Source organism: Phyllostomus hastatus, unplaced genomic scaffold (assembly GCF_019186645.2).
Source record: "Phyllostomus hastatus isolate PE091 unplaced genomic scaffold, TTU_PhHast_1.1 phas_contig_210, whole genome shotgun sequence".
NCBI lineage: Eukaryota > Metazoa > Chordata > Mammalia > Chiroptera > Phyllostomidae > Phyllostomus > Phyllostomus hastatus.
Window position 1 is genome coordinate 20,294,265 of NW_025333737.1, and position 104,388 is coordinate 20,398,652.

General features: G+C 43.0%; 2 protein-coding genes, 1 long non-coding RNA gene, 1 other non-coding gene and 1 pseudogene across 5 annotated transcripts; 3 read left to right on the forward strand and 2 right to left on the reverse strand.

The window, feature by feature from the left end:
* The first annotated feature begins 1,200 nt into the window (after window positions 1–1,200).
* On the forward strand, window positions 1,201–1,975 carry LOC123816886 (annotated as a pseudogene).
* Window positions 1,976–29,614: 27,639 nt separating this feature from the next.
* DYNLL2 (dynein light chain LC8-type 2) lies at window positions 29,615–36,793 on the reverse strand. Its single transcript, XM_045836429.1, has 3 exons — window positions 36,500–36,793; window positions 33,544–33,682; window positions 29,615–31,577 (listed from the first exon to the last, which is right to left on the reverse strand). The coding sequence occupies exons 2-3, from the start codon at window positions 33,673–33,675 to the stop codon at window positions 31,440–31,442; spliced, it is 270 nt and encodes an 89-aa protein (XP_045692385.1). The 5' UTR covers window positions 33,676–33,682; window positions 36,500–36,793; the 3' UTR covers window positions 29,615–31,439.
* A 312-nt stretch (window positions 36,794–37,105) lies between these two features.
* On the forward strand, window positions 37,106–92,039 carry LOC123816865. The gene is made up of 3 exons (XR_006785351.1): window positions 37,106–37,175; window positions 45,300–45,452; window positions 91,478–92,039. It is a non-coding gene; the product is annotated as an uncharacterized LOC123816865 (long non-coding RNA).
* Window positions 45,298–45,460, reverse strand: LOC123817798. The gene has a single exon (XR_006785512.1). It is a non-coding gene; the product is annotated as a U1 spliceosomal RNA (small nuclear RNA).
* Window positions 92,040–93,226: 1,187 nt separating the features above from the next.
* On the forward strand, window positions 93,227–96,939 carry SRSF1 (serine and arginine rich splicing factor 1). 2 transcript variants are annotated; one of them, XR_006785350.1, is made up of 5 exons: window positions 93,227–93,540; window positions 93,946–94,130; window positions 94,473–94,645; window positions 94,845–95,526; window positions 96,431–96,939. XR_006785350.1 is itself a non-coding variant. In XM_045836086.1 (4 exons), the coding sequence occupies exons 1-4, from the start codon at window positions 93,347–93,349 to the stop codon at window positions 95,037–95,039; spliced, it is 747 nt and encodes a 248-aa protein (XP_045692042.1). In that variant the 5' UTR covers window positions 93,227–93,346; the 3' UTR covers window positions 95,040–96,939. The 2 variants fall into 2 exon arrangements, 1 of the variants encoding a protein (XP_045692042.1); XM_045836086.1 differs by having other exon boundaries at window positions 94,845–96,939.
* Window positions 96,940–104,388: the final 7,449 nt, after the last annotated feature.

The following is a 104,388-nucleotide window of genomic DNA, read 5'->3' on the forward strand; positions in this document are numbered from 1 at the left end:
GAGAGGAGGTTGAGTATATACATGCGCTTTTGGGAAAGGGCCCAGTTAGGTACCTAGAGTCTCAAATGCCACAGAGAGAAGTCAGTGCTTTGGGGTATGAGTGTGCTAGCAAAGGAGAGTGTGGTGGGAGAAGTGGGGGGTGGTGCTGCACCTTCAGAGTGGTGAGGTTAGATGGATGAGGACATGGAGCAAAGAAATACTAGCTTTCACTTAGAACCAGGTGGTAAAACTTGAGTTTTAAAGTTATGTGCATATAGTACTTTTAAAAGAAATAATCACAAAATCAAAAGAACTTAAGAATGGAGAAACCAGTGTAAAAAGACTGGACAGTCAGCTTTGGACACATTTACTTATATAATCTGGAAATTATGATTGGGACAGAATGAAAAAATACATAGATAATAAACCCCAATGAAAGGAAATCCACAGGAGTAACAAAAGTGGGTGATTTATAAAGGGAGGGGAAGGGGAACTGTGCTAGCAACCTCATCTTCTGTAGTGGGGAATCAACAATACTACCTAAAATTGAACCATGAGATTTGAAAAATTAATGACTCTAATGTCTTTATGGCTTAATGGGTTTTACAATCATCTTTCTTTAACCTTGAGAGAATCTTTTAGTAATATATTAAGTATATTTTTTTAAAGATTTTATTTATTTATTTTTAGAGAGGGAAGGGAGGGAGGGAGGGAGATAGAGAGAGAGAGAGAGAAAGAGAGAGAGAGAGAGAGAGACATCAATGTGCGATTGCTGGGGGTTATGGCCTGCAACCCAGGAATGTACCCTGGCTGGGAATCGAACCTGGGACACTTTGGTTCCCAGCCCATGCTCAATCCACTGAGCTATGCCAGCCAGGGCTATATTAAGTATATTTAGTAATTTAGTAATATATTTTGTGATGGGAAAAATGTTTAAAGCACAGCATTTCCTTCAGACCTACCTAAATTTCTTTTTCTGCTGTTGAGTGTGATGAAAATTAATCTTATATTTTGATAAAATGTAGAGTAGGGATCAACTTTACAAAATCATGTCTGTCTAACTTTATCTAGAACTTTCACTTATTCACTCATTATTCTTTTGCATGTAAGCATAGAGAGATATTGGAAGTAATGTGTACCAGAGTTTCTGTCTTCATCTACTCTAGAATGCAGATTTATTTTCCACATTTAAACAACTTGGAAATCTAGGGAACTCATGCAATGGCTGTTGGCTCGAAGTCAGTAGTGAAAGAGTTCTCAGTGCTGACACCTCCTGGTAAGATGAAGTGCAGCATCAGAATTTTCAGGTGGGCACCAGTAATTTGGAAGAGTTCAGAGCACTCTTTTAACAGATGCTGCATCTCCGGATACCCTTGAACACAAAGAATTATGTTGTAGTCACACACACGACCTGGGGTCAAAACCTGTTTCGGCTTTCTGATTGAAGGAGGCAAAGGTGCAACTTTCTCTGGTCATCCTGAATCCGGGTTCATCTGACACCAGCCGCTTCCACAGAGCCACTGCAGTTCGACCCCAACGAGATCAAAGTCGTACACCTGAGGTCCACCGGCGGAAAGTCGGTGCCACGTCTGCCCTGGCCCCCAAGACCGGCCCCCTGGGCCTGTCTCGAAAAAAGGTTGGTGATGACATCGCTAAAGCAACACGTGTTGTAAGGGACTGTGAAACTGGCCATTCAGGACAGACAGGCCCAGATTGAGGCAGTGCCTTCTGCCCCAGCCCTGATCATCAAAGCCCTCAGAGAACTGTGAGACAGAAAGAAGCAAAAAACATTAAGCACGGTGGAAATATCACTTTTGATGAGATTGTCAACATTGCCCGACAGATGCAACACCAGTCTTTAGCTAGAGAACTCTCTGGAAGCATGAAAGAGATCCTAGGGGTGGCCCAGGCTGTGGGCTGCAATGTTGATGGACGCCACACTCATGACATCACAGATGATGTCAACAGTGGTGCAGTGGAATGCCCCACTGATTAAGAACTACAAAGGGAACTCTGGCTGGGGTGCCTTAGTGGATTGAGTGCTGGCCTGCCAACCAAAGGGACACAGGTTTGATTCACAGTCCCAGCATGTGCGTGGGTTGCGGGTCAGGTCCCCAGTGGGGAGCGCATGATAGGCAACCACACATTGATATTTCTCTTCCCCTCTTTCTCCCTCTCTTCCCCTTTCTAAATATAAAATCTTTAAAAAAGAGAAGACTACAACGGGAAATATTTCAATTAAAGATTATTTGACAAACAAAAACAAGTGATTCAGAGAAGTTGAACTCTAAATGTAAAACGATTTAAGACTATAATGCACCATTTATTTCATTTGTTATTTTATTTGTTATTTGTTTCATTTGTATTTTCCTTTATATGTTTGCATGAGAATAACATATTATAAAATATATATTTAAGTAAGTCTAAGAGCTCTTTCAGTAAAAATTCCAAGTGATAAAAAGTACTGTGTCATGGTTTAATTGGCAGAATTTTTTTTAGTGATACAAGAAATTATTTGTCTTAGAATCAAAACCTAGATTTTATGAAATATGATATTTCTTTTTTTTAAATGTGGTATTTCTAAGTGAGAGAACAGGACTGCTCATTGCTTTCTTCTTTAAAGTTTCTCATATGGCTTAATTTTATAGTGAATATATAATAATAAATATTACAGATATTACATGTAATATCATATATTATAATTATGCATTATGCATAATATAGCATTACATATTATAATACTATATTATGTATAATATATTTTACAGTATATTATACATTTATATAATGCATATAAAACATTTATAATATGTGTAATATTATAAATATACATGTTACATAACTAATGTAACTTTCATATGGTATAATTTTACAATAGATATGTAAAAAATAAATATTATGGGCTCCTTAATATAACTGATATCATATTTCACTTGAATGATCTTGATATTGATTTCCCAATCTTATCAACACTCACACACATTTGCTTAGCTTAGTGCTCAAATTTCTCCATATCCTTCAGTTTTTCAGTTTTTGGGCCATAGTCTGTGTCTAGGGTTGTTTCTTTCATGGTGAAAACAAATGTTTTAAAATCAAAAGACCCTTTCTAACAGCATCTCCTCTCCCCCCAACCCCCCGTATTTTCTGCTTCCTCATCGCCTTCTATTTTCCTTCACCTTTTGATTTCTTACATAGTTCAGGAGCTCTAAGAGATGTGACGCAGAAGTCACCGCTGTCCCTTGATTAGAAGAAACAGTCATAAGGCAAAGATCAACAATGACCGTTCAGCACCACGGACAGTAACACATGGCTCTGAACGTCACACAAGCTCCCAGCCCTTACCTACCGATTCCTCCAGGATCTGAGCAGCAAAACACAGCCTTCAAATCCCCAAATAGTACCTTGTCCTATTGACTGTCTCTACCTACTGAGGTTCCCACCATTACAGACCATCCTGTGCTTAAGTCTCCTAAGATTCCAGTAAATACTATTGTATTATCCAGGAAAGCTAAGACACCACACATTCTTCCTGTCCTAACCAAGAATCTCTTGATTTCCATTAACAGGAACTCATATATGTTATCTTGGTCAGAGAGGAGACATTTACTGTGAGGACACAGGTGTATCTCTCAGAACTCAATCTCAGGGCCTCCTGGGGAGGAGAGTAAGGTGGTGCCTCTCCACTTGTCCATCTTTGGAGCACCTCACTGAACACCAGTCAGGGACCAAGCACCACAGCAGGCTCTGTGATTGGCCAAACACAAATGAGACAGGGTCTGCTCCCTCAGGAAGTTACAACCTGAATGGAATGATTAGACATAACACACAAACTGTAGAAAGAGAGGGAGTAGCTACAAGGGAGCAGGAGCTAGAAAAGGACAATCCGAGGGCAGGGCCCAGAGGGGCAAAGCCATGGTGCCCTTGGCTAAATTATGGAGGCAGTGGAGATGGGCAGAGAGAAACAGGGTGGCAATGTGGGTTAGGGGGAGATCAGGAAGGTGTGGATGCCAGGAAAATACATTTAGCTTGCATCTAGTGCCCACCCCCAAATTCAGAAGCCCCAGAAGGCCTAAGGCAGTAGAGTGGTGTCATCCCACCTGGGCCTCTCAAGAGCCCATCTGTCTTCAACTTGAGGGAGAAGTGGGGACAAGAAAGACCTTGGAGGCAGAGAGGCTTTCAGAACAGCAACAAGAAGAAGGGGCTGATGATCAACCAAATGAGAAACAGCCTGGTGCAGACCAAGGCCATTAGCGCCTGTGAGCTCCCCTACACATGGACCCCAACACACAGATGTCTCTGGCTAAGCATTCCTTGGCCCCACAGGGCCTCTGTTTGGGAAATGGATGGTAGCAGAGTATCAGGAAGGATCCAGAGAATGGGCAGTTCTGGGGGCAGCATGGACCAGGGTGGGGATGAACAGTTGATGGTGCTGAACACAGATGCACCTAATCAGAATCACTCATACCCCATGTGTGTATACCAGACCAAGTACACAATGCAGAGGCTACAGCAAGGGATCCTAGTTAGGCAGACCCTGGGTCAAGTACTGGCCCTGCCTTTCACTAGTGTGAGATCTTATGTAACCCTTTCACCCTCCTGAGCCTCAGTTGTTGTTTTTTTTCATCTGGAAAAGGTTGATGATAAGATCTACCACCTGGTTTATTGTGGGGATTGAAGTGAAACAATGATAGTTATGGTAGACTAGGCCTTAAATATGACTACACATTCTTGCCCTCCTATATTCTGTGTGGCCTTGTAGTTCCTCTCATCAAGAGGTGGAGTCTATTTATCAACCCCTTGAATCTGAGTTCATGACTTGCTTTGGCCAAAGGGACAATAGCAAAGTGATGGTGGAATAGACTTGAATATTGTTCATCATGGGACTCGTTCTCTTGTGCTCTTAGAACACAGCCACCATGTGAACAAGGCCAGGCTAGCCTGCTGGATGATGAGAGACACATGGCCCAGTTGCCTCCCTCCCTCCAGCCAACAGCCAGCATGTGCCTTGGAAGCAGAGCCCCCTAGCTGGCTCACAGCTGACTGCAGGTGCAGGAGTTAGCCTAGCCAAGACTAGCAGCACTGCCCAGCCCACACTGCCAACCTGCCCAAACACAAACAAATAAATAGTTGTTTTAAGTTACTACACTTAGGGTCAGTGTTATGCAGCAAAATCTAAGAGATAGACATGTGTTCCTTATATGTCCTGAGACATATCCCCCCAAAGATAAAGTAGCAGGGATCGGATTTATCTTCCTGCCTGACACAACCAAAATAGCCAAGCAAGACTCTGGACATTGAATGGGTAATGAAGGGCGGTGATCCCCAAGAGACAGGGAAAGAAGTGATGTGAACCCTGAGATCACCCTGCTTACTGCCTAGGAAGTTTCCAGGCTGCAGTGCATAAGGGGAGACCCAGAGAAGTCCTGGGGAACTCCTGAGCTGAGGAGACCTAACTGAGGGTCTGGGGAGACCTACATGTGTAGAATTCTTAGGACAGAGAGCTGGAGAGGGGAGAGAGAACTGCAGAGACATGCAGAGGGTCCCCCTCAAGGATTTAGCAGAGTACTAAGCAGTTCGTGTGTGTGAGAAAACTCCAAAGCCAGGAAAGAACCATCTGAACAGATGAGAGAACAGTGCCTGACACTTGCGCAGAGCCAGCGATGGTGCCTGCTGCCATCAGCCAAACGGTAAAAATTCATAATTCATGGGCATTGAGTAGAATAGTCAGGAAGGTCATGCGTCAGGAGTGGAGGGATACTTAGTCCTGGACAGAACACGCCTCCAGACCTGCCTCATAAAAGCAAGCTCTGAAATGCTCAGACTCTTTCTAAGTAACCTCACTGCATCCCAGAAAATCTGATACAAAACCAAAACTTATGGATTGCTTACTAACTATACTCTGGCAACTTTACATATATGTCAGCATTTGCATATATTACTATGGTTATATTACTTTATAATAACTCTTTGAAATAGCTGCAATTATTATCTCCATTGTACCAATGATAAAGTCTAAGATGATACATATGAAGTGCCCAGCACATAACTTGTTCAGTAAATAGTGTATTTCCCTCAACTCCCCACCCTGATTCCCTGCATGCAACCATCAACAACCAAATGACTTTTCCCAAGTTGCACATCTACTTCAAAGAAATGATGGCTTTCAAAAGCCACGGGCTTCAGCCTGCAGGAGGAAAGTGTCCTCTGGCTGGGATCCTGGGAAACATCCCGAATGAAGAGTCAGGAGCGCTACTTCCAGTCCTGGCACTGCCACTGCCTTGCCCAGTTACCTCGACCCCAGGCTTCCCCTCTCTGAGCCTGACCCACCCATCTGCAGCATAGGGGGAAAGAGGTGGTTCAGTCAGACTTCCTCAAAGCAACCCTCACCTTCAAGAGGCCACGATGCCTCAACCATCCTCAGGCTAGTATTCTGGTTGTGGGGGATGGCAGAGTTGGAAAAGCAAAGTGGTATCTACTACAGTTTGTGTGGGTGCATGCGTGCACACACACACACACACACACACACACACACACACACACACACACACACACAGGGAGCCTCTTTGTTGAGGTCTGACAGGTTTCTTGCGCTTAGATTTCCTCTCTCCCACCCCAGTGAAGCATTCCCCACTTTGGCCAGAAGATGGTGCTGCTTCTTCGTGTGCTTTCAACTGTGTTTCTTCTGTGTGCACAAAACGTTGTCACAGGTACAGAATGAATTCAAAGAGTTTTACAGTATAGCCCTTTGTTTGCAGGACCTTACAGTTGAGTCACAAGCAACCAAAGATAATATAAAATTAGAGGGGAATTGGGACTTTTCTGGAAAGAAACTAAATATCAGAAAGTGCTAGGCACTATGCCAGCTGCTTTACAACCCTTCTTTTAAAAACTGAATGCTCTAGTGCTGAGAGATGATAAAAGTATGAAATAGGTGCTTGGTAAATGATGGTTTGACTTCTACTTCTTTGTAGCCTCACAGCACAGGGCACTTGGTTATTGATCAATAAGTCTGTATTGATTGATTGATTGATTGATTGATTGATTGATTTACAATTGCAGATAGAGACCCCAAGTCTAAGCCAGAGTGTTGGGACTAAAGAAAGCATTCAGTTCAAACATTACAATTCCTAGATGAAAAACAAGGTTCAGAGAGAGATGAGAATAAACACTATGTGCCTACACAAAGCAGGTGTTCCTCAAACATCTACTAAAGTGATAAAATGCTTTTGCCTACATGGTCACTTACTCCACGAGGTGACAGTTTCTACCCCCACATTGCAGACGCTGCCCCTGAGGGCGCCACAAGGGAACCAGCCAAGTCACAAGGTGATTTTGAAGCACATTGCACTGTGCCCCTAAGAATAATAGTGTACAGTTTGTATCCTTCTTGGCAGGCTGTCAAGCACTTTCGTACCCACTTTTTCATTTATTTTAATCAATGTAAGAACCCTGAGGGGTAGTAGTATTATCCCTATTTTTCAGATAGGAAAGTGGAAGCTAGCAAGATTGTCTGCCCATGCACACTTAATTGTTAAGGGGTGGATCAAAAGATGAGGGCCACAGCCTCTGAATGCGCTCTTCTTCCCCAACATCCGTTTAACTTTAACTGAGTGTCCTTGGGAGTACAAGACATCTCTGGAATAATTTTTCACCTTGTGTTTTCATTTGCTAACTTTCCCCAGTTTTACTGAGATACAATTGACATATGATTATCATCTAAGTTTATTTGATACATGTATATATTTTGAAATATTTGCCAACAAAAAAGGGTTAACACATCCTTCACCCGGCATAGTTACTATTTTGTTGTTGCTGCTGCAGTGAGAATATTAAGAAAGCTTGACCATCTCAGCAGCTCTCAAGTTCACAATACAGTATTGCTAACTACTGAATGTTACATTGCATCCTTGAAACTCACCCATCTTCAGCTGGATGTTTGACATTCGACAGGCATCTCCTCATTGCCCCCCACCTCTCAGCCCCTGGCAACCACCATTCCACTCTGTTTTGTGAGTTCAATGTTTTTAGATTCCATACATAAGTGAGATCATACAGTATTTGTCTCTCTCTGACTTACTTCATCTAGCATAACGTCCTCAAGGCCATCAATGTTGTCGCAATGGTAGCCTTTTTTTTTTAATGAACTCTGGATGGCCACTTTAAAATTGGATGGCCTCCCAGTTTCAGTGTCCCTGTTTGTGCTTTTGGTTGCTTTGGCCACTTTAATTATTCACAGACAATAAAAGGACAAGAACCAAAACAGGGATAGACCTGGTATCTAAATGATACACTCATACTGTGTGAAAGTCAAACCTTCCCGAGATGGTTAAAGAGGAGACTTGTAGGGGTTCAAATTGAATCATGTGGGGACACAGGAGCAATCCACCTGGCACACCCCAGTATAGCACACCCAGGCAGAAGAACCTAGGTGGTAGCTGGCAGGCACTTGTTCCTGGTGGGAGGTGTGACTTCGATACAGAAAGAAAAAAAATGAATTAGTATTGTTCATTTGAGTTTTACAGGTTTTGTAATTTTGCTCATATTTAATTTGTGAATTTGCCTTTGGTTTCATAGCCACATAAGAGCTATAAAGCTACATTTATACCAATTTTATGTTTATACATACATAAGTAATATTACAGTGAAATTAATTTGTTAACACAGGGAGTCCCTGGGAATTTCTTTTCCCTTTAAAAGGACTGTGCACAAGTCAGGTGAAAGAAACACAGACTTTTTTTCCCTCTGGATGGGAAGGAGGCCTCTCCATACAGAATAAGGAAGAGTTCATCCCCAGGACAGACTCGGGGCAGGAGAAGGGCAGTTCTTTCCCATTCTCAATCCTTCCCCATGGGCCTGGGGGTGGACAGCTAACTGCTTTGAAGCTAAGAGGTGGTTCCCTGCAGAAGATGGGCGACTCTCACCAGGTTAAATGAGGAAGTCAAGAGAGTGGGGGAGCTCAAAACTGAGGGTGAAATGGGCCCACCTTTCCCTCACCTGACTCGCTAACAGAACACCCAGGATCTATGTCTGGGCAACTGGGGGTGGTGACAATTAGGCCCAAGGTTTCCATCAGTTTCCTTTAGAATTTTACTAAACTCTTCAAACATTACAAAGGTAACATGTTTATTGCATCCAATTAAACAACTGGATATGAAAAAAAAAGTACTCTCTTCCTGCCCCCATCAGTATCAGCAGCTTGGATGCAGCTCTCACCCAGTCTCCGTACTCACACAGCCATGTCCATACAACATTTCCTCTTTAGACGGTGTTTGGTCACTGTGTTTTCGACAGTACAGGATCATACCACGTGCGTCTCTAACGTCATCTCACCTTTCAGGTCAGTGGAGAGACCCTCACATCATTCTTTCTGAAGAGCTACAGAACACTTAGCCTAGAGGAAGAGGACATGGATACACACACACTCCCTCACCCCTTAATCTACATCTACCTTTCTGGGGTACCATTACTTTGTTGGTTGAATAGAGTTATCCAATAAGTACTAATTATCCAATATGTAATAGTATATAATTGATCATTATTTATGTAACTAATATATAAATAACTCCTTAGTATTTACACACCTGGAAGGCAAAGCCTCATCTCATCTTGCTTACTTCTGTACCTCCAACACAGCGCCCTGCCCACAGCAGATGCTCAATGTGCATCTGTGAAAAGAGCACTTGAATGATAGGAAGTAGCTGTTGAGGTCAGAAAGAATGTCCCACATATACTTACCTATCTTACTTCTAGGAATCCATCCAAAAGGGGCTGGAGGGGAGAGAGTCGCATGTCCAAGGATGGTTACTGCAGCATTAAATGTAATGGTCAAGAAGGACTGTCCATCCTTAGGGGAGGGCATGAGTGTCCAGCTGAGGCAAATATTGAGGTTCTGCCTCTGGACCCACGCTTCTCATCCCAGGTCACTCACAAGAGACAACCTTCTGGAACTGGAGGACATTTTTCCCACTCGTGCTGACCACCGTTTATTACAGTGGTCTTCTGTGTATCAGATATGTATTTCTTTATTCATGCTAATCCTTGCAAACCCACTGCATTCATTTATCTATTACCATGTGACAACTTACCCCAAGGCTTAGTGCCCTCAAACAATAAGTATTTATTATCTCACAGGTTTTATATGGCCTACTGTGTTGGCTTCTTTCACTGAGCATCAGGTTCTCACACTTCATCCATGACATGAGCATGAATCAGTGCTCCATTCCTTTGCCTTAAACTCCAGCTCCCCACAGTCAGTTTCCTCTCCAGAGGATTAAAGTTTATCTAAACCTCTCTTTGTGCATGTATTTAAGTGTATATGTACCTGTATTAGTTATCTGTTGTTGCGTAACAAATCACTCTAAATCTTAGTAGCCTGAAACAACATTTACTATTTCATACAGGCTCTGAGAATCAGAAGTTCTGAAGTGGTCAGAACCCTCAAAACGCTGGGTTTTGACTCAGGTTCTCTCCTGAGGTCGCAGTCATCAGAAGGCTTGAGTGGCACCTCCCAAGTGTCTCGTTCACATGGATGTAGAGTCAGTGCTGGCAGTTGGAAGGAGGCATCAGTTCCTCTCCACCTAGGGTTGCTGTGTTTAGCAAATAAAAACATAGAATGCAACTAGTAGATAAATAATTTCTGGAGATTTAGTGCACAGCATAGTGATTATAGTCAAGAATACTGTGTTATAAACTTCAAGGTTGCTAAGAGACGAGCTAGATCTTAGATGTTCTCACCACAAAAAAAGGAATGATAATGATATGAGGAGATAGTAGTGTTAACTAATGCTACAGTGGTAATCATAATTCAATATACAAATGTATATATAAACCAACATAGTATACACCTCAAACTTACACAAGGTTATGTCAATTATACCTTAATTTAAAAAAAGAAAAGCAAGACCCAATTATATGCTGCTTACAAGAAAGCCACTTAGGAACTTCCAGCCAAGATGGAGGCATGGGTAGACACACTGTGCCTCCTTGCACAACCCAAAAAACAATCAGAAGTGACAGAAAATCAAACTGTATGGAATTCCAACAACCAAAGAGTTAAAGAAGACACACTCATCCAGACCAGTAGGAGGGGCGGAGACGGACAGTGGGGTGGAGAGGGCTCACAGCAAAGGCGTGGCTGGTGGACCCAATGAGGCAGCGGATTGTGGAGGGGTACAGTGCACAAGGCGGCTGGAGGACCAAGCGGTCCCACATTCACACATAGATAAACCAGGCAAAACTGCAGAGCGAGACAGACTGTGCAAACCAGGGCCCCAGCGCAGGGAAATAAAGCCTCAAACCACTGATTGAAAACACCTGTGAGGGTTGGGGAGCTGGGAAAAACTCCCAGCCTCACAGGAGAGTTTGTTGGAGAGACCCACAGGGTCCTAGAATGAACACAAGCCCACCCACACAGGAATCAGCACCAGAAGAGCCTAGTTTGTTTGTGGGAAGTGGGTGAAGTGACTGAAATTTGACAGAGAGCAGAGCAAGGGCCATTGTTCCCTCTCGGATCCCTCCCCCACACACAACATCACAAACCAGTGACATGGGTTGCCCCACCCTGGTGAACACCTAAGGGTTCACCCCTCACTACGTAATGGGCACGTCAAGACAAAAAAAAATGGCCCAAATGCTCCAGAAAAAATACAACTAAGCGACTAAGAGATAGCCAACCTATCAGATGCACACATAGTTCAAAACACTGATAATCAGGATGCTCACAGAATTGGTTGAATTTGGTCGCAAATTAGATGAAAAAATGAAGGCTACTGAAAGGTTTTCTTAGACTCTGCCAAGGAATAAATGATAATTAGCCACAAAATTAGGCAGTATAGAACTTTATTGGGGTTTGTGCACCCAGGTGATGTAACAGCGGGGGGCCGAGAAACACCGCACAGAACAGGGAAAATTGATGGGGTTTTATTTTAGGTTGGCTCTTGGCTCTCCATGGGAGCTGGAGATTGGTCCCTTGTGAACAAAGCGGCAACATATCATTGGTGGTTTCCCTCGTGCCCTGGTGTGACGTCAGCCATCTCTTCCGGGTTGTAGTTCAGCCGCCATTTTGATTGTAGTCCAGCTGCCATTTTGTCCTACCCCACCCATCCTGACATTCCGACCTTTTTGACAGGATAAGGGGCGCTGTGTTTGATCTGGTTATTTCCTGCTGTTGGGGGGCATAGAGGGGAGGGGCTAGAGGTCGGCTGTTTCTCGTTAGTCAGGGAGGGGCAAGTAGGTTTGGGCCTCAATCCAACCGGAAAATGTGTCAACAAAAGTTAAAAGGTAGTGGAATTTTTTGTGGGGAGGTATGTGGGTGAAGTCAATTTGTGAGTCCTGGCCAAGGAGATGTCCTTTTATGTGGTGAGTTGGAAACTAAGGTTTAAGGTTTCCCTGGGTTGATGTTTTAGAGCAGATCGAGCATTCAGCATGCACCTGCTTGATGGACTAGAGATTTGGGAAGGAAAAAAAGGGATCTAGGAACTTGAATAGAGCCTTGAGGCCAATGTGCAGTGACTGGTGGATTTCTGAGAGGAGGGGAACAGCCTGCTGCTGGAAAATGGCAATTTTTCTACTGAGGAAGATCCAACCTCCAATGCCAATGCGGCCACCCCAGGCATACAGGAAAGAGTATTCCTGAAGAGTATAGGAAGGAGGTACAGGGGTGGACAGGAAGAGTATGGGGGTGGGAGAAGCTCCAGTGGTCAGTTTTTGTGCTGCGGCATCAGCCCGGGCATTGACCTGGGAGACAGGTCTTGTGAGGTTTGATGCCCCTTGCAGTGAACAACAGTTACTTCTGCAGGTAATTGTAAAGCTTGGAGAAGTTCAGAGATTAGAGATGTATTAATGATGGGAGAGCCTTTAGATGTGAGAAACCCACGTTCCTTTCAGAGAGTAGAGTGGCTGTGAACAATGAGAAAGGCGTATTTGGAGTCTGTGTAGATGGTTATTTGTTTTTTGCCAGAGAGAGAGCTCGGGTGAGAGCGATGAGTTTATTTTTTTGTGAGGTGGTACTCTCAGGCAGCGGTTGTGCTTCTAGGGTGGAAGCAAGGGCAACCACCGCATAGGCCACCCCCCGCCTTCCGTCGGCCCCTACCACAGAACTGCCTTCAACAAACAGAGTGAGGTCAGCATTGGGGAGTGGAATGTCAGACACCCTGTCTAGGGGCTGCCCGAGAAAGTCAAGAACTTCAGGACAAGAGTGAGTGGGTTCAGAATTGATGGTAGGCACTGGTAAGAGGGTGACTGCGTTGAGCTGAGGGGAGAGGTGAAGGGATAAAGTGGTACTCTCTATAAACAGAAGGTGCAGCTCTTGGAGGCATGAAGGGCTCAGTAGTGAGAGGGCCCGGTGTGAGAGCAGATCAGTAAGGCGGTGGGGCGAGAAAACGACCACCGGCTGGCAGAGAGTCAACTTGAGGGCCTCCTTGCCTAACTCTGCAGCACTACCCAGGGCACGGAGACATGGCTGCCTCCCCCATAAGGTTGGATCCAGCTGCTTAGAGAAGTAAGTAACTGGATGGTAGGAGGGGCCAACAGGTTTGGAGGTGTCCCATACCTGAGAGTTGACTAGGGTAGGTGAGATTGGAAGTTGGGTTAACGGGGTAGGGTTTTTGAGCAGAGGAAGGAGAAGGTGAGAGGAGGGGTTTAGGCTCACTGTGATCTGTAAGGAGGCCCCCAGGAGCTGCAAGATGTCTCTTCCTAGGAGTGGAATGAGGCAGGAGGGTATGACCAAGAAGGAGTATATGAAGGGGATATTATCAAGGCTGCAGTTTAAAGGAAAGGTACAAAGGGGGCATGATGAAGTTCCATCAACCCCCATGACCAAGATCTGGGAAGGGAGAAGGGGACCAGAATGTGATGGCAAAACTGAATAGGTAGCTCCCATGTCCACTAGGAATCAGATGGGCTTACCCACTATCTGTAGTGCTACCCTGGGCTTGATGAGGGTCATGAGGGTCTTCGAGTCTGGACCACGTCAGTTGCCCATGAAGCTGAGGAGCTCTAAGGCCGGAGAGGAGTCCTCACCTTGGCTGGCTGGTCTCCCGCTCGGAGGTGCCGGGAACGAGCCTTTAAGGGGACAGGCATCTCTCCAATGGCTGAACTGCCAGCAGTCGGAGCATGGTTTGGTGGGCGGTCGAGGGTTTGGACATTGGCGGGACCAGTGTCCTTCCCTACCACATTTGAAGCAGGCTCCCAGCAGCGTTCTTTTTGGTGGCCCGGACTTTGACTTGGCCCCTGAGCTGTGACATCTTGGGTCTTCAGCCAGCCTCAGGGCTGCTACTGTAGCCTGGGTCTGCAGGGCTACCTTCTGCTGCAGGCGCGCTTGGTGAGCAGCCTCAGCATTTTTGTCCCAGTTGTTAAAAACCTTACATGCCATGTTTACCAGATTTCGGATGGTGGTTTGAGGACCATCCTCTGCCTTTTTTAGTTTTCTCGAATGTCTGGGGCTGACTGAGAGGTAAAGTGGGTGGGCAGCACAGTGGCTCCTGCACTGGATGTAGGATTTAAGTGAGTATGGAGAGCTATATCCTTAGTGAGACGGTTAAGGAACAGGGCTGGGTTTTTTTTCCGGGCCTTGGGTAATTTTTCTGAGTTTGTCATAGTTAACTGCTTTCTGAGCTGACCATTACATTACTGCTAACAGGCAGTTAACTATTTGGTTACAGAGCCATCTGCCTGCCTGTCCCGTCTGATAATCCCAACCCGGGTCGGCTTGTGGCACAGCCTCGGCTTTTACTGGCATAGTAGGTTTTGTATCATGGGTTTGGTCTGCATGAGTCCTATCTGCAGTCCAGATGCGGTTATGCTTGTCTGGGGTTAGGGTGGAAGTTAATATGATATGTAAGTTATGCCATGTGGGATCATAGGCTTGAACGAGGTATTGGAATTCTTTGATAAAATTAGTAGGGTTAGTGGAAAAGGAGCCTAGGCATTTTTTAAACGACGAGAGGTCAGTTAGTGAGAGTTGGCAGGAGCAGGTATGTGAGCTAACGAGGGAGGAGAGGTCCCTAGGGAGGGGAAGAGGAAGGGTCTGAGTCTGGTGGGGGTTGGTATGGTGAGGTGGAGAAGCAAGATTTTCAGGAGAGTCAGAAAAAGAGGAAGGAGGCTCCGGAGCAGTTGGTTTTGGAGACTGTGCAGGCTCAGAATTTCCCCGGGCCAAGAGGACCTGAGCCATGGAACACTGGGCGCACAAGTCTGGGTGGGAGTGCAAAGCCCAGAAGCCCTGAATGTAGGGGACCTCAGACCATTTGCCAGTGAGTCTGCAAAAATTATTTAGGTCAGTAAGGGTAACGAAATCGAAAGTGCCTTCAGGAGGCCAGGTTTCATGTTTATCAAGCTGATATAACGGCCAGGCCGTAGTGGACAGAAAAATCAGCCATTTTTTGCTTGAGGCCAGGCACCCTAGAGATGACTCAGGGTCTGGTTTGGACCCCTGACCCCCCATTCCTGGTCCCAAGGATGGAAGATCGGTGACCGAGAATTGGCGTCCCACAACTCAAGTCACCGACCAAGTCGGACAGAAATGGAGTTCAAGGCCAGGGGACGTCTCCATCCGTTCTCAAATCCCAGAGGGAGAACAGTTTCTCCTGGAAGGGCTACCCCTGACGTAGCACTACGATTTTCAGTAGGAGAGCAGCCTCTCTGGCAGACGGGGACCCGGAGTCGGAGTCCAACAACCAGGAAGTTGAGGGATGGCGGCACTTACCCTGGTTCAGTGCTCGGACTAGTGGGGTGGCCACGAGGCCTCCTCAGGGAGTCGGGAGAGGAGCAGTCTTCAGTAGACAATGACTCCTCCCAGGTTTCAACACCAAATGAAAGGTTTTCTTAGACTCCACTGAGAAATAAATGCTAATTAGCCACACAATTAGGCAGTATAGAGCTTTATTGGGGTTTGCGCACCCAGGCGACATTTCCAGCCCCCACCCCACCGTCCACACAGCGGGGGGGGGGGGGGGGCCGAGAAACACCACGCCGAGCAGGGAAAATGGCAGGGTTTTATTTTGGGTTGGCTCTCCATGGGAGCTGGGGATTGGTCCCTTGTAAACAAAGCGGCAACATATCATTGGCGGTTTCCCTCGCACTCTGGTTTGACGTCAGCCATCTCTTCTGGGTTGTAGTTCAGCTGTCATTTTTATTGTAGTCCAGCTGCCATTTTGTCTTACCTCGCCCATCCTGACAGCTACGCTAAGTGAAATAAAGGAAAATGTACAGGGAACCAATAGTGATGGGAAAGAAACTGGGACTCAAATCAATGGTGTGGACCAGAAGGAAGAAAGAAACATCCAGTCAGAGAAGAATGAAGAAACAGGAATTCAAAAAAATGAGGAGAGGATTAGGAACCTCCAGGACATCTTTAAACATTCCAACATCCAAATTATAGGGGTACCAGAAGGAGAAAAGGAAGAGCAACAAGTGGAAAAGTTATTTGAACAAATAATAAAGGAGAACTTCCCCAATCTGGCAAAGGAACTAGACTTCCGGAAAGTCCAGGAAGCTCTGAGAGTCCCAAAGAAGTTGGACCCAAGGAGGAACACACCAAGGTTCATCATCACCAAGCCCTTATTATATGAAATGTTAAAGGGATTTATCTAAGAAAAATAAATTAAAAAACAGTAAAATGACAGCAAACTCACAATTCTTAACAACCATACATAAAACAAAAACAAAAACAGACTAAGCAAACAACTAGAACAGGAACAGAACCACAGAAAAGAAGATCACATGGCAGGTTATCAACAGGGGAGTGGGAGGGGAAGAGAGAGAGAAAAGGTACAGAGAGTAACATAGATGGTAGGTAGAAAATAGACAGGGGGAGGATAAGAATAGTGTTAGAAATGTAGAAGCCAAAGAACTTATATGTATGACCCATGGACATGAACTAAAGTGGGGGGGGATGTGGGTGGGAGGGGGTGTGCAGGGTGGAGGGGAGTGAAGGGGGGGAATGGAACAACTGTAATAGCATAGTCAATAAAATATATTTTTAAAAAGACACTTAACTATAAAAACAGAACTAGGTTAAATGTAAAAAGGTGGGGGAAAGATATGTCATGCTAATATTAAACAAAAGAAAGCTGATTTCAGAGCTTTCAAAGAACATTACCAAGGATAAAGAGGGTCATTTCAAAGTGATAAATAAATCAGTTCATCAAAGGTATATAACAAACTTAAATCTTTATGAGGAGCTTCAGAATACATGAAAAAAAATGCTAGAAATTCAAGGAAAAATGGGTAAGTCCAAAATTATAGTCGGGTATTTCAACACTCTTCTTTCAATAATTTAGAGAATAGACAGAGACCAGTAAGGATATAGAAGATTATCAACCATTGGCCCAAATAACTTTTATAAAACACCCCACCAGTAGCGGTAGTATATGCATTATTTTTAAGTGTGTATTGAAAATGTACCATGATTAACCATATTCTAGACCATAAAACAAATCTAAATAAATTTAACAGGATTCAAATCATACAAAATATGTTCTGTAACTACGGTGAAATTAGATTTAAAAAATCAGTAACAGATAACTGGAAATCCCCAAATATTTGGAAACTCAGTAATTTACTTTTAAATAATCCGTGGTTCAAGGAGAAAAAAATAAAAATTAGAAAGTAATTTGAACTAAATGAAAATAAAAATAGAACATATCAAAATTTGTGGGGTGCAGCTAAAGCTTAGAGGAAAATTTAAGCACTAAACACCTTTATTAGAAAAGGAGAAAGATCTCAAGTCAATGACTTCAGTTTCCAGCAGAAAAGGAAGAGTACTTTAAACCTAAAGTAAGCAGGAGAAAGGAAATAAGAAAGAGTGGGGTGGACATTAATAAAAATAGAAAACATAAAAATTAAGAAAATAAATGAAACCAAAATCTAGTTCTTTGAGAAGATCAATACTGTGGGTAAACTTCCAGCAGGACTGATCAAGGAAAAAGAGGGAAGACACAAATTAGCAATATTAGAGTTGGAATGATGACATTGCCATAGATTCTTCAATACTGAAAAGACAATAAGGAAATATGCTGACAACTTTATGCCAGCATATTGTACAGTCTAGATGATATGTAGAAATAACTTTAAAGACACAAACACCAAAGCTTACTCAAGAAGACATGGGTAACCCAAAGGGCCCTAAATCAAAGAAACTGAATTTTCAGCTAAAAATCTTTGCACAAGAAAACTCAAGACACAAATGGATTCACTGGTGAATTCAATCAAACATTTAAGAAAGAAATAATAAGTGTCGCAGGTTCGATTCCCAGTCAGGGCACATGCCTGGGTTGCAGGCCACGACCCCCAGCAACCGCACATCGATGTTTCTCTCTCTCTCTTTCTCTATTTCCCTCCCTTCCCTCTCTAAAAATAAATAAATAAAATCTTTAAAACAAATAAAAAAAAGAAATCTGAAACACTATTTAAAAAAAAAAGAAATAATAAATATTCTCCACAAACACATGTAGAAAATTAAAGAGGAGAGAATCATTCCCAACTCATTCTATGCGACTAACATCACTGACGACACAACCAAAGACATCACAAGGAAATAAAACTGCTAACCAATATTCCTCCTGAAAATAGGTGCAAACCTTCTTAACAAAATTTTGGCAAATAAAATTCACCAGTATTAAAAGTATAATCCTCATGACCAAGTGGGATTTATTCTAGTAATGCAAATTCAGTTAAACATTCAAAAATCAATCAGTGTAATTTCCTATATTAATAGAGTAAAAAAGACAACTATATGGTCAACTCAATAGGCACAGAAAAAGCACTTGACAAACTTCAACATCTATTCAAGTTAAAACTCTCAAAAACTAGGAATAAAAGTGAACTTCCTTAACGTGATAAAGGTCATCTATTAAAAAATAATAATAATCTACCTTGGCTGGCATAGCTCAGTGGATTGAGCATGGGCTGCGAACCAAAGTGTCGCAGGTTCAATTCCCAGTCAGAGCATATGCCTGGGTTGCAGACCACGGCCCCCAGCAAATGCACATTGATGTTTCTCTCTCTCTCTCTTTCTCCCTCCCTTCTCTCTCTAAAAAATAAATAAATAAAATCTTAAAAAAATAATCCTACAGCTAATATACCTCATGGTAAAAGATGGAATGCTTTCTCCCTAAGATGCAGAAGCAACAAGATATTCACTCTCAACCACTCCTACTCAGTATATACTGGAAGCCCCAGCAAAAGCAGAAAAGAAATAGAAAAGCACACAGAAAGGAAATAAATAAAGAAAACTTTCCATTCACAGATAACATGATTGTGTATATAGAAAATACCATGGAATTTACAAATAAGGTCTTAGAACTTAAGTGAATTTAGTAAGATCACAGATTATAAAACCAATCATGTTTCTCTATACTAACATTGGACAACTGGAAACATAAGTGTTTAAAAATACTACTATTACAATAGCACAGAAAAATTAACTACTTAGATACAAATCTAACAAAATATGTGAAGAATCTGTATGCTAAAAATTATAGAAAGGGTCATGGGAAAAATCAAATAAGGCAGAAAAGAAATATTATGTTCATATACCAGTAAACGATATTGTTAAGCTGTCAGTTGTCTCCAAATTGATCTATAAATTCAATGCAAAATCCCAGAAAGATATTTTGTAAATATAAATGATTCTTAAATTTATATACAAAGGCAAAGAAACTGGAATAGACAAAATAATTTTGAAAAAGAATAAACTTGGAGGATTCACAAATTCAAGACTTACTATAAAGCTACAGTATAGTATTGACAAAAGACTAGACTCATAGTTTGATGGAACAGAATAGAAAATCGAGAAATACACAGATAGGGTCATCTGAATTTTTACACAGAAGTAAAGGCAATTTCATGGGAAATGAAGTATTTTTAAACATTATGTTGAAACAATTGGAAGGGAAGACAATATGCAAAGGGGCAGAGGAAGGGGAGAAGAGGAAAGGGGGGAAAGGAGGGGGAGAGGGAAGGTGGGAGAATGGGCAGGAGGAAGAGGCAAGAAGAGAGAAAAGAAATAAATCACAATCCATACCTCACATCATATACAAAAATTAACTCCAAATAGATCATAGATCTAAGTGTAAAATGTAAAAACAGGCGTGGAAAAATAGGAGAAAACCTTTCTTTCCTTGGGGTATGCAAAGTGTTTTTAGATACACCAAAAACACAATGTGAAAAAGAAAAAAATAAATTAGACTTCATCAAAATGTTTTAAATGTTCTGTAAAAGACAATTAAGAGAATAGAAAGACAAGTCACAGATTGACAGACAATATTTGCAAATTATATACTTGAGAATGGACTTGTACCTAGAACATATAATTGTTAAAACTCAACAATGAGAAAACAAACAACCCAATAAAAAAGATAAACAAAGAATGCAGCTAGCTATACAAGTATTTGAGATGTTCAATGTCATTAGTCATTTGAGAAGTGGAAATTAAAATCACAGTGAGATACCACTATATACCTATTTGAAAAGTTACAACTAAAACAGAAAATCTGACAAAAGGAAGTGTTGAGAAAATGGGGAGCCACTGAAAATCTCATGCATTGCTGCTGGGGATGTAAAATGGTGTGGCTACTCTGGTAAACAGTTTGGCAGTTTCTTTTAAGACTAAACATACATTGACCATAAAACCCACCAATCCCACTCCTACTTGTTGGCCCAAATAAAAACCTACATTAACACAAATACTGTACTCAAACATTTATATCAGCTTTATTCATATTTGCCAAAATGGAAGCCCAAATGTCCCTCACCTGGGGAATGAAGACACTTGAGTAGTGTATTCATTTTCTGAAATAGTACTCAACAATAAAAACTAATAAGATGCACAGAACAACATAGATGAATCTCACAATAATTATGATGAGTGAAAGAAACCAGACTTTCTAGAATTTTTAGAAATTCTAGAAAATGCAGAAACTAAATACAACTAAAAAAGAAAATCTGACAATTCTAGGAATTGTATTTAGTTTGTATTTAGTATTTAGTATTAGTATTAGTAGTATTTGGTATTACTAATTGTATTTAGTATTTAGAATTGTCAGATTTTCTTTTTTAGTTGTATTTAGTTTTTGCATTTTCTAGAATTTTTTAAAAATGAGATCATACAATATGTATTCTTTTGGGGTCTGGTTTCTTTCACTCAGCATAATTATTGTGAGATTCATCTATGTTGTTCTGTGCATCTTATTAGTTTTTATTGTTGAGTACTATTTCAGAAATGTTATATTAATAGAATCTGTAGTGTCAAAGAGTAGATCAGTGGCTGTCTAGGTCTGGGGCCTGAGAAGGAGGCAAGGAAGGGAAAGGGGGCAGGGGGTTACAGAGGGTCATGAGAAAACTTGTGGGTATGATGAGAATGTTTGATATATTGATTGTGGTGGTAATCTTACTGGTGTAGACATGTGTCAAAACATCAAATTGACCAGCCGCTGTCATTGTCTAACACCTGCGCCTCCTCCAGCTTGCGGAGCTCCAGCTGAAGAAGGGGGATAAGTAAAGAAGCCTCTGTATACCGTGGCTCAAACAAAGCAGATTGCCTGCTAATCGACCAGTGGTAAAGCACCAAGGAAACAACTAGCTACCAAAGCCACTGGCAGGAGTGCTCCGTCTACTGGTGGGGTGAAGAAACTTCATCATTACAGGCCTGGTTCTGTGGCACTTTGTGAAATTAAATGTTAGTAGAAGTTCACCAAACTTCTGATCCACAAACTTCCCTTCCAGCGGCTGGTACGAGAAATTGCTCAGGACTTCAAAACAGGTCTGTGCTTCCAGAGTGCAGCTATTGGTGCTTCACAGGAGGCAAGTGAAGCCTATCTGGTTGGCCTTTTTGAAGACACCAACCGCTGTATTATCCACGCCAAACGTGTAACAATTACACCAAAAGACATCCAGCTAGCACGCCACATACGTGGAAAATGTGCTTAAGAATCCACTCTGATGGGAAACATTTCATTCTTTTTAAAAAATTCTTTTCTTCCTGTTATTGGTAGTTCTGAATGTTAGATATTCACCCCCCCCCCCCACACGGGGTCAAAAGGCACCTAAGTATATGATTGCAAGTGGAAAATAGGGGACAGAAATCAGGCACTGGCAGTTTTTCTGTTTTCATTTGTGTGTGAATTTTTTAATATAAATGCAGGGACATAAAGCATTAATGCGAGTCAAGATGTTTCAATGAACAAGTTTCAGCAACTCAACTTTATAACAATATAAATAAACCTATTAAATTTTTCTGGACAATGCCAGTATTTGGACTTTTTTAAAACTGGTAAATTTCTTATTGATGGCAACTAAATGGCATTTGTAGCATTTTTATCATACAGATTCCATCCATTCCCTATACTTCTCTGAGTTGTCCTACATGCAAGTATGTTTTTAATGTTGTCTGTCTTCTGTGCTGCTCCTGTAAGTTTGCTATTAAAATACATTAAACTATTAAAAAAATCAAATTGTACACTTTAAATATTGTATGTCAATTACACTTCAATAAGGCTGTTTTTAAAAATGACTTGCCTCTGAACATGTTTGGACTCCTCCATAAGAAGTTATAACTGTCTCAGTTTACAGTCTGTAATGGTCAGTCTCAGCTGTCAACTTGGCTAGGCTATGAAACCCACTTATTCAATCACACACTAATCTAGGTGTTGCTGTGCTGATTGTAGATATCTACAATCAGTTGATGTTAAGGAAAGGAAATTATCCTGGATAATATGGGTGGGCCTAATCCAATCAGTTGAAAGTTATTAGGAACAGAACTGAGGTATCCCTGAAGAAGAAATTGTGCCTGTGGACTGCAGCTTCAGCCCCTGCCAGAGAGTCCCAACCTGCTAGTTTACAGATTTCAAACTTGCCTAGCCAGCCCACACAAGCACAGGGCCAAGTGCTTGCAATAAATAGTTCTGTCTGTCTGTCTCTCTCTCTCAGGGATTATATATATATATATATATATATATATAAATATGTATATATATTATATATACACACACACACACTACATATATATATATATATATATATACACACACACACACATATATATATATATATCCATCCTAATATATCTTTAGGATCATATTTTGATATCCATTAATCATAATTATCAATAGTTTTATATATGTGCATGTATGTATATTATATATTGCTGGTGATTCTGGATAGGAGATATATATCTTCTGCTGGTTCAGTCTTTCTCTGGGATGATGAAGTAATTCAAATGCCCACAGTCCCTATTCCTGTTATATTACCTTCTCTCTCCCAGCCTGCACCCATGGTGTCATAGGAGTTCCCTGTGACCAGTTGACTAAGGAAGAGAAAACTCAGGACTGGCTATAGGTGCCACCCAAAAGTGGGCAGCTGTGGCAGGGACAGCCCCTTTCTAGGATATCCGTGCAGGACAGAGGCGAAGGCAAACCTTCCCAGTGGGCAGAACTTGCAGCAGGGCACCTGATTATTTATTGTGCTTAGAAAAGAAATGGCCAGAAGCATAAACCATGTTGATTCATGAGCTATGGTCAGTGGTTTGGCTGGACAGTCAGGGACTTGATAGGAACAGGACCACAAAATTGGCGACAAGGAATCTAGGGTGTGGGTCTCTCTAAATGGGCAAGGAATGTGAAGATGTTTGTGTCCCATGTGCCCTCTGCATTGGAGGATTTTAATAATCAAGTGGATAGTATGACCTGTTCCATGGATACCAGTCAGCCTCTTCCCAGCCATGCTTGTCATTGCCCATTGGCTTATGAACAAGGTAGCCAGGTAGCAGGGATGCAGCTTATTGATGGGCTCAGCAACATGGACTTCCACTCACCAAAGCCAAGCTGGCTAAGCCACTGCTGAGAACCCTATCTGCCTGCAACAGAGACCAACGCTGAGACCCGACACCATTCCCTGGGGTGATCAGCCAGCTACCTCAGGGCAGGTTGATTACATTGGACTACTTCCATCATGGAAGGGGCAGTGCTTTGTTCTCACTAAAACAACTCACCCTGGATATGGACTTGCTTTCCCTACATGTAGCACTTCGGCCAAAACTACCATTTGTGGACTTCCAGAATGCCTTATCCACCATCACGGTATTTCACACAGCATCGCTTCTAATAAAGGAACTCACTTCGTGGCAAATGAGGTGCAGCAAAGGGCCCATGTTCACAGAATTTACTGGTCTTACCATGTTTCCCATTATCCTGAAGTAGCTGACTTGATAGAAGGGTTGAATAGCCTTTTGAAGATCCAGTTACAGCACCAACTAGGTGGCAACACCATGCAGGGTCGGGGCAATACCCTTCGGGAGACTGTATGTGCTCTAAATCAGCATCCCATGTATGGTGTGGTTTCTCCCCCAGCCAGCGTCCATGGTTCCAGTAATGAAGAAGTGGAAATGAAATGGTACGTCTCACTAGTATCCACTAGTAAACTTTTTGCTTCCCATCCTTGCAACCTTACGCTCTGCTGGTCTACAGGTCTTCATTGCAAAGGGAGGAATGGTCTCACCAGGAAACACAACACTGATTCCACTGAATTGGAAGTTAGACTGCCACCTGGTCATTTTGGGCTCCTCATACCTCTGAATCAAAAGGCAAAGAAGAGTTAGCATGTTTTCAGTTGTATGCAAGGTAACTGTACCATGTTAAGTGGAAGTATGGCTTTGTTATTGGTTTTATTTGGAGCCTAAGTATGGTATAAGGAGACATGTATGGGTGCCAGATTGAGTAGGTGTGAACTGGGATCAATTCTGTGTGTTGACTAGGCTCTGATACCTAGATATTCAATCAAACACTAATCTAGATGTTGCTGTGAAGGTATTTTGTAGATATGATTAACATCTACAATCAGTTAACTTCATGTAAAGGAGATTTTCCCGAATAACACAGATCAACCTGATCCCACTCGCTGAGAGGCCTGAGGCTTCCCTGAAGAAATTCCACCTGTGGACTGCAGTCGGCTCCTAAAAGTTTCCAGCCTGACCTTGACAGCCTGCAGTACGGATTCCAGACTTGCCCACCTAGCCCCACAGCCAGGTAAGCCAATTTCTCACCACAAATCTAGATAGATGGATAGATGAAAGATGATGATAGATAAAAGATGATAAAGTATACCCTACTAGTTGTGTTTCTCTAGTGGAACTCTGACTAGAACAAAAACTACCCAAGAAAAACCTGTGTCCCTTGAGAGTCAGAGCTTGTTTTTGATCCAAAAGGGATCAACCAACATATTCATTAGACATAGTCCTCAAAATTCCTGGGAAAATCCCATGAGTTCCAAAGATTATTCTGATGGAGGAGTCAATTGGACAGGTCAGAGCAACACTCCAGAAATAGTGCTGTCTTTCAGGGTATGCCTTCAGATATATTAGTCGTTGCATGTTGATGAACCTATCTACAACACATTGGAACTTTACACAGCCACTTAAAAATGTGCTGTTTATCAACTGTCTCTGAAAGGAGACGCAAAATTTCACAACATGAATTGCTTCAAAGGAGGGAAACTTGCGGTGGGAGGACAGAAGTGGGAGGAAGGATTTTCACATTTTGTAGTTGTGGAGTATCAAATTATGTGAAAAATCATCTAGATTAGAGGTTGACAAACTATAGGTCACAGTCCAAACATGGCCCAATGCCTGCTTCAAGTTTCACTGGAGCATATCCACAGTTACTTGTTTACATAATGTCTATGGTGGCTTTCATGTTACAACTGCAGTTCAGCACTTGCTAGGGCATATGGCCCACAAAGCCTAACATATTTACTATTTGACCCTTTACAGAAAAAAATCACCCATTTCAATCCATATTTAAAAAAATAGAAACTGACTCAAAAAGTCAGCAAAAATTGAAAACATACATCCACACAAAAACTTACATGTGAATCTTCACATGTGTTTTGCTATTCACAATAGCTAAATAGTGTAAACAACCCAACCCAAACGTCACTCACCTGATGAATAAGTAAAATGTGAAATACACATGCAATGGGATGTTAGTTGGCCTAAAAACGGAATGAAGTAGTGATAAATGCACAACACAGATGAACCTTGAAAACATCATGCTAAATGAAAGAAGCCAGACATAAAAGGCCACATATTGTATAATTCAATTTATATGAAATGCCTAGAATAGGCAAATTCATAGAGACAGAATAGATTAGTGGTTTCCAGGTGCTAGAGAAAGGGAGGAATGGAAACTGATTGCAAATGAGTACAAGGTTTCTTTGGGAGTGAAAACGTTCTGGAATTAGATAGTGGTGGTGGTTGCACAACTCTGAATATACTAAAAACCACTGAACTGTACACCAGCGCCAAGTACAGGATATTCCACAATTCAGTAGGGGCTCAGCACCTAGTAATGAATTGGTCCTTTCCATCACCTCAAACCAGGATCAGACCTGGTATGTGAGTTGAGAGACCAAGTTCTATATCCCAGTTGTCCCAAACATCCACGTGACCTTAAGTATGTTTCTTTCCCTACTTGGTTCTTTATTTCCTTCTCTATGAATTGGGGTAATTTAGGGAGCCTGGCCTCCCAGAATTATTCTTTCAGTGTCTTCATCATCATTTTCCAATTTCAAAGCACTTTCACACACGATGTCATTTGATCCTCATAACAGCCATTCAGGGTAGATAGGTATTAACCCCACTTTACAAATAAGAAAATTGAGCCTCAGAGAGGTCAAATGACTTTTCTACATTCATACAGTGGGTGTCGGAGCTGGGACTCAACCCCAGGTCTTCTGATTCTAGATCCTGTTCTACCCACACCACCACACAATTTTTGCATGGTTGGACTCTTTCCAGAAAGCCCAAAACAGCAATGTCTGGCAGTGTCACCAGTGTACACCTTTGTTTTGACAAAGCAAGGAAGGAGAGGCGTAGGGACTTGGGGTCCTCTTTGATCTCTTCTGAACCTCTCTACATTGGCACAGCACTAGTCTGTGCATAGGAGTATGCATGTACACTGGTGTGGACACCAAGCCAATCGCATCCCAAAGATATACATATAAGCACACTTGAGCTCTTCAACAGGTGCTGTCACTCCTTGTTACCAGGGTGGTACGGAGGCTGTACCTTTAGCTATGGGGAAGCATAAGAGGTTACAACTCTGGGAGTCTGCTCTCTCTTCTAAGTTCAGAAGACTCATTATACCTCCCTCTCATGAGGCCTCAAGGAGGAAGGGGCAGCTCCTGGATCCTTAGGAGACAGGAGTGAGAAGGGAGGGAGGGACAGGGAATTATCCTTACCCTTGCTGAAGCAGAGGCCAGGAAAGGGAACATCAGTGAGAGCAGGGATCCAGTCCTAAGCTGAGGGCTGGGCCTAAATCTCAAGAAAGACTGCTGCTGTCAAACCCAGTGCAGTGCCTGGCTCCAGCAGCGCTACCCGGTACATGGGCTTTGGCACGCAGCTCACCTTGTTTATCCAGAAATCTGGCTAATGGCTGCTGGGTCTAGCTCAAAGGGGTACTCACAGGGTTCAGAGACATAAGCCAACTGAAATGCTTTAAAAATAGAATGTCCTTTATGAACATTCTTTCATTCTTCCATAGTTGGCAAGGAAGTGAGGCTGAGGCTTGCACACACTTGTGGGCGGGGCAGGCGGGGGGGGTGGGGACCAACTCACTCCTGCTGCCCAAATACACAGCGCTGGGGGCAGCAAGGGGGAGTGAGGGCAAAAGCAGAAGTCTCTTCAGGAAAGGCCAAGCTTCCCTGAAGCAGAGGCGCTGCCCATGCTGGCTTCCACTCTTTTATTTGACCAAAGCAGTGAAGAAAAGGGAAAACAGTTCTTTCACAGAGCTCTTATTCTACTTGTGGGAGACCAAGTAATCAACAAATAAGTCAAGCATTGGCAGGTGCTGTGCTGAGTCAAGCTGGGTAAAGTTAATAATGATGGTGAGAAGCACTACTTCGTATAGGATGTCTGCAGACCCCTCTGATAAAGATGTTTGAGTAAAGACCTCAAGGAAGCAAGGTGATAATTTAGGGCACAGCAACACCTTAGGTCTAGGCTGGAAGACTCTGAAGTCCTGGAGAGACACAGGCACGTTGCCCACAGCAACAGAGACAATTCCCTACCACACTGGTTTGGTTGGACCCCTTAGATTCATTCTCCACCCTTCTCTGTCCCCTAGGCATAGGGGAGCCAACCCCTACAGACTGCAGCCCTGAGTCAGCCTTACCGTCTACCTTTCAGTTCAGTTCAGCCAAAAGGATCCCCCAGAAGACTGGAGAACAGGGTGAAAGAGAGGTGGGACATTGACACTCCACTCTTGGTCTGGCCACAGTTCTGACAGTTGCTCCATTCCCCTATGCCACAATTCGTCTGCCTTCCACAGCCCCTCTGTAACCCATGCTCCCATCCTGCCCCGACCCTGGGCCCCTCAGGGTCAGAACTCATCTTCTCCAGCAAGCCTTGCAGAATTAGCCTTCCAGATAAGCACCACACACTACTTATGCAGGGATGTATGGATCCTAGAAGCCACCCAGACTGCCTTTCCCATTAAGGTAGCAAGAGGATGAGTTTTAGCCCTAGAGACCCATCACAGACAAAATGTTGGTCTCACACTCCAAGGTTCCAGCTCTGTCAAATGACTCACACCAGCAAAGGCAGGAGTAGAAGTTGGGGTTCTAAAGCCCATCTTCCTCCCTTAGGACCTTGTCGCCCTAGAACCAGAGCCTTCTCCCCAGGATCCAGCCCACCAACTTCCTGTGTGAAGGAGCTCTACAGACCTACTTCCAAAAATCAGAAGCTCATTGCCCAGTTTATCTCCTTGACAGTATAGTTATCACTACTGGAGAAAGCTTATCAATGTATATGTCTGCTCCAACAATTAGAACATGCATGCCATGGAAGCAAAGAACTTGCCTATCTTGTTCTCTTGTGTGAACAGCATCCTAGGCTCAAGTACCTAAGAACTCAGTAAAAGGTTTTTGAGTGACTGACAATAGAAATGAGCAGAAATCACCTCTGCTCTCTAACAACTCTGCAAAGATGTGGCCATAAGCCCAGACACCAAGAGCTTAGGGTCAGGAATGGGCAGACACTCTCAGAAGTGCCTCAGTACTACTGACTTCTCCAGGTATGCCCCAGGTGGGACAACCAGGGTAGCCCAGGAGTCAAAGAACCACTAGGTTCCACCAAAAGTTTCCATCTTTCTGAAGACCCCCAGCTTTTCCATTTCTGAGTGGCTAGAGCAGGACTTAGCTAGTAGACAGTCTCCAGGTCTCAGGGAAGCCTCAAATGAGAATTATGAGGGCTATGAGCTCTGGCTGAAGGTTCTACGCCAGCTCCTATAGGTCCGGTATAGCAACAGCAAACTGCCATCCTGAACCTAGAAACCGGACCTATAAATTGGGAAGGCAGGATATATTGTACTTAAAAACCCAAAATGTGGCTCACCTTGCCATCTCTACCCAGGGACCTAAGAAACCTTGTGGATGAGTGCTTCTGGTTAGTTTTCTGCCACATAAGGGACCCAACCCTAAGCCCTACAATTAAAACCTGATTCAGGCCCATCAGTATCTCTCTGCCTGGTCTTATCTCTTCAGCCCCCATTCTACTCCACCCTAGATACCCTCCGCCCCACCCATGTGTGGCACCACTGCCACCTGACCAACCCCTTTACCCCCAGAAGAAACCCAAACAGCTCAGAAATGCATCAATCAACCTTTAATGTCCAAAAGAGGCATGGATGCAGAGCACAGGAGATGTGGCGGGGTCTCAGCCCCAGCTCCAGAAATGAGGGAGAGACGAACACACACCAGACATTTCCGACTGGCCACACAAGTCTGGGAGGGCCGGGGAAACACAGATTTGGACATTCATAAAAGGGTTTGATACAGGGAACTCACTCATCATCCCAGTCCCCACCCTCCCCTGTCAGCGACAGAAAGAAAGCTCAGCACACGCTAAAGGCTTGGGGTGGGGACATTTTCCCGCCTCCCCACCAGCCCCAAGGATGGAGTTGAAAAAAAGAATGAGCTAGATCCCAACCCTCCCCTCCCTGGTGTCAACCATACCTAGTTTTATTTTAAATGCAATTTACAAGAATCAACAGCTCAATCAACAATAACTCCCCCCACCCCACCACCACCCCATCCATCCCTATTTGATCAACAGACAAGATTTGCCCAGCACTCTCCTTGGAAATCTCCTCCTACTAGTGGCCCTGCTTCATCTTCTGATACCTGGCTTCATCACTGCAAGACTTCCTCCCAGGCCCCTCACAGCCCTTTATCACTTCCACTCTTATCAACCACAAAGTCACTTTCCCTCTCCACTGAGAGCCAACTCCAGAGCAGATGGCAGGCAGCATGACCATATCACTATGGGCTATTCTCCTAAAACCTTCCTGGGGGCAGACAGCCATAGGTCATGCAGAGTGTCTGGGCAAGATGGCTGAGGGAGGCAACACCTGTCTTCACCCACAAACGTTTTTTAACATAAAGGCCCATTTAGAACTAATTGTGCACCCTATCTACCCATATACCCTAGAGATTCCATACTGTCTTGCCCCTCCCTCCCCTCCACCCCAAACCAAGACACACACACACACACACACACGTACACAGAGAACAATCAGGGAGACATTGATTTGGTTTGATTGCTAAGACCTAACTAAGAAACTACAGTCACCAGATATTCTCTTGTCAGCCAGCTAACAGAGGCTGCTTTAAGAGAATTCCAGAGGAATGAGAAAACCAAGGACTAAGCAGGGAGCAGAGAGAAGTAGAGAAGAAAGAATCATCAAGCTAACCCTACCTCCAACATCCTCCTAGCACGGAACATTGGCAGGAAGAATAAAAGATAATCCACAAAGACAAAGCCCTTACTTAGAAACTCTTCTGACAAAGACAGCAAGACAAATCTGCTCCCCACTCCCACACACCACAGACAAACACGTCTCAGGGCCCCTTAAAGAATCCATCCCTCCAACCCCACCTTTCTACCCCAAGCCCTGGAATCACAGTTCAGTGGAATAGTCTCCCTGGTACTAGATCAATCCCCCTGCCCTCCTTCCTATCCCCTCTCTCCTTGTTGATCCTAACACTGTCCCCCTGCAGCCTCCCTGGCCCCCTCAAAGCAGAAGAGACAGCTGCACAGTTTTAGTTCCACCTCTGGAAACCGATTTCTTTTCCCTAGCTTTCCTGGCTTCCCCCCCCCCGCCCCGGTTTATTTTATATAGAGAGAGAAAGGGAAAAGGGAAGGGTGGGAGAGATTTCCTAGTGCAATACAACCAAAAAAATTTGTTTTAAGTTTTGAAAAATAAATGTAAAGCAGCCTTCTTCCCCAGGCAACTAAACAGAAAGAAGTTTGGTTTTGTTTACTGCGACATACACATGAAATCGAGTATACAGTCCATGCAGTAGCACAGCCATTGGTGAGGACATCCTGATGCTGGCCCCAGTGCAAAATAGTCCCAGCAACGTCATCTGCTTGCCATTGCTGCCGCCGCCACTGACACCTTCCCTGCAGCCACCTAGCCTGACTTGAAGAGGAGGATTGCAACTTGACCCAAGTAAAAATAGATGAAGTGCTTTGTCTCGTGTGTAACGTAGCTGCCAAAATTTCGGCCCACGATACAATGCCAGGTAGGGTTGTATTTCTTGTCAAATTCCTGAAAGAAAGATAAAAGGGAGAGAAGAAAGGTGATTAGGACAGCCAGAGGATGAGAAATCAGAATGGGAGTCTGGTCAGTTTAGTTATTGCCCCCAGCCCAGCCTTCAGCTCCCCGAACCTCAGGAGCTCAGGTTCTAAGGCTGGCTAGGACACTCCTTCCCTCATTAATAATGTACCACCACAAAGGCTCCACTATTTCTCTCTAGCACTTTACACCCTGATCATCTCTCCTCCCTCTAGCTACTCTATTCAACAGCCCATCCTGTGACTCTTCAGCAGGGGTATCAGAGAAGAGTCAACCAATCCAGTGTCACAAATCATGAGTAAAAAAGAGCAGGAGCAGCCTCACTGACTGGCCACCATCTGCCACATTACTACCAGTATTTCCAAATGCCAAGGCACTAGAGCAGGAGGGGCCAAGACACCAGAGCATAACAGGGACCAAACATCAGGAGTACCAAGAAGCAATTCTATGTAAATCAATATTAAAGATATTCTTGTGTGCCAGGCAATGTGTGGGCTATGAGCACCAGAACAAGGACCTTAGACATGAGATCAAGGCAATTCCCTCCTCTCTCTCAGGGGCAAAAGTACAGCATCAAGGCCACCTAGGAAATCTGTGACCTAATCCAACAGGCAGCTCCCTGTCACCCTGTGGATGCAGTAGGAAATCTATGGCTCAGTTCTAGTTGCATCCTGCCGTAGCTGTGAAAGGGCAACAGACTACATAGGCCCAGTAATGCTGCCTACCCTGAGGCTCAACATACAACTTGTTTGGCCTCCTCATAATTCCCACAGCACAACTCCAAAAAGTACTAAGGAACAGTGGAAAAGGCATGCATCACCTAACCCAGCTTTAATCCTGACTCAAGACTCCATAATATAGGAGAGCCACAATCACTTCTCTAGGTCTCATTTGTCCCAACAGCAACACAAGAAAGCTAGACTATGTATAATCTAAGGATTTTTCTGATCCTGAGAGTCCATGATTCTCTCCCTAGACAGGACAGCAAGGTGATCACTCAACAAGGAGCTGGCATGCCCAGGAGCCTTGCTGGCTCTGCACTCGGACAATCTTGCAGAACTCCAGAGTCTCCTCTTCTCACCCCACCCATTTGGGTAGGAAAGCAGAGTTCTGTTAAACTCGGCGACACCCTACCACCTCTATAAACCAGAATGCAACTACTTAAGCATCCTTCTTGGAGTGTCAGCTGAGAATACTGAAGACTAGGACTATGCCACCAACGGACATGGATCCTGACTCGGGATCAGGGGCCCTGTGTACTTCTCACTTCCAGCTCAACTGATGCCTAACCATGTTTATCATATCCATTCACCCATTCACTTAGGAATTTCTCAGGGACTAAACCCATTGCTCCAATATTGCTCATCCATTTTTTTAAAAATTATATATTTAGGCCCACCCTTTTCTTAAGAAGGTAGGGGATGAACAATGGGTTTAGGGGCGTGAGGCAATACCTGAATCCTTTTTATTGTTTATGTGTTTCCCACCCCCCCAAGTCCTTTTTAAGAGAAATACAAGAAAACCTCCTACATGATGAGGATTATTATAGATACACCACTTTAACTGACCAAGTTCCCTGAAAATTTGTATATGGTCTTATATTATCCATTCAAATATCCTTGATATTCATTTTGAATAGTTCTGAATTGAGCCGGTTACATTTAATCCTGAAGCTTCTCTCCCTGATCTCTTGCAGTGACACAATTATCTGTAAACACACACATATACACACAAACCAGCAGAGCTCTTATTAAGAATGCCTAAGGTAAATTATTTGGCAATTAATAATCACTCCCTAATCTATCTGCTTTGCAAGTTCCTAGGGTTTTGTTTGTGCAGGTATAGCTGATTTCCTATGTCCTCAGCTTCAGCCCTCCCAGGGGTACAGCTCAGCTGCCTATCCCCACCCTTGTCACCAGCCACAGCGCTCCCAGTGCACCTTCTTGATATAGGCAGCAATGTCCTTCTCTATGTTGTACTTCTCCATAGCCTGCGTGGCGCAGTCAACGGCATCCTGTTGCATGTCCTCAGACATGTCTGCGTTCTTGATCACTGCCTTACGGTCAGACATTGTGACACTGCAGAAGAAGCAAAGAAGTAAGGCTGACAACCCCATGACTCTGGACAATGAACATTAGCAACTGGGTGTGGAGCCTCAGTGGGAGAGGGGAGTATCAGAGGTAAAGGCAACACAAGACAAGGACAAGAGGCAAAAGAAGAGGGAGCTCATAAGCTTTTAACCAAGACATGGTCCCCAAGCCTGGGAAATACCAGATAAACAGTAACAAAAATATAATAAGCCATCAGTTTTTATCAAATGTAAAGTGAGGATTTTCTAACTCTAAATTTAATCTATTTCTGCTATTTTAAATGGCACCAATAATCAAGATACTACAATATATCACCTGCTAGCTGTGTCCTTAGGCAAACAACCTTTGTGTTTTCATGCCATCACCTTAAACAGGGGACTGCAGGATTATCCTGAGGGTAAACCAGGTGGCATTAACACCTGAAGATAGTAAGTGCTTGATTTAATGACCATTATTACATCATTGGTATCATAGTGGAAAGAAGACAGAGTAGGAATCACCAGACCTGACAATGAACTCTTGTGGTTTTGGACAAGTCACTTAGTTTTTCTGCATTTGATTACTTCCATTTTAACAATGAGGGTAGCTTTCTATCAGGGGGTGTTATAAGAATTAGAAGTATACAAGAATACCTGCAAACAACGACAGTCTATACAGGGATCTGTCCCATTGGCTAGATTCAGCCTGCCACCTGTTTTTGCAAATAAAGTTTTAAAGGAACACTTTACAATGGCGGAGTTTAGTAACTGCAATGTTTACTAAAAAGCCTACAATGTTTACTATTTGGACTTTCAGAGAAAATATTGCCAACACCTAGGCTAACCAATGCCCAGTGGTGACAGAGATAACAAAAAGTGAAGAATTATTATTTTAACTTCCCTTTTTCATAACTCTGCCATCTAAACTAAGGTATTCATCCTGTAACAACCTACAGACTTCTGGGGTAGACTTTGCATGGTCCCTTCCTAGGATGACAGGAATCTGAGGAGGGCTGCCCAGAACCTGCCTGGCAGTCTTTAGCATGTGAGGGCACTTTGCAGGAATAGAGGAGATGAGCTGCAAAATCCTATCCTCTGTCCTTGACCACAGTCCTGTTACACAGAGCAGTAACAATCCATTCCCCATGCCCCATCCCCCAAAATACAACTGTGTGGCCCAGCACAGTGGACAAAAATGCTGTCACTCCAGCCCTGTCTGATGAAAGGCTACAACAGGGTTCTGCACAATCAAGGAGAGTTCCCTGGTATCCTTCCAGGCCATCTTGATCTGAGTCCACACCAGCCTGCAGACTGGGTGGGCTGAAAGGGAAACAGAACTCATATATAACTAACTACCCCTTTAGCCTGTACCAGAGACAAAAAAAATGCATGCAAGCCAGCTGCCAGTCAGGCAGCCCTTGACTGAATCCAAAGCACTGTGTCTGGCACTGCCAACCTAAGCAGAGCTGGTTCTACTTCCGCAGAGGCTGGCAGAGCCCGGGATTAGTGGACCAGCACCCTCTGCCCCCACATCCTGAGGGGAAAGTCAGAGCCTCAAGGAGTCTGTGAGCGTTGCCTGGTGCTGAGGAAAGGTCCCGAGAACCCCGTTCACAGCCTGACTACCTATATGACCTTGGGCAAATCAACATCTTTTCAAAAACCAACGCTTTTTAAAAAATAAGGTAAATGAGGAAACTTGTGTGAATTTAGGCAACGGTACCAGAGCGGCACAGGGAGAATGTGTTGTTATAACGTTCTTTACACGTGAAGAAAACTAGTGTCACTTGGTCTTCTACACCAGCTCCCCACTCAGAAGGGGACCCTGTTTGTCAACCCAGGGTGGAGGTGGGGCCGGGTTACAGACATTAGCACCTTTTCCCAACAAGCTCACCTTGCTGCACTGCCTCATCCCCAAAGTGCAAAGGAACAACTTTATCACAGTAATTAAAAGCCACCTTACTCTCCAGGAGGGAGCCTGCAGTTACATAACGTTGGTCTTGTGACTACAATGCCACGATTCTTCACCCCCGGCCCCCTAGGCGTCTGAGAGGTGAGGCCTAGCCCCAATCTCCCCAATCCAAGGTGCCAGTGAGAAAAGGATTGGGAGGTGCCCGACCTAGCCCCTCCCTCCTGGGAAAAAGAACGAGGCACCTGGGCCTCCAGAGAAGGATGACCGGAGGGCCCCTGGCCAGCTGCCTCAGTCACGAGCCAGGAGCTCCTTTGAAGAGCGAAGAGGCCATTCAGCACAGACCCCATCCTCTGTCCTCGGCTTTGCGACCAAAAATAAATAAATATGTATATACACACGTATATCCCTCCACCACCCCACCCCCCAGAAGTCCAGCACCAGGTGAATGAGAAAGCACCCGCCACCCCACCTCCGCCCAGCAGGTCAGCCGCCCTCCCCAGTCCGGCCTGGAGCAGCGCCGGAGTGACTGGGCGTCCTCGCCGCAGGAAGGACGCCCCAGAGGGTGGCGGTGGTAGCGGTGGTGGCGGCGGCGACGGCAGGAGGAGCCGCGTCACGCCCGAGCCCTCCCCACCCCACCCCCTCGGCCCCAAACACTAGAAGCCTCCACGCAGCGCAGGGAGACTCCCGGGGGAGACAAGAACCGCACCCCCGCACCCTGGGCCTCCAGGCCCGTCCCGAGGGGTCACGAGAGCACCGGGTGGCGCAGCTCCGGAAGCGAGGAACGCCGGGGGCGTCACGCCGAAGTCAGCCCTTCTCCGGGCCCCTCGTGGGGAGAGGAGGCCTGAGGGGCACCGCACGTAGAGCCGCACTCTACCGGCGCGGCCTACCGCCCCGGGGACGCTCCCACCCACCGCTTACCTTCACGCAGGTGAGTCCGCGCGGGGCCCCGGGGGAGCAGCGATGGCCTGAGGCAGGACGCGGGCAGGGGCGGTGTCCCCTCGGCTACTCCTGCAGCAGCCGCCGCCGAGGCGGTCTCCGGCTTCCGCAGCACCGGACCGAGCGCTCGCCGCCGCCGTCCGCCCTTCGAGCTTCCCCGGCCGCTCTCACGCCTCTTCGCTGCGGCCGGCCCGCCTGCCTGCTCCGCGCAGACGCCTCGCAGCTCCGATCAGCTCCGCCGCCGAGAGCGACCAACGCTCGGCCCCCACTGAAATAGCGCCCCGCCCCCGCCCCCCTCCCGCCGCGCGCGCCGCCGTCCGCGCTCCCCATTGGCTGCGCTCGCCAGGCCCCGCACTGCGGGCTTCTCCCCGCGCCGCTCTCGCCCCACATCTTGTTTCCTCCCACAATGCTTCGGGGCGGGGAGAGGGGGTGGGGAGGGGGGGAGCTTGAAAGGGTGGGGGAGGGCTATGTGGCCCTGAGAGAAAAAAGAGTGCAGACCCTTTTACCCAGGGCTGGAGAGGCCAGGCCTAAAAAGGAATGAAGAGGCGAGGCTCAAGGAGAGGGAGAAGGGAGAGGGAGGGGCTAAAGACCTCAATCCCATGAAGAATAAAGAGAGGGTGACGGAGATTTCAGACCCAGGGAGCGTGACGGGGAAGAGGTAGGAGATCCTAACCTTAGGGAGAGGAAGGGGAAGGGGACGAAGTCAACAGGATCAGAGGGAAAGACAGGACCCCTTCCCTCCCCCCAAATCTGTGGGAAGGAGAAGAACAACCTGCCCTACGGGGAGATAAAGTCATCAACAGCCCCAGGGCTCCCTTCCTCTCACATCCAGGGAAGGTCCCTAAGCCCATCCAGCTCAGCCTTTGTTCCTGAGTCTCCAGGCCACTGCACCTAAACTCCCAGCACGGGCCCCAGCTGCTGTTTATCTTCAAAAGCAATAGAGGCAGACCCTAAAGCACAATTGTGAGGAGGGAGGTTTGTCTTTGGTACACAGGCCCCTGTGATAGTCCCTACCTGTCTGGTTAGACAGGACCTGAGGGGGAGAAACCCTTAGAGGTGGGCACTGGGGCAAGTCAGAGCTGGGGGAGCCGTAAACTTCACCCCCTCCAAATTGCTCACCTTATAAAGGAGAGAACCAAGGTACAGAGAGGAGCGTTCTCTTGCCAGGGCACCACAGGTCAGGCCTGGATGTGAATTCTAGGCTGAAAAGTGATGCTTCTGGGCGGGAACCTCTCTGGTAGCTGAAGAGGCTGTGGGAGTATGTGTAAACTCATGGGCACATTGGGAGAGTGCCTGCCCTCCACTCCACTCCACCCCACCCAGCTCTAGAGAAGAACAGGAAATGCCTGCCTTTTCTTCCCCTTTGTTTCATAAAGGAAGTGTCTACCTAAAAAAGTGGTGAGAGTATTGGGAGCCAAGCATTTGGCCCACCCAGTGAGGATTAAAAAGCTTCCATTCCCATCATGTTCCCTTCAGTATCCCAAACCATAGTGGGAAAGTCAGACTCGCTTTGGCCATGGCCTACCATGGTTTGGAACATCATTACTTAGTGTTCATTATGTGTCAGGGCAAACATGGAAAGTCATCCCCTCCCACTTCTGCTTTCCACAGCTCAGTCATCTGCCAAACTCAATCTGGATTTCAGAGAAATAGCCAAGGCCTGAGGTATCCCCTAACACTAAGGGTATTCTGATGTCAGTTTCTGAATGAATGGGGGATGGGGCATATGTGGGGAGGGAGGGGGGAGGGAGGGAGGGAGGGAGGAAGGGAGGAGAAGGATGCTTTATCCACTGAGGGTTTGTGAAGAGTTAATCTCATGGGCTACTGGGAGGAGAACTCATACCCTCTTTCTCCAACATGATTAGCTTCCAGCCTCTTCTCTGGTCTGAGGGTCAGAACTGCCATATATGGTTGTGCTGATTGTTCATTGTACAATGACATTCAGCCTAAGAAGTAAATGGGGGCTAAAAGACAGCCTGTACTCCACTTGCTGTGTGCCTGGTACAGGCCAGCATCCACCTAAAAGATGCATACCTTTTTCAAGCGGGCATGAAGGTGACTATGAACTAGCAGTGGCCCTTGCAAGGCCACACAGCCAGAGTAGAAATCCTCTCCCTCTCTGGCCCCCTTCCATAGATTAGAGTAGAGCAAGAGTTTGGTCGCTTCCAGTCCTGGGCTGTGGTGGGGTGGAGGTTGGGACACAGAGAACTTCAACTAACAGGGGTCAGAACCAAGACTTTTGACTTTTAAGAAATATGAGCGTCACCCTGTGTGTGTGACAAGAACTAAACTCTAAGAATATCGGGAAGATATGTTAATAACAATATGGTTTACAGTTAAGAGTTAATATCTGTAGAGTCTTCACTGTGTGCCAGGCTCAATTCTAAGTGTTTTGAATGCATATATTATTGCATTTAATCTCTGGAAGAATCATGGTGAGTATATTACTATTCCCCTCTACGGAGAAGTTCACTAACTTGCCCAAGATTACCCAGAGATTCAACCCCAGGCTGTCTGCTCCCAGTATCTATATTCAACCACTCAACTCTTCTAGCTCCTAACAGAGAAAAAAAAATGTAAACCAGGGGTTCAATGCTCTATCTAACTAAATTTCCTGAACTTATCTGACTCCAAAGCCCTTTTTCATCCAAACATTTGTTAACATCTTCAAGAACTATTCCACAGGACACAGTTTGGGAAATGTGTACTGTACTAATTACTGCCATTTATGTAAAATGCTTACTGATTATGATAATAACTGTGCAACATAGTAACTGTTATAATTAATGTTGGCTTAACTTGGTCATGTTTTTATTTGATGCCACTACACCTTTGTGATTGCCCAGTTTTCTCAGCCCAAATAGCAGAGCCATGTCTTCAAACTTGAAAATCAGAGGGGATTTTTGTTATTTGTCTCATCTGTGGGCCCCTTACCTTCTGGATGCTTCTTTAACTTAGGGGTTTCCCAGGGCTTCAGTCACTTGAGTAGTTTCATCTATGTGCGTGGTTTGGTTTTTACCATGATCTAGGCCCTGATAGCCCCCCTATGTCCCAGACCTCTCCACTGCGAGTATCCCTCAGGCTCTATAGACTCTTCCCATACATACATATAAATACTGGTTGTTAAGAGCATTGGCCCTGGAGCCAGAATGCCTAAATTCTCACCACCTTCCACCACTCTTTCAGCTGTGCAGATCTGGCCAAGCTGTTCAACATCTCAGTTTCTTTTTCCTCATCTATAAATTGAAAATAATAATAGTGTTATGAGAAAATGCATGAAAAACTCTTGGCACAATGCCTGGTCCGTATAAGTGATTAATAAATGTTAGCCACCCTCAGCATCTCTCTTCCAGACTCTTTTTCCTTCCCTGTCTTTCTTACCTCAGTTCATGGCCCCATTATCCACCCAGACACCAAGTCGGAAACCTGCAAACCACCTAGATTAGTGTTTTTTCCTTACGACCACATCTCCATCATTACTCACTTCTGAGATATTTCCCCAGTGCATACCTCCTTTCATTATAAGTGCCTCATTCTCATTACGAATACCCTGCATCAGGTGCTCATCATCTCTTCCAATTGGTTTCCTGCCCCCCATTCTTGGTACCTCCTCCCCAAATCCACACTGCAGCGATGTCTAAAATGCAAACCTCCCGGCCATCACACACATGGCCTCTCTGCCTTATCTCCCCACACTTCCCACCTCCTTCTTCAGTCTCTAGCAACACCATCAACTGCCTGTGTTTTCCCTCACACCCAGATTCCACACCTTTGTCCATGTGATTCTCTTGCCTATGAGGTTGTGGCTTTCTTGACTAATTCCTTTGTTTGAGTGTCCTCTGCAATGCCTTCCCTGAATCCCAGGTGGGGTGCATATTCCTCTTCTTTGCTTTGGTCCATCCAGGGCTTATCTCTAACCACATTCTATTAAATTTGTCAGTTTTATGTTTGTCAATAGGTCCTTGCAAACAGGGATTATGTGTGGGCTGCAGAACCTAGCACGGTTCCTGGAACATGAGATGTTCTCTGTAAGTATTAGTTAAACTGGTCGTGCTCATTAATGGCTGAAAAATACAACTTGGAAGGACACTCTGTCTCTTACCCAAAGAGCCATGGCCAGGCTCTTCTGTTTCTGTAGGCCTGATTTTTAAATTGAGTTCCTCCTCACACTCTCTGTTGGGTAAATCGACACCTCAGAGGTAAAGACAATCAAGGGCTCACCCACCCCAGCTGACTGGGTCACCCAGAAAAAAGAAGCCATCCAGTCACAGGTCACTTCACCAAGCCACTTAGCCATTACTTGCTTCTGGGGCTCCAGGGGGATGAAGGGTGGGAGCACACATGCTGATACTCCCTCCCATTGCAGTACAAACCATGATGCCAGTCCCCTCTGCCAAGTCCCCAGTGGGAAAACCTAAGGAAGAAAGCAACACGGAATCTGCCCCATTTCCTAGCTGATTTCTGGGGTGGCCTTGAAAATATACTTCCCTAGGCAACCATTTACCAAGCCCCAAATATTGCCCTTTTCGCCCAAGTTCCCTGAAACCTGGAGGAGCCAGCCAAGGTTAACCATGTGACTGGGAGCTAGTGAGATAAACACTGGCCTGGGAGTCCGAGGAGAAATCTTAAGCCCAGTGTGACTCTAGTCATTTCACCTCTCAGAATCTGGATTTCCTCATCTAGACAATGTAGGACCAGATAATCTATCAGGTCCCTGTCAGCCCCAAAGTCTCTGATTCTCCGATTTCAATGCCCTACTCATGAATGGTACCTTCCCTGTGAGTCAGAGAAATTTCTGTACCTCTAGCCAAGATTAAATGCCCTCTTTTTTTCTGATCTGATAAACTCAGAAGTCAGAGAGCATTTCTCTACACTCCCACACCACCCTCCAAAACTGGGATATCATTTTGTTCATCTTTGTACTCCCTCAAAGTAATGAAGTACCATGACATAGTTAAGAGTCAGTGAATGTTCAGAGCTTTAATTAAAATATTAAAGCAAATGGTCACCAATAAGGAACCAAAGAGAAGGTGCTCCAATAGAAGTATAGTAGTGGTTTCTAGGTCATGACATCTCCTGAGTTAGGGGTCTTCCTCCTTCATTGTCTGGACAATCCCAAGGAACCCTGCCCCAGCCATGGGAGAACCATGACAGTCCTGTGGAATTTGTCAGCCTTTGAACATCCAAATGATCAAGTTAGGATTCTTGGCTGCAAGAAACGTCTGAAGGGAAAAACAAGACCAGAATAGCTGCCCCTGACTCCAGGGCACAGAAACCATGGAGCAGCTTCCCTGGGGCATTCCCGTGGGGCAAATCACTGGCATTTTCCTTGAGTCACCACCCTACTGTTGATTTGGATTCCCAAAGAAGGGCATCTGAGTGGACAAATTGAGTCACAAGTCCACCTTTTGCTCATGGAAGTGAAGGGCATCCTGACTGACAGGCCTTATGAGATTGAGGAGGGAAATAGTTGATGGGAGGGAAATCCGCAGGCAGTTACAAGAAGCGAGAGAATGGGCCCTGGGCAGGCAGAAACCATCTCTTGGAGAGAGATGCTCTTGGAGAGAGATGCTCTTGGAGAGTCTCAGGAGTGGGAGACGAGATTATCTGCATGGGAGATCCTTATCTCCACTGTCATAAAAACATAGGCTGTGTTCTTTCACTCTCCGTCCCTTAGAGTGAGGTGGGGAATGGTTAGGCAAGCCCTAAAAAATGAGGTCTGCACAACTTTGCCTTCCACTTTAGGACAATTTTGGAGGAAAACTTTGCCTTGTCAGGCATGCTGCAATATATATTCCAGTTGTCAAAAACCTTTTTTTTTTTTTAATCTTCTCACTGGGAAATGGAGGTCCCCTTTACATTTCACATGATAAGGTAATTCTATTTATATATATATATAACAGCTTTATTGAAATATAGTTCACATACCATAAAATTCACCTTTTCAAAGTGTACAGTTAACTGTGTATCAGTGACTTTTAGAATATTTACAGAATTGTGAAACCAGCACCACTATCTAATTTTAGAACATTTTCCTCACCCCCCAAAAGAAACCCCATACTCACTGTCAGCCACTCCCCTGTTTCCCCCTAATCTCCAGTAATTTACTTTCTGTCTCCATGGATTTGCCTGTGCTGGATATTTTGTATGAATGGAATATATGGGCTGTTGTGCCTGTCTTATTTCACTTAGTATAATGTTTTCAAAGTTCATCTATGTTACCCATGAATCTATACTTCACTCATTTTTATGACCATGGTTAATATTTTATTTTGTGGGCATACACTTTTGTGTTTATCATGAATCATTTGTGCTGTTTCCACTTTTTAGCAGTTATGAATAATGCCTCTAGAAACATTCAGGTACAAGTTTTTGTGTGGATATGTGCTTTTGATTCTCGTGGATATACAGCCTAGGTGTGGAATTGATGGGTTTTATGGTAACACTGTGCGTAACCTCTTGAGGAAGGGTCAGACTGTTTTCCAAAGCATCTCTTCCTTTGTACATTCCCACCAGCAGTGTATCCTCAGCAATGACTGTTGTCTGTGTTGTTTGGTTATAGCCACTGTAGTTCATGTCAAAGGATACCTTACTGTGTTTTTTTTAAATATATTTTATTGATTATGCTATACAGTTGTCCCATCCCCCCCCTTTATTCCCCTCTGCCCCGCATACTCCCTCCCACCTGGACTCCTCCCTGCCCACCCCCCACACAGTTAGTTCATGTCCATGTGTCTTACATAAGTTCTTGGGCTTCTACATTTCCTATACCATTCTTAACCTCCTCCTGTCTATTTTCTACCCACCATTTATGCTACTTATTCCCTGTATCTTTTCCCTCATTCCCCCCTCTTCCCTACTGATAACACTCCATGTGATCTCCATTTCTGTGATTCTGTTCCTGTTCTAGTTGTTTGCTTAGTTTATTTTTGGTTTTTTTTAGATTCGGTTTTGATAGTTGTGAATTTGTTGTCATTTTACTATTCCTATTTTTTATTATCTTCTTTTTCTTAGATAAGTTCCTTTAACATCTCATATATTAAGGGATTGGTGATGATAAACTCCTTTAACTTCACCTTTTCTGGGAAGCACTTTATCTGCCCTTCCATTCTAAATGAAAGCTTTGCTGGATAGAGTAATCTTGGATGTAGGTCCTTGCCTTTCATGACTTGGAATACTTCTTTCCAGACCCTTCTTTCCTGCAAGTTTTTTTTCTTTTTTTTTTTTTTTTGAGAAATCAGCTGACAGTCTTATGGGCACTCCCATGTCCTTCTCTCTTGCTGCTTTTAAGATTCTCTCCTTATCTTTAATCTTGGCTAATGTAATTATGATGTACTTTGGTGTATGCTTCCTTGGGTCCAACTTCTTTGGGACTCTCAGAGCTTCCTGGACTTCTTGGAAGTCTATTTCCTTTGCCAGATTGGGGAAATTTTTCTTCATTATTTTTCCAATAAGTTTTTAATTTCTTGCTCTTCTCTTTCTGGCACCCCTATAATTTGGGTGTTGGAATGTTTAAAGTTGTCCTGGAGGTTCCTAAGCTTCTCATTTTTTCTGAATTCTTGTTTCTTCACTCTGTTCTGGTTGAATGTTTATTTCTTCCTTCTGGTGCAAACCATTGATTTGAGTCCTAGTTCCCTTCCCGTCACTGTTAGTTCTCATACATTTTCCTTTATTTCACTTTTCATAGCCTTCATTTTTTCCTCTATTTTGTGACCATCCTCAATCAATTCTGTGAGCATCCTGATGACCAGTATTTTGAACTGTGCATCTGATAGGCTGGCTATTTCTTTGTCACTTAGTTGTATTTTTTCTGGGACTTTGATCTCTTCTTTCATTTGGGCCTTATTTTTTTTTTCCCTCGGTGTGCGGTTATTAGTAAGGAGTGGAGCCTTAGGTATTCGCCAGAGCAGGGCAACCCACATCACTGTGTTGTGGCGTTGTATGTGGGGCAGGGGTCCAAGAGGGAACAATGCCACTTGCTCAGGTCTGGGCAGGCTTTCAGTCACTTCCTCCACCACCCCCAAGCAAATTGGGCCCTTCTGGTGCTGATTCCCAGGTGAGTGGGTTTGTGTAGTTCTAGGACCCTATGGGCCTCTCCAACAAACTCTCCTGTGAGGCTGGATGTTTCTCCTGCTTCTTCAACTCCCACAGGTTTTTTAAGTCAGAGGTTTTGAGGCTTTATTTCCCCATACTGGAACCCTGGGTTGCTCGATCTGTCTCACTCTCCAGTTGTTATTCCCAGTTTACCCACATGCAAATGTGGGACTTCCCAGTCCAGCAGCCACCACCTTGCCCTGTCCACCAGCTGTGGCCTTGTCTCGAGTCCTCTCCAGTCTGGCTACCTGTCTCTGCCCCTCCTGCTGGTCTGAATGAATATTTCTTCTTGAACTCCTTGGTTGTCAGACTTCCATACAGTTTGACTTTCTGGCAGTTCTGGTTGTTTTTGGTTTTTTAATTTGTTGTCCTTTTTTTGGTTGTGCAAGGAGGACTATGCTTCCATTTTGCCCAGAAATCTCTCACTGTGGTTTTGATTTGCATTTTCTTGGTGGCTAATGATGTTGAGCAGCTTTTCATGTGTTTATCAGAAATTTGTATATTTTCTTTAGGGAAAAATATTCAGATCCTTTGTTCAAATTTTATAGGTTATTATCTTTTTATTATTGAAGTGTAGTATATTCTGTATACTAGACTCTCATTAGAGATATAGTTTACAATTTCTCCCATTCTGCAGATTGTAGAAACTTTGAAGCAAAAAAGGAATTTTTCTTTCTTTTTCTTTTAGGGGGAGAGCATGAATGCAACCCCCCACTAGCACAAATTATGCAGTGGAGTTTCCCACATTTGGGGAAATCTCAGGGGTCAGCACATCCGGAGTGCAATGGGTGAGCCTCGCCCTGGGAAAACCACCTTCTAGATCATGTATCTCTCCTTCTAGGTAAGTATACAAATTTGTCTATTTTTCTTTTTGTCCCTTGTGCTTTTGATATCATATCCAAGAAATCACTGCCTAACCCAAGCTCACAAAGATTTACTCCTATATTTTCTTCCAAGAGTTTTAGCTCTTTCTAAATAATCTATTTTGAGGTAATTTTTATGTATAATGTGAAGTGGAATCTAACCTCATTGTTTTGCATGTGGATATTCAATTGTCCCACATCTTTAGTTGAAAAAACTATTCTTTCATCATTAAATTGTCTTGGCATCCTTATCAAAAATCAATTGACCATAAATATAGGAGTTTATTCCTGGACTCCTAATTCTGTTCCATTGATCTATGTATTCTTATGCCAGTACCACATGCTCATCATAGCTTAGTAGTAAGTTGTGAAACCTGGAAGTGTGACTCCTACAACTTTGCTCTTCTCTTTCAGGATTATTTGTCAAATCTCAGTCCTTTGCATTTATTTCCATGTGACTTTTAGGACCAGCTTACTAATTTTTAATTAAAAAGTCAGCTATTATGTTGATGGAGATTATGTTGAATCATAGGCAATTTGAGGAGTATTGCTATCTTAACAATATTAAGTTTTCTGACTATGAACATAGATTTCTTGCCTTTTATTTGGGGCTTCTTTAATTTTTTTCAATCATGTGAAAATTTTGTATGTACACTGAAAGTTGTACATAAATTTTACAACTTTCAGTGTACATATCTTATCATTGTTTTGCTAAATACATTCCTAAATATTTCATTTTTTTATGTTATTATAAATTGAATTATTTTCTTAATTTCATATTCATATTGTTCATTGCTGGTGTATAGAAATACAATTGATTTTTGTATATTGTAGTTTGTATTCTGCAACCTTGCTGATCTCATTAATTAATCCCTAATTGTGTGTGTGTGTTGTTTAGAATTTTCTACATACAAAATCATATCATATATGAATAGAGATAGTTCTGCTTCTTCCTGTTTGATCTGGGTGCCTTTTGTTTTTTTCTTGCCTAATGGTCCTGCCTAGAACCTTCAGTATATGATGAATAGAATTGGTGAGAGCAGACATCCTCATCTTGTTCTTGATCTTAGGGGGAAAGTTTTCAGTCCTTCACCTCTAAGTCTAATGTTAGATGTGGGGGATTTGTATATGCTCTTTATCAAGTTGAAAAAATGCACTTCTACTCCTGATTTTTTTAGTGTTTTTATAATGAAAAGGTATTGAATTTTTTTCAAATACTTGTTCTGCATCTGTTGAAATGATGGTGTGGTTTTGGCCCATTGTTTTGTTAATATGGTATATTATATTGGTTTCCAAATAGTAAACCAATCTTGCATTCCTGTGATAAATCCCAGTGTTTTTATATGTTGCTGGGTTCATTTTGCTAGTATTCTGTTGAGGATTTTTGCATCTGTGTTTTGCATCTAAGTGATGTTGATACATATTTTTCTTGTGATATCTTTGTCTGGTTTTGATATCTGAGTAATACTGGACTCATGGGATAAGTTGAAAAGTGTTCCCTCCTATTCTTTTTTTTTTTTTTGGAGGAGTGTGAAATATTACTATTAATCCTTTAAACATTTGGTAAAATTCACTAGTGAAGACATCTGGGCCTAGAATTTTCTTTGTGGGAAGTTTTTTTGTTTTGCTTTAGAGTTCTTTTATTATTATTATTATTAGTATTATTATTAGTATTATTATTGCTGCTCTATTACAGTTGTCACAATTTTCCCCTTTTGCTCTCCCCTGCCTCACCCGCCTCCTCCCCCTCCCACAGTCAATCCCCACCCTGTTGTTCATGTCCATGGGTCATTTATACTTGTTCTTTAACTAGGCCCTTCCTCTTCTTTCCTCCTTTATCCCCCTCCCTCCTCCCTTCTTGTCCTTGTTTGTTCCTTGTTTCCATGCCTCTGGTTCTATTTTGCTCATTTGTTTTGTTCATTAGGTTCCTGTTATAGGTGAGATCATATGATATTTGTCTTTCACCACCTGACTTATTTCACTTAGCATAATACACTCCAGTTCCATCTATGCTGTCACAAAAGGTAGGAGTTCCTTCTTTTTGCTGTGTAGTATTCCATTGTGTAATGTACCACAATTTTTTGATCCACTCATTTACTGGTGGGCACTTAGGCTGTTTCTAGCACTTGGATATTATCAATAGTGGTGCTACAAACATTGGGGTGCATGGGTTCTTTTGAACTGGTGTTTCAGGATTCTTAGGGTACAATTCCAGCAGTGGAATTGCTGAGTCAAAAGGCAGTTCCATTTTTAGTTCTCTGAGGAAATTCCATACTGTTTTCCACAGTGGCTGCACCAGTCTGCATTCCCACCAACAGTGCACTAGGGTTCCTTTTTCTCCTTATCATCAGCACTTGTTGTTTGTTGACTTATTAATAATGGCCATTCTGGCTGGTTTGAGGTGACATCTCATTGTGGTTTTAATTTGCATCTCTCTGATGTCTAGTGATGTTGAGCATCTTTTCATATGCCTCTGGGCCCTCTGTATGTCCTCCCTGGAGAAGTGTCTGTTCAGGTACTTTGCCCATTTTTTAATCAGATTGTTTGTCTTCCTGGCATAGAGTCATATGAATTCTTTATATATTTTGGAGATCAAACCCTTGTCCGAGGTATCATTGGCAAATGCATTTTCCCACATGGTTGGTTCCCTTTTCATTTTGATGATGCTTTCTTTAGCTGTACAGAAGCTTTTTAATTTGATGTGGTCCCATTTGTTTATTCTTTCCTTTATTTCCTGTGTACTAGAGGATGTATTGGTGAAAATATTGCTGCATGGGCTATCTGAAATTTTACTGCCAATGTTTCTTAGTGAGAAGTTTTATTTTTTAAGATTTTATTTATTTATTTTTAGAGAGAGGGGAAGGAAGGGGAAAGGGAAGGAGAGAAATATCAACGTGTGGTTGCCTGTCACACATCCCCAACTGGGGACCTGGCTCACAACCCAGGCATATACCCTAGACTGGGAATTTAATCAGCAACCCTTTTGTTTGCAGTCTAGCACTCAGTCCACTGAGATACACCAGCCAGGGCATCTTTGTGGGAAGTTTTAAAAATACTAACACAATCTCTTTTTTTTTTAGGTTTATTCAGACTACCTGTTTTTTGAGGTAGTTTCAGTAGTTTTGTATCTAATAATTTGTCCATGTTTTCTAGGTTATCTAATTTGATAGCATTAAATAATATACTTGTTCATAGTATTCCTTTATAATCCTTTTTATTTCTCTAAGGTCTGTAGTAATGGCCCTTATTTCATTCCTCATTTTAGTAACTTCAGTCTTCTCTTTTTTTTCTTGGTCAGTCTAGCTGAAGATATGTCCATTTTGTTCATCTCTTCAAAGAACCAACTTTTAATTTTATTAATTTTTTTTACTGCTTTTCTGTTAATAGGGTGATGTAAGCTACTTGGGTGAAGGGACATTCATTCAGACTGGGACTATTTCTTGAGCAGCAGGATTCAAACTCAACTGCTTGTCTATTTCACTCTAAATAGGGTTTTACTTTAATGTCTCCCTCATCCCCATGACTCCTAGAGTGATATGATGAAGAAAATAGAAACTACACTATTACTTGGGAGCTGTGAGGAACAGCTGTTCCATTAAATCCATAAACACTTCTTAACTATTAACCAGCTGTGAAGATGACACCAAGGGGCAGGGACGAGTAGCCAGAATCATCCACAGACTTTCCTAAGCCCACAGTCTAGTTGGGGAGATACACATGTAAAACCAACTTTAACACAGGTCAGACTACAATGAGGGCTGTGATTGACTGTGAGCAAAACACTTATGGGGGGCATGGGGTTGGGAGGCAGTTAATCTGTCTGGAAGAATTAGGGAACAGAAGAGTTGGCACTTGAGGTGTGTCTTTTAAAGCATGGTAGGATTCAAGGGAAAAAAGACAATGGAGGGAGGGGAAGTTCTTCAGTCAGAGAGAAGCACACAAGCCAAGGTAGGCAAGGGAGGAAGCCAGGCCTGGCAAGGACAGAGTGTGCTGGGGAAGGGAACAGGCTGGACAGAAAAGCTAGGGCCAATCTTTGGAGAGGTCTAAACAGTGTCTAAGGGGTCTAAGGAGCTAGAACATTATCCTTAAGAATCTTGGGACCCTGGCCTACATGCTCAGTGGTTAGACATTGTCTTATACACTGAAAGGTCATGGGTTCCACTCCCATTCAGGGCACATGCACAGGTTGTGGGTTCAGACCCCCATCAGGGTGCATAGGGTAGGTGACTGACCGAAGTGTCTCTCTCACATTGAGATGTTTCTGTGTGTGTGTGTGTGTGTGTGTGTGTCTGTCTCCCCCTTCCTCTCCCTCTAAAATCAATGACTATATCTTCGGGTGAGAATTTAAAAAAAGAAAAAGAAGGAAATTTGGGACCCACTGAAGGGCACTGAGCAGGAGGATGACATGACAAGCCTATGTAGAAATGTGGGCTGCAACAGAAACCTACGCTGTTTTATTCAGGTTCTATGGTGCCATCCACACCCATGGAAACAGCAGAGACAGCTGCCTTTACCATTGTTGATCACCCCTCCTTGGGACTGTCTCTTCCCTAAGGTTCCATGGCATAGCACTTCCCTGACTTCCTTTCTACCCCTCTGGCTGCCTGAGCAGGCTTTCTTCCTCTGCTCATTCTAAATGTTGGTGTTCCTCAGAGTTCTGTTCTAGATCCTTTTCTTTGTCCACTAGGCAGTTCTCCCTTGGAGATCTCACATGTTGCCATAGCTTCAGTGACCAGCTATGGATTGGGAACTCCCAAATTTATATATAGCTTTCTCAGATCTTTCTTTTTATTTAGACCCATTGGTTCCAACTGTCCATTGGACATCTCCATTTAGGTGCTATCTTCATTAAAATTAGGTCCAGCTGTAAGTAGAAGGAAAACCCCAAGTTAAATGGCCCAAACAAGGCAGGAGTTCATTTCTCCTTTAGATAAAAGGAGTCCAGAGATATTAAGTGCAGGCCTGGGATGACAACCTGGGAGTCATATCTCTGAAATCTGTCCCTTTGTCTCTATCCCCAAGCTACCATCCTCCTCTAGGTCAACTGCAAAACCTTTGTCATTCCTGCTCCGCTCAAGTGAATTCTCTGTATCTATACTGTCCACCATGGGAGCCACTTAAGCAATGTGGCCACTGAGCACTCAAAAGGTGGCCAGTTAAATTAATATGTGCTGTAAGTATAAAATACACACTGGACTTTGAGGGTTTAATATGAAAAAGTGAACTTATTAAGATTTCTCTACTGATTATATGTTAAATGATAATATTTTTGATATATTGAATTCAATAAAATATATTATTTAAAGTTAATTTTACCTGTTTCTTTCTGTATTTTTTAAATTTTATTGATTATGCTATTACAGTTGTCCTGATTTTTCCCCATTTGCCCACCCATTCAGCAACCCCCATTCCCTCAAACAATACTGTCACCATTGTTCATGTCCATGGGTCATGCATATAAGTTATTTGGCTACTCCAATTCCTATACTGTACCTTATATCCCCATGGCTATTCTGTAATTACCTATTTGTACTTCTTAATTCCTTCACCTGTTCACTCATTCCCTCACACCCCACTCCCGTCTGGCAACCATCAAAGCACTCTCCATATCCATGATTCTGTCGCTGTTCTTGTTTTCTTAGTTTGTTTTTCAGATTCAGTTGTTGATTGATAGGTATTTTTGCCATTTTGTTGTTCATAGTTTTAAATAAGTCCCTTTAAGATTTTATATAATAATGGTTTGGTGATGGTGAACTCCTTTAATTTTTTCCTGTCTGGAAAGCTCTTTATCTGTCCTTCAATTCTAAATGATAGCTTTCCTGGACAGGGCAATCTTGGCTGTAGGTCCCCTCCAACCATTTCTTCCACTGACTCAATCCCTGCTGGTTTTTGAAGCCGTAACTTATGGGGACTTATCTTTCTGGCACTGGAACCCTGGCTGGGGGGCCTAGTGTGGGTCTGGGACTCCTCGTTCCTGAGATGTCCCTCCAGAATTTTTTGTTTTAATTAAATGCTCAGTGTGTGGTCTAGATGACATGGTCCAATATATTGTTTCTTTCTTTTTTTAATATTTCATTTATTTATTTTTATAGAGGGGGGAGGGAGAAAGAGAGGGAGAGAAACATCAATGTATGTTGCCTCTTGCATGCGCCCCCCGCCCCACTGAGGACCTGGCCCACAACCCAGGCATGTGCCCTGACTGGGAATCAATCCAGACACCCTTTGGTTTGCAGGCTGGCACTCAATCCACTGAGCCACCCCAGCCAGGGCCTCCCTCCTGAATATTTATCCACCACACGTGGATGAGGGACCAGCCTGTTCCACCTCTGTGCCCCTCCCACCAGTCTGGATGGATATGGTTTCTTTAATTCCACAGTTGTCAGACTTCCATTCAACTCGATTTCTGTTGGTTCTGATTAATGGTTGTTCTATATTTTAGTTGTAATTTTGATGTGGTTGTGCAAAGAGGCGAGCCATGTCTGCCTAGGCTGCCATCTTATCTGGAAGTCCCTTTCTACATTTTTATGTGGCTACTAGAAAATTTCAAACTGCACATGTAGCTCATGTTTGTGGCTCTCATTGTATTTTCTATTGAATAGCACTGCTCCCCACAAAAGCAAAAAGGATCTTTCTAAAACAGAGATCTGAACATGTCACACATCTTTTTAAAAGCTTTCAGTGACTTATCATTGTCTTTAGGATAAAGTTCATTCTACTCAATATGGTTTTCAAACCCTCTGTGACTCAAACCCAGCCTCTGCCTCCAGCCTTATCTTTCACCACCTCCTCCCTTCACCTGCCCCTTGCACAGTATACTTCAGCCCCACACACTTCTCTCAGCTTCTTACATGCACCAGCTGCTCTCTAGCCTCTGGGCCTTCACCCATGCTATTCCCTGTGCTTGGAACACTCTCCTGTCTTGGGTGACTTAATGCTCCACTCATCTTTCCAGCCTCATCTTAGACATGTCTCTTCCCTAGGAGGCCTTCCTAGCTATCCTGCTTTTCTGAGCTCCCATTACTTTTCTATGCTGATCTCACCCCACTCCAACCCCATAAAATAGTGTGCCAATGAACAGTGTCCTTCCCCAGACTGGTGGAAATCTTGCCTGTCATGTTCACAATGGTATCTCACCATGAGCAAAGGCTGGCACATGGTCAGTAGTCAACAAGTATTTGCTGAATCAATGAATGACTCACCCTAAAGCCAGATAAACAGAGTTTCAGATGGAGGGTAAAGCCAGACTAGAGAACTCTAAGTCTCAAAGAAATGGTCACCCAGTGACCATTAGGTTCCCAGTTCGGGAGGTGAGAAAAAGGGAACACACATTGCCCAGTCTTCAGTCCTGACTATCCTCCCAGAAAAGCTCCCTGGCACGTACCCCAACCATTTCAGAAAGAGCTATAATGATGTGAACTTTCTCCTGGTTGGTAGAGCGGGGTGGGCAGGGAGGAGGTGAGGAGGGTGCCTGTTTTGAGTTGCTATTTACCTAGCACCAGGAGAATTGATGCACGTGTTGCTAATGGCATGTGAGCCTCTCTATGGAGATTTTCTTTCAGGAGACAGGAGGTGGAGATGAGGGAGTGGGGAATCAGAGCTGAAGACAGGAAAGAACTTGGAGTCAGGAAGCCAGAGAAGGGTTCCCTGGGGCTCCATTGCTAACTTGCTGTGTGACCCAAGTCACATAGTTTCTTTGGGACCTAGTTCCTCATTTATAATCAAAAGAATCAACTGTCTGCACCTCTGGAGGGGCTGTTGTAAGCATGGAAGGCAACAGTGGATATAAATGGGCTTTGAAAAATACAAGTACCATGGTAAAAGTACCGTGCAAAGGCAAAGTTTTTAGACTATTGTTCTGTGTGGGCAAGAGATGAACATACAGTTGTGGAAATGCAGCTGGGAGTGGTGGGTGGGAGCTCACTTTCTCTCAATGAACGTGGCAGAGCTGGAAACCATTCTCCCAGCCATGCTCTTCCTATTCTAAACTTGGACTAGAAAAGCTGAGTCTTGAACAGAGCCTTGGAGAAAGTGAGACCAGCTGGAAACCTGATCTTTCTGTTCTAAACTTGGACCAGAAAAGCTGAGTCTTCCTGTTCTAAACTTGGACCAGAAAGCTGAGTCTTGAACAGAGTCTTAGAGAAAGTGAGCCCAGCCAGGAACTTCAAGATCCTGAAAGAAGTACAATCCCATTTTGGGACCCCTCACTGCTCCTGACACACTCCGGTGAGCATGAATGCACACACACACCCTCTGTAGCTGATGCCCTCACACCACCTTAGAGCTTCTTGTTACCCCTTCTCAAGTTGGAAATACTCCCAGTGGATTGACACTGCCCTTAACCCAGCTAGAGACCACCCTGCCGTGGGCAGCTCCATGTGGAGTTCCTGATCCCAAAAGAGACCATCACAGAAAGGGTGGCTAGATTCCCCTCTGCCCTACCCAGGTGGGTCTTGAAGGTGGGATGCCCACTGGAGCCCCTCCCTCCTGGAGAAGACCCCACAGCTGATGACGCCATTGCTCACAGCTTTTATTATTCTCCGTTCTCTTTTCCTTTCACAGCCAGGTCAGATCTCACAAAGCAATCCATAGTGCCTACAGTTCCCGACCTAGAGAATCGAAAACACATTCCCCAGCATGCTGCCAACAGCAACTAGCTCAAAGAGGCTCCGTAATTACAGACAGGCAGGGGTCTGCCTTGCTGTTCTTACTCATCTATGAAACGCTTCTATTCCCTTCATGTCCCATGGTGCCTTGGAAAATGAAATGTGAAGCTGGGCCCTTCAGAAAAGTGAGTTCCAAATCCCTGTTCTACCAAGGGCACGTGGTAGATCTCACCATAATTCAGATCCATTCAGTCATGTGTTCATTCCTTCATCCAGGACACATTTAATGGCCCCCTGCTATGTGCTAGCGCCGGGTCTCGCGTTGGTGACAGACCAAATATGACCCATGCCCTACTTTTGAAGAGCTCCCAGTCTAGTAAGGAAGTTAAGGTATAAAAGTAGATAAAAGGAAAAAATCAAAAAGTGATGCATAATAAAGAAATGAAAATAAGATCCTAGATAAGAGAGAGATAATGTGGGAAATGGTGGCTGTTTCTTGAGAGGTAATGTAGTATAGTGGCTGAGGCATAGACTCTGGAGACACAGGCCTGGGCTCAGACTCCAACTTTGCCCCTTAATAATAACTGTCTAATCCAATGGAGAAATGGGGACAATTTTGAGGTTATGAAGAAAAGGATAGTGTCCAGCACATGGTAGAGCTCAATGGATGTCAGCTGGTGTCATCAGGGAACGTAATGTAGAATATGAGTTTTCTGTATATGTGGAGCATGAGGGTAGGGCATTCTAGAAGGCAGGGGCACAGAAAAAAAAATGTGGTATTTTTATAGAATTCCAGTTGAATACAGCATAGCCTATTAGAAAGGAAGAAAGAAGTGAAGCCGGTAAATTGGGTTGGAGTTAACTTCTGGAACACACAGTGCCAAAATGAACTTAAGGAGACATACAATGGCACAGACAACTTTGATAGAGCAGATTGCTCACCTAGCCCCAAGCAATGGTCCTCATCTATAGAGCCACATTCTGGTGAACTAAACTTCAGGGTCTCCAAAGATGAGGAGCCAGCCTTTGGAGTTTGGTGCAGTGTATTGGCCTGTCTCCTGGATTCCACCCACCAGGAAAGGCTTATCCCTGCCTCTTGTCAGATGGAGCCCAAGAATTGGGACTGAGGGAGATGAGCCATTTTCTTTCACAAGGACCAGTGTACATGGGCATCTCTGCCCACCAGAGGGCTGGTGTTGGGACATCAAGGCTGGGAGAGGCCTCAGGAAAGGTGGCAGGAGGGCAGAAACCCAGGTAAGGCTGATCAGCCTCAGTTTATCCCTAGCCTCTTTTCCTCTGGGGTAATACAGAACCTCCTTCAACCCTATTTTGGAGTAGGGCCGACTGAGAGCAAAGATTTCATCAAGTGCAAAACGAACTAAGGAGAGGCCCTGCTGGCAGACTGCAGAGGGAACCAGGGTTCTTGTCCAGGTTGTGTCTCCCCATGTAGACTTTGGGAAAAATCCCTTCCCCTTGGCCTCTGTTTCTTCTCAGTAAAACATAAGGGTTTTGCCACAAGGATCCCAGATGCTTTTACAGCTCTGTACTTGAGTTAAGCAATGCCCTGTGTTAGGATGTGGGGTGTTAGAGTATGTCCTAAATATTGAGGAAAACCCAGAACAGCCAGACCTGGGAGAAGAGGAAACTAGAGGGGCTGTCCTGACCCCCCAGTCATCAGGGTGCACAGGGGGTCAAGCCTGTAGAAGAGGTGGGGAGAGGAGGAAAAACAAGGGGAGGGAGGGGGACAGCATCTGCCATCTCCAGGACAAAGGAAGCTAACCGGTAAAAGGTGTCTTCTCCCAACTCCAGCTACCTCAGGATCCTGTGGAAAAGCTGCATTATAATCGATAGCCTCATAAATAAATAAGGAGTCAATGCATCCTGTCTCCAGCTCAGGGCTTCTTTAGGAAAACTGAACCTTGACCCACTTCTGACTCACCCATTCTGGATTTCTACAGAGGCCTCCAGAGGGAAGAAACTCTTACAGGTCATCTTAGGCATCACCTTGCCTCTGGGCTGGCCTGCCATGCACGCCATCCTAGAAGGTCAAGGACTGGGGTGGGTCCTTTCTTCCCTGTCCCCACTCTGTCCTGCAGTTTCCCTTCCCCCCTCCGTTGGGGTTCTCTCACTGTGAGCTCTGGCTCTTTACTTTCATCTTCTTTCCCCTGATAAACTCTCCCTGTCCTTTCAGCTCTGGCTCTTTGCTTCTCACCTCTCCTGATTTCACACTTTTCTTCTGACCACTGCTTGGTGCTAAACAGAATCAGTAGCAGGAGGAAAGGAGCTGCTCCCCACCCCCTGCAGTCTCCCTCTGTACCTACCCCTCAGACTCCTTGTCATCCATCATCAGTGAGCCACTCAGGGTCTGTCTGGAAGAAAGAAATGCTAAATGCATTTCTGGAAGCAATAAAAAAAGACTCTTGTAACTTCCAGAACAGATGTATGCCAGCAAGTTGATTTCCTCTGACTTCTATTACAACAATGGAGATGTTTTTCTAATAGGAAAAAGCAAATCTCCAATAAAGCAAGTTCAATATTTTGGACCCTAAAGACCAAGATGGATGGTAGTCAGCTCTGTGTGGTGATGGGCAACTACCTCTAGGTGTGTCTTGAAATGTGTCAGGACCTTTCCTCTGCTTAGATGCCTCACTCTTCCCTCCAGCTCCCAGGCCCAGACAGAGGGCATTCCCGTGCCTGGGGGCTCCTAGGCGCTGCTTGGGCAGTGAGCAGGGAGAAAAGCGTTGTTGGGCAATGACAGAATTAGTGACCACCACGCTCCAGCTGATTCCTGGGTATTGAACATTCTTTTAATTACAAGTTTCTGACTAGAATGTACCATATCCCTGCTTTCTCTGTTCTCCAAGTATAAAATCTAGAACATTCCATTTCCTTCTGAGTTATCCATAGCAGAGTTTCCACTCCAGCTTCCCAACCTCACCTGGTCTCCTCCTGTCCTCATCATTACCTAAAGGAACAACTAGGAAGGTGAGTCTGTAACCAGCGTACCCACGCAGACAAAACAGAATTGTTCTCAGACATCTATACAGTGTATTGACAATTGGGGCTTCATCGTCCCAGGGAGGAACTCGGGCCTAGGAAGCAGTCAATAATCCAGGCTCCTGGCTCTGGTTTGGCTATCTCCCAGCTGACAGGAGGTAGCTCTGGCTGGCTGCCCAAAAAGCGGCAAAGGTACCTCCTAAGAGGCAAAGGTGGCCAGTAGCAGAGTTCAGTGGACTTGTAAAGCTTGTTACTAATTGACAAGACTACATTCATGAAGTCCCCCAAAATACAGGGAACATGTCTATCTACTGTCTATCTACTGGGCTTTCTACCCAAGGAAGAAGTTGTGAATGCAGCACATCAACCTTCAGTTATAGCTCTTAGAGCTGAAAAGGTCTTTAAGAAATTATTTGGCCCAGGCCTCTCCCTTTCAGTGTCCACCAGGGCCTGGCCTTAAGGTGACTGGCCCAGAGTCTCATGCAGGACAGTGGAGTCCAGCCCTAGGCTCCCAGCTCTACCTGCAGCACAGGTTGGGGGTGGTACCAAGCAAATGGCTTGTTGCTGTCACGAGAGAAGAACTAGCAGCAGACACAGCAGATTGTTTTCTTTGCAGGCTGAGAGTAACTAGAGGAAGCTGAGAATTCCTCTGCTCTATCTCAGGCAGGAGGATGGGGATGGGGAGGAGGAGAGGAACAGGGAAGGCCAGGGATTCTTAAAGGAGAAAGGATTCCAGCTCCTAGGATAAGTGAGGTAGTGAGGACCAAAGATGGCAGGGAAGACAACGCCAGGGCCTCATGGAGTCCCTGAGGAGGAGGTCAGAGCTTGGGTCTCCTGTTTACAACTGTTTTGGGGGAGTCATGGTGAGAGCTCTGTGACCTTGGATAAATTACTTAAACTCTCTGTGCCTCAGTTGTTTTATTAATAATATGGAAATTATAATAGTACCCAGCTGATAAAGTCATTTGAAGATTAAGTGTATTCATATACATAAAGCTCTTAGAACAGTGTCTACCATGGAGTGAGCAGTAGGTAAGTTGTTGCTATCACTACTTTGTTGAATCCTCACACAAAGCTCTGAAGTTGATATTAATCTCTGAGGCTCAATGAGGTCAAATGATTGACAACATGGGTGTCTTCTTAAGGCTCTCTTCAGAGCAAGCAGCTTCAGACTCACAGCTCCCCCACCTCCCCTTCCCCACCGCCCATCCATTTCTATTTAGAAACTCCACAGCTGCTTCATCAACAGCAGGAACAAAGGTGAATCTCTATCCTGCCTCTGAGGCTAGAATGCCTCTAGGGTCCAGGCTGGCTGGTGGCTTCAGGCCCAGCCATAGGCCCTTCCCACCAACTCTCACAGCACTCAGATCTTGAAGCCTACTAGTGCCCTCATCCTATACCACTGTTCCTGGCCTCCCCTGGAGATACCTCCTTCCCCACAGTTTCACCTCCCTGTACAAGATGCTGGCTGCCCAGACTGGAGGAACCCTTTCGATTCAGATCTCAGGATAAACAAACTGCTACTCTGGCCCAGCCCTCAGCTGGCTCACTGCTCCCTGCCCCCCTCAATCCGCAGTGCACAGTCGCTCTGTTGTTCTCTGTTCTCCTGCCAACTTGGCAGCTCGTCTCTGCTGTTACTATCAACACCTCCAAGGGAGAAGGGAGAGGAGTCAGCTCTGATCGCCTGGCACGCTGAGCAGCAAATTCATGTCAGAGCCAGTCCTGGGATGTCTCCCAAGCTCCTGAAGCTCCTGGTGGGAAAGGAAAGGTGGGCTTGATCACAACAGCCCTGATTGCAAACCAGCCTCCCAGCAGAGCCTCTGGGCCTGGCCAAAGCCACGGGTCTCCCAGGAGCAGGCAGCTCTGATGGAAAGGGCTGCAGAGGAAGCTTTGAGACCAGGCAGACACAGAGGAGAGGGCTACGGGGTCTGTCTCATCCTAGCTCTCGCCATGGCCCAGGGCAGGGTTGGTGGCTTCAGTTTCTGAATTGGTTGGTTGGGGGCCAGGGTTGAAGAAATAAATCTCTCTCTAAACTGTGAGCCTTGGAATGCATGGGCTGTGCCTTCTGTCTTCTATCTTTCTTGGACTTCTCATGTGCAGAGCTCTTGCACATGGATTGGACTGGGAGCTCCTATGCAACCCCAATTTCCCCACCAAATGGAAACTTCCCACAGACAGAAACTACCTTTTCCTTTCCCAAGACTTCTCAGGCCCTGCCCATTTGCTCCATAAAGCAGCTGACACCCTTCTCTGGCTCCTGCCAGGACTTCTGGGGCCTCATTTGGAAAAAGAGAGAATCCATATCTTCAGGGACCCAGTGGCCACCCTTGAGACTGTCCATGGCACAGGGTCTGTGGCCAGTCATCTACTCCTTAACAGGACTAAGAGTGGTGACTATGCATCCTCTCCCAGAAGGAACTAACTCCCTTTCTATCTTTCTCAAGGCTTGTCATGGGAAGGCCTTTGGGCCCTGCTTGAGGACTTTGGCATCAACAAAAGTGGTGGGTTCGAGGACAGCTTCCCAATCCTTATACTACCCAGCCACCTGATGCAGTTGTAAGCTCCCACTCTGGGTGTTGCCAGCCTGTTTCTTTTTCTGCCACATAGACATTACCTTTTAGAACTCACTGGGTTACAGCAATGGTGGTAAAGACATGAAGATGACGTCTGTGTGTTTCTAGGGTTGTGCCTGCCACTTAGAGTCAGTGTTTCCCTTCCTCCCTCCCTCCCTTCCTTCTTTCCTTCTCTCCCTCCCTCCTTCCTTCCTTTCTCTGCTCCTCCTAGGTATGAAACTGATCCTAAGACCGCCCCCGGCCCACTATACCCTGCTTCAGAAATCTGAAAACCACCACCAAGAGAGACACAACCACCCCCTAGTAAGAACCCCCCAGTTCCCTGGAAGGCCAGCTGACTTTCCAAGAGCCAGGAAACAGGAAAAGAGAATTCATCCAGTGGGCCAGGATGTAAATAAGCCACAAGAGGCTGCGCCATTCCAGGCTGCACCTGCGAGCATCCCTCAGATGAAGCCCTGTCAGCGTTTCCGTGACAAATTTGTATTTCTACAGGCTTCTCTTCCAGCTTCAAGAGCATGCCTCTTGGTGAGACTTGACACTAAAATGCTTTCATCATTTTTTCCCCCTGAAAAAGGTTGCATGTTCAGAAAACCCACCTGCTCACTGTGTGTTTACTATTCATTCTGTTTTGTGGGTATTGTGTTTGTACAGTATGCATACAAGCATGTGATATATACGTGGGAGTTCTGTGGGGGAGAGCTGTCATGGCAAATGCACAATCACTACACAGTGTGGTCAGATGGCCCCCTCCCTACAACATCTCCCGCATCCAATTTGTCTTTCCCAAAGCCTAAAATTCTACCATTAGAGATTTACTACTTTTGAATTCGAATGATTGTTCATCCCTAATATTCCACTGTGACAATGTACCACACCCTAAATGTGACTAAGCTACCATCTGATAAGAGGTTAGGAAAAGAACCATGAGGCATCAGGAAGGATGGCCAAAGGGCAGAAGAGCCCTAAAAGAGGAATGAGAGGCATCCAAGACAGATTACCTGTTCTACAGGTTTTCTAAGCCTGCCTGGGGGAGTACATATACACACACATACACACACAGTGCTCTTTATATAGTTGTTCCAAAAACCAAAATGGTGCTCCAATTCACCTGGGGTGCTTCCCAAAATGCAGATATCCAGGCCCTGGATATGAATCAGACTGAATCAGAGTTTCTAGGGCTGGAGCCAAGCCCAAGACTCTGCATTGTACGGAAACATCCAGGTAATGCTGATAATCAGTCAGGTTTATAAACTGCTGATGTAGAGGTTAGAGAACCAAAAGAGTCAGAACACCTGACCCTGAGTTATAGTGTCACCATTTATTGAGGGACCCTGGGTACTGCACTTTGTGAACCTGGGGAAAACATGAGATCTAGTGGCCATGGCCCACAGGAGGCAGAGTGATGGAAATGCCCATTGAAAACCATCACATAATGCAAGTATTAATTGTTATCCCATACTTACATGGGGCATGTAGCATACATGGGTACATGTTCATGTGCATCCATGCACCTGGATTTTCTACACAGAGGGCAAGTCTAATCTTTATTCTTCTTCTTCAACTAAGCTTGTGGTTGTTTTCACTTCCTGATGGACTTTTTCACTTCAGGACATGTCCCCTGCTCTCCTCTTCCAGTAGCTTGGCAAAGTCCCCAGTAACTTAAAAAATATTTTTTCTGTCTAATGGGTTTATCTGCCATCTATGATCTTTCAGAAGTTCATCCTTTCTGGGGAGTAAGACGGAAGAGGGGTATGACAAGGGGGAACCCAAGCAGTTGGATGTAGAGGACTTTATACCATTTAAACAAAAATGTACACACACAAAATTCCTCATACACTGTCAGGGTTTCATGGACTTCCTTATACCTTTCCATGGATCCCTAGGAACACCAGGCAAAGAACACATGGCTGACCTGGCTCTAGCAGCCCATGCCCTCTGAGTTCCCAGAGGGTCACGTTCGAGCACAGGAGGTATGCTTTCAGTTGTGGCTTTGGTGAATGACTGGACTCGTCACTCCCTCCCCTTAAGCTTCAAGATGAGCTTGCCTAACCCTTCCCAAAAGGATTAAAATCCAGTGATGCAGTGACATATCACCTTAGTCAGGCCAGAATCTCCCCAAACTAGACTGTGCCTTAGCATTTTGGAGCCTGCAGCACAGAGTCTGAGCTGCCATAAGGCATCAGGAAGATGGATGATCTTTATTGCGATAACAGAAAACACAGCTCAAACTGGCTTAAACAATAAAAGGAAGCTATCATTCCATGACAATAAAAAAGTTCAAGGTAGGTGGGCTTTCTGCAAGGTCTGATCTATCGACTCTGTGTGTGTTTGTTTGTTCATTCGTTCATTTGTTTTGTCTCTCCACCCTCCTCCAGGGTGTCAACTTCATCCTAAGACTCAGCCTTCAAGGTTGCAACCTGGTCACCAGCAGCAGTCAAAGCTGTGTGCACTTTCATTCCCTCTCATGGGAATGAAAGTTTGATAGTTCCTGTGAAAGAAAGTGGAAGCCTCTTACCAGGACCCGTCAGTCCTTGTCTCCCCACATTTCATTAGCCCACATTGGGAAACACCCCATCCCAATCACAGCCTCCATACCAAGTTCAGAATATGGTATAGGTGGCATGCCTTAATGCTCAGACCCCCAAGTCCTGGTCCTTGGGCTTGGCATCTCACTCAGGTGCAATTTAAACTGCTTTCATGAAAGGAATGAAATACTCAAAAGAAAGGATTTTGTAAATGCTCAGGCTCTAGTCTTGTCCCACACAGGCCCTTGGCCAAAGCCTGAGCCTTCTCTGGAAAGAAAGAGGAGGCTGCCTCTTCACTTTCTAGAAAGGAAGGAAACAGAATCTACAGCCAGTCTCAGCTCAGTAGGAGGCAGGCCACACAGAGTGGGAGACCTGGGGGTTTTATGCCTCCTTTCTCCTTTAGGCAGCCTGGTGGATGGTCATGAATGACTTGTTTATCCTCTCAGGCCTCTGTGTGAAATGGTTATCCCTCCCACTTTACAGTGATCCTATGTAAGGTACCACAGCCTGGAAGGAAGCTGAGTCCTCAGAAGATCCTGTACTTGTGTCCTGTGCAGAGGATGGACCACATGGTATGTAGAGTGGTTTCTGGCCAGACCTCAATTGCCAAAACAGTCCAGAGGCCTTTTAGTGTAACTCCAGTAAAGGAATGGGTCCCACATGGCCTTGGCGCACTTGGAGATCATATAAAGAAACACGGTCCAGCAACTGAAAGTCATTTTAAAAGAAATTCCAGTATTTATTCATACCTTTTGAAGAGATACAAACACTGCAAGGTTTTCCTAAAAACCTCTTTTCTCCCTAATTCTCTCATATCCAGAGTTACTCAAGGCCCTTTACAAGTCAAAATCTATCCTCTCTCCAGCACCCAAATGTCTCCCCTCTTTCTGAGCTCTTTGTTATGGAGGGTAGTTTAGCCTCTTGTATCCAGTCCTTTCATGTTTCCTCCAGTCTCTCTTTCCACTCATTCTCCTAATTCTATATCCCAGAAGATCTAAACATCACAGTTATTAAGCCAGAACTCTTCCTAGAATACTCACACTTCAATAAATCTTATCCCTGTCACATAAGCATGGCTGGGGAACAGACTTCCAGTCTTATATACATAGAGATTGTTCTACTACTATATGTTAATCAGGATTCTTCAGAGAAACAGAACATATATATATAAAATGAAATATATGTAATAGGAATTGGCTCACATGATTATGAAAGCCAAGAAGTCCCATGATCTGCCATCTGCAAGGTGGAGAAACAGGAAAGCCAGTGGTGTCCTTCAGTCCAAGCTCAAAGGCCTGAGACCCCAGGGATCCACTGGTATAAGTCATGGGGTCCAAAGGCCCCAGAACCAGGAGTTTCTATGGCTGAAGGCAGGAGAAGATGGACATCCCAGCTCAAGAAGAGAAAGGGAGATTTCACCCTTCCTCCATCTTTTTGTTCTATCTGGGCACTCAGAGGTTGGCCGATTGACACCAGTTGCATTGGGGAGGGCAATCTTCTTTACCTAGTCTGATGATTCAAATGCTAATCTCTTCCAGAAACATCCTCACAGACACACCAGAAATAATGTTTTACCAGCTCTCTGGGCATTCCTTAGCCCAGGCAAGTTGACGCATGAATTTAACCATCACATATTTCACCTTGAAGTAGACCATCAGCTTGAGTTGTTTTTGCTAGTGTGGACAGGGGTCATGAACTATCCATCTTAAGAATATTGGCTTCTAACAGCTTTGTCTCCTGAAGTAGTTATTCAGAACAAGTCTATAAGATATTCTCCATTGGCTCCCCCAGCTCTACTCTCCAGCCTTCTCCACCCTGCTCTGAGATCCAGGAGGCTGACCTGTATGGTCTATATACCAAAAGGCTACCTTGCCCCCTGGTTTCTGGTTGAGTTTGGCCAATGGGAGGCATGATGAGAGAAGGGAAAGAGGAGGAGGTCAGGATGTTTATTCTGCCAGCTCCATCCCTGTTGGGCTGATGGTTGGTTAAGGCTGCTGTCCAAAACCCTCTCTAGCTGCAGCTGCCCCTGGGATCTGGTCACTATTCCACATTTGTCCCTTGAGCCCAGAGGTGATAAAAAGTCTCTGTTGTTGCTGGTCTCTGGAACTTGTTACTACATTCCCTTGCTTCCTCACCCTTGTTGCCTACCTAAACCCTGTAAACAGCCCCCTCATGCAACTCTCTCACTGTCTAGAGTGACAGGACCTGGACTGATTCAATGCCCCTGACTTCCACACTGTCGTCACCTCATTGAGTCTCATCTTATCGTTGTAAAATGGAGGGAAGTAAAATTACATTCTTATTTATGGAAATTCTAACATGTGAAACTTTTGAAAATGACTCAGATGCAAATGTCTAATTTGCACCTTTAGACTGAATATCACCATTGTGGGCCAAGTAAAGGGTTTAATTAGTGGCTTAAGAATAGTGTATCTGAAAAACTAAGTGGAAATGAATCCACAAATTGTTACTACCATGACCTAATTATGGCACTACCACAGCAAGGCAGGAACCACTAAAACTTAGGGTGGGGCTCTGCTGATCTTTACTATAAGATCAAAAAAGATAAGCACAAGCACATTCTACAGCAAGACTGAGTCAGTGATCAACATTTGAGGGATTCTGGAACAGTTTCTCACCCTCAACAATCCACATACATCCTTTTTTCTATCCCAGGCCTAATTAGAATGAAATCCTATATGCCCATAGCTGAAATTTCATCAGTAGAGAGGCCTAACCCTGCCTGTAGGCCAAATGTAAATATTGTTCCTTGAAAGGAATAATTTCATTACATTTGATTAATATTTCCATTATATGCAAGGCTAGCTGAGCACTAGCTAATGTTTTAATCCTATCAGTTACCCTTGAGTGTGAAAAATTTGGATATCAGGAGAAGAGAATCCACAGAGAGGTGGGGAGAAATGTGCCCAAAAAAGGGAGAAATTTGAAGACATAGTTTGCTTTCATTCATTCTGGGAGAGGCTCTGTATTAGAGATATAAATAAGGGGGCTTGCAGCACAGGTATGATGTTTAAAGCCATAGGGCAAGATAAGGCCACCCCAGGAGGAAGCAAGAAGAAGGGAAGTGCAAGAAAAGAGGAGAGGCAATTCAAGAATTAAGTCCTAGAGCATTCTAATCTCAAAGCTCATGAAAAGGGAAACAGAAAAGGAACAGCTGGTGTAGTAAAAGGAAGATCGGTGTACTCTGGTGTCTGGAAGCAACCGAAGAAAATGTTCAAGAAGGGAGTGATCAGGTGATTTTGACTGCTGCTGATGGGTCATATAAGAACAGAGAATTGACCATTGACTTTGTCAGCATAGAAATCACTGGGAACCTCGATAAATGTGGTTTCACACTCATGGGAGGGGCACAACCCTGACTGGAGTGTGTGTGACAGAATAGGAAGAAACAGAAACATACGGGCAATTTTTTTTTAAGTTCTGCTATGAATGGTTAACAGACAAATGATGAAATAACTGAAAGGGAAGGTAGGGTCAAGATTTTTTTTTTAAGATGAGAGTTATATTCCATTAGTATGCTAATAGGAATGGTCCAATAGAGAGAGAAAATTTGACCATGTGGAGGAGAGAGCAGATAATTGCTGGAGTCATGGCTTTTAATAAGAAGGGAAGAGATCCAGTGTACAAGCAGGGGGGTGGGAGGGCTGGCCTCAGACCGACACATGGACAGTCCATGCATCATAAGAGGAAGGAAGGAGGCGTGTAAGAGCCTGAATACTAGAAGATGTATATTTTGGGTGGTGGGAGAGTAGGAATTTTTTTTTTCTGATTTCTGTTTTCTCAGTGGGGAAAAAACTACACCATTGGCTGAAAATGAGAAGAAAGGGGAGTTGTGTGAAGACCTGAGAAGAGAGAAGTGTGATATAGTTATCATGAGGAGAGCGACTTGCCCGGGGGTGAGATTGGAGGATTGCTGGGCAACAATATGGTGGTGCTCCTGAGGTCAAAGATTATGGGTTTAAAGGCTGACCTTTCAGCACAGTCACATATTTTTTTCTAGTCACAATCAGCAGCTGGAATACAGTCATAGAAGAGCTGAAAGATAGATTAGACAGACTTGGGGTTTTTCTAGGTCCATTGATAGGAAGCAATGAAGGTCAAGATGCTTGTATTATCTACTGTTGCTGAACAAATTATCCCAATACTTAGTGGCTTCAAACAACAAACATTCATTATCTTATAGCTTCTGTGAGACAAACTTATAATTTGTGAGCAGCTTGGAGGAACAGTTCTGGCTTGGCATCTGCCATGGGTTTACAGTTAAGACATTAGCTGGGCTGCAGTCATCTGAGAGCTTGACCAGGCTGGAGAATCTGCTTCCAAGGTGGTACACTCCATGACTGGCAAACCAGAGGCGGCTGTTGGCAAACACTCAGTTCCTGTCCACGTGAAACCTCTTCACAGGCTGCTTGAATGTCCTTACAACGTAACAGATGGCCTATCACAGAGCAGCGATCTTAGAGGGGGAACCAAGCAGAAGCTATCCTTTCATGACCTCAACTTATGTCACACTGTATTACTTTTGCCACATTCTATTTGTTAGAAGCAAGTCAGTCCAGTCCATGTTCAAGTGGAGGGTAATTGGACTCCACCTTTTGAAGAGAAAAGTTTTGTTATTGACTGGATGGTTATGGTTATGGTTCATTATAAACAATACAAAAACCATATATCAAAGCTCTAACCACCAGTGTGGCTGTATTTGGAAATGGGGTCTCTAAGGAAGTTCAAAGGTAAATGAGTTCATGAAAGTGTGGCCCTGATCCAATAGGATTAGCGTCTTTATAAGAAGAGACACACAGAGCTTGCTCGCTTGCTCTCTTTTCATGCACACACAAGGAGGAATAGCAAGAAGGTGACCATCTCAAACCAAGAAACCCCTACCAGAAACCGAATGAGCCAGAAACTTGATCTTAGTCTTCTAGCCTCTAGAAGAGCAAGAAAATAAATTCCTGTTGTTTAAGCCACCCACTCTATGATATTTTATGGCAGCCCCAAACGACTAATACAGGTGTCAAAGAATTCATGGACATATTTTAATATTATTGCAAATGATAAGAGTATATGCAGGTATGTTTATTGTGATGGGCTATTGGCTCTAAGCTGAGAAGGGAGGGAGGTGATGGTCTAGAGGGATGATAAAGGGACTCGACAACCACTGAATGGAAGAGAGGTCCCTGAGGGGATGAACAAATGTAGGAATGGGAAGCAAATTGATTTTAGGTAGTGGTCAGAGAGAGCTACTTGAAATAGAGATTTTTAAATAGGGTCAGTTGATGTGGGTGAGATGATCTAGGATAAGATGTTGGAAGTAGGTGGCTGAGTTGGGAAGGAAGGGAAAGGTAGTTAGTAGATTAATGAATGGGGAGGCAGAGTGTTGGAAAGGTCATCTAAGAGACATTGAAGGGACCAGGAGGGATGCAGAGTATAGTGATGTACTCAGTATAGAGTCTAGAAGTACTAAGTATAGAGAAAGGCAGTGAACCAGGGGTAAGGTTGTTAATGAGTAGGAGAGTGATGGGGAAGAGAGAAGAGGATTATCACAGGGAGCAGAATTTGATGGCAGGTGGGACACAAAGGGACATTGCAGGTTCTAGTCTATGAGCAGGGGTGGGGGGTTGGGGGGAGGGCAGTGGTGGCCACAGAGTGGCCACTAAGAAGCCATATGTGCGACAAGTTAGGAGGGAATAAAGATTCTGAGAAAGCTTGTTAGAAAGAAGATGAAGAGGTGAAGCAAGCAGAGGGTCCAAGCACACACATACACAGCCAGCTAATAATGGCATGTATCTCATAAAGTCAAAAGGACTAACTGAGCTAATACTTAGTGCTTACACAGTGCCGCATGTGGGGACGTTAGGGTGTTTTCTGAAACAAAGCAATTCTCTGACAGCATCTAGGTGTCCAACAATTCACTTCAATTCTGATGTTACCTCCCTGGAGTTAACACCAGATTCCACGAGTTACAGGACTCAGCCCAGACTTCCCACATTTCTACTCCAACAGCTACAAATTACTACAGTTCCCCTCAGGTCAGTAATTTGCTAGAATGACTCATAGACTCAGGATAGCACTTTACTTTCATTTATGGGTTCATCACAAAGACTATGAATGAATAGCCAGATGAGGAGGTACAGAGGGTGGGTCCAGACACAGGAGCCTCTGTCCCCATGAAATTTGGGTGCCCCACCCTTCCCGCACATGGACACATTCACCAGCCAAGATCTTCTGGGTCTTGCTGTTCAAGAGTTTTTTACTTGAACAATCCCCAGCCCATCTCTATTCTCTGGAAACTGAGGGATGGATGGGGCTGATCTATTGTTACCTCATCTTACCTGTTTGATCTTTTTGGTGGCCAGCCTCCATCCTGAGCCTTCTAGAGGTTGCACCCTAAGTCATCTCATTAGCATAAACTCAGATGTGGTCCAAAAGGGCTCATTATGAATTAAAAAATACTACAGTATCAATCAAGAAATATCATGTTTTTTAGGAGCTCTGTGTAAAACCAGGGACAAAGCCCAAATGCATATTTTTAATTTTATTTTTCAATTACAGTTTACATTCAATATTATTTTGTATTAGTTTCAGGTTTACAGCATAGTGGTGAGACAATCATATACTTTAAAAATGTTCCCCCCAAATATATTTTTTATTATACCACAGCCTGCCATGTAGTAAGTGTTACATAAATTATTTACTATCTCTTGTTACGGATGAAGCCACTGAGGTGCAGAGAGGTTAAGTAACTTGCTTATGGACATACAACTAGTAAGTGCCAAAGTCAGGGACTCAAACTCAGAACTGTGTTAAATGAAAGAGCCCATCTGTTGAGAGAGCAGCCTATCTGGAAAGTATTAGGCAAACCCTCCCTGCAACCATTCATTCTTTCTCCTCCTTCTTTCTTCTCCTTCCCTTCCTCCTTCTTCTTCTCCTCCCCCTCCTTCCCCTCCTCCTTCTTGAGATAGCCTGAGTTGCTTTCTTTTACGGACAACCAAAAACGCTTTGACCAATCACTACACCAAAGGACTGAACAGCCCCTGTGGGTGGTGTAAGCTATAAGTGTCTGGGAAAAGAAAATTATTTTTAAGGGCCAATGGCAAAATTCCTCTTTAAGAGAAAATTGAGTGTAAAATGTAGGTTTTCAGGCATAGTCTGGAAGTTGAGGGCAGAACAAAAGGAGAGTTGAATTACTTTGCTTAAAAATTAGGAGGAACTCATCTTTTTCATTTGGCCTCCTAAGAGGAAAGGTTAGGTTGCCTCCAACTTGACTTTATTGTGGAGCCGTCATGAACAAATAAGCATCGCTGTGGCCAACACTTTGACCGTATTTCTGTTTCATTAAGACCAGCTTCTAAGAAATGAAATTACTTGGTCAAAGGGCACAGATATCTCAAAGATATTTTGTTACCTGGTACCAAATTGCCCTCCAGAAAGATCAAAACAGCTTATATTTCCATCAGCAGTGAGTGAAAGTGCTGGTTTCCCAGGCTTTATGTTTACATCTTTGACAAACAGGGAAAAATTGCATTAGTGTGTATTTTTACAACCCCAGTAAGTTTGGACTTTTTAAATGTGTGTGTTGGCTCTACCTATTTCTTCTTTTAAGGATTGCCTTCCCACTAGCCTCTCTCTGGTGCTTCTCATCTTTCTGGTGCTTCCCATCTATCTGGTGCTTTCCATCTTTCTGGTGAACAAACTCTGACCAACTCCTCCTCCTGCCTACTCTGCCCACACTGGTTTCCTCATCACAGCCCCTCATGGGGTGACCAATTTGTCTGGTTTTACAATTGGAAGTCCCACATCCTGGAAATTTCCTCAGTGCTGGGTAAACCAAGACAATTGATCACTTTGCCTCTGGCCCTTAGATCTTCACCTGGACAATGAGGACCAGAGGCCCTGTCACATCCTCCCAGCTCTTCCTCTATGCATCCTGCAGACTGGCATCCTGCTCTGGGCAAGCATCCTACTAGGGAGGCTTTGCGATTCTTCTGTGAACAGGACCCAAGTAGAGCGATAATATCTTGATGAGTTTTCAACAAAGACCTTAATGTGATTGATGGATAGCAGGTAAAGCAGTCATAAGAGGGGAGCAGGAAGAATGGTCCCGAGGGTACACCTGAGGAGGGTTAGATGCCAGGAAGGGTGAGAGAGGGATGAGAGGATAAAAGATAAACCTAATGTACTTGGAAATTTGGCCAAGGATCAGCCTGTCCATGGTTCAGCCCAGGAAACGTTAACAGCAACCACTTCCCCAGAACCAGAGACAGATGTTCCGCCACCTGAGGCCCTCTGTTCCCTCATGCCCTTGCCAAAGTCATGAGCCCTCAAAACAGGCACTTGAGAAACTCCTCCTCTGGGTTCCAAGGCCTGTATTGACTTTGTGTGTCTCTTTCATTGGCCCAGGTTAACATTTCCCAAGATTTTGAAAGAGTTTCTCTTTCTGAGACATCCTGTAGAAATGAGCACCACTAGAGATCATTTGCCAGGGGTGTCCAACTCGCCCATGCAGCCCAAGATGACGATGAATGCGGCCCAACACAAAATCGTAAATTTACTTAAAGCCTTTTTTTTTGCTCACCAGTTTTCGTTAGCATTTGTGTATTTAATGTGTGGCCCAAGACAACTCTTCTTCTGGTGTGTCCCAGAGACACCAAAAGGTTGGACATCCCTGACAGAGCAAGCAGTTTTGTGCCCCACATTTTTGAACAGCAGAAAAGAAATGTTCACAGTGCCCCAGAAAGGACCTCAGAGAGAGGCAGCCAAGGACACAAAGCTGTCCAAAACCTCTTTCCTCTCTGCTGGCTCAAAGGGGCCTCAGCTTTTTGATTCCACTTAAGAAACTTATGGGAGGGGAGGACAGGTTGCTCCCTGAAGGCAAGAACAGAGTTCTGCCTTCCACACCCCCCTGCAGCACTGAACCCAGAGCATGCATGTCTGGGGCTAAATAAGCATGGGCTGCACTGGGTGGACTGGGATTGGAGGACAGGGAGCTGGAGTTCAGAGCTCCATCTGCCTTCAGGGGGCAGGGAAGTTCTAATGAAAAGCCTGCCAGACCTCTAACCAGAGCTAAACCGCCAGCTGGGCTGTGATTGCTCATTGTTTGGTTATAATTAGCAGCATGTTCTGTGATGGCAAAACCGCAGTCTGCAGCAAGCAGGAGCTGAGCTGGGGGAGGGCTGCCACACTCGCAGCCACGGGCCCTGCACTCCAAATTCTGGGCTCCTTTGCATCCTGGTCCTGACTGTCCTGCACTCCAAGGCAAGGCCCTTGGCTGGCCAACCTCCATCACTGATACTGAACCAACACCAAACCCCAGCCTTAGGCTGAAGAAGAGCTGTTTACTATGACTGTATGAGAGCATGCACACACCTGGTTGTGAGACCAAGTTTTGTCTGAAATGTACAAGCTATGTGACCTCAGGCAAGTTATTGAAGCTTCTGAGCCTCAGGTTCCTAATTTATACAATAGAGACAGTAATAATAGAACTCATCCTCCTTACAGGGTGTAGTGAGACTTGAAAGGGTTGGCTGACTTAAGGCACGTGGCCAAGTGTCTGGTGTGCTGCTGGCTGTCAGTGTGTTGTGGCTGCTGCTGTGGAGGTGAAGGGAAGTGGGCTTCCATTCAAGCCCTTTCCTGCCTCCTTTCTGCACTGTTTGTCCTCACCCCACAGGTGCTCAGCATCCCGCTACTCTTCTCCCCTTCCCTGTGCAGCCCGCTCCCAGGGAGGGTCTGCCACAGCAGTTTCAGTCTCAGTGTGAACATACGCAACTGTGCAACCTCTCCTGGGACAGCGTTATTGAACTTTTTTCTTACTGTGACCCACAGGCAAAAATAATACATTTTACATAGTGATCCAAGATGCCCTCCATATAGGTTGATAAAGCAGAAACAAAAGTGTCATGAAATAATTCTTATCCAAATCAAGTGTGGTGTTTTCTGATATGTTCTGTCCTCTTCTCTTCTCTCTTCTATATTCACATCCATAGCTATCTTATGGTTTTGAAGTTCTGACAGTGATCAGGACCCGTTAACTTGATTTTATGACCCAACAAGGTGTTGAGACTTCCAGTGTGAAAAACAGTGCCTCAGGAGGAAGAGGCCAGTTAACTCTCATCTCTCATAACACAGAGGGAAAGACTCTGTTTTCTATTAAAGGGATCTTTTATCCAAGAGCTGTTGGGAGAGAGAATTTTTAAAAGATGACACCACATAAACATGTCTGAAGCTAAATGATGAAAACAAGTCTGAATCTCTGTCCATCATGAGAATGGTTTTTGCCTAAGTTTTGGGGGGCTTCAGAATCAAGCTTCAAATAACAGGTCGCCTATCTTTTGCTCCTACACCAACCTGCAAACTAACTTTTCCTTAGCTGGGATTCCAGCAAATCTTCCAAATGCCACTATGCCTAGGTGCCAGGGAAGGGCAAGATTTATGTAGACTCAGCTGGACGGGAAATACTCCGAGCTAGAATTGTACTTGTGGTTTTTTCCATAACAAAAATCAGGGCATGTGGCCTCACAAGTACTTATGAAGACAATAAAGTAAAATATTTAAAACTGGAATTGTCCTGGAAAGCCCCCAATTTGGGATCACAAGGTTACCATGAGAAGTGGAGAGTCTGAGGCCAAGAGAGGCAGAAGGAGGCAGAAGTCCTCTGTTCCATGCACCCATGTCTTGCCTTCTGATTTGAGGAAAGGAATCTTAGGTTTCCAAAACCTTCTGGGATGCCCAAAAACCTCTCCTAATACCCATGAGGGTGTTCAGTTATTAAATACGTTAGTGGATTTGTAAGAAGACTGGATCCTTATTGTTAAGAGAATTAGAGAGAATAAAGAGACAGGGGAAGCTTCCAAAGTATTTCACAATTTTGCTTATGTCTGCTCTCCCCGCCTTGCTCCAGCCTCCCCCTGCTCCCCACCATGTCCCCACAGCACTGTCAGCCAACTCTGCTGTTAACAACTTGACTTCAGCCAAAGGTGGCTGTGACTGAAGAATGAAGAGGGACTGGGCTGGACTGGGCTGCACTTTCACACTAGGCTCTTTCCTTTTGTGGATCAGTTCCATGTAGGAGTGTGACCTATAATAGTTTCCTTGTCCTTTGAGGGCTCATGTGCTGTGGTTCCTCCCTTCTGCACTGCAGCCCAGGTTTCTGAAGCCTGAGTAGGACAACAGTCCTGTGGAAGGGTCTAAGGACACCCTCCTCAAATGTCCTCTACCTCCCAATGTCTTCTACTTCCAGGCCTAGTTATACACACCACCTACATCTCCACTTCTCAGTAGGACACATAGCCAATGGGAGTGGTCATCTCCGGGCCCGAGCCTTCTGTGAGCCTTCAGAAAGGAGGTTGATTCCAGCATACATATACTCACGGGCTTGCTTTGGGCCGTCAGGGAGGAAGCCAAGTGAGACAGAGAAAAACCTCCCATGGGAACTTCTTCCAATAGATTCCAGGGAGTGAAGGTGAGGGGGACATGGGACCACCTCTTAAGACCTCTTTATCGAGCAAAAAGGAAAAAGGACTCATAGACATGGACAACAGTGTGGTGATTGCAGGGGGGAGGGGGTGTAAGGGGGCTAAATGGTAATGGAAAAAACTACAATAAAAAATTTTTTAAATAAGTTAAAAAATAAATAAAGTGAATCATTAATGGGGGAATAAAAAGACCTCCTTCAGTCCCTATTGCTATTGCCACTAAACAAGTTCAGCACAGCTCAGCCCATGAGGTCACTGTTCAGCAGACCCCAACGTCAATGCCAAAATGTGAAACTCAAAGTGTCTTTCATCATTCTCCCAATTACCTCATTTCAAGCTCTGACCTCACCCTTCCTTGGCCCTATCCCTTCTGAAAACAGTGCCTGTGATTAAAACCCCTGATTGCTGTTTGTGCCATCTGCCTCCTTTGCCTACTTGTTTCCTATGTCTGTGCTTCTGGGAGTCTAATTGTGATTAAATTGCAGGGTAATACTAATAGGGGGTGAGAACCCAGCTAATGGCTCACTGTTCCACTAGGCAACAATTGTAGTAATCACCATGCTAAAGGCTCCCGTGCATTAGCTGGAGCTCGCTGGGGTTTCCTGGCCTACGCTTCCTCCACAGCCCTGTCTGAGCGAGTGAATATGCTTCACAGGGCATACTGAAAACCCAGAGGCAAGACAAGATGAAACGATATTGAAAGAATAGGGGCAAAACAAGAAAACTCAGAATAAGAATTTGAGTCACAGTAAAAGCAGAAGCAAAGAGAACTGGGTTCACTATTTCAAAAACTATCTTGGAAAATGAAACTTCAGTAATTACATAATGTGTTGAAAGGGCTTTAACTGGGGTTTTCTGAAATGCAATGAAGTTGGGGTAGGACTGGTCCTTCACTCACTTTCTCCAGATTGGGCTTGATAATGAGCATGGGTGGAATAGACACTAGACTCTGCAGAGCAAATCCACACCACAAACACTGCAAACAGACACAGGCCAACAGTGCCACAGTTCCACCCAGTAAACTGTTCACTTTGGGACAGAAGAAAGACAACAGGACATGGGCCCTGACTCCAAAGGCCACATAGTTAAAGATACGAAAATCAAGTCTAACTTCACTGTCAGTACCTCTTCCTGACAGTCGGGACCCACTTCTCAATTTAGAAAGCACTTTGTGGGATCCTGGCTGTGAGAACATGGGGATTATTATTGTCATCATTCGGCAGATGTGGAAAGCAAGTCTCAGGGATGTAACTTGCTTGAGGGCATGTCTGGTCCAAGTTCCTGAATTCTTCTGGCTGGTGCCTCTTTCTGTAGGGAGTCCCCACACTGTCTCAGTCTGCTCTTGAGAAGTCTGCCCCTGCCACTGCTCCACCGCCTCACAGCACACTCTGGAGACGCTAGAAAGCAGGGAGGAACCGGAATCCCCTCTGGCGTTCCGGTGCTGCACAGGGGTGCCCCAAGGCCTTACAGAATTCGATGGAAACACTGCCTCCCTGGGTTTTGTTTTGTTTTGTTTTTAATTAGATCCCTCCCCCCTCACACACACACCACACTAGAATCCAGATTTAGATCTATAAGATGTGGAGTCTGGGAAATAAATCCAGTAATTTATGCTTGAAAATAGAAGTAGATGTCATATTCATGCTTAGGATTAAAATAGGAGCATTCTGGTTCATGAGGTACCCTAAATAAAATGAAATCAAATGTTAAAACAGAAGTTTCAGCTGAATCACAATAAATACCAACTTTCAAAGCGAAGTGCTAGACCAGGATTTACAGAGTAAGTGGCAAAGAATATTTAAAGTACAGAAGAGTTGAAGGAAAGATTTCAGATGAGAATTCTTCAGAGAATGCTGTGTGAGGAGTTCTACTCCACGTCTACCTCAGAGGCATCAAGCCTGAGAAACCAAAATGGCAAGACGCATGGCAGAGTAGAGGGTTATACCTGGGAAGTTAACTATACTCAGAGTTTGTGGGGCAAAGATGGGAGTCATGAGTGAAAGGTTTGGCCTGGGATAGTCAAAGATCCCATCCAAGAGGGCAGACTAGAAGGGCCAAAACACCTCAGCCAAGAGAAACTGGAGGTATCGAGGAAGAAGTAAGCAATGAGCCAGAGGAAAACCCATCACCCACACTGAGAGACCTGCAGGTGAGCAGTCCCTAGCAAGGGAGGTGCTATGGACTGAACATTTGTTTCCCCTTCAAATTCATGTGTTGAAGTCCTACCCGCACACAATGTGATGGTGTTAGCAGGTAGGGCCTCTGGGAGGTGATTAGGTCACAAAGAAGGAGCCCTGATGAATGGGGTTAGTGTCCTCATAAGAGGAGGCCAGAGAGCTTGTCTTTCTGTCCTGTGAAGATACAATGAGACTGGTCAGCAGTTTGTGACCTAGAAGAGAGCTCTCACCCAAACCTGCCCATACTGGCACTGGCCCTTAGAACTGTGAGAAATAAATTCCTGCCGATTAGAAATCACCCAGTCTGTGTTACTTTGTTACAGCAGCCTGAACTGATTAAGATTAGGGAGGTATAAAGTGCCCACAAAAGTGTCAGCTTTAAAGCACCTGCCAAGGCCAAAGAACATCAATGCCAGATCCCCAGGCCAAGACCAATGAAACGAGAATGTTCCTGCTTCTCCCCACTCCCACACGGGATGAATAGAAACCACAGTTAACAAGACAGGAAAGGAGGCACAGAAGTGTTATCCATGTTAAGCATTCAGCCTGAGCTGAAGGGGGGGGGGGGCTTAATTTTATAACACATTTGGAATTTTAACAACAATTAACATTTTAATCACTGAGTTGTGTCTGTATTCAGCCTCAGGATGAATACAGACTGAGGAAGACCAAGGAAGTCCTGGGGCTTGCCTGAATTTTTATCCAGACGCCACAGACACACCAGCCCTACTGAATTTAAAGGGTTAATGAGAGAGAAAACATATGTTTCTTTATAATTACATCCTACAAGTTGTTTAATGTAACAGTTCAAAAGTGGACTGATTTGCAAAATTGCTTCTTGAGAAAACTAGAAATAGTTATGCCATCATAAATATGCCCTTGTCAGTGTGGCTCGGTTGGAGCATTGCTCCATGACCCAAAGATTTGGGGTTCGATTTCATATTAGATTCCTGTTGGGGCACATGCCTAGGTTGCTGGTTCAATCCTCAACCCCCAATCCCCAGTCCAGGCTCGAGCAGGAGGCAGTCAGTGGATGCTTTTCTCTCTCCCATCCTCTTTTCTTTCCTCTCCTTCTAAAAGCAATGCAAAAAGTCCTTGGGTGAGGATAAAAAAAAAAAGCACTCCACCCCTCAGGCTGGTGTTAGGCTATTGGGAGTAGACAAGCCAATGAGAGATAGGCCTCACTCTCCTGGGCAGCTTGAGGAAAGTGTCCAATCAGGAGCAGGCCTGCAGCTGAGGCTCACTACCAGCCTATTCCCAGGATTCCCTGAGTCCCCAGACTCTGCCAGCTCTCCTTGGACAGGAGGAATAGAGAGCTATACAGCTGAGCCTTGGTGCTGGAGAAACCTGAGCACAGAAACGGCTCCATTTGTCCAGATGGAAGGAATCCACTCTGGGCTGGGTGGGAAGTGGTGTTGAGCCATTGGTGTCACTGCCCCTTTGTTCACAGTGTACCACTATAGGCCTCTTTATACATGAGTACCTGGGGTTAAGCAGACTGACTTCAACTGAGACACACAGCAGGGCAAGGGAAAATGGAAATGGACCTTCTGGAAATTACTGACAAGAGTTTAAAGGTCATGCTTCTGGAAGGCAGCCCAACCAGTTCATCAGACAAGTCCCAACAAGCCTCAACTCCAACTAAGCAACAGGCTGAGATCTCATTCATTCTCTCTCTCTCTCTCTCTCTCTCTCTCTCTCCTCCTCCTCCTCCTCTCCCTCTCTCTCTCTCTCCTCCTCCTCCTCTCCCTCGCTCTCTCTCTCTCTCTCTCTCTCTCACACACACACACACACACACACACACACACACACACACGCAACATTAGGAGGTAAAATATAAAAACCCAGGACTTTCCCAATGTTGTCCTCATTGGCTTCTCTGACTTAAAATACACCTCGGCCGGTACAGCCCGCACACCACCACCAGGCTAATATCCCTCACACCCTGTTGGTACCTCGCTCCTTCCTCCAGCACGAATCTCCTGGACTCCCTGTTGTTACCTTTGGGCTCTATCTAAACTTTGGTGGTGTCTTTTTTTCAACAACGCTATTTTTTGGTTCTGTGGCAACACTGCCCTGTTTACCAGCCATCCTGAAAGAAGCTTTGCACCTTCCTCCTTGCCTGTTTACACACCTCCCTCAGTCTCAGCCAGGTGAGGTGGGGCAAGTGGCTCACAGGAGTCCAGAACTGAGGCCTGGCCACTCTTCAGACCAGTGACCTTCAGGAAGCTGCCTCACTGTCTAGGCCTCTTTTCTTCTGTCATATCAAATTATTAGACTGAATGATTTTGAAAAACTTTTTCTAGTTCAAAGTTCAGAGATTCTCCCATTAACCCTGCTCTTAAGCAAATCTTGTCTCTCAGGTAATTCCCAGGGCCAAGTGACCTAAATTTGATGACATATTACTATATCTCTCCTGTTAACCCTTTACATATATTTTCTTTCCTTTGTCTCTAGACAGAGATGGGTTTGCTTGGCTTTTAAAAGCATCTCTACTGGAAAAAGAAACTTTACCTTTTTTTTCTTAGTATCTTCTAAGTCCCCGAATTTGTGTTTTTATGTGAACAGCTTGACTTGAGGTCCTGCTCCAAATAGTTCAAGTATTTTAAAGGTGCTGCTGTCCAAGCTTTAACTGGGTACAAAAGGCTCTGGGTTCATTTGGGGCCACGGGGACAATTTCTAAAGGAGAATAAGGGCAAAGGGTTAGTTGCAATGATATTTTCAAAACCCAAACCAGTCTGAAATTTCATCACTCAGGAAAGGCTGGAAACTCCTGCATTCCAAGAACTTGGCCAAGAGATGTTAGGATTACCTGCTTATCTGCTACTGGGTGACTGTTTTTGTCCCATTCTGGTATTGAGGGTCACAGTACCTGTCTTCCTTCCCAGTCATAAGCCCATTTGAGAGCCCCATTCAGATGAACAGGATCCTCAGAGTGGATATTAATCCTCAGAAATGCAAATATTTGCAAAAAGGCCTGGGCATCTCTGGGTACCATCCCTAAGAGCATTTTACTAACTGGTTGACCTTGAGCTAGACTCTTAACCTCTCTGTGCCTCAATTTATTATTTATAAAATGGAAAGTAACAAAAGGTTTACCATAAGGATTAAATAAAATTGTGCATATGAAGCTTTGAGCACTATGCTTGGCCCTAGTGGTTCACTTAACAATCAGATGAATAACCATACCAAAGACTTATGGTCACCTAGATTTATCCAAAAATGTGAAAGGAAATGTCAAACATTGAAAATGTAAAGTTGTATTTATGTTTTCAAATTTTTCTTTTAAAAATTAATAATTATTAAAATTAAAAATTCAAAAGATAATGAACAAATATCCACATTTTAAATTAAGTTAATCTAAAAATGGGTATTTTAATTCAATTTATTGGAAATTCTAATTAAATTTTAATATTTTTATAAAAGTTAGTGTTTTCAATTCTAGCATCCAATGTACATCTAGTGACCAATGTAAAGAATCTGCACCATGCTTCACACATCATATAACCTACAAATATGCACATTTAAGAGTAATATGAATTGTTTAGTATTGCAAAATATTCCTCTGTCACTACGTGCAACTTTTGCTAATACCACACTAATTATTGTGAACCACAATGGAACATAGAGGGAAGGAAGGAAATGGATGCTTGGCACTACTGGGAAACACTTCATTATGCAAGAATCTATTGCATTTATACTGAGAGGGAGGATTTGACAAGTTAATTTGTCTTTCCTCTTCCCTGAGCTCCTCTGCCACCCAGTCCAAAGCACTCTGTCTCCAGCATAGGCAGCTGCACAGCCCAGCCTGTTTCACAGACACTGGGCACAAGCCGTGAAGCAGCACTGCCCTGGGGCCTGGAGAGCGTTCTTTGCCACAGTGGGGGTTTAGGATGGTAGGCCATGCTATTTCTCTGGGTAGCATAGAATCCAGAGTGAAAGAGGCACCTATGTTTTTAAAATAAGTGTGTTTTGTGATATGTGTTGAAACTAAAGCAAGGGTCACCCCTGCCTGCATCTACAGGTGGTATATCTGGGACTGTAAGAAGGAATTGGCATGACAACCTGTTTAGGCAGAATCTTCTTGAAAGTATAGGAACTAAGAACCAATGTCTCAACACAGAGTATCTTACTCTAACTCAAATGTATAACTACCTTGTGGTCCTGACTCTTAAACTAAATAAGTCTATTTGGTTGGCTTCTCTCTGATAAGAGATTTTGCCATCCTCAAAAGGTGTAGATAACAAAGCACACATTTGAAACATTTTAGGAAACCCAACATACAATACTGGACAATTTAGTATATCAAATTTGTGATTTTAATTTGAAATGTTTAGTGTCATTAGACATGATATTTTAAAACTTTATCAATGTACTCCATGCTTTGCAATGTAAACCATGTTCTTAAACATAGTTTAAATGTAAAATAATGATTTAAGCTTATAACAACAACAAAAAAGTTCCCAGTCAATTCCAGTAGTAAGCACTTTGAATTCTTTTAGCTCTTCTAGTAATGACCTCCACATATTTCTATGTTATACTGTTCTCTTTTGATTCATTAATTGCAGATTCTTCCCCATCCAACTTCCAAATATAGCTATCTAATAATTTTAGCTTGAATCCGTATTTCATACTTTAGTTACCATGACTTGCCATATCATAGTCTTGACTACATATTATATTACATATACATATTATAAGTATATATTACATAATAATATGTAAATATTATTCAAGACTGGTCCAACACTGTACTATAATTTTATTATTTCTTGCAAATCTATTTAGTTTTCATGGAATTAATTGGCTCAGTTTTAAAATAAACTATATTGCATTTTAGAACAGTTTTAGAACTATTGCAAAGGTAAAACAAAGAGATCCCAACAGAGCTGAGAGATCTCATATACCCCAGACCCGGTTTCCCTTGGTATTAACATCTTTTATTAGTGGGGTATATTTATCACAATGAATGAAGTGTGATACGTTATTAGTAATTACAGTCAATATTTTATTTAGATTTCTCCAGTTTTCCCCTAATGTCCATTTTCTCCTCCAGGATCCTGTGACCTTAGACTCCTCTTAGTTCTGATAGTTTTTCAGACTCTCCTTGTTTTTATGATTGTGACAGTTTTGAGGATTACTAGCCAGGTATTTTGTAGAAATACCCTCAAATGAGATTTGTCTAATGTTTTTCTCATGATGTGACTAAGGTAATTTATTTTGAAGGCTCATATATGTTAGCTCCAGAAAATACTTTTATACTATCTCTTTGATGGTATTCTACCACTCTGCCTTTGGGGAAGGCTCATTAGTAGTATTTAAACTTCCTGAGTTAATCCTCTAATTTTCTTATCTTTTCTCTCCTTATTGTCATCCATTCATTTTTCTGTTCTGCATTCTGAGAGGTCTCCTTAATATTACCTTCTAATTCTTGTTTCATTTTTCTTTTATTTTTACTCTAATATTTTTGGTTGTCAGGAGTGCTTCTTTCTTATTTCTGATTGTTTTACATATACATCACATACACATGCCTGATCCCTTTCTTTCCCATTTATTTGCTTTAGTTTCTCTCTTTTTTGTTTGGACATTTTCTTTAAACATCTGGCAGTCCTTGAAGGTCCATTCATATTTATGAGTAAGGAACTAAAACATTGATTGAAAGCACCATATACACGAGCAGGACTTTACTACATGGAAATCTGGTTACAATTCCCTTGCTTTTAGTCAAATTGAACTTTTCCAGAGATTTCATCTCCTGGGTTAGCCTCACCCACCCAGGACCCTACAACCTCTGTTTCTGAGCCTTCCGTGAGTTTTGTGAGGGAATTCAGCTTGTTGTTTAGGGTACCCCAGTTTGCCCTTCTGCAACTCTGCCAATGCCAATTCATCCCTCTGTTTCTACTTCCACTTTCTACTTTCCTGTGTGGTTTAAAGCCTCTTTATAGTTTAATCAAAGATTGAGTTTGCATTTCTGGTTTTTGTTCTTGTGTTTTTCGAGATGAGAATGGGACAGAAGTATGGATACTCCACCACCTTAAAACAAGAAGTCTACCAGAATTATGTCTGGAAAGGTTTGATTAATATTTGTGATTTTAATCTGAAAAATGGGAAGAATTTGGTTAATTTTCTAAATATAATTTTTTAAGCATTGGGTTGATAAATAGCGTTACATTAGGAAGTTTTCTAATTCTTTGCATTAGATTTGCATGGTGACCATTCCCAATACATCTGAGCAGCTCGGGCTCTGGGTGTCTATGAAGTTATACTCATAAGATGCACTGGTGCCCTACTACAACAAACTATATGTAAAACTTCCCATCGTAGACAACTATGACCAAACATCTGCTGCCAGCAGCATAATAGTTACACAATAATGTCTACAACAGATGCCTGTGATTCCAGTTGCCAGGGCAGTGTGAGGGTAGTACAGTGGAAGTGGTCCAGTTCTTTCCCATTTCAGTGGTGCTTGCTGTGCATGCTCAGTTGTTTATGGTTGGCACACTGGCAACTGAGCTGGAGATGGAAGATTATGATAATCAATCAAAGCCAATGCATCAAAATTGCTGTTTATAAAAAAAAACACCATGAGAAAGTGTTGGGAACCGCCCTGCCTGGTTTCAGAAGCTGTAACCCCCACCAAGGCTAAGGTTGAGGGAGCGTTCTTGGACCATAAGCCACCAAGAAGACAAAAGCTTATCTCCCTGGCAGGAGTGCTGCTTCTGCTCCTTTTACTTCATCCATAACTGGCCCCCAATGCTTGGTCAGTTAGCCAATGATGGGTAAGATTCCCCAAGGAGGGAACAATCTAAGACAGGCACGATCACGTGGGAGGCCCCCAAGAAAGGACTTTGGGGGCCACAGCAAAAGGGAGTGATGGACCCTTGCCCCTCGGCTTTGACAAAGCCTGAGTCCTTATTGTCTGGGAGAAATCTCCTAATCTCTTGGCTGCCTTACTTCCCTTGCTCCACCTAAGCCTGAAACAATGACAGAGGGTGGTGCAGCCCTGTGCTGGAAAGGGCGGGTTCCCCGGGTGATCAGGCCTAAGAAAGAATATGTAAAATCCTGTGAAACCTGCTTTGTTTGGAATGCCCTCAATTAAATGATAAGGGTCCAAGCAAGAAGTAAGTTTGTTCCTCAGAGTTTTACAGCTCTTTAGCTAAGAGACCCTGACTCAGAATAGGCCCTCAGAGTTTTTTGTTATCTATTGTTTGATCCTTACTGCCTGGAAATGATTAATGAGCTTTACCTGAATTCTTGTGTAAATGAACCCAATAAAAGCCCATTGAGGAACAGGCTCCTGGCCCTTCTCCTTTGAGAGATAGGCCGCCTTTCCTCCCCTAGCAGATCATGTCTTGGTAGACTTATTCTCATCTGTGGTGGCGGGGGGGGGGGCGCCTGCGGGTGAAGCCCCCCCACAAGAAAGATTTCACCATTAAAATTATAGTAATGAGAAAAGTGAAGTTCAGAAAAGCTTACCACCAGGACACTTGTCTCTAAAATTGGATGTATGTACCAGATGGTATGTGATATAATACCATATATTTTTATTTTATTTTTTTAAGAATTTATTTATTTGCCCTGGCTGGTGTGGCTCAGTGGATTGAATGCCAGCCTGCGAACCAAAGGGTCGCCAGTTTGACTCCTGGTCAAGGCACATGCCTGGGTTGCAGGCAGGGTCCCCAGTGAGGGGAGCACGAGAGGCAACCACACATTGATATTTGTCTCCCTCTCTTTCTCCCTCTCTTCCCCTCTAAAATACATACATACATACATACATACATAAGAGAGGAAAGGAAGAAGAAAGAGAGGGAGAAAAATATCAGTGTGCAAGAGATACATCGATTGGTTGCCCCTTGAATGCCCCCAACTGTGGACCCAGCCCACAACCCAGGCATGTACCCTGACTGGAAATTGAACTAGCAACCTTTCAGTTCACAGGCTGGCACTCAATCCACTGAGCCACACCAGCCAGGGCCAATACCATTTATTTTTAAATCAAATGTCTTATTATGTACATAGTTTAATAGTCTACAAGTAATATACCTTTTAAAATGTATATATATATGAGGAGTTTGTACTCAAATGTTTTCATTGTATGAGTGGTCAGGAAAGTTTGTGGACTACTATGGCAGACCAAGGACAAATTGTCCTGAGCCTCTGTCATGTTCCTTTAACTATGTACCCTGATGTCCAGCCTAGGGCCTGGCGTGGTGAGAATGCTAATAAATGTTCTGAATAAGAATGAATACATGAACAGATGAATAAAATGGTGTAAATTTAGATATCCACCATAATATGACCAGTAGATGGAACTGTCAGAATTCAAATTCAGATCTGCTTAATGCCAAAGTCTGTACTTTTCCAAGAATAAGCTGCTGCTCAGCACACCAAACAGATTAGCAAGGGGAATCTGAGATGTTTTCCCAACTAGTTGGTTGTTAAAAAACACACACACAGAGATAAGCCCAAACAACAGAGAAAAGCATTACATTAATTAGGAGGTTTTTATCATCCTGTCAGCTTTCCCACATGGGAAACATTCTTCAGAAACATTCTTTAGAAAGGCAAAAGAGCTAACCCATTTCCTCCAGATACATACTTGGGTAGCACTAAAGGCTGTGCGACCAAGGGCACTTTTGTTTCTCAACTCTTTTTCAGCACAGGCCATCTTTCCTCAATCAAAAAAAAAAACCAAAGCAACCTAATTTAGGCAAGAATTTCAACATTCTTTACTACTAAACTATCTACCCACAATATCAAGTAAGTCACAAGACAGACTAACTTGAGTTTCACTTCTTATTCCTTCCTTCAAAGAAGAGTAAGGTGGACCAATATTTGAACCTTAAATGTTGAAAATCCAAGGGTATAGGTCATCGGGCCTTGAATAAGAACCACTGTTAATTATTAAGAACTTCCATGACCCTGGCTGGTATAGCTTAGTGGGTTGAGTGTCCTCCTGCAGATCAAAAGGTCGCTGGCAAGATTCCCCATGGGGCACGTGCCCAGGTTGCAGGCTGGTCCTCGGTTGGGGACTCCCAAATTTTCTATCTCTCTCTTTCTCTCTTCCTTCCCCTCTCTCTAAAAAATAAATAAAATCTTTTTTTAAAAGAACCTCCACAAGCAGGCCCCTCTACTACCAGTTAATTCCCATATATTATTTCACTTACTCTCTACAACTGTTACTGTTCCCATTTTAAGGATGAAGAAACAGAGGCTTGAGCAGGTTAAGAGAGGTGTGCAAGATCACACACTAGTAAATGGTACAGGGGATTAACCCCAAATCCATCTTGTTCAAAGCCTGTCTTTCCACTGCACCCGATCTCCAGATCCCAGATGATGAGACATGCAGAGTGGTGCCTCTGCAGCACCCGTGTGGTTGCCAACATGCCTTAGTTATGTTAAGTGACTGAGATTTGGGGGGGGGGCTGTTTATTATTACAGCCTCACCTAAGAAGAGTTGGTTACTATAGGTATTTTCCAAAGTTCTCCATAAAAATAGTCTGTGTATTTTTAACTATTTACTGTTTGTAATGGTGCAAACTTTTATGGTGCAGCTTGGGATGGTGCAAGCGATACTTAGTAAGAGCCTCTATTACTTTTTACCATCCCCAAGCAATCACTTGCTTTTATTTAAGGCAAAGCCTCAAAAATATTGAAACACTGAATGGAAGACCATGAATCTGTTGTACTGTTGGGGCATGGCTTTAGCATTCAAATAGTTGCATACAAGTTGTTGCATAAACATCTAGAAAAGTATATTTTCTTAAGGGCAACTAGAGAATTTTAAGACTACATTGTCGGGTGGGAAAAGTAATTAGAGTCCCAGATATTTTAATGCATACTTGTAAACTAAGAATTTATAAGAAAACTCAAGAATTGTAACTTCATAAAACATTAACAGAAATGTCCATTTTTTTTAAACTTGGAGTTAGGTGAAGCTAGGAAAGAAAATACATTTTAAGGTGGTAAGCAGTTACTGCACCTATTAAGGTGGAAGATCTGGATAATCCCTTAGACTGTCTTTGTGTTAGGGGATCTCTGGTTGTTTAAAGCAGCACCCATTTACCCATCTTGGGAAAATAGTTTAAAAAGCTTTTTTTCTGAATGCAGATATTGTAGACTGAGGAGTGAATATATTACTTGAGCATATATTGTTTTGGGCCAAGGCACACTATACCACTGCAAGATTATGGGGGATCATGAATATATAGATAGAAATATATTTTTCAAAGATTTTATTTCTAGAGAGGGAAGGGAGGGAGAAAGAGAGAGAAACATCAATGTGTGGTTGCTGGGGGTGATGGCCTGCAACCCAGGCATGTACCCTGACTGGGAATCGAACCTGTGACACTTTGGTCCGCAGCCTGCACTCAATCCACTGAGCTACGCCAGCCAGGGCCTTAAATAAATTTTTAAAGTTTTTATTCATTAACTAGAGAGAGAGAGAGAAACATTGATTTTGTTGTTCCACTTACTTAACATTCATTGGTTGATTCTTGTATGTGCCCTGACTGGGAATCTAACCCACAACCTTGGTGTATTTAACCAGCTGAGCTGCCCAGGGGAGGTGGAATGTGTGCATTCTTTTTTAAGTTGTGGCTTGCACTGTATCAGAAAATGAGATCCAGAAGACCACATAAAGGACATTCAGACTTGTTTTTCACCACTTAGTAGAGGAACTAGAACTGGAAAAGGAAAAACGTAATAGATCACGTTTGGCTGGCAAGATTCAACCTTGTGGATGTACTGAGAATGTCCTACCTGTGGTGTTAATAGTGAACAAACCAAACTGTGGAAAATATATCGATGTTGGCCCATTTTGACTTGAGGCAGAGGGAGAGGTTATATTCCTGCATAAAGGACAGGAAATTCCTATAAAGACAAACATTCTCATTCTCAGTCACCTTCTATGAAGATAGATCCCAACGAGCCAAGGAAAAGAATTTTTTCTCCTCTGGTAGATAGTAACTTAGAAGGAATTGCAGGCAGACAAGGAAGGACCCCATGGACATTGGTCCAGACTGTGGACTACACTGGTCTCCATGTCTAGTAGCCCTCTAGGGCCAGTGTGGTGGTACCAACACCAGTCTGAAAACTGGTGGGATCCCAGTATTATAGAATACAGTCTGCAAATTTTGAAAATGTCATCTGCAAATTCCACAGTGAGTAGACATTAATAGATATTTACTTAGATCAAAATCCGCTATGGAGTCTTTGCACACAAGTCTCCAATGTGAGAACAGTTACAGAAACCTGCACTTTTGCTGAGTATTTCAAGGCAACTAGACTTTGGTACCTTATCACTAAACTGCATTAATGGCCGATGAAGCATGTGGAAGTAACATATCACTTGAAAAAGTGTATAACTTACGTTTGCAACTGTTAACAATGTAAGATCTTACCCATGACAAAAACACCTCTGAGAGAATATGACAAAACTGAATTTTTGATTTAGGTGTAAGCGAAAAATTACAAAAGCAAGTTATTTTCCTTTCAATCAGACTGGCAAGCTTTTTCTGTAAGGGTCAAATAATAAATACAGGGTGGAGCAAAAGTAGGTTTACAGTTGTATGTGAAACACGGAGTTTATTCTTATATTATCAATTATTGTATTATTTTCTATACGAACAACTGTAAACCTTTTGCCCTACCCCGTATTTCAGGCTTGTGGGAAATTACTCAACTCTGCAAACAAATTTAGAAAAGTAATTCTGAGAGTTTTCGGCTAATCTGGGGTATCTTCTAAAAAAATAAAGAGAAAAAAATAATACAATCAAAATTTCAAATTAAAAATTTTTATTGAAATTACTTTTTTTAAGATTTTATTTATTTTTAGAGGGGAAAGGAGGGAGAAAGAGAGAGAAATATCATTGTGTGGTTGTCTCTCACATGGCCCCCACAGGGGACCCCACTTGCAACCCAGGCATGTGCCCTGACTGGGAATTGAACCAGCAATCCTTTGGTTTGCAGTCCACGCTCAATCCACTGAGCTACACCAGCCAGGGCCACTGAAATTATTTCTAACACACTTGGCAGCAGTATTAACATATAACTAATAATAGTAGTTAACATAAGATTAAATTGCAAAAAAAGTAGTATTTTTAGCAAATAAAGCATATCTGCTATATTTTTAATTCCTTAAAGAGCCATTACTCACCCCATTAGGAAATGTACAATATAAAGTGGAGTTTTAATTTTTAAGAGAACTGAGCAAGAAGAAAGAGAGAGGAAATAATAATTAGAAAGAGGAAGACATGGTGAAAATATATCTCTTTGTACTGGAATAGATCATTTTAAGAGCTGTTTTCTGGCAAAATCATATCCAATTGTCATCAATAACAGGGCAATAAAGATGGGGAGAATTAACCAAAGACAAAATAAGAAGAATCAAAGAGTGAGGGAGGCCAGTCCTAAAATAAGATGACCAGGAATATATTACTAGGTGACAGACACCTTTGGGTTGAAAAATGGCCATACTGATTACACTGTGAAATGAAAAACAATCCTTGTGCCCATTGTGTCTCTCCACTGACAGCAGCATGATGAAGTTTCCATAGAAACAACATTCTGCTCATCTAACATCCCACCTTTTTTAAAGAGCAGTCAGTAAATCGTCAATAATATTTGTTTGAACAGAGAATTTACTGATAATAAAGGGAGTTACAGCAGAAATCTGCACTCAGTATAGTTTACTAGGGAAGATAAGACAAATATACACATATTAAATGAAGAGATATATACTGCTTCTCCCTTTTTTGGAGAATGTTCTGCAACAAAAACAAGGGGAACAGTGAAATAGAGAATTATGCAGTGGACTGTTCCTGGACATAACTCCTGTATACAGTATTGTCAAATATTCCTAATCTTTGTGTCTCTTTACCTGGAAAAAACATTAACCAGGGAGGACAGTGGGCATTGACAGGCAAGTATTAAAAACAGTTATTTCCAGATTAGGGAAGCCATATTTCAGTGCAAATTACTACACGTACCCCTGCCCCCCCATAAAGCATTTAGAGGAATCGTACTAAAGAGTGATTTTTCTGATTATGGAGATACTTTTTCCCCAGTCGTTTTAAAAAAGTTTTATTGAGTTATATTTACATATTATACAATTCACTCACTGTAAGTATACACAATTCAGTGGTTTTTAGTATTATTTACAGAGTTGTATAATAATCATCACAGGTACAGAGTTTTAAGTGTTTCAGCAAATCACTGAAAAACTGTCTTCTAATTTCAACCCTAACAGTAATCAACTTTTTAACATTTCTTTTCTTTTTTTCCCCCCTAAGTAATTATTTCCAGGGTATAGTGTTGACACTAGTATATACTCACTGAATTGAATCAAAAGCATTTTAAAGGTTTCTTTTTTGAGAAAGTAACTTCTCATAAACATCAACAGTGTTGAAAATAATGCAGCTTCTGGAATTAAACTGGTAAAATCCATACTCAATAAATTAGCTAATTGTGGGAGCAATCCAAAAAACTGCCTTCGACTTCGGAACTGATGAGCTTAAAAACATTCTAAACCCCTAATTAAGATATGGATGTAATCTCAGGAGGCACACTGGAAGTGGTTGTAATTCGGTCAGCAGAAATCTAATCAATTGTCTAGCATGCTGGTAGAGAAAGTTGGTGCAAAGGTCAGCCTGTAGAAAGAGAACTGATGATGCTACCCAGCTCTGTCCAGGAACGGACACACAAAATCCGGGGGCATGAATTTTCCTGTCATTGAAGAGATGTACTGTTGCAGGGCAGGGGTCGTTCATCAGGTCTCAGCATGATCTGAACGAAATATCTCTCAAAATGACTAAACTCGTTTTGATTCCTAATTTACTAAGCAACCACCTGATGTGCCTTCCAGACCTGCCAAAACAGTTACCTTGGCATGTACAATTTGAGTATCCTGGTTATCAAAAATGAATCTGTCCCACCACCCAACAAATGTACAAGTGATTTGGTTTATTTGCTTCTGGTGGACTAAAATATGTTAATCAACTCTGGCACACTGATAATATTAAGATCATACCCTTAACTGTGATAATCACAAAGCCAGTGTCATCCCGAGATCTTGATAGACAGTCATCCAGACCTTTCCTGCTATATCCCGACCTCATCATGGATCTCAAACCTGTAATTTGGTTCCATTCAAATATAATAAAAGAGGCCAAAAGAGAAACAAGAATGTCCTATTCACTCTACATCAAGTCTGCCTTGTATACCTCTGACTGAGCAAAATCAGAAATGACTGCATTAATTTAAACAGACAAGAATAAATCAAAGCAAATTCAGTTTTCTTATTTTTCTGAAATGAAATTAAAAACACCTATCACTTTAAATCACTTATCATTGACTTAACATTAATCAACAGAAGATGAATCTGAGTAAATCTAAATTGATGGGTGAAAGTTTGAACATAAAGAAAATGTGCTCAGTAAATAACTACTGAATGAAAATAACACATGAAATGCCTGCAATTTAAAAAAAAACAATTCTCATCACTTCTGCTACTAACCGAATAGGGCAATGCTAGAAACTGAGTATATTTGTTAAAATAATGTTCTTTTTGGTCAGCTTCTCATTTTAAAAATTATCAAGTTCTTGTCTTTTCATTAAAAGCTTAGTTTCACCCTGATGGTATGGCTCAGTGGGTTGGGTGTGATCCCATGAACCAAAAGGTCGCTGGTTCAATCCCTGGTCAGGGCACAGGTCTGGGTTGTGGGCCAGGTCCATGGTTGGGGGCAAACGAGAGGCAACTGATTGATGTTTCTCTCCTTCTCTTCCCTTCCCCTCTCTCTAAAAAAAATATTTTTTAAAAAAAAGCTCAGTTTCAGCCCTGGCTGGCGTACCTCAGTGGATTGAGCGCAGTCTGCGAACCAAAGTGTTGCAGGTTCGATTCCCAGTCAGGGGACATGCCTGGGTTGCAGGCCATGACCCCCAGCAACCGCACACTGATGTTTCTCTCTCTCTCCCTTTCTCCTTCTCTTCCCTCTCTAGAAAATATATAAATAAAATCTTTAAAAAAAAAATTTCAGTTTCAAAAAATATAATTAAAGGATAGTCAAATGATAGAAAATCTGTCCTTCCCTCTAAAATTTTCAGAGGTTCTTTTCCCTTTTGGGATCTACAGGATCCTTTAAGAACCTGATTAAAATATCAAATCCTCTTTGCAAAAAAGAATACATGCACACATATACATAATTTTGGAAACCATCACAGAGAGTTCAAGGACTACCAAACACTTTAAAGTACATTCAACCAACTTTTAGAACTAAGAAATAATGCCCTTCTCCTAAACAATCGTTTTTTGGGTTTTTTGTTTTGTTTTAATTTCAAAGGCACTTTGGATTTTTAATATACTTGTGTTGCCTTCTCTACTGTGACTTCTGGGATGACCAGAGTCAAATTTGCAGTCCATTTCTAGGAACTCAACAGGCTATTACAGCAACATTTTGTGTACTAACCTTATCCATGACTTCATCTTAATCTTTCCTTATTTTCCCAATCCCCCTGATTTCTTCATCTAGTTTTAATAATGTTTTGTGGCACTCTACAAACTGCCTCACTTCTCTAGGGAGAGGGATTGTTATAGATAAATTAATAATATTAAGAAAATCATCCTTGCTTTCTCTCTTCCAGTCCCAGGCACTGTGGGAGCCACAGGCTTCAGTGCAGACTTCAGTGCCAAGTCCAAGAATGACACCACCTACAGCCAGCCCCGAAAATGGCACAGAAACAGCATCAAGAAACCTCAATCACAAAGATATGAATCTCTTAAAGGGGTAGACCCCAAGATCCTAAGAAACATGTACTTCTCCAAGAAGCACAAGAAGGGCCTGAAGAAGATGCACACTAACTATCAAGGCCCTGGTAGAGCCCAAGAAGGTCAAGCCCAAGATCCCAAAGAGCAGTAGCTGCAAGCTTAATTGACTTGTCAACAAGCTCACCCCAAGCTCCTGGCCTCATCACCAAAGGTCTCAGATTCTGCAGGCCAGAGTGCAAGTTAAGGCTCAAACCAAGCCCCAGGCTGCAGCTGTGGATGTTGCAGCTCCAGCTCAGGCTCCCAAAGGGGAGGCCCTCAGGAAGGCTCCACAGTAGAGGCCTCTATCTGCCAATGAGGATGAAGGCCTGGTGTGACCTCTGGGCTGCCGTCTGCATGGAGCTGGTATCCTCCTGTGCTATTTGTACAAATAAACCTGAGGCAGGGGGAAAAAAAAAAAAGAAAGAAAATCATCCTTAGGTTACAGATCTATTTGGTGTATTTATCACTGCAGGGTTTCTTAAAATTTTAAATTCATTACTAATATTTAAAAACCCCAACATTTCATATAAAAATTCAAATTTTAGAGGTCTCTGAAAAAAATGTAGAAAGTTATTATCTCCCTAGGACAGCATTTGCAAGCAGCATCAGTCTTGAATAACTGTGGTCTCACTTGCACAACTCTCAGGTTTTCACTTTGCTTATTTATAGTACCTGAAAGGCTCGGTAAGGACTTTTGAAAAAGGAACGAACTTCAGGATTCTATAAACACACACCCACACTTACATATTTTTTCTCATACTTTGGAGAAATAACAAGCACAATTCATTCTGTAAACTTTCACCGGACCTCGCCTCTGCTAGGCCCAATGCCAGGCGATTAAAGGAAGGAAAAAGCAGAGGTCTGGGTCCTGGCTGGCAGGTAACATCAGTGACTGATCAGGGCATGAATCACCGCCAATTAGCACAAGGAATGGTGAACTGAGCTATACAAAGTTAAATTCTGAACCGATGGTGAAACAATACCTAGTGTAGGATACACACTAAGGAATCTAAACTAGTTCCTTTAGACACTTGTCGACGCAACCCAACGCTAGTTCGCGTTCGGGGTTGGGAAGACAAAGTCTGCCTTGGCTCCTGATTGAGTCAAGGGCAATGCAATGCCTGCACTAAGCGCACTCTGGGAAGAAGCCCAGGTTTCCGGAACAACCCCTGCATACCTCCCCCCTTGACTCCACCCCTGGGTGTCTTTCCCGCCAAAGGCCGTTAACGCCGCAGAGCATGGTGGGACGGGCTGTAGAGTAGGTTTCACCAATTCCTTTCAAGGCGCGTAGGTGCTTTCATAAACTCGTTCCTGAGGAAACTATCTCTTTAAGACTCGACCGGGATTAATAACCTCTTTACCGAGGGCTCCGTATTTTTTTTTACCAAACGGTTAGTCACTCCATTAGCAAACCACTCGTAACTCGAGAACGCAAGGAACTTTTTTCCTTTGGCGCGGAGGGTGACGTCGCGCGTGCGTGAGCGTAGGTTCGCGAGCCCGTTAGGCTCTTGCGCGTGCGTACTGAGGTCGAATAGCTGCTTCCTTCCGCTTCTCTTCTTCCCTCCCCCCCATATCCGTGCGCCAAGCTGATAAAGGCGCCATTTTGGAGAGGCCGCGGGAGACGTGGTGTCGCTGCCGGTTTGCTCTTCTGTGCGCTACGCTTGGTGGGAAGGCCTGTTCTCGAGTCCGCGCTTTTCTTCGTCGCCATGTCGGGAGGTGGTGTGATTCGTGGCCCGGCTGGGAACAATGATTGCCGCATCTACGTGGGTAACTTACCTCCAGACATCCGAACCAAGGACATTGAGGACGTGTTCTACAAATACGGTGCTATCCGCGACATCGACCTCAAGAATCGCCGCGGAGGACCGCCCTTCGCCTTCGTTGAGTTCGAGGACCCGCGGTGAGGCGGTCTGGGGCTTGCGGCCTTGAGGAAGTCAATTCGAGTAGTTGGGAAAAGCTCCAAGGCCTTATAGTAGAGAATGGAGAGGTGGGCTCTCAGATAAGGGGCAAGATGATATCGCCTCTGCAGGAGTCGAGGAGGATCTGAGTCGAGTTTGGCTTTTCTGGTGGCTGGGCCCCCGTGGACGTTCCCAGAGCCGACTTAGGCTAGGAGCGGGAAACATGCGTTGAGGGCCGGTGTAGTGGTCGCGAGCCTAGAGTGTTTCTGAGTGGGGGAGGGGCCATTCCTATTATGCAGCGCATGTGGGCTCTTCTGACTGGATGCGCATGTGCGGGGGGCAGCTGAGTCCGGCGGAGTTAGTTACCCATCCGAGTCCTAGCCATTTTGCTTTTTGTGGTCTTGCAGAGATGCGGAAGATGCGGTGTACGGTCGCGACGGCTATGATTACGATGGATACCGTCTGCGGGTGGAGTTTCCTCGAAGCGGCCGTGGTACAGGCCGAGGCGGCGGCGGGGGCGGAGGTGGCGGAGCTCCCCGAGGCCGCTATGGCCCCCCTTCCAGGCGATCTGAAAACAGAGTGGTTGTCTCTGGTGAGTTTACCGTTAACGTGGATTGATGAGAAAAGGGACAGAAACGACTTAATAATTTCCTTGGGTTACCAGTTTGTCAAATTTTTATGCTAGGCCCTGAATTAGTCTTGGGTGAATTTAGTAGTAAACAGGCACTATTGTAACGGAGATTTACCAAACTAGCTTGCAGTACCTAGAATATAAAGGATCTTAATTTAGAAACAATTTTGGACTCCAGATTCCAGATTTTAGCTCTTTACTAAGATCTTAAATCATTCATTTAAAAGTAGTCTTTGTTCTCATGTAAATTTTGAAGTTATGAAATTCAGGATGATTGGTATTGAAAAAAGGTCACTTTTTCAGGACTGCCCCCAAGTGGAAGCTGGCAGGATTTGAAGGATCACATGCGTGAAGCAGGTGATGTATGTTATGCTGATGTTTACCGAGATGGCACTGGTGTCGTGGAGTTTGTACGGAAAGAAGATATGACCTATGCAGTTCGAAAACTGGATAACACTAAGTTTAGATCTCATGAGGTAGGTTATTCGCTTATTCTTTTATTTGGCCAGAATTGGATACATGGTCTTAACAGTGGAATTTGCAGGTAAGATTCAGGCAGGCGTGTCCAAGTAAAGTGCCAGATTTCTGGGTTTTAGCTACATTGTACTCATTCAGCATGCCTGAAGACAGGTAAAAGCTTAGATGTTTCAATCGAAAGTTCTGTCTATTCAATAGGGAGAAACTGCCTACATCCGGGTTAAAGTTGATGGGCCCAGAAGTCCAAGTTATGGAAGATCTCGATCTCGAAGCCGTAGTCGTAGCAGAAGCCGTAGCAGAAGCAACAGCAGGAGTCGCAGTTACTCCCCAAGGAGAAGCAGAGGATCACCACGCTATTCTCCCCGTCATAGCAGATCTCGCTCTCGTACATAAGATGATTGGTGACACTTTTTGTAGAACCCATGTTGTATACAGTTTTCCTTTACTCAGTACAATCTTTTCATTTTTTAATTCAAACTGTTTTGTTCAGAATGGGCTAAAGTGTTGAATTGCATTCTTGTGTAATATCCCCTTGCTCCTAACATCTACATTCCCCCTCATGTCTGGTAAATTGTATTTTAAGTGATGTCATAGACAGGATTGTTTAAATTTAGTTAATTCTCCATGCTCTTCAGACTGTGATATTGTGTAAATGTCTATCCTGCTCTGGTTTGTGTGAACTGGGATGTTGGGGGTGTTTGTGGCTATCTTACCTGGGGAAGTTCTTATGTTTATCTTGCTTTTCATGTGTCTTTCTGTAGACATATCTGAAGAGATGGATTAAGAATGCTTTGGATTAAGGATTGTGGAGCACATTTCAATCATTTTAGGATTGTCAAAAGGAGGATTGAGGAGGATCAGATCAATAATGGAGGCAATGGTATGACTCCAAGTGCTATTGTCACAGATGAAATTGGCAGTATTGACCTTATACTAAAAAGCAAGGGTTAAAAATGATTATATGCACCCATCTTAAAACATTATGCAGTTATCTTAGCTACAATTGCTTTGCTCTTTAAACCTTGGCAATTGTGGCAAAATTACAGTGCCCATTTTGTAACAGTTTATTTTGCTCCCTTCCCCCCTCTTTTGTTTTAATAGGGACTAATGTGGGAAGAGCTGGCTAATTTGTCACAGTGCTTAGTTACAACTGTTAATGTGTGACCTGCTGTTGGTGTACATGTGGGTACAGGGTGTCTTTAATTCCAACCAGATAGAGTATAATATCAATACTGCTAAATCTGCATGTCCTCTGTGTGACTGATATAGCGTTGCTATTTCATTTTTTTAAGACAAAATGAAAGCAAATTATAGAATTCCAACGTATTGGTGTAGATAATCTAGATGGGAATACTTCTAAGTCTCACTTTCCCCTTAAACTAATATTCATAATTGACTCATGTTTAAAATACTTTAATTTACAAATTAAATTGCAAATGGGAGCATTAGATTTAGTTTAGACTTAGGGTTGGTAACAATACCAGTAAACTTCAACTACATAATTTTTGCAACCACAAAACCTGTAATACGCTGTACAGTAACAAGTGTTGGCATTATCAGTTGAACTGTAAATATAAAATGCTTCTTCCAATTAGTCTCTATGATGATTAAGTTTCTAAAGTTTATCTGAACACCATTCAGAAACTTGTTTTGGGGAATTTGATAGTTATTGATGTACATCTGTTAAACTGATGACAGACATAACTCATCATTCCCCAGAAACCTTTTTTGATTACAGTATCTAACATTTTGCCTCCTCTTTTTTGGTTTTGCTGGTTATAAAGGTTTGGATTGGAGAGGGCTCACTGGATCCCAATCCTTGGAGCTGGATCATTGGATTCAAATCATAATGTGGATAGGATAGGGAGGATCAATTACAAGGATTCATGGAGCGGGATCAGATTACCAGGAACATAGGAGTGGATTCCTGCCCCAACCAAACCGCATTCGTGTGGATTTTTTTTTTATTCAACTTAATTGGCTATTCCAAAGATTTTTTTTCTCTATTTTTGACGATTGGAGCCCTTAAGATGCACGATGGAATTGTGTTTTGCATTTTTGGTAAAAGGAGCAAAGCGAGGACCTGGAGATATACGCTGGAGCAATCTCCTTGGAAGGATTCAGCACGAGTAGATGGTAAACATTTAAAGGGGAAAGGGGGGTTTGTTTAAAATAGTAAATCAGTAAGTCATTTCTAAATTTAAAGAAAACAAAATTGGTGTTGAAGAATACGTAGGTTTCCAATTGGCTGTTGCCGTTTTTCTTTGAGAAATAAACATTTTTTAAAAAACTGCATGGTTGTCTTTTTCCTCTTGTAAGATTTTAACTGGGTGGCTGTCAGTTAATATTCTAAATTGATGATACGATTCTGACTTGCATTTGTGTGTTAGTAAATTAAAGGTTCTTTAAAGGTACTTTCTAATGGTATTAATTCTTGTTAATTGTAAAAATACTCGGGAAGATAAGAAAAGGTGAGAAAGGCAATTGTGTATGTGATATGATAAATGAAGGGTGATCTAATCTCTGAAAAATAAGCTTCCCATACTTTGATTTTTTTTAAGTTATTAAAACTTACAGATGTTGTTTATTTTTTTGTGATCACCCAGATAACAACAGACTTGTGCAAAATTGATGGCTGGTAAATGGTAACTTGAAGATAGCTTTTGATATTGTCAGTGAACCTCATCTCAAAAATTGTTAAGTAATGTTTAAATTCAGCACAAATCAGAGTTCTCAACACAATTTACACTTTTTGAGATGTGACTAGAACACTAGAAGAATCATTGCTTATTAGGGTGTATTGTTGCTAATAAAAAGCTAGGCATTCTTTAAAATGTTGCCTTGTAAACTTTTCTCAACTATAAGGTTATTCAGTATCCAGAACATACCAAAGCAGTGATTGTATCTTTATTGTAGTCTGCTAGTTTTTGTATCTTATTACTTGACCATCATTGGTTTTAAATTTTCAATTTGCTTGAATTGGAGGGAATTTTTACCTAAAATCTCTAATGGTTTCATTTCCTGGTAGCCAGTCACAACCATCAAATCACTTTTTTCCTGCACCCAACAACTAAATCTTAACATTTCTTTTGGGTGCTAATAATACTGGAAGCTGAATTTAAGATGCTATGTAGGTGACATAATTTCACACCTATGAAAAACTAAAAGTTTTGCAGTGGAGGAAGTTGGCTCCAAGATTTGCATAAAGTTACCTAACCAATACATGTAAATGAATCTTGTGGAATGTCAGGAGAAAGGACAGGGATAAAAATTCAAAGTTAGGGTTCCCCTTAAATAAAGTCTCTAAATAAAGCAATTGGTATAGATTAAATAAGGAAGTAGTGTAAATTCAAAAAAAGGTTTATTAAAGAAACTATGTTCTGTATTCAGGTATTAATCAGGCCTGATCCGGCTTAGCTTATGAGATCAGGTGTTTTCAGGATGGCATGGCCATAGACTAGTTGTGTTTTGTGTGCAGAATTTCTTTTTAAACCTAATTTTTAGATGACATTTAATTCTGCAAAGGTAAATGTCGGGGTGATTTATGTAAGCCTGGGTTCATTTGTCTTCACTGAAGTGTTTTGTTAACAAAACCAAAACAAAAATTGCCTTCACTCAAGGTTGAATACATTGAAGTTAAGTTGAAAAATGAGGTCTAAGTTTTAGTAGTTTTACCCCCAGATTAAAATGAGAATACATTTCTTGTCTGGTATATGAGCTGTTTGAAGATGAGAGAGGACTTAATGTGTATTTGCAAAAGGTAGAGGGAGGGGCACAAGTTTTGCAGTTAACACCAAGACAGCCAGAAGCTTCAAGGTGGGGTATGCAGACCTTTTTCCAGACTTAGGAGAGGGCCCATAAATCTGTACCTGAATTGGCAGCTGTTAGAAGAAAGCCACCCTTGTGGAACTAAAAAGACTGGCTTGAATTTTCCCTTTCTACTTGTTTCCCTTTAGAGTATTGTAGGGAGCTTATAATTAGTTTGTTATTTTCTAATCAAGGAAAAACGTAAGTCTAAGAAGCACCTATTTTTTCATAACATCAGCTTGAATAACCCATCTTGCTGTTCAGCCCACATCCTGGAAACAAAAGGTAAGAAACCCATTTTTGATTCCTATTGTTTGGGATCTGAATTAAGTTATGTTTTATTTCTTAATGTTAGAAATATGAACAGATTTTCCTCATTTAAAATGTATTCCTAAGTTTTATACTTACATGGTAAATTTTGAGTGCATATATCCACTCATACGATAAGTGCAATATGCTTCTAGAATTTTAGCTTTTTTTGAAACATCTTGCTCATTTGGGCAGGTATTTTTTTCAAGTTTTTATGAAGATGAATTATATATGCCTTTTTGTTTTGTATATGAAGTTGTAATGAAACATGTTTTATGTATGTATTTACCAGAAATAGTATTAAAAGGAGAGAAACAGACTGAGGTTCTATTGTAACAACTATTCTTTGGTTTAACTTAATTCTATTACAGTATAAACAGTGCAAGGGGAGAAAATGGGTTCATGATCTCTTATCCAAAAGATACTGAAAACAAAAATGTCAAACTAATGTAAAACCTGATGAGTGATACCTTGTTTTGTACTTAATGTGACTACTTGTCCTGCAGAAATACTCATGTGTTTCATTATACAGTAGCCACAGGCTTTATTGAAGGTGTTATATTTTATCCAGGGTCTGTATACCATACCTTTGTCAAGTGTTAACAACTCTGAATTTAAAGCACATCTATCCCTAAGAGTTTGGAAAAAGAGATTGTAAACTCGAATAGAGTATAGGGGGCTAAAGCTTGTATAACTTTGGGTGTGAGTAAAAAAGCCTGTTACTGTGGATCTTTTACTACCTGTATTTTGCCATGTATAATGCACACACACGTTTTGGGCCCAGACTTTCAGGAGAAGAAATCTTAATTTTTTAATTCAATTTATCACTTACATTTAGAAACAAAACCAATTTTATTGTATTGGCAGAATAGTGTTCGAACACAGATACTGCTTTCTAGAGTTAACACATAAGCATAAAAGAATGCAAAACAGGTGTGGAGTTAGTACTACCCATGTGTAATATGCATCCTTTTATTTCCCTCAGAAATTTGGGTAAAAATGTGCATTATGCACAGTAAAAGATGGTAATTGAGATGTAAATTCCCCATCTTTTTTAAGCTGAAACAGCGACAAGGTAAAGAAAATGTATGACTCACATTTTGTTTTCAATATTCTTTTTTTTTTTTAATCATTGTTCAAGTACAGTTTTCTCCCTTTTACTCCCGTGGTTTTTTGGGGGGCGTTTTTGTTTTTGTTTTGTTTTGTTTTTCCAATATTCTATTGCTTATAGGGGACTCAAAACATTTGTACTCCACTGAAGGGAATATTTTGCCATCCTAGCATTATACAGTGGAGTACTGCATTCTTTTAGGGTAGTTTTTTCACCCCAATGCTTGATAGGAACATTTGTCCTGATCCAGAAGGAAAAGCTGGGATTTGGCATGAAGTAAAAAGATGATAAGGAAACATGTTCATTTTGTCTATTCAACAAAGTAATCTTGGCAAACATTTGTTTTAAATAATAGCCCAATATAAGAGTATACTTAAATCAGCATTTGCTTTTGTGATAGAGAACTTTTAGGGATGGTTTGTGGTTTTTTTTTTTGTTTTGTGTGTGTGTGTGTGTGTTTTCTTTTTTTAACTTTAAAAGCTATGCCCCACAACCCTGAAGCTTGGTTTTGTAGTGATCAAGGAAAGTTTTTGTTGTTTTTATTTTTTTTATTACAAGAATAACTTGGTGCTTCTGTAATACATGGAAAATAAATTAGTCTTCATCATAGAAGTTAATTTAGGCAGAAATAATAACAGGCTATCAGGGAGAGAAGTCATTTGTGCCTTTGCTCATTTAGGAGGTTACCATTTAAGTAGATATGGAACCATAGGTAGATGAAACAACACTTAAAAAAAGCAGGTCATTTCTTAAAAAGTACAAGGGAGTTAACCCTTCACTAGGTTAAAAAGTGCTTTAACTCCTGTCGCCATATAACTTTACAAATGCCCTCTAACAACGATGGAACTATCAATGTGAACATAGTGGAAATTGAGAGCCTTTTGAACAAAACATCAGGTTTACAGGGATGTCAAATGTCTTAAGATGATTTTTTTTTTTTAATTTTCATTTACTTGGGTAAACTGCTAAGGGAAATCACCAAGCCACTAGAGGGAGCTATGATGCAAAATCAACCAGGAAATCCCTACTGGAAAGGGTCCATAATGCAAGGTGGAAGGAAGCCAACTACCTGAATGTGTATAGCAGCTCTAAAGTGGCCGGGGGGGATTGGTGCGTTTTCTTGCTATAATTTGACATCTGTCTTATCTGTTTAGCAAAACCCTTTCTCTTTCCAATCTGTGGATCCTTTTAGGTTTTGAATAGAACTTGAGTAATGAGCTTAAATAAACCAGAAAAGTATTTCTAGATTTTGTGAGAAAATACTGAAGATGTGAATCTGCATGTTTTCTGCCAACCTTGTACATCTTGAGGTATGGAATAGTAAGGCCAAGAGAAAGAATTGGGTGCAGGAGTTAGCTGTGCTGCAAAACCAAAGTTGGTATAAAATTGGTCATATACTACGAAAAATGCTTTTATAAACCTTTAGTTTTTATGGTGTGAAACAGTTTCTAGAGTGACCTTAGCATTACTAAGATTTGTAATTTTTAATGTGTCTAAGGACCTGCTTGTCAGGTTGCCCTTTTCTGTTTTCTAGGCATTGATTAAGTATTGATTAAGTAGGCACCGAGTATCCTGTGATCAGAAAGTCAGTACACATTTCATGTGTTTCCTTAGTGCCATTTTAAGCTGGAAATTATTGGGGATTAGTACTTCAGCATTTGTCATTCATATTCTTTCCCTCCCCCAACTTAACATTGCAGAAATGTAAAGGACACAAATTTCAACTTGCCTCCTGTTTTAGGTTGTCATTAAGAATACTGTATTAAAGTCAGGCTCACTTGATTCAACTTAGTCAAGAAAATGAGCATGGAAGCACTTGCCTTTCTAACTATTAACATTAGAAACTTCTTCCTTGAAGGATAATATGCAAAAGAGGACAAAGATATTTTTCCAGGAGAGAAATAAGGTTACACAATAGAGATTACCCTGCCTACTGAACATGTTACGTAGTGATGCTGCAGAAGATGGTTGCTAACCAGCAGCATTGCTACAAATGAGAGCACTGAAGCTACATTAGATTAATTATGCCTGTCCATAATCCTAATAGTGTTAGCTCTGATGTCTCCTTAATTTAACTTGTGAGGAGGCAAATGTACAAAAGAAAATCCAGGGTTCTGTGAAAGAAAAGCTAAATTTGGATGTTGAAGGGCCCAAGGTGTGGCTGAATTGTACCCTATATAGGGTGTTGGGTATTAGGGGGTCTTATATGTATTTTTGTAAGCTTGGAATAAGCTTTCAGGTTGCAGCAGTTAGTAACATTTAAAACTTAGAGATGGATTTCTGTGTCAAAAGGTAACCTAGGGCCTTTAAATGGGGACTTTAGAAGTCCTGGGCTGAATGAACTCGTTCACCCTTAAAGTGGCATGCCTAGGAACTTGAAATATGTCATTTCTGGTCAGTGAATGCCAAAGTGACAAGTTTTTTGGCATCCTTACCCCAAGTCTAACTGCACCAGCCACTGTTGCTAGAATTAACTTTCTAAAGTGAAGAATTTATCATTACCACTAAAATATTTGAAACATTGGAGGATACACTCCTTATGCAGATTCAGCTCTTAGTAACCTGGCCCTCAGGATTTGGCATTTTCCAGCATCTTGCATTTGGGCCTGTTTTTGTCTTGCAGTATCTACCATGTCTTCCTTTAGAGAAGTGTAAGTTACCTTGAGCAATGCTTCAGAAATCACCTCTGAAAACTAGCACACCAATCAGAATCACTCCCTTGTGCGTAGGTAGACACAGACTACTGGGTACGTGCCTCTGGTATAGCAAAGGTCCCCTGGTTTGCTTGCTCTATGTAGCTACCTCAACTTCCTTGGTTCAATTTTAATTTTCTAAGGAACCAAGATAGTACTTGGCACATGATAAATAATTGAGAAAACACTGTTGGTCATTTCTTCTTTCCCACATAGAATTAATACTATGTTTTAAAACTTAAGTCATTCTGCCTTTATGTTAGTAAGTTGTTCATATGTCTGTCTTTTCTAATAGGTCATAACCTCTCTCACCTTTTCCTCCCAGGTATATAACACAATGCTTTTGCACTGAGTAGACTTTCAAAAGATGAATTATTCAACTCGATTGCTTTGGAAGTAAAACCTAGAAAATTGAATTATTCCACTTTCTGAATATCTTGAATAAATAACAAGTAAATATAAGTCTCAATTTCTTCTAAGTTGGGACTAAATCTCAATTCAATTTATAATTACTGTGCAGTCGAAGATAACTGTTTGTATTTAACATTAAAACTTTTTGTTTTGTGACCCTGAGTGTTTCTAATTCTTTTCAGAGACCCTTTTTTTTTTTTTAATTTAGTTACAAAATGAACCAAGAGTGATGGCCACATCTTAAGGCTACACTTGTAGTTAAATGTTGGTTAGCAGTACAGCAAGCACACTACAACAAAGAAAACTAAAAATGGCTCCTTTGTCTTCAGGCAATATTCAAGTTCTATGACTTAATATAACCACTTCTTAGCCACAGTGCCATTGTCTATGACTTAAGCTAGACTATAGAGATGTGTTTGGGGTTTTTGGTCAAAACAGTTCCTTAAAATTCCGTTTGGATTTGTCTTCCATCTCCCCTTGCCATACCAGCATCCTTATCTGTGCACCCAAAATTTGATTACTAAAATGTTAAAAGGTTTTTCACTGACTCCAGTCTCTATCTTGGCCATCAAGGTTGAATTCCTAAAATGTCACCTCAACCTAATATGAGTCAATTGTCTCAATCACATCTCTGGTTGATCTGGTAAATACTTTATTGACTATGCTTGTTTTTGCTTATGTATATTTGTGTTTTCGGACTCCTTCCCCCACCTTAGCAGTCACCCTGCAGCTTTAAATCCTGATCATCCTCAAGTTAAACTTCATTTCTGCAACTATAAAAAAGCTGCTAAACCCAAGTAGTAGCTGTCCTTGTGATGCATTTAGTCTCAAAACTAGAATGTTTTGTGTTAATTTCTCATACCCTATGGAACTTTTGTAATACTTGTCTTTCCCAATGAGTCAAATGCAATGCTGACAGTTTAATAAATGTTGATTGAATGAGATGGACACAGCGTAGTACTTCTTAAAAAAGCAAAGCAATGTATAGAAGTCTACTTCACAAACTCTTAGTTAACTGGATGGATTATTGGAGAAAGTAATTTCCTAACATTGCATTAAATAATTTCTTAGCAAAGAAATGCCACTTAGTTGAAATTCTAGCCTAAGCCTTATATAATTGGAAAAATAACTGCTTTCCCCAAAAGTTAGTTTTGGAAAGTAAAAAAAAAACCAAAACTTTAATTGCAAGCTGCGTACACTTGTCAGTATAGAGCAAGACTTGATGTCATTGTTTCTTAAAAGTATAAGTTACCCCTCGTGATGCTTCCTCTTGGGTCTCCTATTTCCACAATTCTTAAGCTTGATTATTACAGAAAATGTCTTAAATCACTTCTAAATTTAGTGGTCCTGTCTCAATGAGGATTTGTAGATTTCTAAAGGATTTCATCATTTTGGTTCTTAATAGGTAGTC

Bases quoted from the DNA above. Each gene is read 5' to 3' on its own strand.
- SRSF1 (XM_045836086.1), top strand. From the start codon at position 93,347: ATGTCGGGAGGTGGTGTGATTCGTGGCCCGGCTGGGAACAATGATTGC. The intron at 93,541-93,945 runs GTGAGGCGGTCT...GTGGTCTTGCAG, and splicing joins GTTGAGTTCGAGGACCCGCG to AGATGCGGAAGATGCGGTGT. The intron at 94,131-94,472 runs GTGAGTTTACCG...TCACTTTTTCAG, and splicing joins AAACAGAGTGGTTGTCTCTG to GACTGCCCCCAAGTGGAAGC.
- DYNLL2 (XM_045836429.1), bottom strand. From the start codon at position 33,675: ATGTCTGACCGTAAGGCAGTGATCAAGAACGCAGACATGTCTGAGGAC. The intron at 31,578-33,543 runs GTGCACTGGGAG...TCTTTCTTTCAG, and splicing joins TTGCTGCCTATATCAAGAAG to GAATTTGACAAGAAATACAA.